At 56.8% G+C, this 109208-nt stretch overlaps 3 protein-coding genes across 5 annotated transcripts; 2 read left to right on the top strand and 1 right to left on the bottom strand.

Moving 5' to 3' along the window:
* Nucleotides 1-5540: 5540 nt before the first annotated feature.
* Nucleotides 5541-63583, bottom strand: PIK3AP1 (phosphoinositide-3-kinase adaptor protein 1). 2 transcript variants are annotated; one of them, XM_075934528.1, is made up of 17 exons: nt 63345-63583; nt 56601-57017; nt 31107-31255; nt 27224-27368; nt 25013-25155; nt 24134-24266; nt 22841-23037; nt 20415-20604; nt 15568-15663; nt 14553-14732; nt 13744-13809; nt 13070-13275; nt 11347-11419; nt 9797-9952; nt 8498-8568; nt 7844-7959; nt 5541-6256 (listed from the first exon to the last, which is right to left on the bottom strand). In XM_075934528.1, the coding sequence occupies exons 1-17, from the start codon at nt 63355-63357 to the stop codon at nt 6202-6204; spliced, it is 2406 nt and encodes an 801-aa protein (XP_075790643.1). In that variant the 5' UTR covers nt 63358-63583; the 3' UTR covers nt 5541-6201. The 2 variants fall into 2 exon arrangements, with proteins under 2 accessions (XP_075790643.1, XP_025037072.1); XM_025181287.2 differs by lacking the exons at nt 56601-57017; nt 63345-63583 and adding an exon at nt 37547-38182.
* A 10377-nt stretch (nt 63584-73960) lies between these two features.
* Nucleotides 73961-89754, top strand: NOLC1 (nucleolar and coiled-body phosphoprotein 1). Of its 2 annotated transcripts, none has more exons than XM_075934543.1 (14): nt 73961-74122; nt 75390-75445; nt 78249-78376; nt 79871-79998; nt 81169-81325; nt 82173-82270; nt 82882-83035; nt 83729-83893; nt 84514-84603; nt 85051-85170; nt 86138-86719; nt 87222-87334; nt 87661-87741; nt 88031-89754. In XM_075934543.1, exons 1-14 carry the CDS (start codon nt 74012-74014, stop codon nt 88187-88189), a joined length of 2142 nt encoding a protein of 713 aa, XP_075790658.1. In that variant the 5' UTR covers nt 73961-74011; the 3' UTR covers nt 88190-89754. The 2 variants fall into 2 exon arrangements, with proteins under 2 accessions (XP_075790658.1, XP_075790659.1); XM_075934544.1 differs by having other exon boundaries at nt 82176-82270.
* Nucleotides 89755-93368: 3614 nt separating this feature from the next.
* LOC102462979 (2-hydroxyacylsphingosine 1-beta-galactosyltransferase-like) lies at nt 93369-108772 on the top strand. Its single transcript, XM_075934545.1, has 7 exons — nt 93369-93522; nt 101209-101276; nt 101716-102560; nt 106094-106233; nt 106346-106422; nt 106682-106901; nt 107941-108772. The coding sequence occupies exons 3-7, from the start codon at nt 101718-101720 to the stop codon at nt 108254-108256; spliced, it is 1596 nt and encodes a 531-aa protein (XP_075790660.1). The 5' UTR covers nt 93369-93522; nt 101209-101276; nt 101716-101717; the 3' UTR covers nt 108257-108772.
* The last annotated feature ends 436 nt before the right edge of the window (nt 108773-109208 follow it).

Raw genomic sequence — 109208 nt, forward strand, 5'->3', positions numbered from 1 at the left:
GCCACGCCAGGACTGTTAGGAACAGGCCACAACGGGTGTTGAACAGTCCCCTGGTTCATGGGACCTGCTCAGCTCATGACACGCTCAGGACAGGGCACTGAATTGTTCTCTCAGATAAGGAAGATGGCAGAGTTGAGGCTAGCTGGCAACTCCACTTGTTATTAGGGCCTGTTTGCTACCCTGCTACGCATGACAATACCCGATGAGCTAAAATGCTGGAGTTGAGAAGGTTGTGATCTAAGCCTACATCAGTGGTGGGCAACCTATGGCCTACGAGCCACATGTGGCCCCTCAGGGCTCTCTGTGTCCCACGAGACATTTTGTTTATCCTTGCCCATGCACTGGATTGCCAGATTCTGCTGGTTTCCATTGGTGTAATTTTCTTCCTACTAGTATTACTAACGTGACACATATAGAGTGCCAGGGCACATGAAGTAGGGATTTAAGAGTGTAACCCGTTCACCGATAAGCATCAGCTTAACTGTTTCTGTTTCGGTTAAACTCTTCCCTCCTAGCATACCTGTTGCAGTACCAGTTCTAACGGTCCTTACACTATTAAAAATCTGAACAGTAGCACCGAACTTAACTCAAGAACATTATTTTCCATGGTAACAGAAAACCTGAAAGGGTATGTTGGCTGCATGTAAAATATGGCAGTAAAATGTGACTTATTTTTAAAAATAACCTCCATTTTAATCAATCAGTAAAATGGGTCATTTGAGTACAATCTGTGCTGGAGGAGAATGTAAAACGTTGCGGCTGAATTGTAGAGAATATGTTGTGTAAACATATAGTAGGTGCACAAACATCCCAATTTACATGTGCAGTATGCAAACATCCTGGTGTACGTGTACAATTTGAATCTTGAGGGCCTTTGTGGTATGCATGCAGTTATGAAGTCTGAGTTAGGGCTGCAGTCAATCTGAAGAAACTGGTAAATTTACTTTGTCAGTAACTGGAAATTTATTATTCAAAATTTTGACATTTAAAAATATCCCAAACATGTTAACAGTTAGAAGTATAAAACACGGCATTAAGCATTTGGTTGATCAAACAGAGAGAATGTAAAAGTAATTTTCATAAGCTAGGGCTAGCATACCTGTCCTAAAAGGCAAACCACATCCACTTTCTACCAAATATTGCACAACGCCAGAAAATAAATATTCTAACATCTGAATATGGGTAAGTCAAGTGAATATGAGAGTCCTTCTTCCCTTATATCTTCATACCTGAGGTTATATGGGTTGATTAGGGCTGATCACAGTCACTTCCCCCATTTTGTGCAACTGGCAAACACCACAGCCTGATCTTTTCTCACTGTGGCTTTAAGCACTGAATTTATGTTCTCTGTAGAATTACAGAAAACTATGTTTTCCTTCAGCCTTTCATAAAATGAGCAGATCTCAAGGGAGAGCCTGTCCCCGCTGAATTCCAGGACTAAATCTTCCACTGATGTCTACAGAATCAGGATTGGTTCCATTGAGCTGGCTTTCACAAACATGGCTGTCCAGGCTGCTGTATGTTTACTTTTTAAAAACAGTCAGATTTGGACTGCCTGCCTCTAGGGACGGAACAGAGACTTCCGTTTCCACGGTGTGCTGGCAGACAGCCTTAGGCTTTGTCTACACTTAAAGTTGAAAGTGCAGCAGCAGCAGTGGTTTAAAGTGAAAGTGTGGCCACGGCATGAGCCCGGGGAGAGAACTTCATATGTAAACCACCTCGATGAGGGAAGCAGCTAACTCTGCTGGGAGCCACACGCCCAGCGCTGTAGCCTGGTTCACACTGGGGCCTTACAGCGCTCTAATTTGCTGAGCTGGGAGGGAAGGAGGTTTTTTACACCCTTGAGTCAGACAGTTACAGTGCTGTGAACTGTCAGTGTTGACTTAGCCTTACACTTTAGCAACAGGGCACGATGGCCCCATCTGCTCTGGTGGGTTTTGCATGCACAGGGGTGTAACAGAGCAAATGCATTTCACATCAGCCTTCACAGGTCACTGCTGAGCCTCATTTGAATCAGTGATGTGGAGCTGAAAGATCATCTCCCATTGCCAGTGCTCTCCCTGTGTTTTCACTTTAAAACAGGAACTTTTTTTTAATGCTTCAATGACAAACTGAATTACCAAGCATTTCTTCTTCCACTCTTTTCCTGCTGTTTCAGCAGTTTCCCCCTTAGCCAGAGACAATATGCACTGTATGTTCATCCAACACAAGAGCCTACAGATAAAGCATCAAGCCCTAAATCATTTTAAATGACTAATTGGAGACTAGTCAGCATGAACAGAGGACCACATCTCTGGCCTCTAACAAGGTGGTGCCCAGGCTATGAGACACACCTGTAGCATTGCCCAGTTCCCGTGTTCACATGACCCAAGCACACGAGGCTGTATCGTCTGCTGTTAATAAAAGTGCCTTGTCCTAGATTGCCAGCCACGCAGCCCATCCGCAGGCAGAGTTACAAGGAGAATGTCTCCAGGGGATGTATTTGACTCGTGCTCCATACATGGCACACCTGCTTAGACTAGGGGGAGGCGTTTCCTCAGCGCAGGAGTGTGGCCTGAACCAATATCATGCCTTGGTGTCGCTGTCCCAGCAGTGGGGTCTCTCAAAGCGGCATCGGTGGACAAGAGGCTTTGGGAAGCACAGAAGGACAATCGTTTAAACGGGACTGTTTGGCCCGAGGGAAGTTCGGAGCAGCAAGAGGGATGCAGGCCAGGCAGAGATTTGAGGGCTATTTTTAGATGCCAGGCAAGCAGCTCCAACAAGTGAGGCGCAGCGCGCTGCTAAGCCCAACCAGCACCGAGATCCCACCAGACCATGTCCTGACCAAGCTCACATGAGAGGAAACCTGAGAGTCTCCTAGGTGCAGGATGAGCGTTACCCAGGGTAGCGTTTGTACCGCTATGTACATTGGACAAACGTCTCAGACACTTCGCCAAAGGATTAATGCCCACAAAACAGATACCAGACAGGATCACAAAGAAAAAACAGTTTCTTGCCATTTCAACCAGAAAGGACGTTGTCTCAACGACGTGATTACCTGCATCCTGCTTCAAAGGCCTTTTAAGACTGCACCTTCAAAGAGAATCCTCTGAACTGTCATTCATGCTTAAATTCGACACTTTACACTCAAATTTGAATAAAGACGCTAATGATCTTACCCATTACAAAGATAGCTTCCCCAATTATCACCTCTAATATCATTAGCTCACAGACATTTACCTGCCCTCCTCCCCCCTTCCATCCCCCTTCTGTTCTGCAATGTGATTTGTCCTTTTCATATGTGTTCATTTTTTAATTGTATCCTTTGGTATATATGGCTGTGACTATTTTCTTCCACTATTTGATCTGAGGAAGTGGGTCTGGCCCACGAAAGCTCATCATCTAATAAACCATCTTGTTAGTCTTTAAAGTGCTACATTGTCCTGCATTTTGTTTCAGCTACACCAGACTAACACGGCTACATTTCTATCCCCTAATAAACCATCTTGTTAGTCTTTAAAATGCTACATAGTCCTGTTTTTTGACCCAGGGTAGGGGTGACTGGACAGAGAATGCAGGCAGTCACCACCTTCCCCACCCCCCAGCTTGCACGGTATGCTTTATCCCAGCAGCTCTCAAACTTCATTGCCTCACAATGCCCTGCTGACAACAAAAGTTACTGCATGGAGGGGGGGAGTGAAGTCTGAATCCACCCAACCCCACTTCCTCATGGGGGGGCCAAAGTCAGTGCTTCAGTCCCCAGCAGGGACCCTGTAACCTGAGTCAGGACTGTGGGGCTTGGACTTTGGCCTCGGGTGGTAGGGCTCAAACGGAACTCCTTTTGGGGCCCCAACCAACTTTCTGGAGAAATGCTGAAAGTTCAACACACTGACTACAGGTGAAGCTCTGGAAAGGAGATGTTCTGATCTTAGGAGAGGGACTTGGCTCTTTTCCATCTGCCCCACATTCCCTGGTTCTTGCCCTTGCTTATGTTCTGGGAGATTGGAAAGCAGCGAATTCCTGCAGTGCTGCAGCACAGAACCGACCTGACAAGCCGAGGAGGAGAGAGAGGCAAGGGAGCACATGGACAGCTGGTCCCACAGGCCTAACAAAGGGAAGGACCCCTGAAGGTATGTGCAAAACAAAACAGAAGTTTAAGCCCCTGAATCAACTCTCCTCTTCAGTTTTATTTCCTTTAACTCATTTCCTCCTTTTGTGGTTTTGTTTTCTTCTCGATTAAAGTGAAGAAACTTTTTTCGGGTCAATGGAAAAGTGCTGGGGAGGAGCTGCTCGCCCTCAGAGAAAGGGGCAGAAACACAACCCCTGTGGTTTGCACCACAATCCTTCCCCCTGCTAAAGCAAGTCACCGGCACTCTACAGCAAACCAGCGTCGGGAGCCCGCCGTGTTCCAAGCACCCCTAGTTAGCGGAGGAGAACACGCGTATGCTTTTAACGCAGCCCCGAGGGCGCTTGTATGGAGCCGTGTGGGGCGCAGGCTGAGAGAAAAGGCGGTGAGGTAATATCATTTATTGGAGCAGCTCCTGTGGCGGAAAGGACGCGCTTTCGAGCCACACAAAGCTGCACTGAAAAGAGTTTCCACTGGACTGAGAAGTGAAGATGTGTTTCCCAAGTCCTAGCCTGAAGTGTCGGAGTGACCCCCATCTCTACAGGGCAACACCAGGGGGCCCCCCATGAATTACTTCCCTTCCCCCTCCTCCATGCTCTTCAGTGACTGGCTCCACTGGCCACTTGCCGAAAACACCCAGCCCTTGGACACAACTGCAGTGGGTGCAGCGTTGCTCAACCGGACGGGCAGGCCAAACCCAACCACTGAACCCGATGCCTGTGCCCATGGAGGAAGCAACAATCAAATCCCTACCTGAGCCACAAAGGACACGCCTTAGCAACACACGCTACGGCAAAGCAGGAACGGCCTTCATGTGGCCATAATTCTCAAATGCCTGCAAGAGAAGGGGACGGCCAAGGGACTGCTGAAAATGTCTTCTCCTAATGCAAGAGGTCAGCTACAGTGATTCCTCATTTAACACTATCGAGATGTTTCAGAAAATGAGCGTGTTAAGTGAAAACGTGTTACGCGGGGTCAATTTTCCCATTGAAAATAATGGAAAAGGTGGGGGTTGCGTTTCAAGCGGTGGTGTCAGTTAGAACCGGGACATAAGGTTGGGGGAGAAAGGGGACTGGGTTACAGCAGGGAGGGGAGGTGTTTGGCTCTGGAGAAGGGAAGAGGAGGAGAGGGGAGGGGGATTGGGTTGGGAGTATGCCCCTGCGACGGGTCTGCCAGGACCAGTGCTGCATCCAACGAGGGGGGGTCGTCAGGGAACGGCACGGCGAGTGGCAAACCCTCCGCTGCTTTGCAGGGAGGCAGGGGAAGCCGCCGGCGATAGGCCGGCTGGGAAAATCGTGTTATTCCGGGGACGGTTGTGTAATTCAAAAAACGTTGCCTAAAAAAAAAAATCGCAAAACCACGTTATGCGGGCACGTGTTAAATGAGGAATTACTGTATTTGGATTTCAAGTAACAATGCTGCTAAAGTAACAATACGGCTATTCGTGTTACAGGGCAGTCCCCGCACCGGCCATTAGACAGGCTTGCAACCAAAAATGCTGTGTTAGCACCTCGCTAGTGTCGTTCCCCATCCAAGGAGAAGAGGGTGGGGAAGGAAAAGGCTGTATTCAACGTTTGCTTGAATGGGGAAGTCTTCACATAGTGCGTTTTGCAAAACCATCACGTCCAAAGGAAGAGCCATTTCAGGGGAACGGGCCAGTGTCCAAACGTTACACCCGAGTCCTGGGAGGCTGCTCGAGGGGAGCCTTCTTTGAAGACAGTCTCTGAGAGTTTTTACAAAACAATAATTTCCCGGTGGTTCTCTTTTGTTTTTACAGCTTTCAAGTGCAGGGTTCCATGAGGACAGCGTGCTCTTGGGGAGGGTGTAGCCCCACCTGAGATGGACTCCAAAGTCTCTCTGCCACCTCAGATACGTATTTTTCCACAAGTCCCAAGACACTCCAAGAAAAGAAAAAAAAGTCACAAAAGGAGGGGAGATTTCTCAGTGAAAAGTTACTACAAAATGTACCAAGGAGCTGGGAGGGGGAAATCATTTGGCTTCCATCTATAAATAGTATAAAAAAAAGATTCTTTAAAATATATGTATAGATATGTACACACACACACGAATATCCCGTAGTCCAGCAATCTCCGGAGTCAGCGACCTCGTGGTGGCACAGGTGGGGCGAAAAAGCTTTCGTTGTTCACAGGCCTGCAACAAGACCCAGAAGTCAATTAGAAACCAGAGAACAGGGCTTTGGAACAACATATCTCGTACCCAGTCTCTAGTGTGAGAATGCATTGTGCTGGATATGTAAGTTTACATAACAGGGCAGTGTCTTATGCACTGAAGTTGACATAAGGTTAGCAGGGACTGCTAATCAGTGATTCATCAGCAGACATGGAACAGAACCCAAGAGTCCTGCGTCACACCAGACAAAGCACTTTGCCCTCTGCATCTTGGTTCCTTCATCCACACCAGGGTTTCCCAAAGCATGCTGGGAATGGGAGACGGGAGGGACCACGTGATGTTGTGTTCCCTCCCTCTGGGGCACCTGGCGTTGGCCACTGTCAGCAGACAGGATGCTGGGCTAGATGGACCTTTGGTCTGACCCAGCATGGCCATTCTTATCTGCTCCATAGAGCCCTTGGGCTCCATGCAATGGGTCTAGGGGCTCCAGGAGAAAATATTAATGGCAGTTGTATGACTCTGTTATTTTGTTACTAATTTTCTGATAGTCGTCTTTGGGGGGGGGGGGGGGAATTATAAGAAATATGCAAGATATAAAAACAGAATGCCAAAACTTTGTCTATTTGGGTACCCACTGAATTTAAAATCAGGATATTTTGAAAGCACCATCAAATTTTAAGGACCCCGTAGGCTGAAAAAGTTTGAGAAACCCTCATCTGCATCAACAGAGCCAGCCTCACTGGGCTGTGGGAAGATGTAATGTCTGTAGAGTTCCGTGTTAGATTAACACTCTAGACTTACAACACCTTTCTTCTGAGATCTCAGAATGTGAGCGAGGGGAGGAACATGACTGGTAACTGCAAACTTCAAAAGCTGATTGACACCTATTTCAGGGGAGTGAGTTAGCCAGTTGTAAGAGCCAAAGGAATGAGGAATTCTCTGCTTCTGGACATGACACACAACTGTATCTGGACGCATTGTAACAACTGGAGAAGTTTATTAACACGGCGAGTTACACAAGCTAGGATCTGAAAGCGTGGGCTACACGGAATGGCACTGGTTTAACTAAAGGGATTTTTTGTAACTGAGTTTACAGCAGTCTGACTCAATCAATATTAAAACTCACCTTTAGTTAAGCCAGTGCTGCATTAGTGCCGAGTCGAGTCCTAAAGGTAAACAAATCTGCTTCTGAATGTAAAACCAGAATGTCGGGTGGGAGGGCGTTCCCTCCCCAAACACAGCACTGCCTGCGAGCGTGGCATGAGGGGTCCTTCTCCAAGGGATCCCTGCACATATCTCAGCCAGGGGCCCGCTCCTGGATTAGATGGCCCAATGCAATTCAGCGTGGTGGACACCATGTCCCAGTAACACAGAACTTTTTAGCATGTCAGCTGATTACTAAGAGGATTGCCAGTCAGGTGACGAACTAGGAAATTAACTCCTCTAAGCACTATGCGAGTGTAAAATGGATTCCAGAATTAACAAACTCAATCAATGTTGCTAGTAAACAGCCTGGTCATTCTGGTGAAAGGGATGCATTACGCCTGCAGCCGTCCAGCTGTGAGCACTGTGTTGCAAACTGTTGGACACCCAAGATCCGTACTGTACCTGCTTGCGCCTCGCGGAGGTATTCTCGGAGGCCGTTCAGGCGGCATAAGGGGCAACCTCTCCATTTGCTGGGGTACTGGGCTACGGTTTCTGCTAACTTCCGGGATTTCATTATCCTGCAAAAGCGGAAGGGGAAGGGAAGTTTTGCTAAACCATTCACACTGCACTAGAATGTTGGCTCCTCCTAAGGCTCTCCCCCAAACATATTGCCTTCGGTGTCATTATGGCAGCATAATCTCTTGACTGGTCAAGTCAACTGAGGAAGATCAACTTACAATCTGACCAAGAAATCACAATAAGGGAGGCTGTACTCAGGGCCTCATGGAGCAATAAGTAGGAAAGCTTCCTGCCTCAAAGAGACTGCAAACGGACTACAGACACGAGGGCGACACAGATGGGGAGAAATCGGGCTACAGAATTACATGCAAGAAAGCTGCCGGGACGCTCTTTGGAACCACATTCTGAAGCGCTGTGTTTCTCCCACTTCCACAGCAGAAGCGCGTTTTGTTCAATTGAATGCAGGTGCTAAGCTTTTGTGCTGCTTATGCATTTTCAAGGGAAATATATTCAAAAAGCCATTTAAAAACCAATGCAAAAACCAGGCCCGGGTTTGTGACGGCAAACAGGCAGCGGAGGAGAAAGAAGGCGGCTTACCTCATTGTCACCTTCCATCCCACTACTGACACTCAGCGTGCTCCGAGTGCTCGATCGGTTGCTGGCACTGCCTGGTTTGCAGACAAGAGATGAGGGTGTCGTTACACCTAGAGCTATTGCCAGCCAGAGGTCGTTCTGAGCGCCCATTGACCTCTTCATGCCTACTCACTCCTCCATGCCTCCTCCAGCCCACCTCTGGCATTGCTCTCAGATTGGGCAGCAAAACCGGGCTCCTGTACGTCCCGTGGCTTTTAGCAGGATTCTCGCGCAAGGCCCTGCACTTGCATTTGGGTTTCCAGCCCGTGTTTCACTGAAAGCATTTGACTCTGACACTGGCTTGCGGAGCCAGGAAGCTGTTTCCACGCCGGGAGCACCCCTCATTTCCAGGCCTAGTGAAACTGACACTGCCCTGGTGGTTCCATTCGTTACATGGACACAGCAGGGTCCCCATGCCTCCACACTCCTGGCGTAACACACTACAGGGCTAGGGAGCCCAAGAACCTTTTTAGAGCCCCATGAGTCCCCAACGTAACGGTGCTGGAACCAAGGCAAGTTTGTTTGCCCCACTAGCCCCCCCCAGCTGGCATGGGTGACAGCTTCAGAAAACCCGATCTTCCATCCCAGCACAGCGTCGGCACAGCCAGCCACTGAGAGAGGAACCAGGACCTCAGCCAGATTGTTGGGGGCAGCGAGGTTACGGCACCCCATCCAATCGGCACCCTGCAGAACTCCCGCCTTGTGTAGTGAGCTAGACCCGAGGCGTTGGCCTCCGCCCCAGAGATGTGCCCAACACACCCCGCCTGGGCCCCCCGTTCTGCCTCCCTAGGCAGCGAACCACCCTGCTGAACTCTCAGCGCTACTCAGCCTGCGGGGGGAACTCAGAGCATCGCGGGCGTGGAATGAAGCAGATTCCAAGCCAAGGCCAATAACGTTTTCCGGAATGCCCGAGTCACACGGGAGCCCACTGGCAGCCACTTCGGACCAGGCAGCCCCTTCTCGGTAACAGCCGAGGGATTGGCTCCTGGGTCGGTTCCCTGCCTGCAGTATCCGGAGACCCTTCAAATCACGTTGGCGCATTGCATGCTGGGAATTGTAGTCGGGGCGAATTTCCTTCCTATTTAAAGCATTCGCAGACCTGCTGCTATTGACGCCACTCACTGGAGGGGGGTTGTTGCCGTCAGTGGGCGTAGGATGAGACTGACACACCCCGCAGCAGCGCTCGCTTGGGGGTTTCTGAGCGCTAACGTCCAAAGGCAGGCCAAGGGGAAGGTTTTGGGCCAGCTCTCCTGGCGTACTTACTTGCAGTGCTAGAGGTGCTTTCCGTTTTCCAGTCTCCGCGCTTCAGCTCCTTTCTGGGGGGGAAAGTGGTTTTCCTGGGGCCAAATTCATAGATGCCACATTCCAGGTTCCCGGGAGCGTGGCGAGACAGGCGGATAGGCACAGTGATTTCCAAGTCTAGAAGGGAAAGCAGCCGTCAATAGGTCAGCGCCAGCCTCTCCCAGGCTACGGCCCATCCAAGCCAAGGTTAACCCGAATGACGGCAGGTCACAGCACCCATTCCCACCGGGACTTGGCTTCCCTTGCTCAGTGCCCATTAAAAGCATCAGCTGGGCAGCTGGACCACACTGCTGCGGCTTGCCAGGAGAAGGCCACAGACTTAAGTCAGATGAACCTGGCCTAGAGCAAAGAGAGGCCATTTCATGTCACCCCAGGAGCACCCCCTGGACGCTTAGCAGAACCGCCGCTGGGCGGGGCCACATTTAGCGTCTCTGTTCTCCACGCTCAGCAGGAACGCCGCATTGGAATGGCCCAGTTCCCACCTGGCCCCTCTCGCTCCCCCACTCCTGCGTGGCTGTGGCACCAGGGGAAGAAGCCGAGGGGCTGACGTTAAGGTTCTCCTGCTCTATTCCCCACGGCCATGGAGATGCCGGGGGCCCCGGGCCAGTCAGCGAAGGGCCCTGCTCAGGGAGGTGCAGACGCTGCAGCAGGCGGGAAGAGCCAAGGGGATGGTGTTTGTAAAGCTCTCGCTCCAGGAGAAGGGCTATAGGCATGGTGAGAACATCAGAACGGCCAGACTGGGTCAGACCAACTGTCCATCTAGCCCAGTATCCTCCTCTGCCGACAGTGGCCAATGCCAGGTGCCCCAGAGGGAAGGATCACAACAGGGAATCCTCACATGACCCCTCCCCTGTCACCCATTTCCAGGCAAAGAGAGGCTGGGGACACTATCCTTGGCCATCCTGGCTAACAGCCATTGACGGACCTAATGTCCATGAATCTATCTAGCTCTTTTTTGAACCCTGTTAAAGTCCTGGCCTTTACCACGTCCTCTGGCAAGGAGTTCCACAGGTTAACTGTGCGCTGAGGGAAGAAAAACTTCCTTTGGTTTGTTTTAAACCCGGTGAGGGGTGCAGAGGCCAGGCTACGGGCCGTGTACACATGGCTGCCGCCTCAGCTCCACTCCATTTACCAGAGAGGGGGGCTCTTCTAGCCCAGCCTTCTGGTGGGCGGCGGGGCTGCTGCAGCCAGCTGGTGTCCTGCTGCACCACGGGTGGGAGGCTGCCCCAGGCTGGCCAGGCCTGCTGCGTCATGCCTTCCCAGCGGGGTGCGGTTGGTCTGGCCAGCCTGCTGGTTAACCTGTTAGCCGGTAAGCATCATCTGGTAAGGGTAATGCGTACCAGGTAACCAGGTAATCCTTTACCTCCCGAACACAAGAGTTAATAAAATTCATGCAGACAAAGTTCCAGCCTGCAAAGCCCATGCAGATGAGCATGGGACTGGCAGATACTCTGCAAGTGACCCCATTAGTAGCTTTGTTCGCGGACAGCGAGGTGGAGTAAGCTTGTTACCTGAACGGTTTCCCGCTTTTTGCCTCTCCATTTGCCTCCGGGTGATGCTGTCTCGCAGCCGTTTCAGGTTTTCCTAGAAGATCACAACACGCTCTTTTCAGGGCTTGGGATAAGCGGACTCGGGCCGGCGTTTTATGATGGTGAGGAATGTTCTCGGGCGAAATCTGTCTCCGAGCTGCACCCCGGCAGCAAAATCTATTCCCAGGAGAACACCACATGCTGTGGGGGGCACTGAAGGCTGAGAGGCCCACCAGTGTCTGGTGGAGAAGCCCTGGAGAACGCTGTGTCCAGAGCCGACTCCTTGCTCTCCTATCCCCCGATGTCCTGTATTTCTGTTCCCCCGCTACGGGCACTACACAGACACGGGATTTGTGCCGCTGCTCACGGCCCCCCCCGACGTCCCCACCAGCCCTTGCCGAGGGGCAGGCAGGAGGTGGTAAGGGCAGGAGGGCAGTGGGCCACCACGCCCCCCAATTTGTGGGGCTCAGTCCTAGTGGAATTCCAAACCTTCCCGCTGAAACAAGGGGGGAACGGATGGGTAGCTGGGACATAGGTACCGACTTCACGTTTTCCCCCGGGCGCACCAACCCTGCTCTGCCCCGAGGGCTCGCCCATGCTCTGCTCCCTCCCACCCCACTGCATGCCTCCTCTGGGGCATCACCTCTTCCTGCACCCTCTTGACTGCTTCCCCAAGGCCCACGCCTGACCACTTCTCTCTGCCTTCCCCCAAGCCCCTACCTGAGCCCCCAAACGGCCGATCGGGGGCGCTTCTGCCCCAGCTGTTGCAGGTGGGTGCAGAGCACCCACTATGATCCCCCCGTGGGTGCTCCAGCCCCAGAGGACCCCTGGCGGCAGTGCCTCTGGCTGGGGACCCCGCCGCAGCAGGACACTGCCGGGTGACGAGAGGAGGGGGAGCTGTCTGGGAGGACACAGCCCAAGGGGACCACCCCCGGAGGCGAGGTTTAAAGCCAGAGCAGCGGCGGTGCTACGCCCATGGAGGGAGGGAGAACAGGGAGGAAGGCGACCTCCTCGGAGCTGTTCTTGTCTCCAAGCAGCAGCGCCCCAGCAAGCCTTGGTTCTGGGCAGTGTCCTCGGGAGGCTCCCCGGGCGAGAACGAGGGGAGGAAGGGGCTTGCTCTCGTCCCGCCAGCGCCTCCAGGAGTCTCAGTCTCCGGCAGCCCCTGCGCGCTCTCGCGGACGCCTGGGGGATCCCGGCTCGGCGGCAGCGGGAACACGAGGGGGGCTAGGAGCCGAGAATGCTGCAGTGGCTGGAATATGGAGCCAGGGAGACACGGGTGCTCGTTTCCCGAACCCCACCACGAAGTGCCGCGCACCCGTAACCCAGGGCCTCCCTCAGGCACTGGCCCCGCGGTAGCTGCTCCCAAAGGCAGGCTCCCTCCAACACCCGCAGAGTCGTCAGTCGGGCGTCTCGGAGGCCGGAGGCGGGGGAAGCCGTCTCCGGTCCAGCTTGCCGGAGGCCAGCGGAGGGTCAGGCCAGGACACCGCTGCCGGTCGGAGGAGGGCAAGAACCGTTGGCCTGACGGCACAACCTTGCCAAAGATGGATGGCAGGGACTGAACTGGACTGGCCGACAGCTCCCTTCTCGGCCCCCGGGGCACGGTGATTTCAGAGACTCCAGCAACGCCCTTCCTGCTGCCAGGGAATGGATGGGACCGGCCAGCCCCGAAGGAGCTGGAGGGACGCTGAGAGGCAGCGGCTTGTACCTGCTGGAACCGGAACGACTCCGACCTCTTCTTCTGGTTCAGCTGCCACTCCTTAAAATGCAGCACGGCCTCGTCGACGTTGAGTATCCCCATCTTGACCTGCTCCTGCAGCGTAATCAGCTGCCGCTGCCCGGGGGTTTTCATGCCGGCGAACGGGTCGTAGACGCTGGACTGCGACTGGTCCCTGACGAGTCTCACCGCAGGCTCTGGAAAGAGCAAGTTAAACCAGTCACTGGCCCTGGGTTGGGGTCTATGCCAGGGACACAGGCGAGCTGTCCGGCACCCTTATGTCCCTGGAGGGGCCCTGGCTTGCAGACGCATAGAGACGGGCTCTGCCCTTAACAGCTTGAAGTCCAAATAGATGGCACACAGGGCAGGAAGGGAAACTGAGGCACGGAGCAGCGCAGGGTGTTTGTAGGGTTGCCAGGTGCCCGGCATTTTTGCCTCCTGTCCGGGGAAAAATTCAGAAAATACCGGACAGCTCAGCACATCTCGGGTGTCCGGTATTCTCTGAATTTTTTTACCGGACAGGAGGCAAAACTACCGGACTGTCCAGGTGAATACCGGACACCTGGCAACCCTGCCCACACACGCTTCGTTCCCAGGACAGTAGCTCACAGCGCAAGCTACTTGAGCATTCTGGGAACGTTCTGGGGCGCAGGCGCTGGGCTTACCTTTCTTCATCTTCCCTGTGGAGACGTACACATTGCTGGGCCTCTCCTGAGTTTTCCCTGCAAAGACTGAGAGACGGGCTCTGCTCAGACACCGCTCGGCACCGGGAAGGCTGCACACGAGAAATCGCACGGCACCCCACCCCCCCACGGAAGGCCAATGGGCCGCCTGGTAGCAACAGGGGAGATGCAGCCACACAGGCTGCCCCCAGCGAGGGCTGAAGGCTGATGCCTCTGTGTGGCTTTGCAGCCGTCCGCCAGGATAGCCGGCTTTGTCGACACGGGAATGGCGGCATGGGGTCGGCCCGCTGAGTCTCAGGCAGACAAAGCCATTGCCACGTCACCTCACCCATGCAGAGCATCTGGGGTCAAGTTAGTTTCCGGGCAGGGGGTGTTAGCTAGTGGTTAGGGAACGGCACTGGTGCTATCTCCAACTGCAGAGACTCAGGGACAGCTTTACAGAGGCTCTGGGCCTGAATTTGCCCATCTGCACACCAGCCACGCCTTTGTCTGCTTGGCTCTGTGGGGGCTTCCTGAAGAAACGGGGCCTGTCCGGAGAGTCCCTGCCTGTGGAGGCCCGCAGCCCCACTGCTCCCGCGAGGGGCGGAGTCACGCCAAGATCGCAGGATGCAAAAGCCCCGCCGGGAGAGGGGGGACGAAGGGTCCAATCCAGACCACACACTGGACCCGACCGCCGGCCCATCTCCTAGGGAACGAGCCAAGGACCCAGAGGTGACCAATCTACGCTCCGGGGATTCAGACGAGGCGCTGGGCCCATGGGACAGACCCACAGACGGTGCCGGGACACGCACCTTTGGAAATGTACAGCTCCCTGTCTTGGTGAAGGGTGCTGGAGTCGGGCCTGGGCACGGGGACGGGAGGCCTGTTGACCATTTCCTGAGGGAAGTCGTCCTGCTCCACAGTGTGGTAAAGTTCGTCCTCCCCGCACTCCTGGTAGGGATCCTCCGAATCCGGCACGTCCGTGCTACTGCCTAGGGGACAGCCACAGTCGGCGAGAGACGGGGCCTCCCCGAGCGGGGCTCTCGCGCTCCCCCCGATCCCGCCACCTTCAGCCGGCCTGACGGCGTGGCCACAACGGAAACAGCCACTCGACGAGACAGCCACGCCGGGCCCAGCCGCCCACCGCTGCCAGAGAGCAACAGCCCCAAGCAACTCCCCCGAGGAGGTCTCCTGCCACCTACAGAAACTAGCAGCAGAGAGGGAGGACAGCTCCTCAGGGGCTGGCACTCCCGGGGGCTCCTGGCTGCAGGGCTGGCACTCGTCTGACTGGCCCAAGCAAAGAGCGAGGGGAATCCCACAGCTTCATTCCTCCTCCCCAGGCTTCTGTTTGCCACAGGCGGGGAGGGCGAGGGGCACCCAGTCCGGCGGCAGACGGGGGGGAGCCGTTCCAGCCAGGCCCAAACGCCCCCCGCCCCCGTTCGTCCCCCTTTAATCACTTAACCGGTTAAACAATATGGCTGACCAGGGAGCCAATCGAGCGGGATTTTACGCCCCTATTCCGGAGCACCGCCATGCAGGAACCTCAGGCCCGAAAGCTTTCCCAGCAGGCCCCTCAGCACCCAGCAGAGAGATCGGGTCTCATCCGTTCCCACTGAACTCAGGGCAGAGGCCCCCGCGCTGTCTGCACAGCCAGGCAGGCGAGGAGAATAACCAGCCACCTCCAGAGACTCAAACGCCTCCCCCAGCAGATGGGCCCTCGGGGGCTGCAGGCCACAGCAAGGCGAGAGCACCCGGGCACCTCCCTGGCGCGCAGTGGGCGGGACTGGCCCCGGCTCTTCCTCCCCGGCGCTCCCTCCCCGTTCTCACCTTCTAAGAACTTGCGGATCATGGAGTCTTTCGAGGTCACAGACAGCTGGTCCCTGGCGACGGGGGCTTCGGGCGCCGACTGAAGCATCTCGACATCTGGAAGAACCGTTGGGAAAAGTAACCCCTGGGCTACGGCTTCACCCCGCCCCCGGGTTTGGCACAAGCTGCTCCCCCCCGGCGAGGAGTAGCGGGGGTTGAGATTTCGGACACACGCTTCCGCGGGGGCAATTCCAACCCCCAGCCTGTGCCCTCCGAGAGGGCCGTGAAGCCAAGTCCCAGTCGGACGAGCGAGGGTGACGGACGCCCACCACAGCGAGAGAGGAGCAGTGACACGCCCGCTAAATCCACGTGCTAACCCTGCCTGCCTTTGCCCATCACTTCCCAGCACGGGCACCCACTGGGCTGCCACGTCCGGGCGTGGCCCCTGCCTGCAGGAGACCTGAATGTAGCAAGGCTTGGATACGGGAAGGCGGGTTCGCTATCCCCACCGAGCAGGCCTGCTGCCCGGCGCCCTGCAGCTGTCTGGACCGCGGCCTGTAGGACAGTGAGCCCTCCGGCGTGGCGGCAGCCGCAAGACGCTAGATGCTGGCGAACCTGGGGGCACAAGGGGCGTGGCAGGGCAGGGAAAGAACACAGGGAAAGGCAGGAGGGTCTAAAAGGGAGCAGACCTTGACAGCTGACGAGAGGGTCTCTGAGCCGGGCCCTGCAGCAGAGGGCCGGCCCGGGCCCTGCAAGGCGCTGAGCAAGTGGCATTAGGTGTCAGCGAATGGGAAGAGCGCCCAGGACCTCTGGCGGAAGTCTACAGGAGCTCAGAAGGGAAAACACCCCGAGTGACCTGGCCACAAGAGAGTCCAAGCCACAAAGAGGCCGTAGCAGTTCCTAGAGCGGGAAGGAGCTGCTGACCCAGAGGTGGCGAGACCGTGGGGAAGGCATTGACCTTGCGAGCTATTCCCCTGAGTGACCAGGAGGGGGCGCCATCCTAGCAGGGAGGACAGCACCCCCTCAGGCACCCCTAGGGGGGAAGCATTCTTCTGAGCAGGGCTGCGTGCAAAGCGTGCACCATCACGGCCACGGGCTCCCCGTGTGGAAATGCGGCCGTTCTGGTTCGAGCTGGTTTTATTGTGGCCAGGTTCTAAGCCCCTGAAAGTTGGTGGGCTCTGTGCGTTTTGCACAGGGTGTCTGCCTGGTCCCCCGTGCCCAGCGAAGGAAAGCAGCGACGTGCACGCCGGGACGAGCCACCGCGTGGTGCGGCCGAGCGTTCACGGACGGTGCCAGCCAGGCGCCGAGGGTGAGCTACTGTTTGGAAGGCGCCACGCACGGGAGTGCAGGGCGCTGCACTGAAACGTGACGTCTTGGTCGAGTCGTCAGTAATCGTAACCGCCTGGTATTGACAGCTTGTACAACCAGCCATGCACAGGCAGTCTGAGCCGGGCGCTGACTGGTGGATCTCGGAGCGGAGCAGTGTCAGGAAGGCAAAGCCCCCTCATCCTCTGCACAGAAAACACAGCCGGCCTCGTGCTCCTTTTCTGCAGAATCATCAGACCAGCGCAGCAGCAGGAAGTGGGGCCTCTTCTATTGCGGAGCCAAATCTTTTCACCATATAAACTACTGCATAAGGCGGCTACGGCTTTCCTGGGAGAAATCGACCTCCATGCCAATACGCTGTTTCAGGCAGAGAAAATCACCTGCCAACAGACTGCTCTGACCCCTCGATAGTGAGTGACCTGTACTGGGGACCAAGTCTGCTTTACAGGACTGGTTAATAGCTCCCTAACCCCACCAGCCATCTGCAGGGCGGGAGTTCAGTGTAGGGGGGGTCTTCCCCCCTTCCTCGTAGATGGCCAAGCTGATTTTGCCAAGGAAAAATAAAACCTCGCCAGCTCTGCCCAGCAGAGCGCCACGCTCGAAACGGTCCACGCGTCGGAGGATCAGGCTTAACTGGCACGAAATACAGCACACGCCCGACAGTCGAGCCGAAATATCGAGCACGGGAAGCTGCTCAGTGAAACGGCCGAGAGGTTAGTGGCAGCTCACAAGGACCCGCAGACACTGGCAAGGCGGGAGGCAGACTGGCTTCCCAGAGGTAGGCGACTCTCACACCCTTGTCTCTGGCACACAGTTCTGCCGTGGTCATCGGTTAATGCCTTACCCATATCCCCAGATAAGTTGACGCCTGGGCAACCTGCTAGAATAGATGGATTGTCTATTCCCTGCAGAAATGAGACTCGGGCAGGGTTTAGGGGGGAGAGCAGAGTAACCCACAAAGTCTGCGCCTCGTGCCCAGCCGTCCTTTGTAAGTGGCCCCAGAGTTGCTTCAAGGACCGAGGGTGCAGGATCTCGTGGCGTGAAGCCAGCGGGGAGAGGACAGGCCACGCTGGACCCTCGTGCTGCCCTCCAATTTCCCCTCCCCTCGGTGCATCGACTGGAGACCAGCATCGCTGTAAGCTGGGTGCTTGGGTGGCCACTCAGAAGAGAGTCAGATGCCGCCCCGCTGACTAGCAGATCGCTCAGAGCGAGGTTTTTGGTTTCTAGTGGTGGTGCACCCTCGCACATGCCTTGGTGCACATAAAATTTATTCCACACACGGATGGAAAAGTTTAGAGGGAACAGTGCTGGAGACTTCCCATCGGTCAACAGCTTCTCCAGTTCCAGCAGAGCCTTGAAACTTCTAGGAGGTCAAGTCCCTGCCCCTTGGTCTCGCGATACCCACAATGCATATGGGCTTGCCTCGGTGCGTAGCTGTACCTGCCTTTCAGGTTGGCACGTACGGAATCCCCTGCCCCTGGCTCTGGTACGGCTTCGGAGGCACTTGTGGCCAGCTATTACTGAGCACACACAAAGCCAGCTGTGTTCAGGTCAGCCTCTGTCACTTAGGACAATGGCTTCAGTGTTTGGCCATCGACCTGGCCCCGACTGCGGAAGGCGTTACGTCTCGTGCGCGAGTTCCCTGGAGGAAGAGGAGGCGGCTGCAGGTCCCCAGACACGGGTTAGAGGAAGGCCAGGGGAGCAGCCCCCCAGCCATTCAGGGCCTGCCTCATGCAACAGGTGTTTAACAGCTGCGGTCCCAGGAGCGCCCTGCGGGGCATGTGAAATCGACTAGGTCAGTCTCTGAAGCAGGAAGCGCTCGCTCCGCTGGTCCCTGCCCCTGGGTGGGGGGGAATCAGGTCGTCAATGTGGCGCCCCGGATCTGTGCCCAAGGTCCCAAGCACACGGGGCGGGGGGCAGTGACAGGGGCACGTCCCCCACTAAAATGGCGGCATGCCGATGAGGCAGGAAGCGTGCAGCCGGTGAAAGGCAGTGCGGTCAGTGGGTGGCGCAGAGAGCGGCCCAGGGCTATCGGTGTCGCTCCTAGAGGGGGGAAGGGCCAGTGGCTCCCGAAAGAGGCTTTACAGCCGCGGACCGAAATAAGGGTCACGGTTTGCAAGTCCAAGTGTGGGACACTGTCCCGCCTCGCGGGAACGCAATGGGGCCTGCTGCACCTTCGTCCCCGGGGAGGGTCAGGACGTGCCACCTGGCTCAGGCCCTTGGCAGGACGGGCCATCAGCCCGTTTTCCTCGTCTGCTGAGCCCTCCGGCTCTGAAACTGGAGACCACAGCACGGAACGCTCCCCTCCCCCGGCCATTTTCAGAGCCCCGCGACTCTGGACAGTCCGACTCCAACGACTCGGACGGGGAGTGACGGGAACTGCCCCCCCCTTCCTCCTGCAAAACGATGAGTCCATCGTCCTGCGCATCCCTCGAGTCCCGGCAGCTCTACCCCCTCCACTCACCTCGCTGCTCCCCCTTTGGGATTTGCCCTCCCCCACTAAATAACTGGCCCCAAGCTCCGCCCACTCACCAGCGCACGGCCGCAGACCGCTTCTGAACCAGCACACGCTACCCACAACTCCCCAGCCCTGCCCTGGGCACCGGGACAATAGGGCCTTTGAGAGCGAGACTGTCAACAGCGGCTTATTCTCCACCTGAAATCCTGACCGCCTGGTCTGGAAGCAGCACAGCCACGTCCACGCAACCACCGAGACGTCACAGAGACGGGCTTGCGAAGCTACTGAACCCCGAAGCCACTCCGGCCTGGCTCGTGGTGTCCTCTGCACTCCGAGGGCAGAGAGCACTCCCAGGTCAGGTCTGCTGTCCATGTGTTTCAGTAGACGTTCCCCCGCGGCAGTGCATTCTTCTTATGTGCAAATACCGTTCCCTACCCCAACAGCTGTTTCCAACAAGCATAAGAACATCGGAACGACCAGGCGGGGTCAGACCAAAGGTCCATCCAGACCAGTGTCCTGTCGGCTGACAGTGGCCAATGCCGGGTGTCCAGGGGGAGTGAACACAACAGGGACTCAGCCACTGATCCCTCCCCTCTCACCCATTGCCAGTTCTGAAAACAGAGGCGAGTGACACCCCCCTTCCCATCCTGGCTAACAAGTACCGATGGACTTAAACCGCCCAACAGTAGCAAGCAACCCACATTTTTCGCTCATTCCACCTCCTCTAAAGACACTGCAGGGACCTCCCAGCTTCTGCATCAAATTTAAGCTCCTTGTCCTTCCTCTCAGAGCTCAGCTGGAGCCTTTTTTAACATGCTCCCGCCGTGCAGAGCAAGACCTGCGGTCTAAGGAGGCGAGGGTGCTTCTTTTCAGGCCAGTTCTCACAAAGCCGACAGGAGCCCAGCCACCGGCTCGGGAAGGGTCAGATCTGACAGAGGTGTGGACAGAGCTGAAACGCTGCAACCAGCACACGTGACCTACGCAGTCCTGGCACTGCCCGGTGTAAACACGCGGCTTAGCGCAATAAGAGGGTTAGGCTCCACGAGGCCTGCGGCACTCCGGGCAACAGGGAGTCTATACGTACACAGATCTTCGGGGGCAGCCGGGGCGAAGTTGGCCATGGATTCATAGAGTTCCTCGTCGCAGCCGGGATTCAGGGAGCATTTCATCAGCAGGTCGGTGGAGAGGTGAGCCATGGACTCATAAACAGAGTCGTCCTCCTCGCCCTGCATCAGCTCCTCCTTGATGTGGCTCTTCAGCATGTCGGCAGTTTCCTGGAGACGGGAGTGCAAGCAAAAGGCTCAGCAAAGAAATAAAATAAAATGGAAATAAAGTGCCTCGTGTGTTTTGGTTGATTGAGGGCGCCTGCAAAACCTCTCCAAAAGCCCCAGCTGGCATCCAGCGTCAGCGCCTGTATAAGGACGCAGAGGCCCTCAGTCGCCCGGGAGATCAGTCCGGTATGTTTCACCGGCCCGGCCACCCTCGGAGCCCAATCAGGGTGAGCCTGCCCCCGCCTGTTACTAAAGAGTCTTCCCTACAGCTGAACGTGTGTCACAACCGCTCCGTCCCCAGCAGAGCCGCACAAGCACGGGCTCCATCGACAGTGGGCTGCCATGTCTCTGGAAGGCCACGCTCGCTGTCTGCAGCACAGGGCTGGGTAAATAGCAGCCCATGGGCCAGATACAGTCCCCCAGGGCGAGGTCGCGGCGGGCCCCCGCGGCTCTATTGATCTGTGCCTCCGCAGATAGGGGCGATGGCAGCTCCCATTGGCCAAGAACCACCACTCCTGGCCAATGGGAGCTGCGGAAGCGGTGTCCCGGTCTGTGCTGCTTCCCGCTGCTCCCATTGGCTGGGAACGGAGAACTGGGGCCAATGGGAGCTGCGGGAAGCGGTGTCTTGGTCTGTGCCGCTTCCCACTGCTCCCATTGGCTGGGAATGGAGATTGGGGGCCAACGGGAGCTGCGGGAAGCGGTGTCTTGGTCTGTGCCGCTTCCCGCTGCTCCCATTGGCTGGGAAGGGAGAACTGGGGCCAATGGGAGCTGCGGGAAGCGGTGTCTTGGTCTGTGCCGCTTCCTGCTGCTCCCATTGGCTGGGAACGGAGATCCGTGGCCAATGGGAGCTGCGATCACCCCTACCTGCACACGGGCAGGTAAATGGAACATCAGGGGCCGGGCAGGGCTAACCCTGGCGAACCGCCGCCGTGTTACTGCCCAGCCCTGCGGTAGCAGCATGTAGACCAACTCGAGATCCTGGCCGGCCCCCCTCTGCGGAGCTCAGTGCAGGAATCCAGCGCCAGAGGGGACAGAGGAGAGGACCCCTCCGCCCAATGCAGAACAGCCATTGAAGGAGGCGGCAGCACGGGGGAAGCAGGAGTCCTGCAGCAGCTGCCACCTGCCACAGCTGCTGTCTGGAGGGGAGAGTGCAGGTTCCCTGCCGGGTGTCCGTGATCGGGGAGATGCTGAGGCCCTGGCGGGGCTATTAAGGGACAGGGGAACACCCCAGCCAGCGAGTTGCCTCTGCTCATTCCGCCTCCCGCCTCATGGACTCGGGAGGGCCAGGATACAGGCTAAGCACACGCGGCCCCTGAGCTACGGGCGGGGGGGGGGGGGACAGGCCTTAAGGAGGCAGGGCCGGCCCGGGCTGCACTCCAGAGTCAGCTTCCTTTGTCGAGAGCTGCCCCAGAGCACGAAGCGGCCTGTGCCGGGAGACCCACAGGAAACCTCGCCGCTGGGGGCAGGCAGGCCCCTGCCATTTCCTGGGGCGACGGGACTCTCTGAGGCGCTGGGGAGCAGCTGCGACTTTCCGAGGCCTGCAGACGTTCCGGACCCGCTCCCCAGCCCTAGCTCTCGGCCAAACTGCTGGCAGGAACGTCTGCCTGCTCTGCCTACGGCCGCAGCCTCCCCAGCTTGTGCTCCCGCACTAGCACTGACCACTGGCTTGCGCTTACAGTAGGGGACACGCCAGTCAGTGCATAGGGGCTGCTCTCTCTAGCCTCACGGACAGGGTTCCCTAGAAGCAGAGCGCTTGGGCAGCCGCCCAGGAGAAATTCAAGTGCTGCCCAGCTGATTCGCAAAGCCCTCACAGCCGGCAGCGTACGTTTCTATTGGTGGTGCACATCTGCACAGGCCTTGGTGCACCGAACAAAATTTATTCTGCACACGGATGCAAACTTAGTGGGAACATTAGTCGCTGCTTCTCTCGCCACAGGCCTAGGAGAAACAGCTTGCAAAGACCAGACCAGGCCTGTGACAGTTGTGGGGTATGGATCAAAGAAATGTTTGGAGATGGCTGGAGTTTCTCACCCTCATTCACGGAGGCAGGGGTAGCAGCGCGCTGGTCCCAAAGGCCATGGGTGGAGGGCACCGTCTGTGTCTAACTTCTTCTGTTGCCCTCTGCGAGCCCCGGCCCCCGCCCACCACGCTCGGGTTCCCAGCCCGACGGACAGCCATCGGGGCAGCCTTTACGACGCCACGCGCGCCAGCCCCCCCGCCACACCCGGCTCCCTCTTACCACGTATTCGTCAATGAACTGCCGGAGGTCCTTAAAGCCGTGGTTTTCGGCGATGTTGTTGGGGTAGTGCCCGGCCCTGTTGGCGACGCTGTAGGCCTGCAGGGCTCCCGGGCACGTGAGCAGCAGTGCCGTGAGGTTCTTCAGCCCGTACTTGGCAGCGAAGTGAAGCAGAGTCGGCAGCTCCTCGTCCCGCTGATCTGGGAGAACAAAGGCTTTTCGGAATCGAGCGCCTCCCGGAGGGCAAGGAGGGCAGTGGCTAGCAGAGGGGGAGGCACGCTGAATATCCCGGGAAGAGCCGCTCCCGTCAGAATGGAGCGGAACCAGAACGAGCCGTCTAGGACATCTGGATCCTGGTTCCCGTTGGCTTTCCCGGGAGTTTGGCATCCAAATCCCTTACGGCATTTCCAAAGCGCCGCGTAGCCCTGAAAACCGCAGCTTCAGAGACGCTTGGAAATGCTGCAGGAGGGCGCCCGTGCCTACCACACGCTGGCGCTGCATTGTGCCCTGTGTGCATTGCTTGGGAATAGCAAGGTGGGCAGAGAATCGAGTCAAACCTAGAGCCTGTTTGAGGCACCCTTCCAGGAGCCTTGTCGCTAAGGGAGGCAGCTGGCTTCACCTCAATCTAGTTCTTTTTTGAAGCCTGTTATAGTCTTGGCCTTCTCAACATCCTGTGGCAAGGAGTTCCACAGGCTGACTGTGCACTGTGTGAAGAAAAACTTCCTTTTGTTTGTTTTAAACCTGCTACCTATTTTTTTTAAATGGCTCCCATCGGGTGCTCAACGGCATTAGGCACTTTTGAAAATGTTGGCCGTCGATTGTTGTCCCACCTGCTCTAGGCCCACTAAAATGGTTCTTTCCTCTACCTGTTCTGTGTTACAGCCCCATAGTTCCATTTCACATGGTGGTTTAGGTCAGTGTTTCTCAACCAGTGGTACCAGTGGGGTACTCGGGAGAAGTCTTGGGGGGGTACATCAACAACTGAAATTTGGAGAAAACTGAATTTTTATTTTAAGTTTTACAGCGGTTTATTATTTTTGTACTTTTTACATCCAAAAATTTCATCGCCCACCCAGCTACGATTAAGTTGTTTAAACAAACGTGTTGCAATGGTAGAAAAAAAAATTGTGTGTCTAAAAACTGTAGGTACTGGGGGTACTTATATGTTTTTTTGGAAAAGGGGGTACTTTTTTAACTTTATAAAAAAAGGTTGAGAAATACTGGTTTAAGTGACTCACTTTACAGCTATGTGTTACACAGGCAGAGTTATAGTGGGGATGCTTTTTAAACACTTACTTGTCGTCATATCTTCTTCCTCCAGCTGGTTGATTCCAAACAGATGCAAGCCACTTGCCGGGATGTTGTTCTTCAGGGACTCAGTCAACAGTTTGTCCAGAGTGTCTATATTATATGGCACTATTTTAAAGGCCTGAACACAAATGAAAAGTAATTTATGTTGGAGGCATTTTCAGTTGAGTGTGGATGTCTAAAGTAGGTTAAAAATAAACCTTACCGAAAGCTAAGTCAAGAGAAAAGAATGCTAAACACGCCAGGGGCCGGGAAAGTCAAAGGTAAAGGTTGTATGTGCAATTTAAACAGCTTTCTCATGCATATTCATGATTCATTTAGTTACATGATCAGGAACTGCCATTCTCAGTGACTTGGAGTATTCAGGTTGGAAGCGCGGCGAACGCGCCTGGAACGCCAAGGTTACATCAGTTTTTGAAACGGGAGTGAAAAATGAACGAGTTACTTTTACTCTTTTGCAAAACGCTCTACAGGCCTGGTCAGTTTCACAGGTGGCAGGTGGCTCTGATGTTTAGATTTCCAAATGATTTGGGTTTTTCTTGACGCCTTATTCCGGGTTCTGTAAAACCCAGTTTCTGAAGGTAGTAAAGTCTAAATGGCAGGACGTGGGGGTTAAATGACTCCACTTCCCATGAGCTGCCCATAGAGCTGGGAGTTACCATAGTTCCGCTAAGGGACAGAGTACATTCTGCTTTCTGCAGATGGGAACCTTGGTTAGACCTAATTCATACTGGCCGCACGCAGACATCTCACACTTCTCCCCTTCCGGTGAACTCTTCCCTGCTCGGCGCTTTGGGAATCTTGTTTGCCCACCTCCTGCCCCAGGCAGGGGTATTTCAAAAGTGGCTTTTTCTCCACTCTCATTACCTGACACATGAACTCCACGGGATTAGCTGCATTGGCCAACAGGTTACCGATCTCTTCCATGTCAGTGTAGTAGCTGATGTCCACTTCCCCCACCATCAAGTCCCCTGAATACAGCCGCAGAGATGCCGCTCCAGGCGCTAAGTCTTTCAAAGGAAAGGGAAACAATCAGAAAGCCAGAAGAGGCGCTGTCCCCCCCCCCCCCCCCCCAAAGCCATTCGATGAGTCTGACATGACTTCACAAAATGTCTCGGCTCAGCCTGAATTTGCGTCTTATGATGGAAAAAACTTTCAGATGCAAAATTTTGCCCAGTTCTAATGAAGACCTTTTCTCAAATGAAGTAACAGAGCCGCCTGACTCAAGCAATATAACATGGATGTGAATTAACTAACAGTATTGTATAACCACCACAAATTGATAAGCAGAGTCCTGCAAATCCATGGGTATCCGCTTTATAGCTGCGGGGATCCGAGCCAAGGTTATCCACGTCTCATTTTTGCAGATATGGATGCAGATGCAAATGTTGTATCTAGAACCCTGCAAACATGCGGACAGCCACTTTATATCTGCAGGGATCCGCATTCACGGGCCTGGATGCAGATGGCCATGGCTCATTTTTGCAAATGCAAATTTTGTATCCGTTCAGGGTTCTATTCGTAAGATGCCTCGGGATCCCCACTGCTAAACTCTGGGTCAAAAACCTTTCCGTTTGGGTGTTTTACAAACCCAGAAGAAACCAATAGTTTTGCATGAATTAAAGAGCAAGCTACACTCATCAGTTTGTGAGAGGCTTTTGTAATGAATACTGTACCGCGCCTATGTATTAAGTCATTATTATATATATTACTGTTAAGACGCAGAAAGGCATGTTTGCTTTTCGTCCCTGTTTGGGCTGATGCAGCAGTTTAGACTGGGCTGATAAAAGTGGTGTGTGCGTCTTATCTGTGAAATTCTTGGACTCTGCAAAAAGCGGGGGGAAGAGCAGGGAGCTGTTAGCTTTGGAGTAAACCCAGTGCACACCCTGTCCGACCTAGCAAAGACAAGCTAATGTGTAATAAACCAAGGCCACAAAAATTAGACCAGTAAGAATAAACAACTGCTACAAGATAAGAACAACTGGATGGAGTTGACAGCAAAGAATAGATGTACTGGAAACCAGACAGAGAAAAGAAAGTCGTAGCAGGAGAAGCACAGACATATTAATTGAGGTGAGTTATTGCGGTTTAGACCTGATAAGGACACAGATTGGTAAACTGAGTCTGTGCAAGTTACAGAACAGGGAGTGAAAGACAGAGACTGACAATGAGAAAGTGGAAAAGACACTGGGGAGAAGCGTCAAACACAGCAGAGATCTGCAGCGTCACTCTGACCCCAGGAAGGTTACGCCATCTTTCACTTTTCTTGCCCTATCTGGTTTTGCATGGGCCTAATGTTCCTCAGTGAGAACCTCAATGTCTTAGAGCCCCCCACAACCAAGCCTAAAAGAGGCTCTTTAAGCCTGCAGCGAAGGGGTCTCGTTTTTCACCCAGCCCGTTTCACTTTCGATATCCACTGATCTTTTACCCTTTAAGTCCTCCACACAAGGAGAACTAACGAAACCTGCGGAAATGGCAGACTTCCTCCTGAGTTCTATGCTGTGCCTCCACGACCCAGCTGTGTCCTTGGACGCTATCCAGTAGGAAGAACGCCGGTACTGGTGCCAACCTCTCGCTCATGCCCTGCCACTATTAACGTGTGGGTGGCAATGCGACACTTTGCACTTTAGCCTCCCAGTGCTTTACAAGACATAATTGCTCTTCAGAATTCCCTGGGAGGATGGCCAGCATTACCATCCTTTTGGGGAAACACATACACAGGAGACAAGAGACTCTGCCAGTCCCACGCTGCGAGAGATGCCGGGAATAGAAGTTTGTGGTTTCCCTGCCTACAGCTTTTGTGTTCCAGCCTCTAATTGCTCCTGTCTACAACTCTCGGGCAGGCCAAATAAAATTAGTTTAATTCCCACGTTGTCCTACCTACCACAAGCTTGCTCTACTTACCAGGAGAGGTACTACCTACCAGGAGAGGGTCTACCCTCCTCAAGCTTGTTCCACCTACCTGGAGAGGGTCTACCTACCAGGAGAAGTTCTACCTACCACAAGCTTGCTCTACCTACTAGGAGAGGTTCTACCCTCCTCAAGCTTGTTCTACCTACCAGGAGAGGGTCTACCTACCAGGAGCTCGTACAGAGACCGTGTATTCGTTTTCCATCTTGGCTGGCACACGCACCGACTGGGCGTTCTCTGGAGAGAATTCAGCTTCTGTTTTCACTTGACAATCCAGTTTACATTTCAGGATCATATAAAGCGTTGTCTGCACCTAGGAATAAAGGCATCACAACATGTAGGTTCCCACTTTCCTGACACCGGGCTTCATTGCAACCCCAGCACTGTTGTCCCTGCTGAACGCAGCTCTGACCATGGGCGCGGCTCCTTCAGGGCGTCTACGCTTCCCTTGGAAAAAGGAGCCCCCTACAAATGATTGCTTAGAAACGTCCGTGTCCGATGACAGCCTCGCACACAAAGCTCCGTAGTTGGGGTCTGTGGGCAGCAGGATAAAACTGAAGACAGTGGATTGGGGCAGGCCAAGAAAGTGCCAGACACCCAGGTGCTTGCAGATGGACTTGGGGGACAAGTTTATATCCGAGTCCCTGTAAGCTGAGCGCTGGGGCAGCTGCCCAGGAGAAATCCAAATGCCCACAGCTGGCAGCATGTGTTTCCATTGGTGGTGCACATCTGCACATGCCTTGGTGCACATGACAAAAATTATTCTGCACGTGGATGGAAAAAATTAGAGGGAACATTGGTTTGAATGCCTGGTCAAAACATCCACTAGCCAGGAAGTGAACTAGAGCTTCATGAATGGCTCCTTTGGGCTCAAGAGCATGTGAAGGAGAAACGCCAAGACTAACATTGGGCCCTGCCTACAACTTAACTCCAACCGCAAGGGATCTACAATCCCCCCTTCTAAGACTTCGTCTGCACCAGCAGAGGTGCCCAGGCTGTGGGTGCTGCAGGGCTGGCAACCCATGGGAAAGCAACAGTGAATGCTCCGCACCCGCCTGACACAGCTGTTTGGCCCTACCCCCTATCGGCTGTTTGGCGGGTGGAGGAGAGGCTTGGGGGAGCGTGGGGGGGGGCAGGAGGAGGAGGAGGAAGAGCAGGGCCTTGGGGGAGGGGTGGGATGGGGCTTCGGGGTGGAGCACCCCTGGGGAAAAGAAAAAAGCACCACCTAGATACTCTAGCATTTTTGTCAACAACATTTCGGTTGGTTGGGGGGGGGGGGGGGAAGCACTCCCCGCCCCCAACTGACAAAAGCTGTCCTGCCAGAGGAGGCTGTGAAGTCCAGGACATGAAAGGATTCAACAAGAGCTAGACAGATTCCTGGACGACCGGTCCATCAACAGCTGTGAGCCAGGCTGGGCGGGGAGGGGGCCCTGGCCTCTGTTTGCCGGAGGCTGGGAATGGGCGACGGGAGGGATCCCAGATGATTCCCGGTTCTGCTCACTCCCCCCGGGGCAGGCCGTGGTCACCCCTCGTGCTCTGGAGAGGATCAGAGAGCGCAAATGGGAACCAACGGACGTTTCCTTTTCACACCAAAGAGGCCTGGGCACTTCCTCCGCTCGCCGGCTATGTCTGATCAGTGTGGCCAGCGAAAGCTCTGTCTGGAACCCAAAGTCCTTCCGTGCTGCCGTCCATCTCTCCTCCGTCGCTCTGTGCCTCTCGCTCCGCACCCACACCGGTGGACTGGGACGGGGAGCGAATTCCTGGCCAGGTGCGGAGGTGGGGGGACTTTTCTGCCAGGCGCGGAGAACTTCATCCTAAGACCAACAACGCTCCCAGCCAATCTCAGTGACTATCACCACACCGATGCGGAGTCCTGGGGCGCCTCACAGACCAACCGATTTATTGGGGCAGAAGCTTTTGGTGGGCAAAAACCCTGAAAAACCACAGGACTCCTTGTGTTTCTGCAGATACAGACTCACCCGGCCACCGCTCTGAGACGGGCCAGTAAATATCGCGTTGCCCTTTTCTCAGGGAGCCACGGCTCGGAAGATCACCAACACCTTCCATGCGATTTCAGTGGTTTAATGCCATGAACAAGTCATTTCCGGCAGTGACTGCAACCGGAGTATCCTGTAGGATGCTTTCATGCTCTCAGTCTCGTATGCAGGGTGTCTTAACCGTGCCAGGGGGACAGAGGCAATCAGAAGAAGAGGATTCGGCCTTTTCTAGGTACCAAAACGGACAGAGAAAGCCTACCTCAGCTTCTGTTGTCCCCCTCGGCCCTAGGATGGCGTCATGCCCCGGGGTCTGGGTTCTCTGCCGAGCCACTGCCCGTGACACCTCAGGCATTGCCCTGATCTTCATTTGAAACGGGAGGCAGCACAGGCAGAGGCGAGTTACCTACAGCACATGGGTTTGAAAAGGCTTCATTCACGAGGACCCGTTATCCCCACGTGCAAGGCACTAGCCACGGAGAAAGCGTCACAGCGTGCACAGCGCTGCAAAGGCACGAGGCCACGCCGCCACCTGGAACCGCCCTGAGACAAGGCACGCCAGCAGCGCCGCTCCAGCGGTCCAGGAAGTTCCCGACAGGTTCCTGGTTTAGACGTGGCTCCGCCCCACAAGCCTCGAGGCTGCCCGGCACACAGCCGGTTTCCTGGCTCGCTTTGCCCTTTGCGGCGGGGCTCTCGGTGAAACCCGGGAGACGTTTCACAAAACGCAGCCAGCTACTTCCTCCTTGTCTATTGCATCCCCTTCCGTCCCGTCGAGGAATGCTCCTGTCCTCCAGGGTGTGACTTGGCTCGGCCGCCCTGCTTCCCGTCCCACACAGGTAGGAGAATCTTAGGAACACCCCTGGAGGCTCAAATTCTGTTACGCACAGTGACCAGCAGGGGGCACTGCTGCCGTTAAAGGGGCCCTTGTCCCAGTAACAGAGATGAGTTTCAACCTGTTACTCTCCACACCTGCAGATCCAGAAGGGGGGCCGTAGTCAGTTTCAGAGCCGCCCCTCTCCCAATACGGGAGCACATTTTGCTGCTCTGAACCTGAGCCAGAAATGCCCAGGACGCTGCTGCCACGTGAGACGAGGCGACTGCAGCACCGCCAACCCCGGCATCCAAAAATCAGGAGTCCGAGGCAAAACATCATGAATGGCTTAAACATTCCCGTGAAGCAGGTTTGGGGTTCTCAGCTGCCTACTATTCTGAGCCTGGGTGGCTCGTGCTTGCAAGCGTCTCTGCGGCCAGGAAGGCCAGAAACTCTAAATAAAAGCGGAGTGGCCCAGAGACACGTGGCTCCAGGGACGTGGGCTCCAACCAGACGCCAAACACGGCGAGGCTGGCCAGGCCTGGGACGTGGCCACGCCGTGACGAGCTGGGAAACACGCCGAGTGCCTGCCGCAGACCTGGTGTCGTCGCATGAACAGGCGAAACTGCGGTGCAGGAACAGGAAGTAACGTCAGCTGGTGGTCAGATTGCAACACCGCGGGGCCGCTTAGCTGTTGGGTTTCCCGGCATCCATAAGAGACAGGACCACAAGCTGCAGGCCATCGAGTCCCACGCTAAGCCGGGTCAGCGCTCCATCAGATGGTGCTCTTGGGCCAGACTTTGCTGGGGCACATGCACAGAGAATCGCCATTTGAGGGGGCTGGTGGCTGGGGGGAGTTGCTGACGGAGCTGCTGTCTTTCAGAAGAGACAGGAAACTGATCCAGGAAGTGCCAAGGGACCTCTGGGGCGATAACACCAGGGCCCGAATGTTCAGCACCACTTAGTACATCCCACCTACCTGGGTACGCTCAGAAAAGCCTGAGTCTCATGCACAACCTTCAGGATGGGTGGCAACCCTGTTTAACGCTTGCCCCGCACAGCCAGGACAACCACAGGACAGTATCCCAGTGCTGCGCCTAGGCTGGGGGCAGGATCTCTGGAGAAGGGACCCTGTGGGCAGGGCTGGAGGAGAAGAACGGAGCTCGGGGCTCCCAGCCTGGCAATGCAGAGCACGGGCACGGTTCAGCCCCCGTGGAGAACGCGAGAGGCAACGGACATACTGTACCCCACAGCGGATGCGTTCCGGCAGCACCACCGCCTCTCCCAGGGCACTCTCAGAGCCCCTGTGCGGTTGACTCATTGCGAGTTTCTTGGAATAAACGGGGTGTCTCTCGTCCTCCGCCTCCGTATCGGTCACAGAATCGCAGCCAGAATCTAAACAAAGCAGATGGCGTCCCATTAGGCCACTGGCATGGGCACACACCTCGAGGCGTTCTAAAAAGAGAACCCGTCAAAACTCTTACCCAAGAGCTGAGAAGACGGGATCTAGGGGGAGAAAGGGGAATCGGCCGAGTTTCCTCATTTACTCCCAGAAGGGGATGTCTGGGGACGGCTTGCATTTGTTCACGGAGACATCCAGCTCCCCAAAACTGCTGAGGCAGCTCCAAATATACTGATTCAACAGCCCGACTCGCATGAAAACAAGACTCGACATCATCCTCAGCGACAAGAATTTGGTCATCAGCTGGCAGAGCAAATCTTAGGCACACACCTCTCCCAAAGCAAGTCCCCCTTCGCGCCCAAAAGGGGCTGGCTTTTGGGGGACTACTTGCATTGCTCACCACAGAGAGTTGTATCAAAACACTGGGGCCCCCCTTACTGCTCCAAACCCACCCGACTCGCTCATGCATGCAACCCCAGCCCCACCCGCCAGGTCTGCCAATGCCCCTGCAACGCCCCGACTGGCTCTACTCCCCATGAATTGCCTTTGGGAGGAATTTGGCCCCCAAAATTTCAAGCCTCTTGATGCGTTTTACCGACTCGTCCTAGGTCCACCAAGTGCGCACAATAGCCAGCGAGTCACAACTCCCCACTCAGACGGGTGGGTTCCTGCTTGTTCTGTGGCTTGTGTCATTTCAGGAGAATTTTATTTACTGACATTTTGGGGCATTTACAAGAAGCCCTTGCAATGACACCATCTTGACACGTGTTCTTATCACAGAATTCAGGATATTAAGCAAGTTATTGTATGTTGGCCATGTGTGTTCAGCATTCGCCGCTCTTCCTCCCCCGCCCTGCAAGAATTTAAACACAACCACCACTGGTATCTGTTTTGAAATTCATGCTGACTCTTTTTTGGGGGGGGAACGAGGGGGAGGAAATATCTGTGTGTGGGGGGGGGTTGGGAATGACGGGGAGGAAGTGTGTGTGTGTGTGTGTGTGTGTGTGTGTGTGTGTGTGTGTGTGTGAGTGAGAGAGAGAGAGAGAGAGAGAGAGAGAGATCACTATCATGGTCACAAAGTAAAGATTTCTTTTTTTTACTAGAAAGAACAAGAAAAGAGTTAACTCCCTTATTCCCAGCTTGGATCTTTTCCACGGGCCAGCTCCCAACATATGCCTTTAAATCAGGGTTGACACGGAGGGAGAAGTGGGCCTCCCATGCCACGGGCAGGAGGGGCAAGGAGCCAGCCAGCAGGGCCAGAGTCTCTGGGCCTCCAGGACTAGCCAAGGGGTGGCTAGAGGAATTTCGTTCACAGGCCTCTCACCTACGACTAGGACTTGGGTCCCACCACAACAGAGAGAAGTCACTACAGTACCTTCCCCAGCCAAAACCTACTCCCCAAGCTGCCATGACGGCAGGGACATTGGAGTTTTGTTTAGCTGGTTCTTGGTATTCTTACAACAATAAAAGCCCTGGCTCAAAGTTTCTGAAACGACTAGTTTCTGGCATGGCTTTGGGAAAATAGTAATGCTTTCTAAATGACTGCTTTCTTATTGAAATCGTTTCGTTTAAAACGTCCATGTGGCTAGTTCTTCTAACTAATTAAAAGTGTAAGTTGAGATGTTTACAAAAAAAGATAAGACGCCCACCACGGAAAATCTCAACAATCTACCAATAACTTGCTAGAGATTGTACCAGCTAGAAAGTTTTAAAAGCTCAGCAAAGCCGACGTCAGACAAGCCCCCTGCCTCGCACGCATCCTCCCGGTGAGCATACCAAACTCAAACAGCATTGGTAAGCCAGCTGCCCAGGAGACATTTCCAGAGGCCGGGGGATACAGTGAACTTCCTTAAGCCAGGAGAGTTTGAAGTGACTTATCAGGGCTCCATTAGGAGCTCAAGTCTCCACTGATTTCAAATGCTACATCCTTGGAATAGGGGCTGACTTTTTGTTCTGTTTGTCCATCTCCTAGCATGGTAGACTCCCCCCGCCCCCCATGCCTTATGAGAACTGGCTTGTGAATGAACATGCGGAACTCAAAGATGCTTTAGACAAAATTCCTCATGTAACCTATCGGTTTTGTAGACGCAATCTGCTGGATCTGCATCTCCCATTTTTGTGCAGGTCTCATTCTTGGCTGCGAAGTTGGACTATGAAACGGGGGTCTGTTTATAGTACTAAACGTGTCAATGAGGGCCATCACTCACAGCCCGGAAACCTGATGGCTTAGTGATCAACTGCACAACTGGTGAATAGCCTTGTTTGTCCTGTAATGGCCCTAGGAAGACCTGCCATCATGCCACCTGGCACTGGAATCCATTTTGAACCTGGCATTTTTCCCTGGGGGTGGGGAATGCAAAATCAAGGATTCCCACTCTGGGGAAAGGTCTCTTTAAGTAATGGGACACAGACAACCTTTGTCTTCAGCTGGCCCAGCATAACAGGAAACAAAGAACTCTGAAGAAGCTGTAAAAGATCAACTCTGATTTAAACCTTTTACCTGAATAAGAACAGCTGTTTAGGGCAAGAATTTGCATGTAACTAGTTTCGTAGTGGATGAGAACTGGTTAAGCATTGGTTGTTTATTCTAATTTGGTACTTTACTTTGATCTGACTGTTTTCTCTTGCAACCACTTAAACCCTACATTTTATACTTAATAAAAACGTTTTTGTTTCTTATCAGGTCCAGGGTAAATAATTGCCAACCACTGCGCATCTCTCTCTTTCATTGACAAAGGAACTAACTTTATGAGCTTTCTGTGTGTCAAACTTTTACACAGAGCGACAAGGATTTGTTTGGGAGTTGGATCCCTTTGGGGGTCGGTTTCCTGGGTGCTACACCCTTAAAGTGGAGCCCTCTTGGAGTTCGGTGTCAGTGCTGCTCTGTGGGGGGATGGTACCCCAAATCTGCGACTTGTCTGAAGGAGACCAGGGGATCTAGCTGTGACGTAGTGGGGGTGCTGTCTGCTCTGTAACCCAGTGTCCCCCTGTGCTGTGCTGTGTGATTCCCACTGACTCACCCACATGTGTATTAGCCCGGACACCTGATAACAAGGCTCCTTCCCCAGGGGAGAGACAAAGGAAGGGAGGGGAGACGAACTCCTGGTTTGGGGGCAGGGTCTGGGAGTGAGGAGTCTTGGGCTGGAACCAGGAAGGAAACAGACTAAGGAGGGGGCTGGAATCTAGGGACCCATCTCAAGGGGGCTGAGGCATCCTGGCCCAGACTCCTGTAGACACATCACGTCTATGCTGTGCTGTATCTGGAGAAGCAATAAACCCCTCCCTGTTCTACTGCCTGGCGGAGCCTGTTCTTGCTGTTACGGGGCTGCAGGATAGAAGGACCCCGACTCGCTGTCACACCGGCCCAGCAGGACAGGGTGGCGAGGAGTCCCACAGAGCAGGAACGCAGGTGTCAGTAGCACAATCAACACACCTGGGGACAATCCTAAGGGGACTTTTGTGATTTCACCCCCGCACAAGACAATAAAAAACAAGAAGTGACCTGGGCAGGAACTGAGCCTAGAGTTTTGCCTCGTACGTGTGGCTGCCAAAAGCACCCAAGTGTGGCGGTCAGGATAACCTTGTGAATGCATTGTATTGAAACAGCAGTTCTGGTTTGAAGGGACAGATAACAAGGCTCTTTCCCCAGGGAAAACATCATGGGGGAAAAAAGGACAATGTGCCCGCCGACCTGCACTCGTGGATGTGGCCTACCTGTTTGCACCAGAGCGGTCACATTGAAGTCCAAGTGCCTGGCCACGTGAGTGTAAGGACCTGCCTGCCGAAGTGCTTGTGTGTTGGAACAGAGTCTCTGCCATCCGGTAGGTTGGCAAAGCTCAAAGAAAAGGAACCTGACCCACAGCGGCATTTGAAAAGCCAGCCTGTGTGATACAGCTACAACATTTTAGTCTCAGGTTACACTAGCCTCCCTTTTCAGATCTGTGGGCTTGGTTGTTTTATCCATGTACCTCGGCTGGAGGCTTTGTAAATGATTCAAACCAGGGCTGTAACATGCCTTAATTTAAAAGTCACTCTGCCCTCTTTTGGGTGCCCACGTGGGACCTCGCGGTCCGAGGCGCTAACATCTCATCCACGTCTTCTGGAGTCGCGGGGGCTCAGATCCTCCAAAAGATCAGGCCCCGGCGCATCGAAGTGAGCGCCTGCGAATACAAGCCATTGGGGAGACCAACTCCCACCACCGCTGTTTTCTGTGTCCTTCTGTGCACGTCTGATGGAACTGACCCTGACAGAAGCATGTTCAGACAAATGAGACCGATGGAAATAGCTACCGACCTTCTGCAACACGCCCCTCCATCCGTCTTTTATGTGGACAAAGGAAAAAAAGTCAGAGAGCGGAGGAGGCCCTGGTATGTGGAACTGGGGTGTTGGGAGTGAACCGTAAGCTGAGCCCTTGCAAGACTCACACGGAAGCCTGCAGGAACCGCACGAAAGTGCCGGCTGGATAGCGTCAGTCATTGGAGACTGTGGGCAGAGAACAGTGGCCGTGTGAGCAGGAAGACAAGTGCTGAGGAGAGCTAGCGGAGGCGGGAGCTGCCGGGATATTTCGGAAGAGGCAGGGAAGGGAGGAACACGGTGGAGCTGGGGGTGTGGGAAGCCAAAGTTAGGGGGAAAAGGCTGAACAGCGTTTGGATTTTCTCCCCGAATATTCAGTCTCACGAGAACAGGAGTGAAGGAAGCAAAGGGAAGAGGAGTCAGGGCCCAGGCCTAGTGGAAAGAGAAGAGGCCAGGGTAGAGGACAGACACTACTGCATCAAGGAGGGAACAGCAGAGAAGGCTCAGCCCAACACGTGTTCTTGAAGAAATGGAGCCACAGCGCAATATGGCCATCTGAGACCCTCCTCCATGCCCTGTGGTTGGGGTCATCCTCTTGACACTCTGAGTCAGGAAAGCTGTGGAGAAATTGGAGAAGGTCCAGAGAAGAGCAACAAGAACGACCAAAGGTCTAGAGAACATGAGCGATGAGGGAAGACTGAGAGAATTGGGCTTGTTTCGTTTGGAAAGGAGAAGACTGGGAGAGGACATGAGAGCGGTTTTCAGGTACCTAAAAGAGTGTTCCAAGGAAGAGGGAGAAAAATTGTTCTCCTTGGCCTTTGAGGACAGGACAAGCAGCAAGAGGCTTAAACTGCAGCAAGGGGGGGTTGAGGTTGGACATTAGGAAAAACTCCCTACCTGTCCGGGTGGTGAAGATGCCTAGGGAGGTGGTGGAATCTCTGTTGTTGGAAATTTCGAAGAGCGGGTTAGACACACGCCTGTCCGGGGTGGTCTAATGCTTAGTCCTGCCTTGCGTGCAGGGGACCGGCCTAGCAGACCTCGCGAGGCCCCTTCCAGTTCTGTGCTCCTGTGAACGGAGCGGTCGGGCCAACAGCGTGTCTGGGACTGGTTACAGCTTCTGAACGGTTTGGCTTGTGCTCAGAGCCCTAGTCCTGCCGACTGCCCGGAGGCTGTGGACACGGAGCCCTAGCAGGGTGAAAGCGGAGTGAGCCACATTAACCAGTCGCGGGATTAACGGCTGAGGGAGCAGCCGGGGCAGGCGGCGACTTTGGCTGTGAATTCCTCACCAGCTCCTTCATTCCGAAACGTCTGAGCCCGGCCTGGCCAACGCAGCGGGGCCACACGGAGGGGGCCACACCGAGCGACTGAGCCCCCCCGGCACTGAGACCTGGACCGACCCGCACGAGCGCATAGCCCAGTTTGCTCTCCCTGGCAGGACGCAGGCCCAAAGGGACCGGCAGAATCAGCCTCCCCACGTTGTGCAGGCACCCGCCAGTGACCCTCTCGTGATCTCTAGTGCCAAACTCCAGGTGAGAGACCCCATCTGAGAGGGCCTGATCCCGGGGCAGCAGGGCGCAACCTGACCTGAGTTTTCTCGGTCAGTAACGAGTGCGGTCAGCCACTCCCTGGAGAAACACGGATCCCGGTCGGACAGGGAAGGGTCCTTCCTGCCCCAAAGCAGCCCCACACCAGGGTGCCGCAGGGCTCGTGAGCACAGCAGCCGGGCAGAGTCCCTGACCCTGGCTGCGCCCCGTCGAAGGGTGGACAGCCCAGCAGTGCGAGGAGCCGCATGGCAGAGAGCAACTCCAGGCAGGTCTCTCCTGGGCCGGCCACGCCCTCCACGCTCAGAGGCATGGCCGGCCGGGCGGCTGGATTTCACCCTGCACCTGTCACGCCCACTCCAAGCCCTGAGAAGAACTTAGGCCGGCCACCTGCTCGGCAGCTTGCTAGAAATACAAGCCAATGGGAAGCAGGGAGTTATTTTAACGTACTGAGTGTTGTTACGCGCAGCGCACACATCCGGCCTGTCATCCATTTCCTCCCGACTGCTGACTTGATCTGCCTGGAGCGGACAGCTGCGGTTTCCTCGTGCTTCGCTCTTCCACCACAAGGCATGTGAGAGTCAGCAACTTCTCCAGGGCACCTCTCAGCCTCTGGATAGGAATCTGCACTGGGCAGCCCGGCAGAGCTGAGTCATCTATCCGCTTAGCTTGCACCCTTACGGGTCATCTGTGGACAACCCCTGCCTACGGATCGGCACCTCCGCGTGGACCCCAAGTCCAGCGCTCACTGGGCACGCTCAGCTGCAGTTGTGAAATCCTGGAAGCAGCAAGGGACTTAGGCAGCATTCCAGCTGGGAAAGCGAGGCCCGGGTCCCCCTTGGACATGAGGCAAGGCCGCAGCCGCCTCACCCAAGGGAGCTGAGCGTGGTTCAGGCTCACACCACGTTGCTGCCCTGTTGGGGGAAGCGGAAGCATTGCGGCAGCTGGTGCATTTGACCTGCAGGGGTGGGATAAGAAAGTACCATGTGATGAGAGGAGCAACTCTGGAGAGAGACCAAAGAAGCCCAGGAGGAGAGAGCAGAGAAGCCCAGTATGATGTGCCAGTCTGGGAGGGATTCAGAACCACACACACACACACACACACACACACACACACACACACACACACACACACACACACACACACACACACACACACACACACACACGGATTGGAAGATCATTTTGATCTCGCAGGTGAGATAAGTGGTTACCCACTAGGGTTGCCAGATGGTTTAACCAAAAATACCGAACACACTCACACCCAAAAAACCAAAAAAAACAAACCACCGGGGAGAAAATTCTGTTGGGGGGGGGAGGGGAGATCAAAGTTATTGAGCAAAAAAAAAATTAAAAATTGAAAGAAACAGCATGGCCCTTTTAGGAAACGCTTTTGAGGCTTTTCGGCCTGACCAGGCTGCTGGCGGCCGTCCGCCATCTTGTCTTCCTGCTCTGGGCCAGACAGCTCCCCAGCAGAACCCGGTAAGCACTCGGGATTTTCGCCTGCTGGCCGGGGAAAAAAAATCAGAACATACCGGACATTTTAGGTGTCTGCTACTTTCTGAATTTTTTTTACTGGACAGGAGGTGAAAGTACTGGACTGACCAGGTCAAACCGGACACCTGGCACCCTATTACCCACAGCTGGTTCATACACACGTGGAGGGTCTCCAGTTAAACACGTGCCACGCCCTCATGAGGCAGCCCTTGGCAAGCGGGCAAGCTGGGCACAGAAGCAGTATCTCCAGTGAGCCTTCCTTGCACTTCCTATCACTGGGAGGGGTTGCACGTGCTCTGGAGGACAGGGTCATAATTCAAAATGATCTGGACAAACTAGAGAAATGGTCTGAGGTAAACAGGAAGAAGTTTAATAAAGAGAAATGCAAAGTGCTCCACTTAGGACGGAACAATCAGTTTCACACACACACAGAATGGGAAGCGACGGTCTGGGAAGGAGTACGGCAGAAAGGGATCTGGGGGTTATAGTGGACCACAAGCTAAATATGCGTCAACAGCGTGATGCTGTTGCAAAAAAAGCAAACGTGATTCTGGGATGCATTCACAGGAGCATTATGAGCAAGACTCGAGAAGTCGTTCTTCCGCTCTACTCTGCGCTGGTTAGGCCTCAGTGGGAGTATTGTGTCCAGTTCTGGGCACCGCATTTCAAGAAGGATCTGGAGAAATTGGAGAGGGTCCAGAGAAGAGCAACAAGAAAGATGAAAGGTCTAGAGAACATGAGCTATGAAGGAAGGCTGAAAGAATTGGGTTTGTTTAGTTTACAAAAGAGAAGATTGAGGGGGGACATGAGAGCCGTTTTCAGGTATCTAAAAGGGTGTCATGAGGAGGAGGGAGAAAAATTGTTCATCTTGGCCTCTGAGGACAGAACAAGAAGCAATGGGCTTAAACTGCAGCAAGGGAGGTTTAGATTGGACATTAGGAAAAAGTTCCTACCTGTCAGGGTGGTCAAACACTGGAATAAATTGCCCAGGGAGGTTGTGGAATCCCCATCTCTGGAGATATTGAAGAGCAGGTTGGACAGACGCCTGTCAGAGATGCTCTAGACGGTGCTTGGTCCTGCCATGAGGGCGGGCGGCTGGACTCGATGACTCTCGAGGTCCCTTCCAGTCCTAGTGTTCTGTGATTCTATGATCGCTGCTCCCACCACCGAAATGCCACACGGGATGTCGGGGGGAGGGGGGGAGGTCTGGCACGAACATGTCGCCGGCCTGCTCTGTGCTCTTGCGGCCGTAACAGCGAGGCATTTCTGAGAAACACGCCAGTGCAGAAGACACCACCAGAGACAAAATAGCCTCGATACAAGAGATTCTGACTTGGCAGCCAGGGGATACCACCCACCTTAGCTCCCTTGTGTTCTTGTAGCCACGAGCCCCCCTATTCAGGGCAAACAGGAGTCCAAACGCAGAACATGCCCCTGGCCTTCACCCTGGCAATGCAGGACTGACACCAGCTTGTCGTCCTGAGGCCCACGGGCAGCCATTTCTCCCTCGGCCTGCCCTGCCCTGCCTCATCCCCATCCTGTGGGACGTTCCTTATACTCATGGGCATTCCTTCCCTGCAGGCGGTAGCAGGCTCCGGAGCTACCATCCCCCCCATCGGGAACGGGGCAAGCGTAACGCTGACAGACCCTGGCCATCGGGGGGCAGAATCGAACCGGGGCCCTCTGGAGTCTAGCGCCTGAGCTTCTACAGCTGGGCCAACAGCTAAGGCTGTAGAGCAGACTCATTGTTCTCTCTGCAAGTGGCCTCAACAGGGACAGACCACCACACCCAGGAGGTGTGTGGGTCACACAAGCCCCCTAAAAGTGGGGGGGCTACCTGCCCCCCATCCTCCAAGGCCCCTTCCCCAAACCATCTGCTTCCCCCCGAGCCCCCATGCCTTCCCATTCCCCAAAGCCCTGCTCCTGTGCTGCCTCTTCCCCCCAAGACCCTGCCGCCCCACTGCCCCCTCTCCCCCCACCCTTCACTCCCCCTCCCAGCCTGTGAAAAGTGGGAGGGCAGCCTGTGCACTTTCACAAGGGGTGAAGCCAGGGCCCCTTCCCCCACCTGCTCTGGCCCCCTTGCCCTCAGTCCCACCGAACTGTCCCCCCCTCCTTCGTGCAAGGAGATTCTACACCCCCGTTGCACGAGAGTCCCACACCCAGCGCTCCTGCCAGCCTGTGGTCTGACTGACTTGCAAGCTCACACGAGCGCTGTGTCCGTGGAGGCCGCCTTGCTGCAGAGTTCTATCTTCAGGGTCAGCGCCTCACCCGCACCCCAACTCCACCTGGCTGGGACACATCTGCGTTTGTCGCACGTAGGGGAACCACCCTGATATCACCCCGGAGAACTGAGTCAGAGGCCACAAGAACGCCCCTCTGCCCAGCCCCGTTCCCCATCTTCCTCCGGCCTTGCCCGCACATCCCCCTGCAACCTGTTCATGACACTCCCTCGTGTCCGGCCTGCAAGGCGCCGAGACCCCCCCCTTGCTTGTTCTGCACAGAGGACGTGGGACGGCTCGGCAGGCTGGGTCTATTCCAGTTGCGCTTTTCCTGGGTTTCGCTTTCGTTTCTTGCTTCTCAGAACTGGTGCTTCCTTTCGCACTGAGGTGACCACTGGGTTGCTAACATGGCTGCTGACAGAACCAACCTCCACTCCTTTCTTCCGTGGGAGCTCAGCCGCGTTGAGCTTGGTAAATAAGCATCTAGCTACTCAGGCAGTTGGTGCAGGTTGTGGGGGAAGCCCTTTGGACCCCAAAAGAAGGCGATTCTTTTCCTCGCTTCTATCGTTGGCCCTTTGGAAATGGCATGGCGAGGGAAAGAAGGCCTCCTTGTCAGCAGACTGCGTGACCTACTGCAGTCTGTTAAAAATTAACCCGGCTTCACTTTCCCAAGGATGGACATTCCCCCGCACGCTGCTTCCACCTTGCACACACAGAGAGGGGCAGAGCTGGCGCTCCGAACAAGGGAGGCTGTTTGCACTGGAATGACACGGCGCTCCGGGTTACTGGCAATGAAACGAAACGCACCACTGGGATGAGGAAGAGGGCTTTAAAAAGGTGCGTTGGGAGGAAGTTGGAGAATTCCCCAGACCAGGGACAGCAACAAAAAGCCGCTGAAAAGCAACAAGGTGTAGGGAGCGGGGAAGAGAAAGCGAGGAAGAAAATGCAGGGCCACACCAGGGGCCAGAAGAGCTCTGAGGAGGGGCTTGGGGGTTCAGACAGATATAAATCCATCGCTCTCAGGACCCAGGGAAAAAGACAAGTCTGCACCCAAAGCGAGCGTGGAAACCGCGTCAGGCGTCTGCCCCACAACACCGGCCTCTCCCCCCTCCACACAGCGTACAGTCTGAACACACACCGGTCTCTGTCAGCCAAACCAAGGGGGGGGGGACGTTAACCTCCTCAGGAGCTGGAGTAAGCCAGTGACTCGATCCACCTCACAGACCCTTTCACTGCGGCGGGGAAAGGCTCCGGGAGCACCAAGGAAGCCGCTAAAAACGGCCGTGCCCCCCACCCGCATGCCAGGTCTCACCGTCGGCACGGCCCCAGCTGGGCACGCAGGGTCTGTCCCCGCCGCAGCACCCCAACCGCCGAGGAGCAAAGACTCGGCAAGCGAGTCTCCCGCACAGGCACGGTGACAGCTCACGTTCCCGCTAAGCCGTGCGGCCACGAGCAGCCTCTCAAGGGACACGCTCGGGGCTGTGGTGAGAGGGGCCTCTCCCCCGGCCCCACCCCGGGCTGCTGCAGCTGGGAGAGGTGAGAGCGCGCTGGGGGGGTCCTCTCCCCCCACCGGAGCCCCCGGGCAGCCAGCACCCTAAACCCTCATACCCGGCCCCACCCAGAGCCCGCACCCCCACGCTCCAAACCCATACCTCAGCCCCCTCCTGCACGCTGAACCCCTCACTGCTGGCCCCACCCAGAGCCAGCACCCCCACGCTTCAACCCCATACCTCAGCCCCCTCCTGCACGCTGAACCCCTCACTGCCGGCCCCACCCAGAGCCAGCACCCCCACGCTCCAACCCCATACCTCAGCCCCCTCCTGCACGCAGAACCCCTCACTGCCAGCCCCAGAGCCAGCACCCCCACGCTCCAAACCCATCCCTCAGCCCCCTCCTGCACGCAGAACCCCTCACTGCCGGCCCCACCCAGAGCCAGCACCCCCACGCTCCAAACCCATCCCTCAGCCCCCTCCTGCACGCTGAACCCCTCACTGCCGGCCCCACCCAGAGCCCGCACCCCCACGCTCCAAACCCATCCCTCAGCCCCCTCCTGCACGCTGAACCCCTCACTGCCGGCCCCACCCAGAGCCAGCACCCCCACGCTCCAAACCCATCCCTCAGCCCCCTCCTGCACGCTGAACCCCTCACTGCCGGCCCCACCCAGAGCCAGCACCCCCACGCTCCAAACCCATCCCTCAGCCCCCTCCTGCACGCTGAACCCCTCACTGCCAGCCCCACCCAGAGCCCGCACCCCCACGCTCCAAACCCATCCCTCAGCCCCCTCCTGCACGCTGAACCCCTCACTGCCAGCCCCACCCAGAGCCAGCACCCCCACGCTCCAAACCCATCCCTCAGCCCCCTCCTGCACGCTGAACCCCTCACTGCCGGCCCCACCCAGAGCCCGCACCCCCACGCTCCAAACCCATCCCTCAGCCCCCTCCTGCACGCTGAACCCCTCACTGCCGGCCCCACCCAGAGCCAGCACCCCCACGCTCCAAACCCATCCCTCAGCCCCCTCCTGCACGCTGAACCCCTCACTGCCAGCCCCACCCAGAGCCCGCACCCCCACGCTCCAAACCCATCCCTCAGCCCCCTCCTGCACGCTGAACCCCTCACTGCCAGCCCCACCCAGAGCCCGCACCCCCACGCTCCAAACCCATCCCTCAGCCCCCTCCTGCACGCTGAACCCCTCACTGCCAGCCCCACCCAGAGCCAGCACCCCCACGCTCCAAACCCATCCCTCAGCCCCCTCCTGCACGCTGAACCCCTCACTGCCGGCCCCACCCAGAGCCCGCACCCCCAGCCGGAGTGGCCGGGGAAGAGGTGCTTCTGGGGCGGATGCAGCTACAGCAGGGCCGGGCTGTCGCCTGCGCTTGGCTTTGTCTACTTCTTTATATCAAAATGGGCTATCGCCACCCCTGCCGTGCCCCAAAGGGCAGGAATGACAGGACAGAAGGCCCCAGCCGGCCGCCTCACTTGCCCAAGAGGTGACACGCACCAGAAAGCACGTGCCTGCCTGGGACTTTTCCCAGTGCTGGAAATAAGTAACAACGGCCACTGATTCACGGCTTCCTATTGAGTAACGAGGTGCAGTAAAGGAACACACTGGCTCCCTCCCGTCCGTAAGAACGTCAGCACTCCCAAAGGGGTCCAGCCCCCTCCCTTCCCCGGAGCTGTGGGTGAACGCACTGGACCCGCCGCGAGCGGCGTCTGCGGTGGAACCGATCCTCTTCGACAAGCAGGTCTCCCTCCCCACCTCACGTCCGTGTCTTGCTCACCTCTTAGCACTGAGGCAGCTGTAGGGTCTAGCCAAATTCTGTACCGCCTGTCCTGCTGCATAGGGGCGACGGGGTGTAAACCCGATCTGGGCTGCAGTCACAGGGGTGCTGTGAGAATGACACGAGAAGCCATTCTCCTGCTCTAGGCCTCCGTTGGAGGATTGGGTCCAGTTCTGGGCACCGCATTTCAGGAAAGATGTGGAGAAATTGGAGAAGATCCAGAGAAGAGCCACACACATGATCAAAGGTCTAGAGCACATGAGCTAGGAGGACAGACTGAAAGAACTGGGCTTGTTTAGTTTACAAAAGAGAAGACTGAGGGGGGACATGAGAGGGGTTTTCAGGTATCTAAAAGGGTGTCATAAGGAGGAGGGAGAAAAATTGTTCTCCTTGGCCTCTGAGGACAGGACAAGACGCAATGGGCTTAAACTGCAGCAAGGGAGGTTTAGGTTGGACATTAGGAAAAAGTTCCTAACTGTCAGGGTGATTAAACACTGGAATAAATTGCCTAGGGGTTGTGGAATCTCCATCACTGGAGATATTGGAGAGCAGGTGGGACAGACACCTGTCAGGGATGGGCTAGATGGTGCTTGGTCTTGCCGTGAGGGCAGGGACTGGACTCTGTGCCTCTCGAGGTCCCTTCCAGTCCTAGTGTTCTAGGCATCTATGATTGTCCACACTGGCCTGAGAAGGTATCTGAGGCCCAATTAACCTATCGGTGACACCCGGAGAAGGAGCCAAGGAGCAGGGACAGGCAGCTCAGCCGGGGTAGAATAGAGGGGTCTATATAAGGCCAGGTAGCTGGCAAGGGAAGGAGGCTCGGGGAGCCAAGCAGCTGTCGTTCCCTAGGGGAAGGGAGGTATGTTGGGAGCAGAGCACAGTCACTCCATGGCTGGGGGAACTGGGAGGCTGACAAACCCAGACTGGGAGGAAGGCAGGAGATGGCTCGGGGGAAAAACAACCAGGCATCGGGGTGCAGATCTTGGCTGCTAATGGAGAGGGCCCCGGTGCTGGAACCAGGAGCAGAGGGCAGGCCTGGGTTTCCGGGGCTGCACCCCAGCATTTCAGGCAGCTCCTGTGTGCCAGGACGCTTCCCGAGTTACGGACCATCTCAAGCACTGCGGTTTGTGTCCACACACGCTCCAGCAATGGCACCAGCCTCCTGCTGTCAGTATAAACTCACTGCCAGCAGGGGAGCCCTACTTCCCATAGTCAGCTTTGTGCACCTGGGGGGGGGGGGTCGATCGTCCACGAGAAGAGCTCTGCCAATCATCCGTCAAGTCCAAGAGTTCTAGTCCTGCCTGCCGGGAGTACAGCTAGACTGGGGGGGGGGGGGAGGGATACCAGAGGTATCCCGAAAAAACTCCGCCGTGTCCAGGGAACACGTTTGCTCTTCCGCTTTTTTGTGCGGAAGTGCAAACACGCTCTTTCGGAAGCCCCTGTATCCCTCCTTCCATAAGGCAGAAGGGGGCTTTCGAAAGAGGGGGGGTTTCTGACATTTGGCCCAATCTAGATGGGCCAAAATTCGGAAAAGCCTCTTCCGACAAAAGGATCGGAAAAAGATACGCAAAATGCGCTCCGCCGTTTGCGTCTCTTTTCCCAATAGATCCTCGCAGCCTAGATGTACCCAGGGCCCATGCGCCTCGGCAAATCTTTTAGCTCAAAATCAGCCTTGGCTGGCTCTGTTCATTCGCCCTACTCCACACGACGCTAACGACCGTCTGTCCTGTGAGCACGTGGGCAGCAAGTGCCCTTTGGGACTCGGTGTTTCTCTGAACTCTCCGGGGGCGGATGGCCTCACTCTGAAACGTGGGCGGGGCGCTCTCTGCTGCTCCTTCCTGCGGGCTGACGCCGTGCCTCGCTCTGCCACCAGCCTTATCTCGCAGCATCTTGTCCAGCCGCCAGGGCCGGTCTCCAGGTGCACAGAACGCTCCGGCTGGGACTCAGCCGGGTTTCTGACTCTCCAGCAAGAGCACCGCTAAGTCCGAGATCGCCTCCAGGAACAGGCTGTGGCTTTTGTGGGCGAGACTAAAAAAAGTAAGAGTTCGCCCAAACCGAATACTTTGACATGCAAATCCTCGCTGCTGCGAACCACGGCAGCCGCAAGATCAGAACAGAGCCACCTAGGGACCGTGGCGCTCTGACGGGAGCAGAGCGCTGCACGGGACGGCAAATTTGGCAGCACGGCTCTTTGTGGCAGGAGCGGCTTCACGGCTGGCGTGCAAGGACTCTCACGGAGGCCGGCGTTCCAGGCACCGCCCCTGCTGGAGCTGGGACAGCAGAAATCACGGCTCCATGGGGCGTTCTGGCCCGGCCGGGCCTTGGCTCAAGGAGCCATGAAGCAAGAACCCGGGAGCCATGAAGCAAGAAATTGGGACCCGTAGGGCTCCTGCAGGCTGAACAGCTGGGAGGGGGGAGCCACCAGCAGCACAGCCCAACGGGAGGTGATCCAACGTAGAACATAAGAACGGCCAGACGGGGTCATAGAATCATAGAATCATAGGACTGGAAGGGACCTCGAGAGGTCATCGAGTCCAGCCCCCCGCCCTCAAGGCAGGACCAAGCTCCGTCTACACCATCCCTGACAGATGTCTATCTAACCTGTTCTTAAATATCTCCAGAGAGGGAGATTCCACCACCTCCCTTGGCAATTTATTCCAATATTTGACCACCCTGACAGTTAGGAATTTTTTCCTAATGTCCAATCTAAACCTCCTCTGCTGCACTTTAAGCCCATTACTCCTTGTCCTGTCCTCAGAAACCAAGAGGAACAAATTTTCGCCTTCCTCCTTGTGACACCCTTTTAGATATTTGAAAACCGCTATCATGTCCCCCCTTAATCTTCTTTTTTCCAAACTAAACAAGCCCAGTTCATGAAGCCTGGCTTCATAGGTCATGTTCTCTAGACCTTTAATCATTCTTGTCGCTCTTCTCTGCACCCTTTCCAATTTCTCCACATCTTTCTTGAAATGTGGCGCCCAGAACTGGACACAGTACTCCAGCTGAGGCCTAACTAGTGCAGAATAGAGCGGCAGAATGACTTCACGAGTTTTGCTTACAACACACCTGTTGATACAACCTAGAATCATATTTGCTTTTTTTGCAACAGCATCACACTGTTGACTCATATTCAACTTGTGGTCCACTATGACCCCTAGATCCCTTTCCGCCATGCTCCTTCCTAGACAGTCGCTTCCCATCTTGTATGTATGGAACTGATTGTTCCTTCCTAAGTGGAGCACTTTGCATTTCTCTTTATTAAACCTCATCCTGTTTACCTCTGACCATTTCTCTAACTTGCTAAGGTCATTTTGAATTATGTTCCTATCCTCCAAAGAAGTCGCAACCCCACCCAGTTTGGTATCATCTGCAAACTTAATAAGAGTACTCTCTATCCCAATATCTACATCATTGATGAAGATATTGAATAGTACGGGTCCCAAAACAGACCCTTGAGGAACTCCACTTGTTATCAGACCAAAGGTCCATCTAGCCCAGTAGCCTGTCTACCGACAGTGGCCAATACCAGGTGCCCCAGAGGGGGTGGACCGAAGACAATGATCAAGCGATTTGTCTCCTGCCATCCCTCTCCAGCCTCTGACAAACAGGCCAGGGGCACCATTTCTACCCCCTGGCTGATAGCCTTTTATGGGCCTCCCCGCTATGAATTTATCTAGCTCTTTTTTAAACTCTGTTAGAGTCCTAGCCTTCACAGCCTCCTCTGGCAAGGAGTTCCACAGGTTGACTGTGCGCTGTGTGAAGAAGAACTTTCTTTTATTTGGTTTAAATCTGCTACCCATTAATTTCATTTGGTGTCCTCTAGTTCTTCTATTATGGGAACAAGTACAACACTTTTCTCTATTCACCCTCTCCACCCCACTCATGATTTTATAGACCTCTATCCTATCCCCCCTCAGTCTCCTCTTTTCTAAACTGAAAAGTCCCAGTCTCTTTAGCCCCTCCTCATATGGGACCCGTTCCAAACCCCTCATCATTTTAGTTTCCCTTTTCTGAACCTTTTCTAAGGCCAAAATATATTTTTTGAGGTGAGGAGGCCACATCTGTGCACAGTAGCATGGCCCCAGAGATGCCTCCTGCCCTTTGGGAGTTCCCAAGATCCCCGGGTCTTAGCATCACCCTGGCTCCTGGTGTCCTCGTGGCCTGGCTCCCCCTAGTTCTTACGTTTTCCCTGTGCTGACTTCACGCCCCATAGACACCCCTGTGCTCATGAGCTACTGTGGCTCTCGCGAGGTGCCGGGAATCTGGGGGCTGGATGTGGCACTTGCTATGCTCTGCAGCAGGTTGCTGGGACCTCACGGAGTCCTGACTGGAGCTAAATCAGGAGCGGGAAGGGGCAGAAATCGAGGTGCTGAGCTAATGGGGGCAAAGGAACATGGGACTCCATCTGGCTGGGGAGCCAAGGACCCCCCGGTTTGCGCCTTGCTGATTTCCAGCCACCACTGCCCCGCGGAGCAGCCTTGCACAGACCCACGGCCGGGTGGAAACATTCTGCCCAGCTCTCGGACTCTCCGCACTCCCCCGGTGCCGGAGCGTGACCAGCATCTGCCGCAGGGTGCCCTTCTTCTGCCCAAGGGGAGCCCTGCGAGTTCTCCTGTTCACCTTCTTTGCTGCCTCATGTTGGCCTGCACGGTGCACAGCTTCGGCCAGGCCCTGGGAACAGAAAGCGGCCACTTCGGGGTCCTGTGGGAACCTGCTTCCACAGTGCGTCCGGCAGGCCAAAGCCGGGAAGTCCTACACAGCGCCACGGAGCCGGAGCGGAGGTGGGTGAAACGTTGTAGAAAGAGAAGGACAAGCACTCTTTACCGGCAGAGGGGACGGACACAACAGCTATTAGAAACTCAGGAACGCCAGCGCACTGTGCTTTAGGTGTTGAGGGGTGTATAAAGGTCAAAGGTCGCTAGCGCACCCCAAGAACAATAATTATGCCCCATAAAAGTATCCTAAAACAAACACTCCCTAATCAATCTGTAGCTAACGAGCTCCTTCCCACCACGACCCAAACAAAGATCGCCTCTTGAAGAGACTTGGCCCATAGCTCCCTGACTCAAGCAACCGAACAGCGATCCTTCACACGCCGCACTCACACCGCGCTAGACGTGTCCAGCAGAGCGACTGTCTCTAGGCACACGTTTTCTGAACTACGATAAGGAAATGATCGCACATATTGGAGAAGGGCAAAGACGAGGCTGATGCGAGGGCGTAAGCCCGGCTGGCTGCGTTCCCATCTCGAACAACACGTGTGCACTGCGAAGAGCTACCCTCGATCATCCATGCGCTTTCAGTTCAGGCAGCGCGTAGCCATAAACCGCAGGCTCTTATGGAAAAAGGCGAAGCCAATTGCCCCGTGACAGTCACTGTCCCAGGAGAGCGGCTTTTTCCAAATGGAGGATGGCCACCGAGAGCGGGTTTCTAGAAGCACATCGGAGAAAAACTATATTTGAGAATTAGCGTGCTTTGCAACGTAGATATGGAGGGACGCGTGCAGTAGCATCACAGCAGGGGCAAAGCTAAGGTTCTTTGAAAGACCTTTTCTGTGCACGCCACCCCCCTTTCAAATAAGGGCATTTGTCCCGTTCCACTTTGAGTTTGGAGTTTCCTCGGTTTCTGACAACTCTTCCATAGCTACATCCCTGTAGAGTTTTCCTGGATAAAATTTTCATAAGGGATTTTACACCCTTAACTCCGACTATCCATGGGGGACCCTCATCATCATCGAACATGTGCAGTCTCTTTTCCCAGCCCTGTGAGGTGAACTTCCCAGGCCTGGCTCAATCCAGCAAATCCACAAATCTCTGGGGCAGCCCAGCCCCCAGGCCACGGCACAGAAGGGTTAAGTGACCTACTCAAGGTCATTCAGGAAGTAGGTTGCAGAGAGTGGAGTTGAACCTAGCTTTCCTAAGACCCAGCCAATGCCTTAGCCCCAAGGCCACCCTTTCTACTATGGGAAAGGGCGGCTCAGAGATGCCCCAGCACTGTGGATACGCATCCAACTGTGCCTTGTAGCTCTCCTCCCAGTGGCAAAGAACAGGTGGAGTTACTGGCCAGCGCCTCCATTCATCTCGGGTGTAAAAGAGCAGGACTGGGATAGCCCTAGATGATCTAAGTTCCATTTTCTAGGGAATAAAGTTAATGCAAGTCCCCGACACGGCCACTTTGCCTGATCCAGACACGCCCTGGTGGGTGGGGACCGGTGCCAAGGAAGGACCAGGAGCTGCCGGCGCGGTGTCAGCGGAAGCGCCGCCGTCTGAAGGGGGAGACAGAGCGTCACCGTCTCAACTGCGTATCCATAAAACCCTGCCCCAGTCCCTGCCCCCTTCCGCGCCCCCCTCCCATCTCAATGCCGTTGCTTTTCCCGCGGCAGCCTCAGGCTGAAAAGCCAGCGGGGTCTTCACGTGACTCAAGAGCCGAGCTCGTGAAAGGGAGCAAGCCGCCACCCGTGCGGACACGCTGGGCCGGCTGCTCTCACGCTCCATTCACAGCTTCACCCACCCAGCGACAGAGAACTCGGGAGGCCTCGCGTTTCCTCACCGGCCTTCCTGCACGTGACAGGCTTCCTGTGGTTTCTGCTGCTTTATCTCCCGCCCACAAGGAAATTGGGCCATTTATAGCCGAGCAGGCGATTTCCTGTCACTTGCGTCTGACGCGGCCTGTAGCTGACGGGACGCTAGCCCACTCGCAGGGCTGGGAGGGCAGGGACCCAGAGCCACACCCGGCAGGGAGACAGATCGTCAGCGCTGCTCCCCAGCCTGCGCCGGGGACACGTTTCCCGCAGCTTTCAAAGGGCGCTAATGCATTTCTGGCCCTGCGGGTGCACCGTGCGGTTCCTTAAAGGCTTTCGCTGGTCCCTTCGCAATCCGCAGCTCCTGCTCACCCACCCCACCCCCCGGGACTTCCTCCCAGCTGCCCCCTTGCATTTTCCCCACTCCTCTGCACCGTGCAAGGCTTCCTCTGAAGCCCCAACTTGCCCCCGCACTTCTTGGGACGAGAGCTCAGCCCCGATCTCCCCGAATCCCCGCGCTCCCCCTCCGCCCCATCCCCCCGCCACGTCTGAAGCGCGCTGCTGGAGATTTCACTGATGTTTAAGCAGCTTTGGGCAGGGGCCGCGCCGGGCCCGGCTGCAGCTGCCTTCCCAGGGTCTGAGCCCTGAGCTGTCCGTGGGCCGCGGAAAGCTTGGTGGAATGAGCTAACTGGATCCACGCGCGGCAAGGAACGAGGACGCGCCAGTTCTCCTTCCGTCAGTGCGGATAAGCCAGGCCATTCTGGCCACACCCAGCACCCTGCTCCCACCGGCCCCTGCCAGGCCGCGTCCATGGCCGCGTGGGTCCAGGCTAGCAGACACGGTGGCGAGTCTTTTACTGGACCAGCGGCTGCAGGAGACAGCCAGCTTCCCAGTTCTCGCGGCCCAGAAGGGCTCCGTGGAGGCGTGTCGCTTTTCAGCCGCGCACATCTGACCCGAACGGCAGCCGGGCAAGCGCTTCCCCTTTTCTGCCCTTCTACAGAACTAGCAGAGCAGCCAAAGCAGCTCGCGGCTTGTGGGGACGGGGCTGGAAGTCTGCTCCGTTGCCCAAGCAGAACAGCTCTCTGGCAGGTGCGGCGCTGCCAGTTCCTTGCCATTGCGAAGCTCTTTATTATAAGTGCCCGGCAACTCCTCACACATCCGCGGTCGACAGCCACCCCAACCTAGCCACCAGCGTTTTCGGTTTTCATGGCATGTCGATGCTGCCACGGCGGGGCTGGGGACGTGGGCAGGTGTGCAAACAGGTGGCAGAGACTTGGGTACCTGTCTTGTGTGCCCATAACAGTCACAACAGCAACTATAGGCCCCAATCAAAATCACAGCCTATGCTTCTAGGGGCGAATAAACCACCCGGCTCTGCCATGGAAAGCTTTCAGTGGGCATAGGAGGATTAAGTGACCCACTCAGGGTCATTCGGAAAGTAGGTTGCAGAGAGTTGAGTGGACCCCGGCTTTCCACCAGGCCACCCTTTCTGTTGGAGAGTGGCATTTAACACGAGGGGGCGTGGACTCCGTGTTTCACGAGGGAAGCTATCAAGTTCTCAAAATGCACTTTAAGTCAATTACCTACTAATTGACTTCAGCTCAACCTCACAGCGGGCCCTATTGTGAAAGTGTGGAATGAACGGAAAGGAAGTTTTTCACCGTTTCACCCAAAGAGGAACTATGTACTGTGTACACCTGGGGACCTCTTCCCTTTTTAAATAAACAGCAGAGCAGCTGGGCTCCTGGTAACTCTCAGGCACCACACGAGAGGGATATTTCTTGCTCTGAAGCAAGCGCACCAGTTGGAATTTGTACCATCAGGAATCCTGCCTGGAGTCCTTCCGAACAGCTCCAAACTCCGTCCCGCACGCTAGAACTCACAGGGGCAGCGTGTCTGTAACTTCCATGTTCAAAGAAGCCCCGTAACGCCAGCTTATCAGACAGCCTACAGCTTGGAGAGAGTCGGGGAGACTTTCTGGCGAGAACTGGTACAAACAAAATACTTGAGCGTTAAAAGTATCTTTTCTTCTGCCAAAATATTTGCCAACGGTCGACTACAGCTGATTGGCACCATATGCCTCTGAGTTCAAAAAAGGCAAGCAAAGAACATATGGGTCATTTTGATTGTGTAAAAAAGTCAAGTAAAACACAATCTGCCTAAAAAAAAAATCTCCCTTAAGATGTACTCAAGGCAGCGGGCAAGTGTCGGGGATTTCGGTACATTCGCCTGTCACACTGAAAGAGGGGCACATGGAGAAAGAGTTACGGTCCCCCTGTACAAGTCAGACTCCACAGGAAGGAATGTATTCGTACAGCAGCTGCTATTCTATGGTTCGACACTCCCACGACGTGATGCTCAAGTTCCCCATTAGAGAATGGGGAATGGAATCGTTTCCCTTGGCACAGGGGCTGGTCCGGACAGGTGTCAAGGGCATTTGGCATTCCCTAGTGGGTTCTCGGTACCTCCGGAGCACCCCACTTCCCGGTGCCAGCCAGGTACCCCACACACTAGACAGAGCTGGCATGTGTCTAAGGACGGCCTCTATATGCCCAGATGATTACGCTAGAACAGGGGCCAATGAAATCCTAGATCCAGCCCATGGCCCTGCCAGAGCCTCCTGCACATCATTCAAAGCAGGTGAGTCCCCACCCCCGGCACAATCTCGCAGCTCCTATTGAGCAGAAACCAGCCAATGGGAGCTGCCTGGGCCATGCTTTCAGCACAGGCAGTGTGCGGGAGCCTCCCCCGCTGAGGGGCGTGCAGCACAGAGAGCATGGGGCCCCTGCAGCTGGACGCTTTGAGCAGCTTAGGGGGGCGTGGCAGGGCGGGAGCCCACCCAAGGCTCCTGCTGGGCTGCTGGCTGGGAGCCATCTAAGGTAAGCGCCTCCCGGCCAAGTCTTCACCTGGCATCTTTCTCCTTCCCCCGCCCCCCAACTCTCTACTCCCCCTCCTGCACCTGTGCCCCAGGTCACTACCCCCACCCTCTGCACCCCCACTCCTGCCCCCCTCCCAGAACCCCTGCCCCAGGTCACAACCCCCTCCTGTACCCCCGTCTCCTAAACTGAGCTCCCTTCTGTACCCAGCCTCCATCCCAAACTCCTACAGCCATGCCCTAGGTCGCAACCCAAATGCCTGCAGCCCCCTACCCTCTGCCCCAGCTCACAAACCCCTCCCGGACCCTGCACCCCTCCTCCAGGTCAGAATCCTCCCGTGCACCCTTCTTCCCTCCCAGACCCTGCACCCCTCCTCCAGGTCAGAACCCTCCCGTGCACCCTTCTCCCCTCCCAGACCCTGCACCCCTCCTCCAGGTCAGAACCCTCCCATGCACCCTTCTCCCCTCCCGGACCCTGCACCCCTCCTCCAGGTCAGAATCCTCCCGTGCACCCTTCTTCCCTCCCAGACCCTGCACCCCTCCTCCAGGTCAGAATCCTCCCGTGCACCCTTCTTCCCTCCCAGACCCTGCACCCCTCCTCCAGGTCAGAATCCTCCCGTGCACCCTTCTCCCCTCCCGGACCCTGCACCCCTCCTCCAGGTCAGAACCCTCCCGTGCACCCTTCTCCCCTCCCGGACCCTGCACCCCTCCTCCAGGTCAGAACCCTCCCGTGCACCCTTCTCCCCTCCCGGACCCTGCACCCCTCCTCCAGGTCAGAATCCTCCCGTGCACCCTTCTCCCCTCCCGGACCCTGCACCCCTCCTCCAGGTCAGAACCCTCCCGTGCACCCTTCTCCCCTCCCAGACCCTGCACCCCTCCTCCAGGTCAGAATCCTCCCATGCACCCTTCTCCCCTCCCAGACCCTGCACCCCTCCTCCAGGTCAGAACCCTCCCGTGCACCCTTCTCCCCTCCCGGACCCTGCACCCCTCCTCCAGGTCAGAATCCTCCCGTGCACCCTTCTCCCCTCCCAGACCCTGCACCCCTCCTCCAGGTCAGAATCCTCCCATGCACCCTTCTCCCCTCCCGGACCCTGCACCCCTCCTCCAGGTCAGAACCCTCCCGTGCACCCTTCTCCCCTCCCGGACCCTGCACCCCTCCTCCAGGTCAGAACCCTCCCGTGCACCCTTCTCCCCTCCCAGACCCTGCACCCCTCCTCCAGGTCAGAACCCTCCCGTGCACCCTTCTCCCCTCCCAGACCCTGGCCCCAATCTTCCGCCCCAGGTCACAACCCCCTCTTCACCCAAACTCCCTCCTAGCCCCCCATCTCCTCCTGCACGCCGGCCCTCTGCGCCAAGTTCCCTTCTGCCACCATCCCTGGCCCCTGGACCACTTACAGAGGCCCCCCCCCCATAAAAAATGACTGCCCACCCCTGCACTAGCGTGAAAGTTCACGTCCAGAGATCCCACTAAAATCTGTAGGTCGCACTCGCCTGACTCGCGCGCCCGTCACCGCAATCCCACCCTGATCGCGCGTGAGCTGCCGCCAAGGACTGGGAGAGGAGGTGGGCTCCCCTGGGCCTCAGGCAGGCAGCCCCCAACCTCCACCCCCGCCCTCACATCCCTCCTTGCACCCGCAGCCTGCACCTCCCCTTCGCCAGGAGCCTAGGGTCCTTCTGCCTCCTTCCCCAGATGTAACCTCTGGGGACAGCCCAAAGCAAGCGAGCTCCGGGGCGTGCGGAGGAGTCAGGAGGATGTCGCAGGCCCCCTGCCCTCCCGCTGGGGATCTCACAGAGGAGCTGTACGGGCCAAGAGGATTAAGAAAGGCGCTTGCGTCCCACAGGAGGGAGTCCCACTGCGCCGGATCAGGTGGCTGGCTGCCACCTCTTCCCTGGCTCCTCGGGGGCTCCCTCGAAAAGCTGGGAGCCAGAGGGCCTCGGGGCAGAACGACGAGAACCAGGCGCTAGCAAAGAGGAAGAGGGAAGTAGGAGTCACTCCTCCCCCTTCCTGGTTGCTTCCGCAGGCAACAGTCCCTAGGAGCTGGATTTATGAAGACGTGTTCCAAGATCTCTGGGCAACGTACAGTAGCGCCAGGGTGCCCACCCTCCGGCCCACGGGCTATACATGAAACGTTTCATAAGGCCCGCAGCCAGCGTTCCCTGCAGCCACCCAGGAGAAGTTCAAATGCCGCCCAGCTGATTAGCAGAACACACACAGCCGGCAGTGTGTTTCCATTGGTGGTGCACATCTACACCCGCCTCGGTGCACAGAGCAAAACTGATTCCACACACGGATGAAAAAAGGTGCCCGCAGCCTGCTTCAACACAACACACTGACAGACGGTGCGTTCGCTTTTTGCGGGCATGTGCGACTTTATACGAGTGTGCAAACAGACAAAAGTGACAACCTGCCTACCTATTTACGCATGAAGTTGAACTTAAAAAATATAGTCAGAAGATTCGGGGGGTAGTCGAGTTATTCTGTCCGGGATAAACTTAAAAAACAACCAATGGTTTGGTAGCACTTGATAGACGAACAAAACACGGAGAGGGCATCATGAGCTTTTAGGGGCACAGCCTACTTCTTCAGATGGCTCCCTCTGAAGTGGGCTGTGCCCACGAAAGCTCACGATGCCCTCTCCGTGTTTTGTTCGTCTATAAAGTGCTACCAGACCAAATGCTGGTTTTTAAAAACCAGGTGACTTGAAAGCTTTTTACGCAATGTAGAAAGTGTTCCCGCACCAGGCGCTGCTCGGGTCTATGCAGCCCTCCTGCACAATGAGGCTGCTGCAGAGTCCGGTGACACATTGACTCCAGTAGTAGGCACAAGAGAACCTCGCAGAACCACCTCCCATTTTTCACGCGCCGGGCTCCGTATCGCGGCGGTGCAAAAGGCACAGAAACGTCCCCGGTGCCTCCCAGGATACAGGCGACCCTCACACCTGAGCAGCTCAGTGGGGCGGAGGAAAAAGGGGCCCTGAAAGCGCCTGGATGTAGAGCGGGCTCCAGGCCTTGCCTTGTTGGTGTATTTCAGAAGCAGGTGCGACCAGCCCCGAGGAGGGATCAGTAGTAACGTGCCCCCCCACCCGAGCCCCAGCCCCCCAGCCAGCCCCCTTACCTTCCGAAAGAGCCTTCCTGACCGCCGCAACGTAAGCATCGGGCTCGTCGTCATAGGAGAGCTCTTGCCACTGGGCCCAGTCCTGGAAGAACCCGGCGTAAGCGTCGCCGTTCTCCACTCCGCAGAGCAGCTTCACCACCTTGTGCGGCGGCCTGAGCGCTTCCTGCAGGCTCCAGAGGACGTGAGGGAGGTGAAAGTTCTGCACCAGCTCGACGGACAGCAGCACCACGATGCATCGGCTGCCGCTGAACCGGGCCAGCTCCTCCCGGGGAACGGCCTCCCCGTGCTCCACCTGGTAGCTCAGGACTCGCTGCTTGCGGACTTGCCGGCAGGAGAGGAAGAGGTTCTGGAGGTACCGAGCCCACTCGCTGGCGTCCCGGGCGTACACGATCAGCACGCCGCATCCCCCGGGGGGCCCTGTGCCGGCGCCAGGAGAAAGCAGAGAGAGGAGTTAGGTGCCGCCTGCGCACTCGGCCGGCCGGCTTTGGGGCAGAGAAGCAAATTCTCTGCTCTTCTCATTTGCGAAGCGCGCGGGGCCTGGTGGGGCGCTAGGAGAGCAGCAGATGCCAAGAGGCATTTGCATTCACCAAGTAGCTGAATTCATACTTGCATTTCCGGTGCTAAAATCTGAGCAGACGCTCCTCCATTCTCTCCAGCCCCCCTCGCCCCTGCAAGGGGGATTTCCAGCCCTCTTGTGAGTGAGATAAGTCACAGGTGGGACTTTTCAGATGTGGGGAGGGGCGGAGGGGGGAAGTGTCTCACGAAAAACAAAAGTCTCCTCTTAGGTGAAAAGTGAAGTCGAATGGACGAGAGGGACCGTGCTGGCGTGTGCGTGTGCCCAGAAGTGACACGCTGTGGTGAAGGAGTCAGCGCTATATATAGCGCCCCCAGAAAAAGAAAGGGCTTTATTGAGACAAGAGGTCTCAAGTCTGATGAGACGCTACCGTGGTCTTCACAGGCCTTTGCTCACTTCTGTGCACCATGGAAACTCTCTGGGAGGCGTGTGCATTTGTGTATGTCTGAAATGAGTCACCTTGGCCCCCCGCGCCTGCAGCATGGGGCCGTAACAGCACTAGAGCCTTTCCCCTGCCAGCCCCGCTTTGATCTCCCCCTTATCTGCCTTCTCCTGAGCCTGGAGCAGGCATCAGCCTCACCAACATTAGCACGCGGCTTCTTGGCCGCACCAAAGCAGCTGTCAGCGTTATGACGAGAGCCTCCTATTCCCCGATTCTCTAGGGCCCACCCCTCTCAGCTAGTCACTACAGAGCTGTGTCGTAAGGGAAGCCTTCAAGGGCGAGCCAGCAGGAACGGACGCAGGGTTACATCCCCCCGTCTAGAGAGATCCTTAGACGTACAAGCCTCCCCATTCACCTCAATGGGGTGTGGACTCCCAAATCTGAGGATTATGAATCAGCTTTCAATGTTAATGTCGGTGCTATTCATTTCAGCTTCTCCTAATCTGCCTTTCCTGGGCTCCCAACCGGCCTCTCTGCGTGCCCAAAACCGCAGCCTACCCACTCCCATCCGGAAAAAAAACAAAACGCTTTTGTAGGAAAACCCGCGACCCTCTCCCGCCTAGTGTAGCCAAGCGGCTGGTCCTCTGGCGACAGCGTAAGGGTGGATTTAGCGGGCAGGTGGCGGCACAAGATAAATGTCCACCTTTCAAGTCATTAATATTAAGTCAGAATGAAGCAGTCTCAAAAGATCCCATTGTGCGTCTGCACCCAGGAGTCCTGCAGTGGAAATTAGATTCAGCTGTTCAAAGGACTCCGGGCCTTCACCGCGGCTTGTGCAACAGGCTGAATGAAGGCAGACAAGTGCCCGGGTCAGCAAGTCCCAGTCATGCAGTGACAAACCTTTTTTTTTTTCCCTACGTCGAAGCTGAGTCTAACCCTTCTGGCTGAAAAAAAGGAGACGTGGCAACACGAGCCAAGTGTAAGTAAGGCAGCGATGGTTCCCTCCTGCATCTGCAGATATTAGAGGCAAACCATTTAGCGGCAACGAAGACACAGTTACAAATGAACCCCCAGAACAGCTGCCGAGAGCTGGGAAGGTTGTTAGAGGATGGAAGCCAGGTTTGGAACCGGCTTCCAGAGGAGCAATACCAGAACTTGACGGTCTTCAGGAACCATTGTAAAACCTTCCCGTGGATTTTAACTCGTGCAAGTGGGTTAAGGCGGCACCAAGGCGTGGACACTGGGGAACAAGAAGCTTCCTTCCTCTAGCAACTGTGCACAAGCGGCAGCTGTAATAGCTCTATTAGTACTGTTTACGTCTCCAGCGGGGTTACAGCCGGAGTGGGGGGAGCACATTACACAGCCCGAGTACGGGGGGAGCACAATTATTTTCAACTAGTACCAGGCTAATAGTACCACAGCCGTAATTCTCATGGCTCGGGTGGTACCTCCCTTTCCCCATGGCAGATCTGAGCTAAGATAACGTGTGTGTGATCTCACAGGCTCTCCGCCTCTGAACGAAGGCTGCAAGCGGTTAGGTGGCTCAGAGGAAGTGGGATGGAGATGCTGAACTTGTGAGTTTTGGTCCACGGAGAGACCGACCCAAGGCCAGCCCCTCGTGTCACAAGCAAAGGCGTTAGCCCGCTGTTTCTGAAGACAGTTTTAAGGCTCAGTTGGAGTCAGCGCTTTGACCATTTTAAGCACAAGCCAGCCAGAAATAGTCTGTTTGGACTTTCCTCCTCTTCACGTCACTGGGGGAACGCAGCTCTCGCCACCTTGGCCTGGTCCGGTTGGGGAAGCACCTGTTTCGGAAGCAGAAAGTCCCAAGCGGTGCCAGAGGAAAGGGCAGGGAACAGAAAGCCGTGGCAGAGGCTGAGCAGACGGCGAGCGTTTCCTAACATCTGTTAAAGGAAACGCTCCGGTCTCGGACACAGGGCAGTGACTAGTGATGGGCATGGACAAAGAAATCTACAGTTACAGAACTAGCCTCTCACACCTACCAAGGGCTTACCCGCAGGGCTGGGGGGGGGCGTTCCACAGGGAAGTGTGCCTGATGGAAAGAGAGTGGCCAGGACATTTGTTTTATTTTGCACAAACTCATTTCCTCACCTTCGAGAAGAGGTGCACAAGACCCGGCCTGCAGGCCAAATCCTGCCTGCTAAGCTATCGGATCCAGCCCGCAGCTGCCCTGCACTATTACAGGGAGCACTGGGTCCGAATCCTTCCCCGTGAGAGCACTCAGAGATGCTGACACCCAGTGTTCCCAGTCCAATGCCGCCCAGCTGATTAGCAGGGCACCCACAGCAAGGTGTTTTGTTTCTATTGGTGGTGCACATTCCCACCTGCCTCTGCGCATACAACAAAATTTATTCTGCACATGGGTGGGAAAGATTAGCGGGAACGTTGCTGACTCCCTGTGGCATCAATAGGAATTCAGGCGCTCAGCACCTCTCAGGCCTACTGGGCTTACACAGGAGCGGGGGGGTGCATTTTCTAGTTGGACTGCGTACCAAAACAACCACTCTCTCAATGCGCCTCGCCTCACTAATTATTAACTAACATGCTCTCAAAGGCTCCCAGGGCCACTGCACCCGGAAACTAGCACTTTATTTAAAGAGTCACAAGCAAAATAAGGGGAAATAGCTGAAAAAATAACCAGCTAAAACCCCTGTGAGTAAGAGCACCTCCCCGCGATAAGAACGCAAGATTTGCATGACATGTGACCCCAACGCGGCTCTGCTTGCCGCTGAAATCTCCTCTTAGAGCCAGATTGTGCCTCATGAAGAGAAAGCAGGTTTTGGTATCTGCCCGCCCGCCCTTGAGACTGAATTATTTTTACACCCCCAGGAGACACGCATGGGTGGGAGGCTAACGTTGCTCCACGCCGCCGGGAGGGCACGTGGCTTCCCTCGGAGCGTGAGCAGCACGGGCTCCTCCTCGCCCCCGTGGGAAGGGGAACTTGCACAGGAAGGCTCGCGCCACAAGGACCAGCGCAGCCGGCGGCCCTAGGCCCGTGCCGTTTTCACCACTGGCCTCTCAGCCGGCGAGACGCCGGTTTGCTCTGACCGCGGCCGGCGCCAGCGCGGAGGCAGTTAGCGGGCACTGCCAATTTCTCGAGGCCCTACGGCGGCCCTTGGCCTGTGGCGGGGGCAGGGCAGGAGACAGAGCAAGGGAAGGGCGGGCTGCTTTGCCCGGTATCATCCCTTCAGATCTGAGTGGTTTGCCTTTGCCCGCTCTGTGCCGCCCCGCCCCTCCCCCAGCCCGCTGGCGGTACTCAGCGCGGGTTATTGCCTCTGCTGGCGGTACCGGCGTCGCGGGACACCGGCCGGAGGGACGCAGGCGGCCAGGGAGAAGCCTCCCCATGCGGCTTATGGGGGGGACTCTCCCGCCCAATCCTGCAGGGCAGGCCGGGCTGCGGTACTGCACTGGCCCCCCAACGGCGCCCCCCCATGCAATGCAGGGCAGGAGCACTGTGCCACAAGCACCACCCCCCGAACCCGCTTCCATAGGCGGGGTCACCCTGGCTGTTGGGCATTAACCCCGCAGGGGCAGGGAGGCACAGCCCTCGCGTTACGCCAGGGAGCGCAGTGCAGACAGCAGCATGGGCTGGTCCGAGCAGCCGAGAGCCCGGGCTACGAACTCGCGTGGCCAGTCCATGCGGCCGTGCAGGCCTGCCCCCCTCACCGGCAGCCTCACACGGAGAGAGCCCAAGGGGAGCTTTTCGCTGCAGCTTCTCCACCCCGTGGAGCTGGGGTTTCCACGGAAAGGAAAGGGCCTTACACTGGCTGGGCTGGGGTCTCAACGCCGAGCTAACGCGTCCGCGCTGCCCTGCACCAGCTTCGGGCTGCTTCCGCACGGCACGGTAACAGCGCTGGGGCCTCAGCGGGACGCGGGCTCCCACCCACCCCTCCAGCAGGGGCCTCGGGCCTGGGCTCAGAGCACTTCCTGGCTGATGAAAGTGGGCGGGGCCTCAAACCGGAGTCAGCTCTGGGCTTGGCGTGCAGTGTAGACGTGTTCAAGGAGGCGGAGCAAGAGGCAGAATGACTAACAGCCAGACGGGGTCAGACCAAAGGCCCATCTGGCCCAGTGTCCTGTCTGCCCACAGCGGCCAAGGCCAGGTGCCCCCGAGGGAGGGATCACAACAGGGAATCATCAAGCGATCCCTCCCCTGTCACCCATTTCCAGCCTCTGAAGAACAGAGTCCAGGGACACCCTCCCTACCCAGCCTGGCTAATGGCCATTGAGGGACCCAACTTCCATGAATTTATCTAGCTCGTTCTTGAACCCTGTTAAAGTCCTGCTCTTCCCAACAACCTCTGGCGAGGAGTTCCGCAGGTTAACTGTGGGCTGAGTGAAGAAAAACTTCCTTTGGTTTGTTTTAAACCTGCCGCCTATTCACTTTATTTGGTGACCCCTAGTTCTTAAGTTCGGGAACAAGTACATAACTTTTCCTTATTCCCTTTCCCCACACCAGTCATGACTGTACAGATCCCTATCCTACCCCCCTTGGTCTCTTCTCTAAGCGGAGAAGTCCCAGGGGAGCGAGCTAACGCTCTGGGAAGCAATGATGTAGCTGCCAAAGCTGTAGGGTTTCCTTTCCTCCCCAAGGACTACGGAAGGGGGGCTGTTCTCCTACAGGAATCGCACCCTCCAGCCTTCCCTGGGGCTGGCGTTCACGGTGCCTGCCGTGGATCGCTCGCCACCCGCCTGGCTGGGGGCCAAGCCACGGGGCTCGCTAGCCTTGTGGCCAGCGCACCGGCAAGCAGGGGCCAGCAGACACGAGGCAGGGCTGTGCGCTCCTTCTGGGGGGGTCCCCACGGGGCAGGGCTTTGCGCTCCTTCTGGGGGGTCCCCACGGGGCAGGGCTGTGCGCTCCTTCTGGGGGGGTCCCCACGGGGCAGGGCTGTGCGCTCCTTCCGGGGGGATCACCCACGGGGCAGGGCTGTGCGCTCCTTCTGGGGGGGATCACCCACGGGGCAGGGCTGTGCGCTCCTTCTGGGGGGGATCACCCACGGGGCAGGGCTGTGCGCTCCTTCTGGGGGGGATCACCCACGGGGCAGGGCTGTGCGCTCCTTCTGGGGGGGATCACCCACGGGGCAGGGCTGTGCGCTCCTTCTGGGGGGGATCACCCACGGGGCAGGGCTGTGCGCTCCTTCTGGGGGGGTCCCCACGGGGCAGGGCTGTGCGCTCCTTCTGGGGGGGGTCCCCACGGGGCAGGGCTGTGCGCTCCTTCGGGGGGGGTCCCTACGGGGCAGGGCTGTGCGCTCCTTCTGGGGGGGGTCCCCACGGGGCAGGGCTGTGCGCTCCTTCTGGGGGGGGTCCCCACGGGGCAGGGCTGTGCGCTCCTTCGGGGGGGGTCCCCACGGGGCAGGGCTGTGCGCTCCTTCTGGGGGGGGTCCCCACGGGGCAGGGCTGTGCGCTCCTTCTGGGGGGGGTCCCTACGGGGCAGGGCTGTGCGCTCCTTCGGGGGGGGTCCCCACGGGGCAGGGCTGTGCGCTCCTTCTGGGGGGGGTCCCCACGGGGCAGGGCTGTGCGCTCCTTCCGGGGGGATCACCCACGTGGCGAGACGCAGCCGGGCCCTATCCCCAGGGGCCTCGGTTCATCCTCGGCGGGGCAGCGGCTCCCGGGGGGCAGGGAGCCGGGCCGGGGGCAGCGGCGCGGGCTTCTCCCCAGCCTTCCCGAGCGGTCCGGCGCGCGCCACCGGGGCTCCCCGGGGACCCCGCGGCACGTGGAGGCGGCCGGGGCCAGTCGCGCGTGGGGGCAGCGGCGAGCGCCCCGAAGGGACCTACCTGGGCTGGCCATGGTCCGGGGGCCGGGCGGCCTCGCATCCCCGAGAGCGGCTCCCGGCCAGGGCGCTGGGCGCAGGCTGCAGCCGGCAGCCGAGTGGGAATTTCCTCCTCTGGCCACTTCCTCCGCGTGTCAGCGCCGGGGCTGCCGCCCGCCCCGCCTGCAGCCCCGCTGCCCCCGGACGGCGCGGCCGGACCCTCCCTGCGGCGGCTCCGTGCGCTCTGCCGGGCCCCGCGGCGCAGCCCGCCCGCCCCTGCGCGCCCCCCGCCGGCCGAGCCGCCGCGGCGCGCCGCCCCCGTCTCCTCCCGCAGCGCCGCCAAGGGCGCTCTAGGGGGTCAGTTCCCACCCGCGCGCCTGCGGGGCTCGCTCACACGTGCGCCCCTGCAGCCGAAAGTCCAAGCGCCCCCCTCATTCCGGGGGGCCCCTTCAGCCAGCCTGGGCGCAGCAGCCCTTGTTCCGGCTCAGAGGGGCCGCCTCTGCTTCTCCCTGAACTGATCCCTGCCGGCCCAAGGCCGCCCTCCCCCTCTGCCACAGGGCAGGCGCCGGTATGCCAAGAGAACAGGGGCTCAGGTGGGTGTAGGAACCCCCCTCCCGGAGCCGGGGCACTCTGCCATCCAATAGACCCGGTGGAGCAGGGCCTGGCCCCTCTGGGATTAGTACAGGAGCCAGCTGGCTCTCTTGAAACTCATTCTTACCCTCGGTGAGGGGTCTCAGCGCCACTCCATGGGACACTGCCTGCCACCGGCAGGTGTGTGGGTTACACGGAGCTGGGTTGGATTTTTCCAACCCCTGAGCAACACAGACAGAACCAGTATAAGGCACCCCTAGCCCATAACAGAAGGATCTGTACAGGGGTTTGCACTGGTTTAACCAAGCTAGTGTAAATCCCCCCTCGACTGTAACTGCTCAGAGTCACATAGACACCCCCGGTGCCCATCCCGTCCCTGGTGATGCTGCGCGGGACGACCACAGCGATGCTGGGCAGGACCGAAAGTTCGGCTTCGGTTTTGTGTCTCAAGGGAGAGCGGATCCCCGTCTGAGCCCCGTCATGAGGATGAGGCGGGGAAGGGCCGCAGGGGTGGATGGGCAGTTCGCGGCTGCGGAAAGGAAGGTGGGAATGTGAAGAGGGTGCACAATGAGAGCTGTCTCTCTCCGGTCTGCAGGAGGGCTGGGTGCCGGGAGTATTCCAGCAAGAAATGAGCACCCTATGGTTGTATGGGGAGAGGAAGGTAGCAGGCAGCCTGGTTGTGGGGCAGAGGGGACTTGTCCGTCAGATGCACATGCACTCGGTCTGTCTACCGATTTCACCATCTCTGTGCGAGGCAGCCGACACTCCCAAAGCGCCGTGACCCCGAGACAAGCCCTGAAGAACTGGACAGCCTCATTCAGCCCTGTGGTTAACAGTAACCAGCTCCCAGCTAGTGCAGTCACCCCCCGTCACACTAGGCCGGAATTTGACTTGATATCTGTCTCAATGGCCGCTGGTCTGTTAACCAGACACACGTTTCTCCTTCCCTGCCAGTCCTAAGCTCTTGCCCGGCGTGGCACCTCGTTCCCGTTTCGGCTGCGCCACGGCTGCGTTTCAGAAGCAGACCTGGGAGCTGACAGACAGCACTTCCCGTTTATAAATCCCCTTGGGATGAAAGCCCCCCAGGCCGCAGGGTGGGACTCCGCTGGGCCAGGAATGAATAGGTCCTGTCTTATGTTTTTGTTCCAGATGAAGATTCCTGGCCCAGGGAGGAGGAAGTAGCAGGCAGTTTGCACATGATCACTACGACCCTCACTTCCCTGCCTCGCACAACAAACAGCCAAAATCTGAAGTGGGCATTGGCTCTCCTGCGTGCCTTTCAGCCCAGTGCAGCCAGGCCTGCTTTCTTTCCAGCAGAAAGAGCGCCCTCAGGTGCCGACAGGCGGTAGCCGTTAACAGAACTGGGGCTCCTTCCAGCTGGCCTCCCCTTTCTTTTCTGGACACTGAACTGCTAACCCTGTCCTGCGCAGGCAATCAGGGGGTCAGGAAAGTGCCAGGAATGAACCATCCCCACATGGCTGCTCTTGGAGACATTCATCAGGGAGGGGAAAGCCACCCTGGCCTCCCAATGGGCAAGTTAAAGAGGACCTACCCCAAGATCAGTCACTGCTCCCTGGGTGCCTGCATTTCCTTCCGTTCACTCGCCGGGATCACCCTTGGCCTGCAGGACGCCTGCTGCCGTTCCTCCCTTACAGAGAACTGGACCCAGATCTGCCTCCTTACTCACTTGTGTCCATGAAGAATCCGCCAGCCCCGCGCTAGAAGAGCCCCAGGAAGCACGCCTGCTTTAATGCTGCTCACTCCTACAAACTCTGACCACTCCCGATCTCTCCCCTTTAAGAAGGGGAGGCCTTTCCTCCCCTGATTGGCATGCCCTCAAAGCCAGTCGGAAAGGAATGTGACCTGGGCACGTGTGGAATCCAAGGGAGCTAACGGCCATGGAAGTGGAACTAAGGAAGGGCGGTTGCCTCCTACTCACCAGCCGATGGTGTTTAGTAAGCTGGTTTTCCCCACACTTGCTGGGACAGGCCACACTGTTTTTGCTTCTGTCTGTATCCCACCTGCTCTCAGGATTCCAATTTGGTACATAAGAACGGCCAGACTGGGTCAGACCAAAGGCCCATCTAGCCCCGGATCCTGTCTGCCGACGGTGGCCAAAACCAGATGCCCCACAGGGTGGGATCACAACAGGTAATCCTCACGTGATCCCTCCCCTGTCACCTATTTCCAGACAAACAGAGGCTGGGGACACCATTCCTACCGACCCAACCTCCGTGAATATATCTAGCTCTTCTATGAACCCTTTTAAAGTCCTAGTATTCACAACATCCTCTGGCGAGGAGTTCCACAGGTTGACTGTGCACTGAGTAAAGAAAAGCTTCCTTTGGTTTGTTTTAAACTGGCTGCCTGTTCATTTCATTTGGTGACCCCTAGTTCTTATATTGTGGGAATAAGTAAATAACTTTTCCTTATTCACTTTTTCCACACCAGTCATGATTTTATAGACCTCTATCCCATCCCCCCTTAGTCTCCTCTTTTCTAAGCTTAAAAGTCCCAGTCTTTTTTAATCTCTCTTCATATGGGACCTGTTCCAAACCCTTCATCATTTTTCTTGCCCTGTTCTGAACCTTTTCCAATGCCAATAGATCTTTTTTGAGATGAGGCGACTGCATCTGAATGCACTATTCAAGATGTGGGTGTACCATGGTTTCATAGAGAGGCAAAATTCCAATTGCTGAATTGGAAAAAACTACATTGCTGAATTCCGATCTCTCTTCCTCCACAAGTCTGCCTCCTGCTGCTGCAGAGACAGCGCTCCGTGCCAATTGCCTGGTGCCTTCTGCCACTCTAGCCCATCTCCCCAAACCAAATGCTGCCAGCCACCTTCTTGCACATAAGGACCGGTGACCGCACGCCACCCCAATTCCCGTATTTAAGAATCTGGTACAACCCCAGCCACCCCCGTCCTTTTTTAACAATGCTCAGATTTACGTCTGGTGAGAAGGCCTCCCCTGGTATCTCCATTTTGATCAACAGCTCTTTTGTAGTCTGACAGGAGCCGTCATTTCTTCCTGACCTCTGCCTCCTGTGTTTTGGGTCTTTCTTGAACGCCATCAAGGATCCTGAGCAATAGTTTGGTCTGAGGCCAGGTCTACACTGGGGGAGGAATTTGATTTCAGATACTCAACTTCAGTGGTGAGAATAGTGTAGCTGGAGTCGATGTACATTAAATCGAATTTCTCTGGCATTCCCACTGCAAGAGACTGACAGTAGAAACTCTCCCGTTGGCTTCCCTTACTCCGCACGAGCCCGTGGAGCACCAGCAGTGCCACCAGCATTCAGTTTAGCGGGTCCTTACTAGATCCACTACCCTGAACCCTGGAAGATCTGTCTCTGGAGCGTTGATCTCCGGGTAAGTAAAGACAAGGTCTCAGATACTAAAATAAAGTTGCATTGAAAGTCATTGACCATCTCACTTCATAGATGTTAAAGGCTTCACAGAGTTGACCTGGCCGGACAGGGATCTGAGCAGAGTCGGTCAACGTTTCCGACGGAATAATCCACTTGGAAAATGTAGTTTTGTCTAAACTGAAATGTTCCCAGAAATGAGTCAGCTGACGAGTTGACTGGAAAATAGCAACACTAAGTCATCTTTGTTGCATTAAAATATTGGCTATCATAATCAATGTTTTATGTTATGCACTGCTGTTACTGAAACAAAGCATGTTTACCTTATCGCACCAACTGGATAGTCCTAAACTGAATTTTCTAGATGGGACAGTTCCGCTCTTTGTTCCTATTTGGAACAGCAAATTAAAAAAATTGAAATAGTCAGTGAACAGAAATTCTCTTTTCCTATCAACTCTACTTACAATTTCCTCCAGTGGCCAAGACTGGGGAAAAAAAGAAGACTCACACATATAATGAATAGTGGTAGAAATGTAGCCATGTTAGTCTGGTGCAGCTGAAACAAAAAACAGGACTGGGTAGCACTTTAAAGACTAACAAGATGGTTTAATAGGTGATGAGCTTCCGTGGGCCAGACCCACTTCCTCAGATCAAATGAAGGACTTACACGTGTAATAATACAGAGACACCAGTAAAGTGTAAGCAGAGTTAAAATTGCAACTAGGGTTCTAATGAAAGGTAGATTTTCCACCCAACTATCCAACAACACATCTAACTATCATATGGAAGATTAACTCTGTTGGGGAAATCTCGCTCCCCTGGGGTACAGAGTCCCCAGAAGGGTCCGAGGCTGGAGGTCAAAGCAGTGAGGCAGGAGAGAAATCTAGAAGGAAAACTTTATTATGCATGCAAGCAGGCTGACAGCTACCAGGGTGAGAGCAGCAGCAGCCCTGAGAGTTTCAGGGATCCTTTATACAGTATGTTCAGTTGTTGATTGTTTTCTTTAACATATCAAAGTCTCAGCGAGGTTTCTGTTCACACCAGAAGTGCTAGAAGTAAGTTTTACAGTACAACAGTGATAGAATGAGAACTTGAGTGAGGAGTCTACAAGGCAACCTGTAACAAAGATAAGAGTTTACATGACAATTTGTGACAGACTAGGAGTAGCCATGAACTTGAGATAGGAGGCATTGTAAGGGTCTTGATTAGAGTTAATTTGATTTCTCTCTGTTACAGGGAGAGAGGCCTGGAAAACTTTTAACCCTTACAGCAGTTTTCTTTTAGAGAGTTTTGATTTCCTGCACAGTCCCCCCTTAGACACAATTGGAGTTATTTGATTTTTCTCCCACAACTCCTAGGTTATGTCTACACAGTGGAGCTATTTTGGGATACCGGAAGTATCCTGAAATATCTATTCTGTTATTTCAAAATGAAATGGGATCGCTATTCTGACATCCCTGTAAGCCTCATTCCATGAAGATCACGGGATGTTTTGGAATACTGGTTTAATTGAGTAGCTTATTTTGAGCTAAGGGTGCAGTGTAGACACACACCTAGTGGTCAGTCATATTGCTCTGGTTTAAGGAAACAGAGCAAGTAGTGTCAAATAAAGAACTGTGACTTGACATTAGTAAGCATCTCACATTTTCCCACATGGGAAGGATGAAGCCTTCACTTTGAGACACAAGCTTCCCCGGACATAGCAAAACAGGCATGGATTAAGGCTGCGTTCGGAAGAGTTTCTTTGCTGAGCACCATCAAGATTTTGTCCGTGTTGCCCTTCTGTGGAACAGGAATAGAGGCCTCGCGGGTCAGCTTTCCGCCGGAGGAGATTTGATTGATGTGGCGTACAAGTATAGTCCATCTGTGTTTATTCTCACACCCTAGTCCTCGCACGGAGGTTGTCAAACAATACGCAGGCAAAGCTGTGAGGTCTGAGGCCCTTTTCTGCAGCCATTCTAGGGGAGCAGCAGGCATGAGCCCAAAGGAGCAGAAAACCACATCCTCGCACTCCTTCTAAATTATATTAAAACAAGGTAACATCCGGCTGCTCCCCTCAACAGCACATGTAGATAAGCAAGGAATCTCTTTAGATGTAGAAAGAACAATTTGTTTGATGGCATTCAGTCTGGCAAGGCATCACTTACCAACAATGGTGGGGGCAAAAACTCTAGTATTTTGCTTTTATGGTCTCTACTTCTCTATTGGTGAGTGTCTGGTCCTTTTAGGGTGTCTGACCATTGCATAATTAATTTTGCAAGATTTAAATCAGTGAAGGTGGGTGAGGTGGGACTGGTTTCATAATGGGCTAGGATGGGTGCAAAATACCTTATATACAGCCTTCTGCTGCTCCAGTAGATTGTAGGAGGCCTTTGTGACCCTTCCCAGCCACCGTCACCCCCACCGGGTGCAGAAAAGCAGAGCCCTGCTCTCGATTTCGACACAATGGGACCAGCTTCCATAGTAGCTGGGGCAGGAATCACCCTAGGGACCTGCTATTCCGGCAGAGGTGGGTGCACCCTGCTTTCAGAGAGGAGGCACCTTACACTACATGTTCCTACTCTTCCCTCTGGGAGCAGGGTGGCTCGGAGGCCACCACGGAGCATTACTGCTCCTTTCCCGCCAGGGTGCGTCAGAGCAGGATTTCTGAGTTCAAGAGCAAATTCAGCCGGCCAATGCCATCGTCCGAACCTCTTGCATTCACCAGCAGTTCCCTTTCGCACTCCCTTCGCCCCATTCTGAAGTGACTCCCTGCCTCCAGCTAGCCCAGAGGCGCACGTCACCGGTTCCATCAGCAGAGCCCGATTCACCAGGTTCCACTGACAGGCATCTTCAGAGAGGAACCCCCGCACGAAAGGGTGTCTAGCGGTTTGGTTTTATGGAAAGGGATGAGATCTGGAGACGGACGCTGGCTCTGTCCAAGGTCCTGAGTCAAGAACTGACCAGTCCCGTCCTCCTCAGTCCCAGGCACGCAGTAACAGCCCCCATCTCCCTACCCCAAGCAGCCTTCTCCGTTGCAGATTGTCAGGGGAGTCCTGTTCGAGCACTTCCTGCCTTGCTAGCGAGCCAATCAGAGCCTTTGTACTCAGCTAGAGTGTCGGATCCAGTTCTGGGCCCCACATTTCAAGAAAGATGTGAAGAAATTGGAGAAGGGCCAGAGACGAGCAACAAAAATGATGAAAGGCCTAGAAAACATGAGCTATGAGGCAAGGCTGAAGGAATTGGGCTTGTTTTGTTAGGAAAAGAGAAGACTGAGAGGGGACATGAGAGCCATTTTCAGGGATCTAAAAGGGTGTCACAAGGAGAAGGGGGGGGAATTGTTCTCCTTGGCCTCTGAGGACAGAACAAGCAACAATGGGCTTAAACTGCAGCAAGGGAGGTTTAGGTTGGACATTAGGGAAAACTTCCTGCCTGTCCGGGGGATTAAACACGGGAATAAATCACTGATGGGGGTTGTGGAATCTCCAACATTGCAGATATTTCAGAGCAGGTTGGATAGACACCTGTCAGGGATGGTCTAGGCAGTGCTGGGCCCTGCTGTGGGGGCAGAGGACTGGACTTGATGACTTCACTAGATCCCTTTCAGTTCTAGTGTTCTAGGATTCATACCCAACAGCGTTCCTCTCCACAGGGGAAACTGCGAGGAATCTGTGACATCACAAAAGAGTGTCTGATGGAGGAGAGAGGGAAGAATCGGTGTTAGTTACGGATCAAAGTATTGGCCTGTCTCATAACATCCCTAAAATCTGACATCTAGATTTGAGCCTTCACCAAAACTGCAGGCTTTGGTTCACACTCAAGCCACTAAGAAGCTGGTCCCACTCTGTCACAGGGACTTTGTATACCTACCTGGGTGCTCTGAGCTCTGCCAATGTCTGTCACCTCCAGCAGCAGCAGCACAGAAGCAAGAGTAGCAATACCACAACCTCTCTCCTCCCCCCACACACAATGGCCTTGCGACTGCCCCCAAACACCTTTGTGGGTCAGGACCCCAACAGTGACAACCTGCAATGTCAGACTGAAGTAGCCGGACTCATGAACTGTACCATTTTTAAAAAGCCCAGGGTTATGAAATTGACCAACATGGACCATGACTTTGGTAGGGCCCTGGCTTATGAAGGACGTGACCAAGCGTCACTCTGCAGTGTACAGGCCCTGTCTGAGTGCTGATTTTAACAGGTGCATGTTAGACACCCGCGCATGACTTACCACAGCAGCAGAGCAAGCTGGAGCTAATGTCAAGCAGCTGTCATAAGAGGGCAGGAGGCAAAACATACGGATCTTTGCTGGGACTAAGGAATACCCCTAGAAAGCTTACAGATGTCACCCCATGCGGCTCTGAGTCTTTCCCAGCTCCTGCTCAGCCTGGCTAGTTCTAAGACCAGGGAAAGTGGATTTTACCCCCGCTCTCAATTTTCAGAACAGACCCAAACCACAACTGGGCTGCTGAGGTCAAAGTGGCTGCAGGTGCCACATCTCCTGGGGACAAGAGAAAAGCAGGGAACCCCCTGGACCTGGTGTGGCACCACCAGAAAGTCCTTCCCTTAGCAACCTTAGCAGGCCCACTCCAGCTCAGTGCAGAGAAACAGATGCAAGGAGACTGGGACAATGGGACTAGTTCAGAGGGTTGGCATAAAATGCTCCATCGCTTGGCTTGGTTCCGAGATCTGTGTCTCCCAAGGCGGAGCTGGGAGCAGGACAGGCCCTGCTTTGAGAGCCTGGCTCCCCCTGCAGCTGACAGAACCAGAGCAAGAAGCAAAGCCAGGCCGCGGCTGAGCAGAGCCCGTGAGGCACGAGAGAAGAAAACACTCGCCGAGCCGGGGACAAGAGTGAGAGAAGGGCAGTGACTAGGCGTTTGTGGGGTGAGTGTTGTGTGTATCACACCCGCCTTGCGCTTCATTCACGGTTAGTCACTGCTGGGAAGCTGCTCTCCAGGGGAAGTACAGAGCAGCAGCGAGGGCCCCGTCTGCCCTGCCTGGCCGGGCTTCGGCACTACACAGCCATAGCATGAGCGGGGCTGCACTCAGAGGCGAGGGACTTTGGCTGCTTGAGAGGACAGCAGCGTGGTGGCCTCTCCGTGGCCAGGCCCAAGGGCTGGTCTTCCTCCTCCTTGCAGTTCCGGCTGGGGCGCTTTGCCCACGCACGCCAGCGGGAGCCATCTCGCTGAGGCTGGCCCCTAGATGGGAGGTGGCAGCCATTTGGGCAAAGGGCAACACTTCCCCAGGAGGCAGAAATAAAATGCTCCCGTCTCGAGCCCGGACAGCCCCCAGTACCGCAACCCGGCCACGTTCCCTTCGTCCTGAGTGACGAGCACCTGGGGCTGCCCCATCAGCAGCCTGCCTGGATGGGGCTGGTTCAGGGAGCAGCTGCCCAGCCCTTCCTGAGGAGCCGGCCTCTTTGAGGTCTCAAGAGGGGCGCCCAAAATCTGCCATCACTGCTCGAAATCTTGGCCTGGACCTCTCTGACTCAGTTCTCCCCTTGGTAAGAGCGGGTGCAATGCCTCCTTCCCCGGGAGAGTCCCAGGCTTGGTTACAGTTTACATAAGAGCCCCACTTTGTCGGCGCATAAACTCATAAGAACAGGAGAACGGCCGGACTGGGTCAGACCAAAGGTCCATCCAACCCAGTAGCCTGTCTGCCGACAGTGGCCAGCACCAGGTACCCCAGAGAGGGTGGACCGAAGACAATGATCAAGCGATTTGTCTCCTGCCATCCCTCTCCAGCCTCTGACAAACAGAGGCCAGGGACACCATTTTATCCCCTGGCTAATAGCCTTTTATGGACCTAACCTCCATGAAATTATCTAGCTTCTCTTTAAACTCTATTATCAGGGCTGGCTCGAGCCCTTTTGGCGCCCTGGGCCCGGGCGTGCAGTGCTGCCCCCAGGCACAGGGCGCATGCGCAGGCCCACCCATGGGGCACGGGCCTGCCCATGGGGCACATGGCATACACGCGCGCTAGCCATGGCCACTGGCGCAAAGCCTGAGGCCCGCTGCCGGGGCACGCGGAGCATGCGCTACCCAGCCCAGCCCGGCCAGCGCTGCTGGCACACATGCCGGGCCGTGCAGGGCCCCACAGCCGTCGGGGGAAGGGCACTGCTGGCCGGCACTGAGGGGCAGGTGCTGCAGGAGCCGGGCGCACGTCTCCTGATGGCATCTGTCAGGGACACCATGCGCCCCTTACAGCTGCCATTAGGTGCCCCTCGTCGGTTGGGGCTCTGGGCAGCTGCCCAGCTCGCCCATGCCTCCACCCAGCCCTGTCTGTTCTAGTTCTAGCCTTCCCAGCCTCCTCCGGCGAGGAGTTCCACAGGTTGACTATGTGCTGTGTGAAGAACTTTCTTTTATTAGTTTTAAACCTGCTCCCCATTAACTTCATTTGGTGTCCTCTAGTTCTTCTAGCCGCACTCGGCTCCCCCAGCTCAGTGCTGCCCAGGCCCGGATCAGCCCCCAGGGCAGGGCCCACTGGCCCCAGCTGCTGGCCTCCCACGTGCTCAGGTGGCACCTGCCCCGGAGGCTGGCGAAGGACCTGGCCCCGCCCCTCCCTACCCGCTGCACTGCAGCCGCCGGCCGCCAGGTGGCGCGCGAGCGCTCTACGGCTGTGCGGGCGGCGGGCCCTCCCTTTAACAACATGGCGGCTAGGCCCGCCCCCTTCCGGGGCCACGTGTGACGTGTGACCCCGTGACCTCACGACGCAGCGCGTCCCCCGGCACGTGCGGGGCGGCCGGCGTGGAAGCATGGCGGAGGCGCGCGCGGTGCCCAGCGACCTCTTCCCGCTCGTCCTCGCCTTCCTGCGCGACAACCACTTCGAGGGCGCGGCGCGCGCCTTCGGCCGGGCGGCCGGCGTGGTGAGGGGCGGGGCCGGGGGGGGGGTCCTGGGGGCGGGGCTGGGGGGGTGTCCTGGGGGAAGGGGGGGCTGGGCCGGGGGGGGGTCCTGGGAGAGGGGAGGGGCTGGGAAGGGGGGGCTGTGCCGGGGGGGTTCTGGGGGAAGGGGGGGGCTGTGCCGGGGGGGGGTCCTGGGGGAAGGGGGGGGCTGTGCCGGGGGGGGGTCCTGGGGGAAGGGGGGGGCTGTGCCGGGGGGGGGGTCATGGGGGAAGGGGGGGGGTCATGGGGGAAGGGGGGGCTGTGCCGGGGAGGGTCCTGGGGGAAGGGGGGGCTGTGCCGGGGGGGGGTCCTGGGGGAAGGGGGGGGCTGTGCCGGGGGGGGTCCTGGGAGAGGGGGAGCTGTGCCGGGGGGTTCTGGGGGAAGGGGGGGGCTGTGCCGGGGGGGGTCCTGGGGGAAGGGGGGGGGTCCTGGGGGAAGGGGGGGGCTGTGCCGGGGGGGGTCATGGGGAAGGGGGGGCTGGGCCGGGGGGGTCCTGGGGGAAGGGGGGGGGCTGTCCCCGGGGGGGGGGGCTCCTGGGAGAACAGTGTTTGCCTACCTCTCCGGGCAGCTGCATGTCACCTTAGCACCGGGGAGAGACAGTCTCTGCATAAGGCGTGAGACCTCATTGAAAATGGTGGCAGATGATCGCAAAATTGGGAGGGCCTCCCTCCCCTCTCTTCCCTCCCCCCAACTTTCTCCAGATCTGCCCACTTTTTCTGTCTTTTCGTAATTAGATACTGATAGTGATAATTCTTCTAGAATACTTACTGTCTAATCAAGATGTTAAGTAAATCTTTCCCCCCTCCCATTAGGCTCCATTATTGCAAGGCATTGGCATATACCTAACTGGACACACTGAGTTGTCCCCTTAACATGAATGAAACTACTCAGTGTGCATAGTTAAGAATAAGGCAATGTCTCCTAGCACACGTGTGGCTGAAGTGTCTGCAGAATCTTGGTTGTAGATGTTAACAAATCTATGGGTCCTGGAATTTTGAGTCCTAAATAACTCAGGTTGTTTCTTTTTTCAGATTACTCAGAGGCTTTTAACTCTAGCTTCTGATGCTATTGAAGGTTTTTATGAGCAACACACTCCATTTGCTAAGTCTCCCACCTCTCCACCTGGTATACATCAGGAAGGTGTGAATTCAGAAGTGGTTGCCAATGGGTCAGGGTTTTCCATTCCATCCAAAGTCGAGAAGTCCATGTGGTTTGTCAGTGCTAATAGTCCTGTGTGTTTCTGGTTTACAGACAGACCAGGACCCTAATGCTGCTTCTCTCTTGGATGTCTTCAACTACTGGCTCAAGTAAGTGTCTCTCCTCCTACAATATTTGTTGAGAAGGACTAAGCCAGTCCATCTCTGGGACATTTCTATGGTCGCTTTGTTTTTCAGATTGGTGTATTAAATGGCAAAGGTTTTCCAGCAAAACTAAACTTCCATCATACAGTATTATGGGGAATAATTTGGCTACAACTACGCGAGAGAGCTCTTGGAGTCATTGTGGATAGTTCTCTGAAAATATCCACTCAGTGTGCAGCGACAGTCAAAAAAGCAAACAATGTTAGGAATCATTAAAAAAGGATAGAGAATAAGACCAAGAATATCTTATTGCCTTTATTTAAAACCAGGGTACGCCCACATCTTGATTACTGCGTACAGATGTGATCACCTCATCTCAAAAAAGATATATTGGCATTGGAAAAGGTTCAGAAAAGGGTAACAAAAGGGGTCCCCTATGAAGAGAGATTAAAAAGATTTGGACTTTCCATCTTAGAAAAGAGGAGATCAAGGGGGGATATGATAGAGGTTTATAAAATCATGACTGGTGTAGAAAAAGTGAATAAGGAAAAGTTATTTACTTATTCCCACAGTATAAGAACTAATGGTCACCAAATGAAATTAATAGGTAGTAGGTTTAAAACAAAAGTTTTTCTTCACCCAGCACACAGTCAACTCCTTGCCAGCGGATGTGGTAAAGGCTAGAACTTTAACAGGGTTCAGAAAAGAGCTAGATAGATTCATGGAGGTTAGGTCCATCCAGTGCTTTTTTTTGGTTAAAAAGGGGGGGGGTGCTGGTACTCCAGGGGAGAAGTTGTTGAGTTCTGACTGGAGGAGCTGGTACTGTGTTCCAGGCAGTACCTGTCCATAATAAGGAAGGACTGTTTTTTAGAAAATATTTGCAAAGCACTTCTAATCGGCCTTCTCGTCACAAAGTTCCAGGCTGCCATTTCAGGAGCAGCAGCCTACGGCCCTTTAACCCCTTTTAACCTTATTTTAAGTGAAAGGCTAATATGTGAGTTTTTTGATATTCCATACTTATGGTATGACTTCGCTGGACAGTTTTCCCCAGCTGGACAAGCAACTCTGGGCTTAAAGAACCTCCAAACCCGGGTTTTTCTGTGTAGGTAGAAGTGCTCACACCCAGGTGAGAATCCATGCTAACTGGGCAATGAAGACACATCCTTAATTTTCGTAAAAGAATGTGCATTCAAGTTGGCTTCTTGGCAACAAAGCAGCTGTTGAAAGGGTAGCTGGTCTTCTCAGGATAAGAGGCTAGAGAGTAGGGAAAAGGAGCTAGTTAGTCCAGGAAACCTTAAAGGGATTAGAGAAACAGTAAAAATAAGCTATTCTAAACAGAGGGGAAAACCTTATCCGGGGTTACTGTGTAGTAGATATGCACTTTACACAATCCTCGCAAAACTAGTTGTTTTTGAGAGATTGTAAAATGACCCACGCTCCCAGCTAATCTAATTGTGGCCGTTAAGAAGCTACAGGTAGTTAGACCCTTGTCTTCAGCTTTAGCTAGGACTTACCTGAGACATGTGCCTGCAACCTGCTGGTCTGCATTCAGCTAGGAGACACTGCTTTAAAAGTGCTGCGTAAGCCCAGTTGGCTGTTCTAGAGTCCAAGTCTGGTCATTAAAAACTGATCCCCAAAATGCTCATGCTGTAATCCTGCCTTTCTGTCTGCCCCGAGCCAGTTATTCCTCAGTGCAGGTAGGGTGGGCTTATTGGGGACGGAACAACTGATGAAAGAGCTGGCAAGAGACATGGGGGGGTGGGGAGCATGGGCAGTTTGAATCAGAAATGTGCTGCTGTGAGCTGGAAGGGTCTGCAGAGTCAGGATCCTGAGGGAGCTGCCTTAGTTGCTGTGTTTGGGAAGGAATGCAGAGGGGGTGGCTGTGCTTAAGGCCACTGTCAGGGCTTCCGAGAGCTGTGTGTCACGAGCTCAGGGGCCCCTCGTGAACCCCAAGTATCTCTGGGATGTGAGCAGTTTATTTTAAACAAGAATGAGATGAGGCAGCACTTGAATTTCCTACCCCTCAGTGCAGGAAGAGAAATACCCTGATAAACTCCTGCAGCCATAAGCATTCTGCTTTTCTCATTTTCTCTCAGGTTCTGTTGCTTTTCTCTACCCATCTCTCTATTTGCATTTTTCATGTGTCTTTAAAACCCCAGACCCATATTTCCAGATCCATGATCTCTTGACCTAAGAGATCCCTTATTTGGTTCACCCCAAAGTCGAGAAAATAGGCATGCGGAGACTTGAACCTTGCAGTTGTGGCATTGCATACCTCTCCATTGTAAGAATCGTTTATCTAGCTAATGCCTTTAAGAGGGCTACTGAAAAACAAAGCTGGAACTGAATTGCATGCAGAAAACATAAATTAAAACTTAAAATTAAGGTAACTGTCAAGAAAACAGGGATATTAATAAAAAATGCAGAATTTAGTGATTGCATTTATACTGTCAAAAATGCAAAGTATAACCTCTGGCTTCAATTAATCATCAACAGCACTGAGTTGCATTTTTAATGAGACTTGATGCCATAATAGAATTGAAAATAACAATCTGTATTTATTTAAGTCATTAAAATCTTTAAACGTACGACATATGAAATCTTTGTCTGATTACTTTCACTGGAAAATCTCTTAATTAGCATCTTACCATAGCTCAAAAGAACTAAGTTATCTGGTGTATGAAGAGAACTCTTAGTGTAAACAGACCAGGTCTTGAATCCTCACAGAGTGGCCATAGCTACTTTGTATATTGTTGTATGCAGTGGCTATGAAAATAGACTTTCCTGTACTTGCAAACCTCCTCCCCAGATCCCCTGACGCTAAGAAACGGAAGGCTGTTCCCAATGGGCCTCCTGCAAAGAAGGCCAAGAGAGAATCTTCCTCAAGCAGTGATGACAGCTCCAGTGAAGATGAGAAACCCACAGCCAAGAAACCAGGTGGGGTTTGCAAAAGGGCTTTGGGCTGAGTAAGTGGGCGTGGTTAACTTGGGAAAAGTTCTGAGGCTGGGTTCAGAGCTTCGCAGCTTGTGTTTAGGGCTTTGAACAGTCATCGTGAACTGCAGGATCTGGGTTCTGATAAGATCTGTATCTATCCAGGGTCACTTGCACTTTTCACTTCACATACTCATGCTTCACAATGGGATCTTTGCCAGTCTGATCATCAGTAAAGTACCAAGGTTGCTGTGAGTATAAATCAGGCTTGCAGCAGCTGGAGGTGTGTGGTAGTCGCACATTGGCTGATGCTGGATGGGTGCTTGGACAGCTGTTGTCCTGTGAGCTGCGGGACAGTATGGAGTTAGCAGATACCAGAGCTAATTACCTACCTCCAGGCTTTCTGCAACAACCACCACTGTGGTAGCTAGGTAGAATTAGACGCATGACTGCGCCAATGAGTGGTTCCTGGTCATGGTAGAGCGATCTAAACCGTGATTTAAACCACTTGGTTTTTGAAAATGTTTTGTTTGTTAGTGAACTCGAAGTCTAAGCTTTTCAGTAGCAAAGTTCACTGTGAACTTATACGTAGTCCACATTTTCAAAAATAGCTTGTTTGCACTCCTAAGTGATGCAGAAACACATCACTGATAATGCACGGCACTGTGTCGGCAGGAGGCTAACAGCGTTGGGTGCTCAGGAGTTGGGAAACATCAGGGCCTGCTCAGATGTGTATTCTGCTGAGAATGTGAGCCTTTCCCCTCTCTCTGTTCCGTGTCTCCTTCAGTGCCCCCCTAGCGCTAGGCCCTCGCTTGTGCCAAGTAGAGGGCACTGCTTTGCCTGACGTGGCACCTCCGTTCTGCCCAGCTCACCTTTGTTGCTGCCGCCATGAATAGATTCACGGGAGACGAGCAGACAGCAAACTTATGGCAGTCAGGGAGGAAGCAATGAGGCAACAGGAAACTGAGCTGAGACCTAATTTTGGCTCTTCCCAATCCTGAATTTGAACAAGGCTTTTCTCTTGATTTTCTGAAGACGGCTAGGAACATGATCTCTCGCTGGACAGTTTCCACACGGTATCCTGCGGAGGTGGAAAGCACAGGGCAAGAAGGAGTGGCTTTGGCTAATGCTCGGCAGTTCCTTAGTGCCCAGCCGTGCAGTGAAGCAGTTTTCTTTGGAAGCCTGTCAGTAAGAGCCGCTCTCTCGGTTTTAAGTGATATGATTAAAATACCTAGATGCTGTAACACACGCTCCCTTCTAGCAGCACCTCCTGTTCTGTGGCCCGGCTGTGCCCATGGAGGTGTGCATGGCAAGAAAGGAGCCATTTCTGCCCTGGGCTACTCGCCGTAGGGGCTTCTGCCAGACCTGCGGGAAGTGGAGATACATGCCTGAGGCTCAACAAGACTCGCCAGCGTCAGTGCGACACATTTCTGTTTTCTTGCGATATACATGCCAGGCTGGGAATGAATGTGTCATCCGTGTCTGCTCTCTCCAACACAGCAGCGAAGCCGGCGCCTGTGCCGAAGGTGACAGCCAAAGCAGCGGCTCCTGCCAAGAAAGCCGAGAGCAGCAGCGAGGACTCCAGCGAGGATTCAGACTCTGAGGAGGAGGAAAAGAAGCCTGCACAGGTCAGCTTTTCCTTCCTGTCCTCTCCAAAGCGTGTGGCACAGTAATGGAGAATACTAAATGTGACCCACACTGCGGGACTGGCAAATACTCTTGGTGCTGGGGGAGAGGGTGGCTACAGAACATGGGTTCTAGGGATGTGAGCGACTAGTCGACTGTATAAGCAAAAGCTTATCGGATAGTTGACTAGTCCCTTGACTAGTCGCTTCCCCCCCTTGCTGCCTCTGATAGCAGCCTCAGAGGCAGCAAGTGGGAGGCTGGTTCCCCCCAGCACCGTCTCTGCGGGGCGCAGGGGGATAGTGGGGACCGGGAGTGAGCCAGGAATCAGCTGATTCCCGGCTCACACCCAGTCCCAAAAGCTGCACCTCTGCTTTTTAAATGTATTAAGAGCCTACTGGTTCTTAATACATTTAAAAGGCTGGAGCGCAGCAGGGAACGCAGTGTGAGCCTGGCATCAGCTGGCCCGGCTCATGCCAGGTGTCCCCCCCCCCGCCCCCCCCAACTGCACTCCAGCCTTTTTACATTTAAGATTGGTGTGTAGCAGAGAGACCTGGTGCAAACCAGGAATCAGCTGGCCTGGCTTGCGCCTGCCTCCCCCCCTCCCCCTTCCCCCAGCTGCACTCCAGCCTTCTAAGAGCCTGCTGCGGCGGGAGCTAACCCTGCTGCTGCTCCCCTGCTTACCCACTGATCGACTAGTTGATTAGATTAAATTTAATATCCCTAATGGGTTCTGGATCACTTCTGCTGGTGTTCCCCTGCCTTCGGAGATGGTCGCTAGTCTTAGTTCCCTGGGTGAGCGCCCTGACTCTTCACCTTCAGGTCTCTGTTGGGTACTTTCTCGCTGTTGGGTTCTTTTTCTATGGCTGTTTCCAAACTAATGCTTTCCTGTTAAGTGAGAGAGAGAGCGTTCCAACTTGGAAGTACCAGGGCGCAGGGGAAAGTGTATCCTGCTGTTGAAGCTTAAGGAAATCCTTGTGCATTTGAGGTTATGCTCCTGAAATGAGAGCATTAGCTCTACAGAATAAGGGCCCCCAACTTGAGGTTGTCTGAAATTCTCTCAGTCCATACAGAGAACCTGTACAGACTGGATGTCTTGGCTGGGCTGTTGTCCTGTGTCCCTCTAGCCCTCGTTGACTAGAATGGACTCTGGTTAGTTTTTCTTCTCTCATTAGAAGGTAACCAGACCGCAGGCCAAGCCAGCTGCCACCAAATCCCAGCCCCAGAAGAAGGCTGAGAGCTCTTCCAGCTCGGACTCAAGCAGCTCAGAGGATGAAAAACCAAAGAAACAGCCACTGAAGCCAGCCACAGTTAAAACAGCAGCTAAATCAGGTACCTGGCTGCACTGTGCTGGGAGCAGATGTGTGTGAACAGCAAGCCCTGCACAGAACCTGGGGTCTAGGTGCCCAGAAGCCCCAGTTGAGAAGACACCATCCTAGCCCGGCCACTTGGGTGACTCGTTGCACCTTGCTGTTTGGCCAGGATCACCGAGGGAGGGATCTGAGGCTGCACTGGCAGCATAGATTAGTCTTAGATTCCTGGAAATCCAGCTGCGACATATTTGAATACATAATACAGTCACACAAGGGTGTGTTTACGTGGCTCTTCTAACTTGTGCGTTCACACCTTAAAGGCAAAGTATACAAATACAACAATCTCAAACACTTGTTTTTAAAACAGGTGAAAATATTTTCCCGTAAACATTTTAATTCACACCAGAGCAGTGCACGTGTTAACATTGCGCAGGCTTATTAGAAGGCAAGCAGCTGCGTCAGGTGTGCTGACACTGAAATCTTTGTAGCCAGCATGTGACAGAGCATCTCCCAACATTTTCAGTGTGGCATGTGACTGAAAGATGTTGACTTGGGAGGTGGCCATCTCATCATCTTGGCAAGAATCCATCGTTTGTGAGACGGGTACATATTTACATGTGGTTGGAACTAAGGGTTTGTCTCAGCAGCAGACAAAGTTGGATATGATCTAAGTTATCCGTTTGGACACGAGGGGGAGGGGACAGTCGGCAGAGAGACTGTTTGGAGCTGCCCTGTTAAACAGGAGGAGAATGAGTGGCTACTCAGGGGAGGGCAGAGGGGAGCTGGTGCTGTACAGGACACTTGACACGGAACGCGATTACCATTCTGCTCCTGTCTTCTAATCCCGTTGTTTGCCTTCTCTTCAGCAGGAAGACAAGCTGCCCAGGTGACTCTCAAAACAGCCAATGGGAAAGCAGAAAGCAGCAGCAGCAGCGAGGAGTCTGATGAGGAAAAGGTTGCCAAGGTAAACGGTGACACAAGTCTGCATGACTGTTGCTGAGAAAAAATGGAGTCTCTGGCCCGGGTCTAAGGCTTCTGAGAAGCATCAAGTCATTCTAGCTTTGTGCAAGATCTTGATGGGGCTGTGTGTCTTAGGAACTCACCGCTGCTGGGAGGGCCAGGAAACCCTTTCTAGCTCCTGCACGCTGCACACTCTGTATTTCTTGCCTTTCTGTGGCCAGATGTGCTACTCTGCCATCCTGACACATTCCTGCATGGCTTCTGCAGTGCCACTGGAGGAGTGCCAGAGCAACTTCCCTGCAAGGGAGCTGGGTCCCAGCAGAGGGAGCTCTGACTTCTAGATCCCTCAGTGCTAATGTCTCTGCAACCCAGGTGCCTCAGCTCTCCCTCCAGCTGCCAGTGTTGGCTCTCCCCCCTCATCTCGCCAGTCTCCCACCTAGGACTTCAGGGCGTGGGGAGAAATCCTCACGCAATGAAGCCTGTAAGGTGCTCCCAGTGAATAGGGCAGAGCGGTGAAGGGGGGGCGGTCTCCAGTGGAAGAGGGGCTTTGGGGCAGCCTCTTTCCCCAAGCTCATCTCCTTACCAAGGAGAGGTATTTGTCTTCCTTGCAATAAGGCTGTTCCCAAGAAAACACCAGCGCTCAAACCTGCGGCCACCCGGGCACCCCCAGGGAAAGCCAAAGCCCCTGCCAAAGAGAGCTCCAGCAGTGAGGACTCTTCCGACAGCTCGGAGGATGACAAGCCAGCTCCAAAATCCAAGCTGAAGCCTGGTGAGTGCTAAAATCCATGGCTGGCCCAGCGGAGAGGAGGCGTCTGCCGCTGCTAGCCGGAGGGAGGGGTAGCTGCCTGTCGGCTTGCTGTGGCCAGAAGGTTGAGTGATGGCAGCAAGCGGGGACTTGCGGGGACTGTTGTATAGCTGTGCCCAGGTGAGACTGGGCTTCCACCGCAGCCCTAGACCCTCCCTGTGCTGGTCGCATCTCTCCTGTGGCCATGGTCTCTGAGCTCTGCCCCACCGAGCTGTTGGAGGCCGTTCTCCAGAGGCCCAGCACCTTGCACGGAAGCGTGTGAGGCAGGACACTGATGCGGGGGGATCCCATGAGGGGCAGTTGATCTAACCTGAGAAGCAGGCTGTGAACGGGGGAGGGGTTTCATTGCCCACAGGCTCGCTGAGGTGTAGAGCAAATGACCAAGAGGAAGAGTTCCTTGGCAGCCCTCCCAAGGTGGCTAGAGAGCTGGCTGGGTGAGGGTGGATTAGGCCACCCAAATCGGAAAGGGGGGAGTTTGCTATTGGGAGACCCAGCAAAGGGGAGTGCTGCTGGCTGCAGGCGTTGGGAATGGCAGTAAGGGCATAAATGGCTTGTTTCCTAGCGTCGCCCGCTAAAACGGCATGATGCGTGCCACCTGTGCCATGCAGGGCTGGTGTGTCTGCGTGTGGCCCTCCTGCTCACCCTGTCCCTCTGTAGGTCCATACAGTGCCGTGCCACCCCCTCAGGCGACTGACCCAAGAAAGGGCAAGGCAAAGCCTGTTGCAAAGGCTCCTGGGAAAAAAGCCGAGAGCAGTGACTCCTCAGACAGCAGCTCGGACAGCAGCGATGAAGAGGAGCAGGTGCCCAAGAAGGGAGCAGCAGGTGTGTTATGGGGCGAGGGAGGTTTGGAAGGGGCCATGTTAGACGGCTCAGGAAATGCCCGTGCAGGGTGGCTTTTGAAATTGCCCCCCAATTATGGATTGGGCTGCTGGCTTTGCCTTTGCAGAGGTCTCCAAGCAGCTAGTGTCTGTCCCAAAACAGGCACTAGAGTTCCAGACTGGGTCAGTCCCAGCTCTGATTTTTGACGCAGTAGGTCAAATGAGCACTCTTGGAATTCCGCTTACTTTGGCGGATTTATGCCAGGGATGCATCTGGCCCATCGCTGCAGTTGGCAAAGGCCTTGCTTTTGGCTCATGTATTGTGGGAGTGGAACTCCCTTCTCTGTCTGCCCCTATGTGTGCTGAGTAGGGGCATGTGGGGTGCCTGTAGTGTGCTGTGCAAGGGGACGAGGAGCCCTGGTGTCTGCCTGCGTGAGGCAGTTAGGAATCCCAAGGGCTGGGAGTCGAGTCCTGAGTGGGTTGCAGTGCTGCCCACGGAGGAACTGCTAGTCTCTTCTGTCCAGGGGGCTCGTGCCCTTCCCTCCTCTGTGAAGCTCTTCAGCATCCCTGAAAGAGAAGGGCTGGAGGAGTGCGGGAGATTCACCGTCGTTCTTTCTCCTGCAGCCAAAGCAAGTCTGGCCAAAAAAAAACCTGCCGCAACACGCCCAGCTGTGACCAGCAAGAAGGGTGGCTCCAGTTCGGACAGCGACTCGGGTGAGTGAGGGAGCAGGGGTTGCATCTTTCTCTGCGCGTCTCCTTCCAGCCTGTGTCACTCAGCAGCAGCCCACCCTCCTCTTTGCCAGGCCCTTAGCGAGAGCGAGTCTGAGCTCCCTGCAGGGCCCCTGGCAAGGTGAGGCTCTGAGTGCTGCAGCCTCCTGTAGTGACTTGGGGAGAAGCAGGAGGGAGTAGGGCACACAGAAGAGTGATTTGTCCAGGAGGCCCTGCAGCTTGCAGGGGCAGGATTAGCCCTCCTGAACCTCGGGCTGGATTAGCCATTCTTTGCCATTTCCCGGCTCCTCAGCTCCTCCCTCAGTCATGGCTGGCATGAGGCAGGCAAAGCTGCGGCTTTATAAGACGACCATTGACAGGGTCCCTGGTGAACTCACTCGCTGATATACCCTGGAGCGCACTGACACTGGCGCATGTGCTTATCTTGCGCAGATTCCAGCTCTGAGGAAGAGAAGGCAGCGACCAAGCTCCCTGCCAAATCGCTCACGGCGAAGGGGCCTGCCAAGCCAGGACAAGCAAAGAAAGGCTCCAGCTCCTCTTCGGACAGCTCAGGTATCGGGACGGGATGGGGTGGGGATCTCACCCCTACCACGACTGAGCAGGCACAAGTGCCCTTCCTACCCTAGGTCTTTGTTCCTGTCCATGGTACCCGGGGACGGGGCACAGGGATGCTGTCTAGTCTGACAGGCCTGATGTTTGCTGACCGGTTCTTGATGGTAAAAGCTAAGCAGGGAGAACCCAACCCCGTGCTAACTGCCAGTTCTCTTGGGCATGACGCGTGGCGAAACAAGTACCCAGTAAAGCCCCTGCATGGCTGCGGCAGAGCTGAAATGCTGGGTACCGCGGAGCTGCGTGGCATGTTTGTCTGTTGAAGGAGCAGCCGTTTGGGGGCTGAAGTTTAGTCTCTAGTGGGGAGACGGGATGGAGGAGGGCAGGCCCATCCCTAACCCATTTCCACAACAGCCACCAGCCATGTTAGCGCTTGTGAACCCTGCTAGAGAACTGCTTGACAGCAGCTAGTGCCGTGTGCAGCCTTGAAACCGCCCCCCTCTGTTCTGAGCCTTGGTGGCGTTGCTTTCGGTACTAGCGGCCCGTTCCTGAGGCTCTTTGGCCACGTTGCTGGGCTCACTCTTGTTTGGCAACATCTGTGGTTCGGTTGCTAGCGGGCAGGCGTCTGTCGCACCCGCTCGTCCCCCCCCATGGCAGTCTGAGCAGAGGTAAAGCCTCACTCGGGTCGTGGAGACTGAGCGTTGTTGGCGTGGAAGGAGGGTTGGCGGGTCAGAGTTGAGATGGGTGTGCGGAGGAGACGGTGCCCACGTCTGCCTGAAGCAGAGCCCGTAAGTCTGAAAGGCTGTAGCTCTGCACTTTCACCGAGTGCCAAACCGAGCAGGGCTTGCCTAGATACTAGCATGGAAGGGACTCCAGTCGCTGCTCCTGCTTGTCCAGTTGGGTCTGGTTGAACACGTCTCTTGGGTGCATGGGTGGCCTCACTGGAATCTGTTGGAAACTTCCTTCCCAGATTCCGACAGCTCCGAGGATGAGACCCCTGCAAAGCCTGCAGTCAAACCAGCTCCGCCTGCCACCAAGAAGCCGCCTGCTGTGACAAAGAAAGCCCAGAGCAGTTCGGACTCCGACAGCAGCTCGGAGGAGGAGAGAGCCCCTCCAGCTAAGCCAGCCAGCAAGCTAGCTAAGCCAGCCAGCAAGCTAGCTAAGCCAGCGTCCAAACCCTGCACCCCGGGCCCCAAAGCCAGCAGCTCAGATTCTGACAGCTCAAGCAGTGAGGAGGAGCAGAGCAAACCAGCAGTGAAACCAGCCAGCAAATCACCCGCAGGGAAGAAAGTGGCTGCTGCTAGTAGCAGCAGCTCCTCTGACAGCTCCAGTGATGAGGAGGAGAAGCCCAGAACGGCAAGGACGCCGGGCGCTGGGCTGAAACCAGGGAAGGGGGCTCAGAACAACTCCGGCTTGGTGAAAGAGAAACCCAAGGCTTCATCTACACCTGCAGCCAAATCGCCAGCCACAAAGAAGCCAAAGGCCAAGCCAGCTGGTAGCAGCCAGAGTAGCTCGGAGAGCTCCAGCGAGGAGGAGGGAAAAGCAAACGCAGGTAAACTCTGCTGGCCAGGCAGGGCGCTAGGGGGTAGGGATGTAAAATCCCGGTTCATTGCCTGACCAGTGCGGACGGGAGCAGCCCCTACCTGTGACGTGCCCGGGGCTGGAGCTGCTCTATAGCCAGCAACCATCTCCACACACTGGAGGGTGGTGTCCAGGAGTTCCTTATCCAGTGCTGCTCTCACTGGCCATGAGCAGTGTTCCCTGAAAGCTGGGGGCTTGGGCAGCTACCCAGGAGAGATTCAGGTGCTGCCCAGCTGATTTGCAGAGCACCCACAGCCGGGAGCCTTTGTCTCTATTGGTGCACGTCCACCTTGGCGCACATCACAACGTTTAGTCCACACAGGACGGATTAAAATAGAGGGAACATGTGTCATGCCTGGAGTGCCTGTCCCCGCTTACCGCAGTCTGCCCTGGGCCCCCATGGGGAGAGATGCTGCCCTCGGCTCCCAGGTGGAGGCTGTAGCCGTTGAAGTTTGCTCTTGGTGTTTTCGCAGGCGCCATTAAGAAGAAGCGGAAGAGCGAAGGTGACCAAGAACTGGAGACATCGGGCAGTAAGAAGATGAAGATCAAGACTACGACGCCACACTCTTTTCCCAAGGCGAAGCAGGTGAGAGAGGGAGGAAACTGCTGGCTTGGGGGAGGCTTGCTCTTACCTCTGGCCCAGCAATCTGCGCTGTTTTCCCTGCTGGTCAAGGCTGCAGGCGATAGGTTGCCAGAGGAGGGGGAGCCGACATACCCCTTACGTGGAGCCCCCCTCTACTGCCCTTACTGTCGGAGTGGGGGGGGAGGGGGGTCACAGGTCATAGGGCTTGGAAAACTGGACCAGGGAACAAGGAGGGATTCCCTCCAGTTAGCGTCGTGCCTGCGGTGGGCCCGCCAAGGGACGGCCGTGCGCAGTGATTGACGTCAGGCAATCTGTGTTTTTTCTAACAGCCAGCTGTGCCATTCCGGAGAGTGAGGGAGGAAGAGATTGAGTTGGATTCCCGGTTGGCTAACAACTCATTCGATGCAAAGGTAGGACTGAGTGCAGCCAGAGCGACAGGCTGGCATGTTGTATCCCTGGGAGACGGGTCCTCTGGGAAGGGGTTTCCATGGTGCTTGTGGGGAGCTCTCCAGTCTGAGCCTCTCCCACCAGGAGGCTGTACTGGGAGGCACATGAGCCCTGGTTGTGGGGAACTCCCGGCCCCCATCAGAAACGGGGTGAAAACTCCTTTTGCCCTTAGAAGCGGTTAGTGACAAAGCAGGGCGTGGTGTGTGCGCGTGTTGGCCGTGGAGTGCTGACCTGGCCCCTCTTGTGTCTCAGAGAGGATCTGCAGGCGACTGGGGAGAGAAGGCCAACAACATCCTGAAATTCACCAAAGGCAAATCCTTCCGCCACGAGAAGACAAAGAAGAAGAGAGGCAGTTACACCGGAGGCTCCATTTCTACTCAGGTCAATTCCATCAAGTTTGAAAGTGACTGAGCTTCAGTTGGTTGGGTGTCCGTCCCCCACAGCCAGCTGGACGGACATGTGAGCAGAATGGACACGCAGGACGCCAGTCCTGCCTGGAATGTAATCCCCTCCCCCCCCACACACACACTCTTGTGGGGGGAGGTAGCCCCTGCCATGCAGTGTGGGAGAGCAGCTGGATGCACCCACATGAATTCTGGCCTAGTGTCTGGCAAGGGCTGCCTTCGAACTGGTGACACCAGCTCTCCAATATTGTACAACTGATTTTAAAAGGCTGGTGGTGCCCGGGGGGTCGGGTTCCCACCCATCTTGTAAAGCAAAGAAATTTATATTTTCGATGAATCTGTTTTTCTTTTCCGGTCAGTTTAACTGTTGAGACCTGTGAAATGTCAAGCACTGTCGTGTGTGTGTTGTGTGTAGCTAGGCCAGAGCAGCCCCTCACCAGGCACAGCTCCAGAGGGGACTGGTGGGCCGGGTTTCTTCTACTGCCCTCTCCTTAAGGTGCCCTCTTGCAGTGACCTTCTCTCCCCGCCGGGCAGACCCTGCTGGTGCCATTGGGCAGGGTAGCTAGAGAAGCAACATGCTTTTAAGCCACCAGCATGTGACTACCAGGAGTGCAAAGCCCTGCAACTCTAGGACAGCCCCAGCTCTATTCTCTCCTAGGGGAGGCAGCAAGAGAGGAGCAGGGAGGCTAACCCTCTGGCCCGATGCAAAGGTTAAAGAGGCAGGACGGATAAAGCCTTGGTCCCTTGCTGCCTACTTCACCACTCCCTGGAGTCTCTTTTATTTGGGGTGTCCTTACATCAGTGGTTGCCCCCAGTCCTCACCAGGAATCTGATGCACCAACACGTGCCCTGTCCTACCCGTGTGCAGTGCAGCTGGGGGAGATTGAGATGAATGTAACATGATTTGCCTTAAACATCTCCCCTGGCGGGATGAGGTGCCCTTTTGGTGCTGCTTCCTGTCTGTGGGCCCCTTTGCAGAGGTGGAGACAGCACGCAGGAGGTGGTGCTGGCGTGAGGCACTAGCAGGCTGGTTGCTGCTTGGGCCCTGCCCTCCACCAAGCTCTGCAGCATGCAGCCCAGCCTGATCACCGTCCAGCACAGATGAGAGCCGGGGGGCAGGTCACCCAGGGCCCGATTTCCCTCCCAGCAGGATGGAGCCCCACAAGCCGCTGTTACAGGAGCCAGGTCAGTGTGAGCAGTGCCAGATACTGGAGGGTGGAGGTGACTAACAAGCCACCCCCGATTGCATTAACTACCACTTGTTGGAAGGAGCATCTCTCAGCACCGCACCTTCTTGTTGCACAATGTGCCTCATTACTGGTTTCTTTCCATGCAGCAATGCACGTGCTCAGGAAAGCAGGGCTATTATGGCGAGTCAATGGCAAGGGAACACTCTCTGCCTGCCTGGGTAGGCGTTCGGGGCAGAGCCCAGCTGGGACCTGTCAGGCTCGCTCCTCCGTCCTCGTTGCCTGGCACATGGATGAACTGTAATCATTTTAAAGAGTTTTACGTTGGGGGGGGTTGATGTGGAGCACACAAGTGTCTCCTACAATAAAGAAGCGTGTGTTTGTATGTCGTGTGCATTTCACTGATGGGTTTCCCCACTTGGCGTGGGGGTGGGAAAAGGAGGGGAAGCTATGTAGCTGGGACAGTACACCACATGTCTGAGGTGTGGCCAGTAGGTGTAAGAGCATATACCTGGGTTAGGGGGTGGTTAATTTGTCTCTAATTGTGTTTTTATCTGAAAGAGGCATTAGGCAGTGAGAGCTAAGGAATGTTCTGGGAGCTAAGTGTAATGGCTGAGCGGATAAACACGAGAACAGAAGGGGGAGCAGCAATGTGTAGGTATGTGCTTGGTGCAGGAATATGAACAGCTGTAACATGGACAGCTGGAGTGTTGCGTCCAGTTTCTGTACCGAATGACTGGAGGATAGCTAACATGATGCCAATATTCAAAAAGGGCTCTAGAGGTGATCCTGGCAATTACAGACTGGTAAGCCTAAGGTCAGTATCGGGCAAATTAGTTGAAACTATAGTAAAGAATAAAATTGCCAGACACATGGATGAACATAATTTGTTGGGGGAAAGTCAACATGGTTTCAGTAAAGTGAAATCCTGCCTTACTAATCTGCTGGAGTTCTTTGAGGGGGTCAGCAAACGTGGCCAAGGGGGATCCAGTGGATACAGTGTGTTTAGATTTCCACAAAGCCTTTGACAAGGTCCGTCCCCAAAGGCTGTTAAGTAAAGTAAGTTACCGTGGGATAAGAGGGAAGGTTCTTTCGTGGATTGATAACTGGTTTAAAAGAGAGGAAACAAAGGGTAGGAATAAATGGTCAGTTTTCCGAGTGGAGAGAGGTAACTAGTGGTGTCCCCATGGGTCTGGCCTGGGACCTTTCCTATTCAACCTATTTATAAATGATGTGAAGAAAGGGGTAAAAAGGTGGTAAAATTTGCAGAGGATAGACCAAAGATAAGACCAAAGCAGACTGTGAAGAGCTTCAAAAAGATCTCACCAAACTAAGTGATTGGGCAACAAAATGGCAAATGAAATGTAATGTGGATAAATGTAAAGTAATGCACATTGGGAAAAATAACCCCAACTAGACATACACTAGAGAGATCCTGGAGTCGTGGAGAGTTCTCTGAAAACATCCACGCAGTGTGCAGCAGCCGTCAAAAAAGCAAACTGTTAGAAATCGTTAAAGGGAGAGAGAATAAGACTGAAAATATCTTATTGCCTCTACATAAAACCATGGCACACCCACAGCTTGAATGCTGCATATAGATGTAATCACCTCATATCAAAAAAGATATTTTGGCATTGGAAAAGGTTCAGAAAAGGGCAACAAAAATTGTTAGGGGTTCGGAACAGGTCCCATATGAAGAGAGATTAAAAAGACTTGGACTTTTCAGCTTAGAAAAAAGGAAACTAAAGGGAGATATGATAGAGGACTCTAAAATTATGACTGGTCTGGAAACAGTGAATAAGGAAAAGTTACAGGGGTCACCAAATGAAATGAATAGGTAGCAGGTTTAAAACAAACGGAAGTTTTTCTTTATGAAGTGCAGAGTCAGCCTGTGGAACTCCTTGCCAGAGGATGTGGTGAAGACTGGAACTTAACAGGGTTCAAAAAGGAGCTAGATAAATTCATGGCGGTGAGGTCCATCAATGGCTAGTAGCCAGGATGGGTAGGAATGGTAGCTTCTGTTTTGTCTAGAAATGGATGATAGTAGAGGGATCATGTGATGGTTACCTGTTGTTTACTCCCTCTGGGGCATCTGGTTTTGGCTATTGTTGGCAGACAGGATACTGGACTAGATGGATCTTTGGTCTGACCCAGTCTGGCCGTTGTTATGTTTTTGGCCCTGCACTACAGAAAATATGTGGAATGCATTGGAGAGAGGGCAAGGGAAGTGATGAGGGGGCTGGGGCACATGACCTACAAGAAGAGACGGGATTTCGCCTGCAGAAGAGATGAGTGAGGAGGGATTTGATAGCAGCTTTCAACTCCCTGAAAGGGGGGTGGGAGTCCTCAGAGGCTGGAGAGAGGCTGTTCTCAGTGGGGACAGATGGCAGAACGAGGAGCTCAGGTCACAGTGGGGGAGGTCTAGGTTGGAGATTAGGAAAAACTATTTCCCTAGGAGGGTGGGGAAGCACTGGGATGTGTTCCCTGGTGAGGGGGTGGAATCTCCATCCCTAGAAGTTTCTAAGTCCCAGCTTGACAAAGCCCTGGCTGGGATGGTTGAGTTGGGTTGGTCCTGCTTTGGGCAGGAGGCTGGACTTGATGCCTTGAGGTCTCTTGCTGCTGCCTTCAATTCCTCCATGGGCACTGCCTCAGTCCTGGCAGCTTGGTGGCTGTGGGGGAAGGGTTGGGTGGCACCTGTTGGTGCCTGCCCTCCCTCCCAGGCAAAGCTGGCCATACACTGTCCTGGCTGGGACATGGGAGCAGGGCAGCCAGTAACCCCCTTCCTCTGTCCACAGTCCAGAAATGGATGAGACGGGACACCCCTCTGCCTCTGGCAGGTGGCCTACACTGCCCGCTTGCCTGGTGGCCTGGCCGTTGCAGCGTGCTAGCGTGGAGTTATGGATGCTTTTCTCCGAGCAGCTGTTCGCTTGTCGCCACGCCGAGCACGAGTGGGAACTGGCAAGCCATTGTGTGTGGGTGTGGGGGGGGGGGGGGGAACATCCTTCTAGATCCCTGTACCTCTGGACTGGTACAGGCCTCACCAGGGGCAGTCTGGGTAGGAGGTCCAGCGGAACCTGTGTTTTACTGCAGGGCTGGGCAGCAAGGCCAGCTGAACTCCAGCACCATGACCTTGCTGCAGGGGGAAGAGGCAAGTGCTTGGAGGGACTGGCGTCCAGTGCAGCTGGCAGCGACACCCTGGCCAGCCCTTACAGGACTCAGCTCCAGGATCCTGGGAGCGCCTTGCCCTACAGCAGGAAGTGAGGCACTTGCCTGGTGGCCACCGTGAGTGTAAACCTGGGTCACTGCCACAAGGGGCTGAAGACTGAACTGCGAGGAGCTGGCAAGTTGTGGGGAAGGAGGGACAGCACCTGCCTCTAGAGCGGAGCTTTCACAGCTTGGCTCGGGGTGGGGACCCTTGTGGAGGAATTCCCGGCTCCCAGGGCCCAGAGGCCCACACTGCATCAAGCAGGAAGGGCTGGGGGCCTGACCTTTGGTTCTGAGCAGGGGGGGGGGGGGGGAGAGAAGCAGAGGGGAGACGACCCTGCTGTGACAGACGCTCACTGGCCCCAGCCCCGGGGTTCTCCACACCACAAGGTTTGGACTTTCCTCACACCCTTGGATCAGCTGGGTGCTCGCTGCGCTGGGGCAAGCGGGGTGCGGCCGGCTTGGGCCTCGGGCTGTGCAGGCTGGAGAACCGGGCGCCCCTGCTGCGAGGGGCAGAAAGGTGGGTCTGTGCCCCGGGGGGCTCCTTTGCCTGCAGCAGAGCAGGCAGCCCGAGGTGTTGCCTGGCCCCCCCGGGGGCTGTTTCCCCACAGCCTGCAGGCCGGTTTGGACTCCTGCTGTGCGACCCCCCAGCCGCGTGGGAGGGGGCTGCCCTGCGGAACGGGCTGCCAGGGAGCGGGGTTACCCCGACAGCAGCGCGGCTGCAGCTTTGCCGGCGACTGGAGCTGCCGCCCCGGGCGGGGCCCGCTTGCCAATGGGAGCCGGGCGTGTGGGCCGGGAGGCGGGCCCCGCCGGCCCGGCTGAAAGGGGAGCGGGCGGCCCCGGCCCGCAGCTGCCGCCTGGCTGCGCCCCGCTCCTCACCTGCCCCGGCCGGCCCGAGGGAAGGGCCGCCGGGACCCCGCCAGCGCCGCGGCCCTTTGGAGACGCGCAGGTGGGTGAGCGGCGCTGCGCGCTGGGCCGGACCCCCCTGGGGGGCGCAAACGGGCGAGCGCCTTGGCCCCAGCCCGGACCCTCCCCGGCCGCAGCGCGGCGCCCAGCCCGGACCCTCCCCGGCCGCAGCGCGGCGCCCAGCCCGGACCCTCCCCGGCCGCAGCGCGGCGCCCAGCCCGGACCCCTCCCCGGCCGCAGCGCGGCGCCCAGCCCGGACCCTCCCCGGCCGCATCAAGGCGCCCAGCCCGGACCCTCCCCGGCCGCATCAAGGCGCCCAGCCCGGACCCTCCCCGGCCGCAGCGCGGCGCCCAGCCCGGACCCTCCCCGGCCGCATCAAGGCGCCCAGCCCGGACCCTCCCCGGCCGCATCAAGGCGCCCAGCCCGGACCCTCCCCGGCCGCAGCGCGGTGCCCAGCCCGGACCCTCCCCGGCCGCAGCGCGGTGCCCAGCCCGGACCCTCCCCGGCCGCAGCGAGGCGCCCAGCCCGGACCCTCCCCGGCCGCAGCGCGGTGCCCAGCCCGGACCCTCCCCGGCCGCAGCGAGGCGCCCAGCCCGGACCCTCCCCGGCCGCATCAAGGCGCCCAGCCCGGACCCTCCCCGGCCGCGTCGCGGTGCCCAGCCCGGACCCTCCCCGGCCGCAGCGCGGTGCCCAGCCCGGACCCTCCCCGGCCGCAGCGCGGTGCCCAGCCCGGACCCTCCCCGGCCGCAGCAAGGCGCCCAGCCCGGACCCTCCCCGGCCGCAGCGCGGTGCCCAGCCCGGACCCCTCCCCGCCCGTCGCGGCGCCCAGCCCGGACCCTCCCCGGCCGCGGGGAGCGCTGCAGGGGACACACGTGCGCGCTGGCCCGTCGAGTAACGCGGCCGGCGGCGCCCCCTGGCTGGGCAGCGCTGTCCGGCTGCCAGGGCCCGCCCCGTCCGCGCTCCCCTTTGCTGGGGGCGGGCGAGCTGCGCTCTCGCGGCGCTGCGGGGAACCAGCCCGGTCTGCGGCTAGTCCTGTTCTGCAAGCCTGGCCCTGGAATGTCGCCCCGCTGCTGCCGAGGGGCCGGGGCAGCGCCCTCCTCCCAGCGCGCAGAAGGGGATTCTGTCCTTTATTTCTATCTGCACGTGTCCCCAGGCGGCCTCTGCCTGCACGGGGGGCTGGGGTAAAGCTGGGCACCTCCCCACAGATGACTGGGGTGAGCTTGGTGCAGTTGTCCCTGGGCCAGTGTTTCTGCAGCCTTGTGAGAGTCTCAGATTGGCCCCTCGCGATTATCCCCAACTTCTTCAATGCACAATTCTCCATGTGAAGTGCCAGGTTTCTAATCAGGCACATGACTGGGAACGCTCTGGCCCTTGGTTATCTCAACCTCAATAGGTACAGGAGCGGGGTGTGGTGTAGGAACCTAGTCCTAGATGGCTAGGCTAGGCAGCCTGGTTTCTTTTCTGGGAAGATAGATGCCTTGCCTAGCTAGCTCTGTAAACTGTAGTTGTGAATTGTATTCTTAAAATTCACAGATTGAGTAAAACTAAACACCCTAACACGTGAATGTCACAATCGGCCTCGCCTGTGACAAATATTCATGCACTAAATTTAACTTTTTGTAAAAAAGTAGTCAGAAAAATACTGTTAAAATTCCGACTGACACTCTGCTAGGCCCTGATCCTGCGAAACTTTGTCTGGGAATAGTCTCGTCAATGTCAGTGGACCTAAACTCCTACATGAGAATTTTATAGGAGCCAGGCCTTAAAATGTGAACAGCTATTCACACACTTTCTTCTTCTGTAATTGACTCAGCTCTACTAAATAGGATTAGGTCTTTATCTTCCATAGGGTACCTCCAGGGACAGTGGCTCCCTATTCCGTCCCTTTCTCCTTCCCGTTGGCTGATTAGCTCAGCAGTCTTGAATAGGTCTTTCTGAGACCCAGAATCAACAGCTTAACTAACATTCAGCTATACCTCCTGCTGCCCCAGTGTTGTAACTCTGTCCAGAGCAATCCAGCTTGTCTGGCAAGTGAAATGCTTTATAAATCCCCAGTGCGTCCTACTTGCGGTTTCACAACCTGGTCAGGTGTTTAATGACTTTTTTCCGAACACACTGTGTTACTGCAGAGAGGAGCTGTAATTACGGGGCAGTAATTAATAGGGTAGCTTCTTTCCTTTGCTGGAGCTGGGTGCTCCGGGATCTCCTTAGGTCATCGTGAAAGTTATTGTTAGTGATCTGGTAATGTAAGTTCTTGCGCCCTAGCATGCATTTCAGCTATGCATGGCTGAGCTTTCCGAGTTTTCTGTTCACTTGGGTTCTATCGAGGTGTGTTTTCAAGGCTTTTGTCCCTTGTTTCTCTTTTTGTCTCTTGTATCCCAGCTGGTTGGTCATTTAATCCCCTTTCTTCCCAGGCTGCAGCGTGATGGTTGGGGTTATTCCGTGTGACAGGGTGTTAATTTGTGCGTGGCTGCGTAGTGCTGGGAGAGTTGTGTGGGTGGCAAATGAGGGTGTGTGCTGCAGTGTGCGTGTGTGTTTGGAGTTGTCTGCTGGTTGGAGGGGTGTGTGGGTGGCTGTTGATTTGTGTCGAGGGGTTGTGCGGGGAGAATTGATCTGTGTGGATTGCGCTATCCAACGTCCCTCACACAGCCAATGGCCTTTTACCTGCGGCGAGCTTGGCAACTTTTGGCATGTGGCCCATCAGGGTAACCCTCTGGTGGACCACCAGCAGCTGGTTTGCATTGACCATCCGTAGGCCCCGCCCTCTCGCAGGTCCCAGTGGCTTGGTTTGCCCTTCCTGGCCAATGGGAGCTGCGGGGACCATGCTGCCTTGCGCCCCACCAGCGGATTATCCTGTTGGCCACGTGCCAAAGGTTGCTGACCCCAATCTAGGCGCTGGGGCTGCGTGCCACATGCATGCCATTTGCAAAGCAAAAGTAGCCCCGAGTCCGAGACTGCGAAACCCAGCGACGTTCATCCTCTGAATCAGAAGAGCTCTCGGCCCCGCCTGTAGCTGCTTCCCTCCTTTGGTGCTGGTTCTACGGGCGTTTTAGGCTTTTGAACGGCATGAGGAAGGCCCGCCGGCTTGGATCCGAGGCTCGGGGTTCCCCTCCCTCCCAGCATTGGGGACACTGCACCAGCATCGCCCAGACCCTGCACCCTCCTCCTGCCCACACCCCTGCACCGGTAGCCCACTCCTGCACCTACCACCCTCCCAGGCCCCCCAGCTCACTCCTGCACCCCCTCCCACCCACACTTTCCCCCCACACGCACTCAGACTCCGTACCCCATGCCTGCTTCCCAGCAGCCCCTTCCCACACACTGAACCTCTCATTTTTGGCCCCACCCCAGAACCTAGGGAGGCCCACAATCTATTAGGCCAGGCCCCCCAAAGCTCTGGGGCGGAGTGTCTTTCTGCTTCTGAGTCGGGGGCCGCCTCAGTGAGCTGTTTTGTTTTGACTTTGCTTCCCATTTTTGCGTGGTCCCCCACCTGATTTTTCTGAGGGCCAGCAGCCCCCAACCCAGAAAAGATTCCCCGCCCCTGCTTTGGAAGACCCTCAGAGTGACCTTCCTGGGATGTTGTATCGATTCTCTCCACTGCTTCACGCGGTTCCCTGTTCTGCCTGGGGAAATGACTGTTTCTGTGAGTGTGGCGTTCAAATCTCTCCCCCCGCTGCCAGGATGAATCTCGCCTTGCTGGAGTTCTTTGTAGAGCATGCTACGGGAGCGTGGCTTCGCGTTTCTCCTAGGAATCTCGTAAAGATAGTGCCACTGATGGGGCGACTAAGCCGGCCTTGTAAAACGATGGCCCGCAACCACGGCCGCGAAAGTCCAGAGAAATATAAACCCCCGTTCGTTCCCAAAGTGGCCGGGTTAGATTTTCCCGCCGGAGAACGAGTTGGAAGCGGTCATTTGTCTCGAAGGCTTTTTGCGAAAGTTTCCTCTTGGTTCCAGAAGCACCGGTGGGAAGTGAAAAATGCGCCTTTTGCCCTGTTTAGGCAAGAGACTTACCCGCATTGCTTCAGCTTCTGCAAACCCGCGGCAGCTGCCCTTGTGACTTTCTCAAGGCCCAGTCACCGAACCTTTGATTAGCAAGCTGCTGGAAGCGGCTGCAGTTGCTCTTTCTGGCTCCAACTAGAGGGAAGCAGCAAACACTGATTCCCCACTCAGGTAAGAGCCTCTGGCACCCAGGAGTCCTCCCTCCTCCTGGCTCCAGGTGAGCCACAGCTGGGCTGCGGCATTCAGATGCTGGGCTGCTTAAATAAGGAAACCAACAGGAGAAATCTCATTCCTGCTCTGGAGAAGAGTTGGTGCGAGAGCAGCCTGCGGCCGAGAGAAATTCTTCCCGACTTTCCATCCGCACGGACCTCAGCCGGGATTCCTGGTGCGGAGGAACTAGACATTAAGGTGGGTGGGGGGCGGGTTTTGCAAGGAGCAGGAAAGGGCTTGAATCTACATCTGGCAAGGGAAATCTGCGTCTGGGTGTTGGAGTCAATAAACCTCAGAGCGAGCGTCTCTGGAATTCTTCCTTTTGGCCGAGGAGAACTAGCATGGGGAGGGGCGCTTCCTCCCACAGAACCTGGAGGAGACGGGAGCAGGGAATCTTCTAAGGGCTCTCCTCCCAGCCAAGAGTCAGAAACATGAACCGAGCCAACAGCTTTCATGCCAACAAAGCAAGCTGACTGCCAGGGCCCTGCCCATCGCTTGGTAAGAACTGGCTTGGCAAAATCTTCAACTTTCCTACAGGCTGTGCAAAGACACAGGGAAGCCAGAACCTGCTTGGAACCAGAAGGAAAACCCTTGTTCTGTATCCAAAGTCTAAAGGAGCCTTATTTTGCTTTGTAGTTTGCTTAGGTTCTTGGAGAGGCTGCACTTTAAAAGGCTTAGTAAATCGAGGCAGAGCCAAATAGGTTCCCAGTTTGAACATCGTTCTGGGATGTATCAGCAGGAGCGTGGAGAGACACGAGAAGTAATTCTTCCATCCGTTCTGCGCCGATAAGGCCTCAGCTGGAGTTCTGTGGTCAGTTGTGGGTACTGCATTTTGGGAAAGATGTGGGCAAACAGGAGAAAGTTCGGAGGAGAGCAGTAAAAATGAGGAAAGGTCTCGGAAACCGAACCTGTGAGGGAAGACTGAAAAAACGGGGCTTGTTAAGTCTGGGGAGGAGAAGGGATGCGGGGGAAAGTACATAAACGGCTGTTAGAGAGAGGAGAGAGAAAGTTGCTCTTATCCACTGAGGACTGGACAAGAAGCAACGGGCTTAAATAGCAGCGAGGGAGGTTTAGGTTGGATGTTAGGAAAAGCTTCCTAATTACCAGGGTGGTGAAGCACTGGAATAAATTACCTAGGGAGGTTGTGGAACCTCCATCTCCGGAGATATTTAAGAGCAGGTTGGACAGACACCTGTCAGGGAAAGTCTAGAGCAGTGTTTCTCAACCTTTTTTTTTAAATAAAGTACCCCTTTAAAAACAAGCTATAAGTGCCCTCAGTACCTACAGTTTTCAGACACACTTTTTTTTTTCTACCATTGCAACTCATTTGTTGAAACAACTTAATCGTAGCCAGGCGGGTGATGAAATTTTTGGGTGTAAAAAGTACAAAAATAATAAAGCGCTGTAACATGTAAAACAAAAATTCAGTTTTCAGAATTCTTAGCCCTGCCTCAGTAGGGAACCTGCTCCGCGTGACCTGCTAGGGTCCCGTCCTACGATTCTATGGACTTCCTGGTGGGGGGAGTGTCAAGTGCAGTAGCATCCCCTGGTCTAGGTTCCCTTCTTCCTTTAAATGTTGTAGCTGGTCAAGCTAGCGCAGTATTGGGCTGACACAGGAGGGCCCAGCCCCCTTCTGCAGACACGCTGCCCGCCGCCCGTTTCTGCATGGATCCGGATTCGTTGATTAGACGTGTCCTGTGCAGACCAGCACCAGGCCAGAGATGTAGCGAGTACAAAGGGGAGTAAAGACGCAAACCAAACCTCCTGGTCGTCGTTTGCAACTTCCAATACAGATCTGACGTCTGGGCAGCCTCTCCTGCTGCCTTCCTCCTTGACGCCGCCGGCCTTCGCCTTCTGATCTCTGCCCTGTGTGCGCTGTCGGGTCTGAACCTGATGGTCAAACCCCTTCGTACCAGGCCAGCGCCAGGAGACGCTCCCGGTCAGGATGGGAAAATACCAGGGATGGGCGAGACGGGAGCAGCCAGTGGGAATCTCGCTGGCGTCCCATGTACACCAAGGCGTGGTCCTGCGGTGGTCAGCGCCCGGGAAGGAACACAGGCGGCTGGACAGGCAGGGACCGTGTCCGAGACTCGGGTCAGAAGGGACCCAGCTGGTTGGCTCGCCTGGCGTGTGGGCACCGTAGGCCAAGAATGGGCCCCAGACCCCGAGTGGGGTCCCTGACCGCAATGCTCGTCGCTGCTACCTCCCCGCCAGCCTGCGCGGAGCGTGGCGGGGGGCAGTTTCCTGCGTGATTTGGTTTCGTTCCCTTGGAAGCCGCCTCCTTCCCCCGGCCTTCCCCGTCGGGCCGCACCGGCCAGGGCGGCGGGTCGGGCCCCCACCGGGTGAGCTGCTGTCTGCTATTGCACCCGCCTCCGCGGGGGAGGGCGGCTGGTCGGGGGCCGTGGCGCCCCTGGAGTGCGCTGCGGGGGCTGCGGCGCAGCGGGCTGCCCCTAGGGGGCGGGCTGCGGCTCTACCAGACGTCCCTGCCGGCGGCAGGCTGGGTCCAGGCCGGAGCGGAGTGAATCCGGATTAGCAGAGCCAGCTACGGGCCCCGCTGCGGCCTCTCCGGGGCCAGCTAGAGCGTGGGGGTGTGCGGGGGGGGCAGGGGGGTGCTTGGGCCGGGTCTGGGGAGTCCTGGGCCTGGAGGGAAAACAGGGGGGGTGTGGGGCGGAGACAGCTGGAGAAGGGGCGGGGCTCTTTCCCCAGACCCCTCCCCTCCGGATCCCCTCCCCGGCTCTGACGGGGTCCGGTCTGGCCGCCCAGCCCGGGATGGCGGGGATGCTGCAGCCACGCCTGGGGGGGAGCGGTTCCATCGCGGCCGGGAGCCTGGCCTCAAACCGGCCTCTGGCCCTAACCCGGGTCCCTGGCCGGGGGGGGCCGTCCTCTGCGTGGGGAGCGGGGCTGTGGCGGGGTTTGGGGGAGGGCGGAGGAGCGTCAAGCTGGCAGGACTCGGGAGGCTCCCCCCAGGCCTCGCTGGGTGAGGGGGGCGATGGCTGAGCCGCTGGCTGTGGGGACCTGTGGCGAGGCAGGACCCCCCACGGGGGGGACGTGGGCACAGCAGAGCCCGGCTCAGCGACGGCCCCTCCGCGGGCGTTGACGTGTATCTTTGGGGGCGCCCGAGGCGGCTCGTCCCCGCCTCGCAGCCATGTCGGGAGAGCCGGCGGCCCCAGGACTGTTGGCCTGTCTATGGCGGGTGCCTGGTTTGAATGGCAGCTCCCCACCTGCTACGCCCCCTTGGCCTGTTATCTGCCTGCGCCTCGGGACACCCAGCCTCCCTGCGCGCTCGCCAGCCCTTCCACCGCGCGGCCGTACCCGCCCCCCCAGACTCTGCCCGGAAGACACCCCCAGCGCTTACAGGTCCTTCTCCTTCTTCCCGTGCGAGCTGGGAGGGGCCGGGCCCCTGACCCCTTCCCGGTGTTCTGTGGGGGAGTCGGGGCAGAGGGCGGGGCTGGCTCCGTTTGCGGGGGAGGTGATGCTACACGGGAACGTTGCTGACTCTCGGTCGTTCTCCCTCCTGCAGCGCTGCCCACGGGTCTGCAGCCGGCCCTGCCGGAGAGGAGGACCCCCCCGCTGTTCGATAACGTGCAGGTGAGTGGGGAGGAGGTTGGGGGTGGGGGTCTCCTCTCAGTCCCTGGCCCAGCTCCACGGGGCAGCCCGTCCTCAGCCTTTTCCACGGGCCTGTCCACGCGCCCCGCTAGCCTCTTCGCCTTCCGGCTGGGGGGCTGGCGCGAGCCCCCCTCCTGCAACGGCTCCACGCCCGTCCGCATCCTCTTCCTTCCCCTCCTCCACGCAAGCATTTAATTTTCCCCAGTGTGATTTGCCCTCCCTCCTTCCCCGTCACTTGCGTCTGTGGCCTGGTTCCCTGATTCCCGGTGCTGCTGTGGCTCTCCGAAGCCTGAGCCCTATTAAACGTGACGTTGTTGGTGGAGAGTCTCCATCAGTAGGTGGAGGCACCTTCTCCCCGCCCCCGAGACAGTCTGGGACCTGCCGTGGGCCGGTCGGTAACTGCCCGTATCTCTCCCGGCAGCCATGGCGATGAGGCTGCTGCCGTGCGCCGTGGCGGTCCTCCTCCTGGCGGCCGCCCTGCGTCTGGACAGCTGCCACGGCGCCAAGGTGCTGGTGATGCCCACCATCGTCTTCGACAGCCACCTGCGGGTGTTCGTGCGGGTGGCGGAAGCGCTGAACGACCGGGGTCACGAGGCTGTGCTGCTCCTGCACGAGGGCCGGGAATCCGAGCCCGTCCCGCCAGGCCTGCGCGTGCAAACATACAAGGGGATCTTCAGCACGGAGAGCGCAGACGCCTGGGTGCAGGAGAAGATCCGGGGAGTCTTCCAGGGGAAGAAGACCTCCCTGGAGATCTTCTCCTTCCTGGAGAAGTACTTGGAAAACTGCGACCTGGTGCTGGGGGACACAGCCCTCCTGCAGCGGCTCTGGGGGGAAGGCTTTGACTTGTTCGTGGTAGACCCCAACGAGATGTGTGGCTTCATCCTGGCCCACCTCCTTGGCGTCAAGTACGCCGTGATCTCCACCGGCTTCTGGTACCCGGCCGAGATCGGCGCCACGGCGCCGGTGGCCTATGTCCCGGAGTTCAACTCCCTGATGACGGACAGGATGGGGCTGACGGGCCGGGCGTGGAATCTCCTGGTCTACGTGATCACCCGCATGGCTACCAAGCTGCTCATCCTGCCCAAGTTCGACCACCTCATGGAGAAACACGGGGTGGAGCCGCGCACGTCCATGCTGGAGCTCGTCCACGGGACCAGCCTCTTCTTCCTGTGCAACGACGTGGTGCTGGACTTTCCTCGGCCCACGCTGCCCCACGTCGTTTTCACCGGCGGCATCCTCGCGGAGCCCGAGAAGCCCCTTCCCGCGGTGAGTCCAGGCTGCTGGCTCGGGCGCTCGGAGGTTAAGGGCTCTGCTCCCAGCCAGGACGGCTCCTGCCTGCGATCAGAGATGGGTCCAGGGATCCTCTTCCCAGGAGGAACCCGACTGGCACTACGGAGCCTCACAGCCGGCTGGGAAACTTGTACGGCCGCTCTCTGCAGGCCCAAGTGTGTGTACCGGGGGGAGGATGCAGGGTGGGGTCCCCCTCCCTCATCGGGAGCCGGAAGCTCTGTGCTGGCAATGTGGCCCCTAGAACGCCCTGGGAAAAGCCCAGTGTCGGCGTCTCCTCTCTGTTTTCTTCTTGCTCCTCCAGTCTTAGACGCCTCACCAGGTTCCCCCGGCTCCGTAAGGGAGTCTCCTCTGAACACGAGTCCCCGGGCTCCTGCTCGCTCTGATCCCGTGTCGAGTGGGCGCCCTTCACGCCAGCCCTGTCCATGCTGTGAGTAGCTGGGACGCAGGGGCAGACGGTGGCTCGCTGGACGCCTCCCTGCCCTGGTCGCTCCCTCTGCAGCGCCTGGCGCCGGATGGGTGGGTCCTCGGTTTCACTTGTGCTACCCCGGTTCTCTCCCGTGGGGTTCAGGGAGACGACAAGCTGGCCGGGTCCCTGGGCACTGTGTGCCGTGAGGGGGCGGTTCCATGCTCCTGGAAGGGGCGGGGCCTCGGGAGTAAGGGGTGGGGCTAGGGCAGCCAGGCCCCAGTGTGCCCCGGTGCCTCTCGGCCGGCCTTCGGAGCCCCTTAAATTGCCAGGCCCCAGGGCAGTTCCCCCACCCCCAGGGCAGGCCTGCATGGGGTTGGGCAGCCCTGACTCCCTGCAGGTGGAGTAGCGCCCCGGGGCTCTGTCTACACTAGGGCTCCCCCAGCAGGGCCGTTCCCCTCGCGCCTTAGCGCAGGCCTTGTCGGCGTTGCTGTGTGAGGAGGCTGGAGGTGACGTTTTCCAAAGGTGTTTAATGGGGGTTGCCCCCCCCCTTTGAAAGCCTTCCCCTGAGCCCCTCCGTGTCCGAACACACACAGGGACCCGGAGGGGGCCAGGAGGAAGAGAGAAGAGTCGGGGGCAAGCCAGAGCCATCGGGTGAGGGGAAACTAGTTCCATGGGTTTGCTCCGGGAGCCCCGCAGGGAGCCAGCAGGCTGAATTCCCCTTGCCACAGAATCCGAAGGGGAGGTGTGCACATGCACAGCCCTTGGGCAGCCTGGAAGTCCTGCGCCCGGGAGCACTGGGGTGGTTGGTAGGAGGGGCGCTGAGGCCGGAAACCCAGTGTTTGGTGGCTGGTGGTTGCTAGCCAAGCTGGGGGTAAGGCCGCACTGGCCAGGAGACAGACGAGCTTGTGACGGACCGGGCGGGAGCAGTAGCCAAGCCGGGGTACGGCCGCACTGGCCGGGAGACGGACGAGCTTGTGACGGACCGGGCGGGAGCAGTAGCCAAGCCGGGGTACGGCCGCACTGGCCGGGAGACGGACGAGCTTGTGACGGACCGGGCGGGAGCAGTAGCCAAGCCGGGGTACGGCCGCACTGGCCAGGAGACAGACGAGCTTGTGACGGACCGGGCGGGAGCAGTAGCCAAGCCGGGGTACGGCCGCACTGGCCGGGAGACAGACGAGCTTGTGACGGACCGGGCGGGAGCAGTAGCCAAGCTGGGGGTACGGCCGCACTGGCCGGGAGACGGACGAGCTTGTGACGGACCGGGCGGGAGCAGTAGCCAAGCCGGGGTAAGGCCGCACTGGCCAGGAGACAGACGAGCTTGTGACGGACCGGGCGGGAGCAGTAGCCAAGCCGGGGTACGGCCGCACTGGCCAGGAGACGGACGAGCTTGTGACGGACCGGGCGGGAGCAGTAGCCAAGCCGGGGTACGGCCGCACTGGCCAGGAGACGGACGAGCTTGTGACGGACCGGGCGGGAGCAGTAGCCAAGCCGGGGGTACGGCCGCACTGGCCAGGAGACGGACGAGCTTGTGACGGACCGGGCGGGAGCAGTAGCCAAGCCGGGGTACGGCCGCACTGGCCAGGAGACGGACGAGCTTGTGACGGACCGGGCGGGAGCAGTAGCCAAGCCGGGGGTACGGCCGCACTGGCCAGGAGACGGACGAGCTTGTGACGGACCGGGCGGGAGCAGTAGCCAAGCCGGGGTACGGCCGCACTGGCCGGGAGACAGACGAGCTTGTGACGGACCGGGCGGGAGCAGTAGCCAAGCCGGGGTACGGCCGCACTGGCCAGGAGACGGACGAGCTTGTGACGGACCGGGCGGGAGCAGTAGCCAAGCCGGGGTACGGCTGCACTGGCCAGGAGACAGACGAGCTTGTGACGGACCGGGCGGGAGCAGTAGCCAAGCCGGGGGTAAGGCCGCACTGGCCAGGAGACGGACGAGCTTGTGACGGACCGGGCGGGAGCAGTAGCCAAGCCGGGGTACGGCCGCACTGGCCAGGAGACGGACGAGCTTGTGACGGACCGGGCGGGAGCAGTAGCCAAGCCGGGGGTACGGCCGCACTGGCCAGGAGACGGACGAGCTTGTGACGGACCGGGCGGGAGCAGTAGCCAAGCCGGGGTACGGCCGCACTGGCCAGGAGACAGACGAGCTTGTGACGGACCGGGCGGGAGCAGTAGCCAAGCCGGGGGTACGGCCGCACTGGCCAGGAGACGGACGAGCTTGTGACGGACCGGGCGGGAGCAGTAGCCAAGCCGGGGGTACGGCCGCACTGGCCAGGAGACGGACGAGCTTGTGACGGACCGGGCGGGAGCAGTAGCCAAGCCGGGGGTAAGGCCGCACTGGCCAGGAGACGGACGAGCTTGTGACGGACCGGGCGGGAGCAGTAGCCTCCCCAGGAATTGAAATTAGGGGCGTGTTTGAATTTACAAGGGGGGTGTCAGGGCCGATGAGGGGTGACACTGTGGGGGTGAAGGTGGGCTGTATGGCACCATAGTTCACAAAACTGGGGGGGGTTGGAGAAATTCGGGGGGTATACGCCCCCATGGAGGGGGTGTAGGGAAATCCCTGGGAGGAAGGACGGTCAGTTAGCCAGAAGTAGCCCTGCAGGATGGGCCCCTCGGATGGAGAAAATCCCAATGCGGCTGGGATTTGTCCTGGGCTGCCTCTAGGCCCTGCCTCCGGGGCTTGCTTCACATCTGCGTCTGGCTCCGGCGTCCTTTGTGGGGCCCAGTTCTCCTCCCGGGCCTGCCGGCTTCCTAGGAAAGGCCACGTCTTCGTTCCTGGCCAGGCCCGGGCCTTCCCCCCCCCCCGGCTAGCGGCCCCAGGCTCTGCTCCCGCCGCTCAGAGCGGCCTTGTGGAACGGGCTCTCTTGGCCGCTCCCGGCACCCGCGGGGGGGCTGACCAGCGTCCAGGTCACGTGGCTGCTGCCTGGCAGAGCGCTGAGCCGAAAGCACCGCCGCAGTGAAGCCCCCTGGTGTGGGGCTCGGTGGGGAAGGGGATCGTCCCAGGCCACAGGGCTCCCCATGGGGCTCGGGGAAAGCGGAAGCTCTGCCAGCGCCGAGGGGCGAGGCTGTGGGGCCCAGCTGTGTGCGCTCGCTTGCAGGGCCTGCGCCTCTGGGTGGAAGCGGCCGATGCCGGCGTCGTCGTGGTCTCCTTCGGCATTGGGATCCGCGCGCTCCCGGGCGACTTGGTGGAGAAGATGGCCGGGGCGTTCGCGCGCCTGCCACAGAGGGTCGTGTGGAGGTGAGGGGCGGTCGGTCTCTCCGGAGCGGCTCCTGGGGGGAGCTGGGTTCCCAGGCAAGGTTCCAGCGCAGCCCGGTTCCCCTCGGCTTCCCGTCTCTGTCTTTTCTGCCAGGTACTTTGGCCAGAAGCCGCCTAACCTGGGTGAGAACACGCTCATGTTGGAGTGGCTGCCCCAGAACGACCTGCTGGGTAAGACGACGACCTGTCATTCAGGGGGTTGCGCACAGTCGGAGCAAAGGCAACGCCACTGCCGTGTGCGTCTGGGCCCGTCGCCCCGGGCGACCGCCGCCTGGCCTGGTGAAACGTCCCCTGCTCCGTCGGGCGCTGGCCTGCACACCCGCGTGGCAGGAGACCTGGGGCCTGCGAGGACCCCGGGCCCTGGGCAGCCAGCGTCTGTATGGAGAAGGCCTGGCAAACTGGAGCGTCACCTTCCCGTCTGCCTCCGCAGGTCACCCCAACGTGAAAGCCTTCGTCAGCCACTGTGGGATGAACGGCATCTTCGAGGCCATCTACCACGGCGTGCCGGTGGTGGGCTTCCCCTTCTACGGGGACCAGTTCGACATCATGACGAGAGTCCAGGCCAAGGGCATGGGGATCCTCATGGACTGGAGCCGAGTGAGCGAAGAGGCCCTGTACCAAGCGGTGGTCACCATCCTCGCCGAGCCCAGGTGAGCTGCCAGCATGCCGGCGTGGGGGGCTGCCGCACAGCTGGCTGCGCCCCCTATGGGGAGCCCGTCCCAGTCGGCTCGGACGGAGGGTCTGCCGGGGCGGCGCTCGCTTGGCTGGACGTGCCAGTGGCCTCTGGTTTTCCGACTGAGTCCCCAGAGCCGCCCGCGTGCGCAGGGAAGGGGACACGAAGCTGGTTTTGTTTGGGTTTCGTTAACAGCAAAATTCCCTTGGCGCTGTGCAACCTCCCCTCTCCATAGCAGCGTGTGCTGGGGGCTGGCGAGACCCGCTGTGCCCTCCCCTGGCCGCCTGCTTGGCCTTGTCCAGACTCCCTCTGTGGGGGGAGGGATCGCTCAGTGGTTTGAGCGTTGGCCTGCTAAACCCAGGGTTGGCAGTTCAATCCCTGAGGAAGCAATGTAGGGATCTGAGGTAAATCTGTCAGGGATGGGGCCTGGTCCTGCCGTGAGGGCCGGGGACTGGACTCGACCTCTCAAAGTCCCCTCCAGCCCTATGGGAGGGTGGAGGGTTAAATAGGAAGCCCCACGCTGGGGGGCCCACACGTACTGGGGATGAGTCGCTGTCTGTTTTCAAGGCCCCTGGGCTAGCAGGTGACTTCTGGGCGGCGCCGGCGAGACGCTCGAAGGGGGCCTGGCGGGAACCTGCATTAGAAGCACTTCCCCGGGCCCGTCCCTCAAGGGACTAAGCGCTCTCAGCGCCAGTGACGCCCTGGGGCTTGGCGCTGTGCAGGGTCGGACCCAGAGTCAGAAAAGCATCTGGCGCTAGGTTTGTTATGGGGCCACCTAGGTGCTCCCCCCCCCCCGGATGTGAGAATCCAGCCACGTCTGATGGTGAGGCCTGGTGGAAAGATTCGGTCTCTGGAATGGCGCCGACGGTGCTTGGGGGATGTAGGAGACGGCTCCGGAGAAATGCCTGGTTCCTGGCCGGCTTTGGGCCCAGCAGGAGTTGGAAGGGGCCCCGGGAAGAGGCTGTGGAACGACGTGTCACTCCGGCTAATTTGCTTTTCTGCGTCCCCTCCTGCAGCTACGAGAGAGCAGCCAAGCAGATCTCGGCTCTGCACCGCGACACGCCCATGCCCGCGCTGAACCGCACGGTGTACTGGCTGGAATACGTCCTGCGCCACGACGGGGCGCCGTACCTCCGCCCGGCCGTCTACGACCTCGCCTTCCACGAGTACTTCTGCCTGGACATCCTGGCGCTCTTCCTGCTCGGCCTGGCCGCCGCCGCCTACGCCCTGGCCAGGGCCGCCGGCTGGTGCTGGGGGAAGAGGGCCGGCCCCGTGCATCGGAGCAGCCGCTGTGTGAACGGCCACGTGCCGGAGGGGAAGAAGGAGCAGTAGCAGCGCTGTGCTCGGGGCGCATCCCCCCTCCAGCAAAACAGACTCCAGGGGACCCCCGCGCCGGCCCGGCACACACAGCCCCCCGCGTGGCCCTCGGCCTGGTGCTGCTCCGTGGCGAGGGGACAGGCCCGGGCGGGGCCGTGGCTCCAGGCGGGGGTACAGGCATTTGGCCAGGACCACGGGGCACGAGTAGGGAGGGTTCTGGAGAGGAACGTGGGCTCGTTCCCGTGTGTTTGTTTTTCTGCACGTTGGTTTAGATACCGGTGTTACCCTTCTGGCTTGCTGGGGTCAGGCCTGGGGCCGTCCCCGTGTCTCCGCCATGGCGCTCAGGACTCCTTTGGGCGCAGCCGGCTCGGAGCTGTGAAGGGGGTGGGGGAGGGCACCCAACAGGTGCTTTAAAAATCGGGCTTAGTTTGAAACTTCTCGGGCAGGCGTTCTAGCTGCTTCCCTGGGGCCCGGCGCGCTCGGCAGGCGCCGTGCTAACGTGTTTTGGAATAAACTCTCCTCTTGCCTCCAGCAGTGGGCTTTGGTCTGCGGGGGGCGCCTCCTTCGCGGCGGCATTGGCGCTAGTGGGGCTTGCTCAAAGCCAGCTGCGCTGGGCCCTCGCCTTCTGCTGCGCACGCCTCTGCCGTCTCCTCTCCCCGCCGTCCGGCGCGCCCGTCTGCCTCCTTCTCGGGCATCGCCCGCCCCCACCCCTTAGCCAGGCCTCGCGCTCTGGCCACCTGGGCCACCAGTTAGCCTGCCTGCGGGGCCGGGGAGGAGTGTGTGAGAGCAGTTGGCCGGATGGGGCCGGACGGGGGGGCCGAGTCCAGCCGCATTAAAATCAGAGCTCGTGAATGTCAAAAATGAACGTTGGCGAGGAAGCCAGGCCCGGGACGTGCCGGGGCCTGTCTGCTCCCGCCCCGCGGGTGCGGTACGGAGGCTGCGCCAAGGACCAAGTGCCTGCAGCCAG

Source organism: Pelodiscus sinensis, chromosome 8 (genome assembly GCF_049634645.1).
Source record: "Pelodiscus sinensis isolate JC-2024 chromosome 8, ASM4963464v1, whole genome shotgun sequence".
In the NCBI taxonomy this organism is placed as follows: domain Eukaryota; kingdom Metazoa; phylum Chordata; order Testudines; family Trionychidae; genus Pelodiscus; species Pelodiscus sinensis.

What these genes read in the sequence shown, in the direction of transcription:
- PIK3AP1 (XM_075934528.1), bottom strand. An exon ending in GATCCGCAAGTTCTTAGAAG is followed by an intron (nt 14,733 to 15,567) that starts GTGAGAACGGGG and finishes GCTGTCCCCTAG; the next exon opens with GCAGTAGCACGGACGTGCCG. An exon ending in GGATGGAAGGTGACAATGAG is followed by an intron (nt 7,960 to 8,497) that starts GTAAGCCGCCTT and finishes CCGCTTTTGCAG; the next exon opens with GATAATGAAATCCCGGAAGT.
- NOLC1 (XM_075934543.1), top strand. Translation starts at nt 74,012, where the DNA reads ATGGCGGAGGCGCGCGCGGTGCCCAGCGACCTCTTCCCGCTCGTCCTC. An exon ending in ACCCACAGCCAAGAAACCAG is followed by an intron (nt 78,377 to 79,870) that starts GTGGGGTTTGCA and finishes TCTCCAACACAG; the next exon opens with CAGCGAAGCCGGCGCCTGTG. An exon ending in CAGTTCGGACAGCGACTCGG is followed by an intron (nt 84,604 to 85,050) that starts GTGAGTGAGGGA and finishes TATCTTGCGCAG; the next exon opens with ATTCCAGCTCTGAGGAAGAG.
- LOC102462979 (XM_075934545.1), top strand. Translation starts at nt 101,718, where the DNA reads ATGGCGATGAGGCTGCTGCCGTGCGCCGTGGCGGTCCTCCTCCTGGCG. An exon ending in CCGAGAAGCCCCTTCCCGCG is followed by an intron (nt 102,561 to 106,093) that starts GTGAGTCCAGGC and finishes GCTCGCTTGCAG; the next exon opens with GGCCTGCGCCTCTGGGTGGA. An exon ending in GCCCCAGAACGACCTGCTGG is followed by an intron (nt 106,423 to 106,681) that starts GTAAGACGACGA and finishes CTGCCTCCGCAG; the next exon opens with GTCACCCCAACGTGAAAGCC.